Source organism: Ciconia boyciana, chromosome 24, assembly GCF_034638445.1.
Source record: "Ciconia boyciana chromosome 24, ASM3463844v1, whole genome shotgun sequence".
NCBI classification, from domain to species: Eukaryota; Metazoa; Chordata; class Aves; order Ciconiiformes; family Ciconiidae; genus Ciconia; species Ciconia boyciana.
This window is the reverse complement of record NC_132957.1, coordinates 539,915-644,087: the sequence shown is the minus strand read 5'-3', so window position 1 is coordinate 644,087 and position 104,173 is coordinate 539,915. Positions and strand designations below refer to the sequence as shown.

The 104,173-nt window shown below is 53.6% G+C and overlaps 10 protein-coding genes across 24 annotated transcripts; 4 read left to right on the top strand and 6 right to left on the bottom strand.

Annotated features, from left to right (window-relative positions):
• Positions 1 to 21,430: 21,430 nt before the first annotated feature.
• LOC140643667 (excitatory amino acid transporter 5-like) lies at positions 21,431 to 36,693 on the bottom strand. 2 transcript variants are annotated; one of them, XM_072845774.1, is made up of 11 exons: positions 36,517 to 36,693; positions 34,154 to 34,233; positions 31,944 to 32,156; positions 31,114 to 31,156; positions 30,069 to 30,291; positions 26,815 to 26,914; positions 26,374 to 26,607; positions 24,582 to 24,776; positions 23,812 to 23,946; positions 21,625 to 21,779; positions 21,431 to 21,564 (listed from the first exon to the last, which is right to left on the bottom strand). In XM_072845774.1, exons 1-11 carry the CDS (start codon positions 36,691 to 36,693, stop codon positions 21,431 to 21,433), a joined length of 1,689 nt encoding a protein of 562 aa, XP_072701875.1. The 2 variants fall into 2 exon arrangements, with proteins under 2 accessions (XP_072701875.1, XP_072701876.1); XM_072845775.1 differs by having other exon boundaries at positions 21,431 to 21,568; positions 21,680 to 21,779.
• Positions 36,694 to 37,758: 1,065 nt separating this feature from the next.
• Positions 37,759 to 42,095, bottom strand: PRAM1 (PML-RARA regulated adaptor molecule 1). Its single transcript, XM_072845866.1, has 9 exons — positions 42,023 to 42,095; positions 41,451 to 41,523; positions 40,893 to 41,005; positions 40,517 to 40,571; positions 40,119 to 40,212; positions 39,674 to 39,836; positions 39,008 to 39,041; positions 38,362 to 38,396; positions 37,759 to 37,895 (listed from the first exon to the last, which is right to left on the bottom strand). Exons 1-9 carry the CDS (start codon positions 42,093 to 42,095, stop codon positions 37,891 to 37,893), a joined length of 645 nt encoding a protein of 214 aa, XP_072701967.1. The 3' UTR covers positions 37,759 to 37,890.
• A 5,635-nt stretch (positions 42,096 to 47,730) lies between these two features.
• Positions 47,731 to 50,503, top strand: POLE4 (DNA polymerase epsilon 4, accessory subunit). Of its 4 annotated transcripts, XR_012039589.1 has the most exons (5): positions 47,731 to 47,985; positions 48,868 to 49,025; positions 49,293 to 49,467; positions 49,678 to 49,719; positions 50,055 to 50,503. XR_012039589.1 is itself a non-coding variant. In XM_072845335.1 (4 exons), exons 1-4 carry the CDS (start codon positions 47,764 to 47,766, stop codon positions 50,066 to 50,068), a joined length of 363 nt encoding a protein of 120 aa, XP_072701436.1. In that variant the 5' UTR covers positions 47,731 to 47,763; the 3' UTR covers positions 50,069 to 50,492. The 4 variants fall into 4 exon arrangements, 1 of the variants encoding a protein (XP_072701436.1); XR_012039591.1 differs by lacking the exon at positions 48,868 to 49,025; XR_012039590.1 differs by lacking the exon at positions 50,055 to 50,503 and having other exon boundaries at positions 49,293 to 49,377; positions 49,678 to 49,716.
• Positions 50,504 to 50,680: 177 nt separating this feature from the next.
• Positions 50,681 to 60,719, top strand: LOC140643536 (uncharacterized). Of its 2 annotated transcripts, XR_012039596.1 has the most exons (9): positions 50,681 to 50,754; positions 51,707 to 51,774; positions 52,390 to 52,485; positions 54,579 to 54,718; positions 55,817 to 56,084; positions 57,796 to 58,051; positions 58,899 to 59,080; positions 59,657 to 59,715; positions 60,504 to 60,580. XR_012039596.1 is itself a non-coding variant. In XM_072845408.1 (8 exons), exons 2-8 carry the CDS (start codon positions 51,714 to 51,716, stop codon positions 60,652 to 60,654), a joined length of 957 nt encoding a protein of 318 aa, XP_072701509.1. In that variant the 5' UTR covers positions 50,681 to 50,754; positions 51,707 to 51,713; the 3' UTR covers positions 60,655 to 60,719. The 2 variants fall into 2 exon arrangements, 1 of the variants encoding a protein (XP_072701509.1); XM_072845408.1 differs by lacking the exon at positions 57,796 to 58,051 and having other exon boundaries at positions 60,504 to 60,719.
• Positions 60,720 to 62,515: 1,796 nt separating this feature from the next.
• On the top strand, positions 62,516 to 65,107 carry LOC140643624 (bone morphogenetic protein 2-like). The gene is made up of 5 exons (XM_072845680.1): positions 62,516 to 62,777; positions 62,895 to 63,031; positions 63,422 to 63,544; positions 64,049 to 64,247; positions 64,646 to 65,107. Exons 1-5 carry the CDS (start codon positions 62,516 to 62,518, stop codon positions 65,050 to 65,052), a joined length of 1,128 nt encoding a protein of 375 aa, XP_072701781.1. The 3' UTR covers positions 65,053 to 65,107.
• Positions 65,108 to 66,706: 1,599 nt separating this feature from the next.
• LOC140643532 (potassium voltage-gated channel subfamily V member 2-like) lies at positions 66,707 to 70,416 on the bottom strand. The gene is made up of 2 exons (XM_072845401.1): positions 69,166 to 70,416; positions 66,707 to 67,722 (listed from the first exon to the last, which is right to left on the bottom strand). The coding sequence occupies exons 1-2, from the start codon at positions 70,414 to 70,416 to the stop codon at positions 67,450 to 67,452; spliced, it is 1,524 nt and encodes a 507-aa protein (XP_072701502.1). The 3' UTR covers positions 66,707 to 67,449.
• Positions 70,417 to 72,280: 1,864 nt separating this feature from the next.
• On the bottom strand, positions 72,281 to 76,837 carry CD320 (CD320 molecule). Of its 6 annotated transcripts, XR_012039603.1 has the most exons (6): positions 76,642 to 76,836; positions 76,202 to 76,411; positions 75,982 to 76,039; positions 75,091 to 75,168; positions 74,600 to 74,747; positions 72,281 to 74,166 (listed from the first exon to the last, which is right to left on the bottom strand). XR_012039603.1 is itself a non-coding variant. In XM_072845670.1 (5 exons), exons 1-5 carry the CDS (start codon positions 76,751 to 76,753, stop codon positions 74,133 to 74,135), a joined length of 492 nt encoding a protein of 163 aa, XP_072701771.1. In that variant the 5' UTR covers positions 76,754 to 76,837; the 3' UTR covers positions 72,281 to 74,132. The 6 variants fall into 6 exon arrangements, 5 of the variants coding, with proteins under 5 accessions (XP_072701771.1, XP_072701770.1, XP_072701772.1 ...); XM_072845670.1 differs by lacking the exon at positions 74,600 to 74,747 and having other exon boundaries at positions 76,642 to 76,837; XM_072845669.1 differs by lacking the exon at positions 75,982 to 76,039 and having other exon boundaries at positions 76,642 to 76,832.
• Positions 76,838 to 77,641: 804 nt separating this feature from the next.
• Positions 77,642 to 79,205, bottom strand: NDUFA7 (NADH:ubiquinone oxidoreductase subunit A7). Of its 2 annotated transcripts, none has more exons than XR_012039592.1 (4): positions 79,096 to 79,205; positions 78,893 to 78,942; positions 78,527 to 78,801; positions 77,642 to 77,891 (listed from the first exon to the last, which is right to left on the bottom strand). XR_012039592.1 is itself a non-coding variant. In XM_072845353.1 (4 exons), exons 1-4 carry the CDS (start codon positions 79,144 to 79,146, stop codon positions 77,795 to 77,797), a joined length of 348 nt encoding a protein of 115 aa, XP_072701454.1. In that variant the 5' UTR covers positions 79,147 to 79,200; the 3' UTR covers positions 77,642 to 77,794. The 2 variants fall into 2 exon arrangements, 1 of the variants encoding a protein (XP_072701454.1); XM_072845353.1 differs by having other exon boundaries at positions 78,652 to 78,801; positions 79,096 to 79,200.
• A 3-nt stretch (positions 79,206 to 79,208) lies between these two features.
• On the top strand, positions 79,209 to 79,887 carry RPS28 (ribosomal protein S28). Of its 2 annotated transcripts, XM_072845355.1 has the most exons (4): positions 79,209 to 79,318; positions 79,405 to 79,452; positions 79,515 to 79,641; positions 79,762 to 79,887. In XM_072845355.1, exons 1-3 carry the CDS (start codon positions 79,280 to 79,282, stop codon positions 79,635 to 79,637), a joined length of 210 nt encoding a protein of 69 aa, XP_072701456.1. In that variant the 5' UTR covers positions 79,209 to 79,279; the 3' UTR covers positions 79,638 to 79,641; positions 79,762 to 79,887. The 2 variants fall into 2 exon arrangements, with proteins under 2 accessions (XP_072701456.1, XP_072701455.1); XM_072845354.1 differs by having other exon boundaries at positions 79,515 to 79,887.
• A 1,730-nt stretch (positions 79,888 to 81,617) lies between these two features.
• KANK3 (KN motif and ankyrin repeat domains 3) lies at positions 81,618 to 94,093 on the bottom strand. Of its 3 annotated transcripts, XM_072845351.1 has the most exons (12): positions 93,959 to 94,077; positions 92,556 to 92,803; positions 88,652 to 88,726; positions 86,658 to 88,349; positions 86,316 to 86,415; positions 85,967 to 86,170; positions 85,336 to 85,423; positions 84,750 to 84,969; positions 84,261 to 84,403; positions 83,754 to 83,954; positions 83,565 to 83,663; positions 81,618 to 83,270 (listed from the first exon to the last, which is right to left on the bottom strand). In XM_072845351.1, the coding sequence occupies exons 3-12, from the start codon at positions 88,686 to 88,688 to the stop codon at positions 83,214 to 83,216; spliced, it is 2,841 nt and encodes a 946-aa protein (XP_072701452.1). In that variant the 5' UTR covers positions 88,689 to 88,726; positions 92,556 to 92,803; positions 93,959 to 94,077; the 3' UTR covers positions 81,618 to 83,213. The 3 variants fall into 3 exon arrangements, with proteins under 3 accessions (XP_072701452.1, XP_072701450.1, XP_072701453.1); XM_072845349.1 differs by lacking the exon at positions 92,556 to 92,803 and having other exon boundaries at positions 93,959 to 94,093; XM_072845352.1 differs by lacking the exon at positions 92,556 to 92,803 and having other exon boundaries at positions 81,618 to 83,267; positions 93,959 to 94,093.
• Between the last annotated feature and the right edge of the window lie 10,080 nt (positions 94,094 to 104,173).

The window sequence follows — 104,173 nt, the reverse complement described above, 5'->3', positions numbered from 1 at the left end:
CTAGCTGTCACTTTTTTTAAAAAAAAACTTTTATTGGAGGTTTTTTGGCATCACTGTCATCTGACTGGTTCCCTGTTTTTCCATCTCTCATTCTTTACTAAATAAGAAGGAAATGCAGGATACCGTTTCAGTAGTGGTATGAAAACATCTCTTTTAGGAAAAATCTGATCCCAGCTTCCTTTGGTAGTTGCTCTGAAGATAGTTACCAGGCAATTTACGCGAGCAAAGCACTGCTGCTTGAGTCAGGAAAAGAGGAAAAAAAATCCTGCTAAAATATCAAGAGCTGATATGAGAAGAAGCATAAGGTCTGTACCATTCTAACAGTCAGGAAATCCTTGGCGTAAATAGCTGAAGTCAAGAAAAAAAAGTGTATGTGTTCTTGATGCCTTTGATCCTAAACAATAGTCCATGCATCCTACTAGTAAAGACCAAAAGGAAACTTCTGGAAGTGGAAACTGAATTCTAACAAGTAATCTGCCAGCAGTTTTTCTACCCAAAAGGTGTGAGCAACTGGTTTCCTTATCATGTCATCCTCCTTTGAAGCTCTCCCTTGAACTGTTTCAGGAGAGGTTTTGGCCTCTTAGACCTTGGAGTTTAGAAAAACTGTGGATATGTTCTGCTTTTTCATCCTTTAACTTGATGAAATATAGGTGTTTCTCTCAGGTGGCACTTCTGTCTCAGTCAGTGCTTACAAGATCTTTGTAAAACCAAAGGCCTGTCTCAGACCAGAGGTCTCATGCATTTCTCATGAGATGTGGTAGGCTCAATAAGGTAGAGAATACTAGAAAGTCTTGGTTGCTGGATGAGGACATGATGATCAGATTTTGAAGACCTGGATTTGATGGTCCATACTGGAGGTGTGCTACAGGGAACAGCTGTGATGGGAATGTTTTGGGGTCCTTTAGGTTAGAAGCCTTGCAGGACACCCCCAGGTACCTGCTTCTGAAGGATCAGGTATAATTCCTGATGAAAACACATAGTTATGGCCATGCTGCTATTGCAGGGTTTTGTGTGTAGATGTCGAAGAGAATTATGATGTCTCGGGGCACAGGGCATGGTTTTTTGTGCCAGCATTTCTGAAGGGATCAATCTGGCTTTCATGAACCTGAATTTGGGAGACACAGTTTCCTTTTTACACTTATTTGGTCAGACAGACAAGTATGGTGACAAAATGAGAAGTTTATCTGCCTGTCTTTAAAAAGAAAAGTGGAGAGAAGGCTTTTTCATCGATCTCCTTATGGTCAGGGTAGCTAGCCTCAGAGCTGAAGATCTGCCAATTGGGAATACAAATGGGAAGACCAGTGATACTGTTGTCAAGCTTCAGCTGGGCGCCATTTTCAAATGGACCCGTTTGCTTTGTCCAAAACTCACTTGCTTTCACAAAGAGAGAACTTGTTTGCATGTGAATGCTTAGCATTTCAGCAGAAACTGGCCTTTGCTTCTTTAGCTTTTTCCGGCGGTGAGTCACCCTGGGTTTTCTCTTCGCTGGCCGTGAGCCATCTTGTTTGGAAGGCAGTCTGCAAATCAGTCACCTTTGAGCCTTGGCTTCTGTGGCAATAAAAAGGCTCACTGTGCAAGGGCAGGATCATATGTCGGGACTTGATCAGCCTTCAGGACATTGAATGTTAAGCCAATTATTTTTTTCAGGAAATTTTACCAGCTGTTGAATGTCTGGTGTTATTTTAATTATTGCTTTGTCACTTTTAGCTTTAGAATAACTTTTTAAATCTTGGTATTTCTTTTGAAAGGGAAGCTCTGCTGCCCTTACTTGGTACCTATCCTTTTCTCGACTTTTTTCAAATGCTTGTTCTATCTGGCACTCCAAGAAAGCTCTTACCAGGCCAAGGTATGGCTGCTAAATACGCTTGTTATGGGGCTGCTTCCAAAATTGCACATAAGCAGTCTTCATTCTTTGCAAGACTGTGGAGTTTCACTCTAAAATGAGACAATGCCTAGTTAAGAGCAAAACTGTCCTGATTGTGGTTGAAGACTATCTCCAAACTTCTCTGAAGATGTTCTGGGCTTTAGTTGTGTTGTACAGAATACAAAAAAAAAAAAAACAACAAAAAAACCAAAAAAAACCAACAAAAAAAAACCCAAACCACCAAGAAAAATCAGGTTTTCTTAGTATGTAAAAAAGGTTGAGTTCTGTCAAAATTAAAATTCCTTGAAGGCTTTATTCAGACTTGGTCTTTTCCAGTCTGTTTTATTTATTAATTGTCCAGTCTGATTTATTAATAAGTTTTTATTCCTGCTCAGTAACTTACATTTGCTTCCCAGATTTCTACTATGAATGGAATTCACCCCTGTGCAGAAAGCTAGCCACAAGCCTAAACATGGTTTAAACCTTCTGTTAACCATTTGCAGATAGGGAAATTTCACAGTAAATACAGAAAAGGAAACTCTAATGTTGCTGTGTACTTTGTATAAGCTGGCAGAGGCAAGTACAGTTCCTTCAGATGAGATGGCAACATCAGAAAAGCTATAAACATGAGCAGAATCAATGCAGCTTAGTGTGTTTAGTTCTCTTGTGATTCCATTTTAGACGGTGTCTGTGTACTAAAATGTTGAATTTATTTTGTTCTTCAAGCTATGTCACCATAAAGTTTGGTTTACTTGAGATGCTGTGCTCCACTCTTGTGCGTAGAGGGAGGGGAACCAAGCCAATGCAGTTAACGTTGCCTCCTGTGCCGAGCTTGTGCCAATCCCTTCGCTTCTGCTCTAGATCTGGGACTGAGAAGGACTTGAGGATCCATCTTTTAGGGTGGAAGGAGAAGTCGGGAAACACCACTGTCCAGAACAGCATCCCTATAGTGTGGTGTGTGTCCACACATCTTTTTCCTTCCCTCTGGTTGGTTATGTCTTTTCAGTACATCTGTATCATGATAGCATGAAAACCACTGAAAATTCAGAGATACACAAGTCACTAAAGTAGGATCAATTTCTCACTGCAGTGAGTACGAGTCGGTCAGTTTATGGTCACTTAGCATTTGTCCGGATGACCAAAGGGTGTCAGTATGGAGAGGGCACCTATTTTTGTAGGGGCATTGAACGTTGTAGTGATGTCGTTTATACAAAGCAATTAAAAATCTTAAAAAAAAAAAAAAATAAAAAAAAATTGCGTAGCTACATTTGTAGAAAGAATGTTCAGCAGTTAAAACCAAAATGATGAAATAACTGTAAAGGTGATCCATTATTTTGAATGGAAATGAATAGTCCCTAAGTCCCTAATAGTCCTTAAACATTTATTACAATTTTATGTTGCTTTAATGTTCTGGGTAAGGTCAATAAAGTAGAGATTCTTCAAATATTTCAGGAGAGGTTTTTTTCAGTGTATTCTAAACTGTAATCACTGAAGTTACTTTTTGGATAGTTTATAGTTACCTATGTGCTTTTAAAAAAACCTTGGAGAATGTCCCCATGTTTACTTTTTTAACAAAATAAACAGGTCTTATAATAAAATAAACTATTTATTGAAAGTAGGTCCTCTGAGAGATCTACCTGCAAAATGTTAGGGTTTGTGGGAGGTTTTTTAACATACAGCTTTTTGTGAACTGCTGACGGTGATCTCATGGTTCAATCACAGAAGTCAAATACGGAGCAATTTGTCCTAATGCTACCTCTGTCATAAGGTCACCATATTTTTGACCTCCATAATGAGGAAATGTGTCCTTTGTAGCACTATCAGCGAAGCACCTCATTGTAACATTTCTACTTTTAGGCTCCTAAGAATAGCTTCAGAGTGGAGGGACCAAATTCACGTTTAGCATAAGAAAACACAGCTCTCTGAGCTCCCTTAGTGGAGCTGCACTTGTTTCTTCTCAAGAACTGTATCTGTCACCCTAGGTACTTTAATCTCTATGTTTGGAAGCCGAAGAGTCTTTCTGTGCCATAGGCAAGTTCCTCTAACGTAGCTCTGCACTGCTCGATGTTGGATACTCAGCACAATAGAACTGATAAATATGAAGATCAGAAGGCTAGCGTTTCTTTTCTATGTTTGTTATACGTTATTGGTTTCCTACTTATTCATTTTAAAAATGTGGAGTTCATGAAAAGGGTCGCAGTTACCTCCCTCTTCTTTGTAAGAAGTGGTACCTGCGTGTTGTGCGACTTCTCCATGACACAGCCGGCAGGATTGAAAATTGCAGTTAATTTCTAAAAGCGTCTGCTCTTAGATTAATCAGGTACAGCATCATTTTTGTGATTGTTTTTTTGGTAGTAGTCTTATGTAGTAAAACGAAACAAAACTTTAAGTGTTGCTTTCTCCTTCTGCATGATTTAAAAAGCAGTTGAAGCCTTTATGATCTCTAAAGCAAAACACAACACCCAATGAGTGAATTTGACTTTAAATCCTGTTATTGTTTTCTTCAGTCTGGCTGTGGTTATTTGTTATATATCACACTTGGTAAAACATTTACAAAGGTTGAACTAGAAATATTTTTCTGTTGAGTGAAATTTTCAGCACTTAAATTCTTTTTGTTGATAATGATGGAAAATCGGTAATAGTAGAACTTCCACCTGAAACCTTGAAAAATTGCTACTGTGTTCATGGTTTAGAATCTTTATTCTCATACTATTGTTCCTTATTTTTAAACATTTTTGAGCAACTTTTCAGTGGTACAGCTGAACTTTTTCACTTGGTCATTGAGAAAATGACTTGAGACATTTGAAACATAAGTTGGGATAAACCTTTATTTGACCAGTAATTTTGAATAATACTGTACTTCTAGTCTTTTTATTGATTTAATTTCCCTTAACTTATGTAATCTTTTGTTTATAAATTAATCTGTTTGTGGGACAGAAGGTTTTATCAATTGTTTTCCATACTGTACAGTATATGGTTAAACATTTTGTATATTTAGTGTGTTTTTAAGTTATTGATTTGTTTTATATCAAATAATTTATTTTTCAGGTACCATTTTCATTTAAACTTTGTTTTTACATGGGTTTATTTTAAATAAAGTATGACACTGCTTTCCAAATGTCTAAAATGAAGTTGAATCCCATTGTGTTATTTTGAGACTACTTATGTAAATTAACTATTTTAGAAATAACTGCAAAAATGTACCAAGTTCATACTTTGGTTGTGCTTCAATTCAAGTGCTTGGAAATTTTCTGCAATGATTTTTGAGCAATTTGAAAAATTGGAATTTTCATATTGAAACAGTTCAAAGATTTGTTGAATGAAGCAGCAGCTTTGTAGAATCCTGTGGATGGAATTATGAGCATTGTTTTCTACATGGTATTTTCAAAATTAAATGAAACAACACCTAGATATTTTACACTAGCATTAATACTTAAATGAAATTATTTGTCAATAGCGCAAAGGAGTTTTGTACTTTTGCCACATGTTCATTACTGTTTTTGTTGAGTACTTGTTTGGAACATACTCATGATGTTTTTAAATGATCCATGATGAAAGGTGATGTGCTTCAAAATAGAATTAAGCTTTTACTTAATTGTTCATATTTTGTCTTTTTTTTCCTGCAGGAATTGGATTATTATTGTGCAATTTGGAATTTGACTTTTTTTTTTTTCAGAAGAATCTGAACTGTGTTCATGAATAGGCTAATCAAGCTTACTCCACTAAAGATTTCGTTACTTGTAGCCTTATTAGAAAGATGGAATTAAAAGAAGGCACATTATTTCCTTTTTATTTTTCAGGAAAAAAAGTTGTTCTCTCCATCTTATGGTGTTCATCCTGATTAAACCAAAACCAAAGCCCAGCTACACTATTACTCAGAAATGTGTATTGAAACTTTTGAAGAGAGCTCTTGAGAACAAGAAATCTGTCAGTCTTCAGGTCAGGCAGGGTACTCTGGTTCTTCTTGTCCAGTTGCAGCTCTGAGGCAGGATAGACACCCCGATGTAGCGGCCGCGGGGGAGGTTGTGTAAGTGACCTTTTTAAGAAATGCTCATGAAACCGTGCCCTTTCAGTCAGAAGGAACCTGTCTGCTACTGTTGGCTCTGAACCGACTGTATTCAATTGTTACTCCCCTTTTTACCAACACAAATTTTTAAAGTTTTGTTAAATCGAAGTCGGCTCGTACTGAGTTTCAGCAGGTGCCTTGCTGCGTTCTTTAGTTGCAGAAATTATCCATCTCTTTCGGAGCTGGGCTAATTATCGTACCTTTGAGGCATTGGCTCTGATTTTTCTCTTAATGACTTAGCTGTGAAAAGCGATGTAAAGTCAGAAAAAAATAGTATCTCATGTATGATAACATGGAACGGATGGCGATGCTGCGTCAGCTCAGGCATCTCTATGCAGTGGAAAACTAGATTTCCAGTTATTTTTTCTTGTTATGGGAATTGCTCAGTCCAGCAGTGTTCACCAAGTTGGAATTATTCTTTGTGCTAAATTGGTAAAGAGCAGAAATGAGCATGTTCTGTATAACAATGGATTATTGAATGTGCAGCGCCCCTTGTAATCAGGAATGCTTAATCACCAGCGCAGAATTCTAGACCTTCTCTGGGTTTTCCTTTGGATGGAGTGGGGGCAACTTCTATGTTCTCACTCCCACCAGATGTTAGTCCTGTGTGATTCACTTTGCGCAGGTTTATTCTGACCACTGTTGTATTTTCCAGGTTTTTCTAATATGAAAAATCATGAGGGAAAACATGTATTAACCACCAAAAAGCTTAGTAACAAAATATGGCCATGTGAATTATGGGCCCCTCTCAGAAATGGCTGTTTTTTCAAAAGCAAAGCAAAAAAATTAACATGGACCCATTAACCCCCAGTGGAGATCCTGTTTTTGCAGAATTCCGGATAGACTCCCTGGCTTTAGACTCTTCCCCCACTTGCTCTGCTGTGGGGTCTGTTGGGGTATCCTACTGTTAAATTCCACCCCCTTCATTTCCAGAATACTAGGGGAAAAAAAAAGGAAAAGAAAAAAAAAAGGGTGTTAAACTGCACTGATTTCCATCTCCTTGGTATGTCAAGAAACAAGGTGGAAGAAATTTCATCCTGTCTTTATATTTTTCTCTGTATCTCCTATCTTTAAAAAAAAGAAACGTGGAAAAATATTAGTGTAAAGAATGTCCCCCTGGGTCATGGTAGTAGTGCATTTAGCTCAGGGTTTTGTCTCCAGCAGTGGCAGTAAGAGAAACTATTTAAGGAAAGCACATCACGCCTGGCACCGCGCCACCATCCCTTCTTCATTCCCCTCGTGCTTCCCCAGCCCGCACACTCGTTGGATGTCAGGGGGCCCTGCCTATTCCTGTAATATCTCCTCTCTTTTTGCTTCATGATTTTCGAAGCTTTCTTTCCTTTCCTTAAACTGTCTTCTGCTTTCATCACTTGCTGACAGCAGGAGACTGGAAGGAAAAGTGGAACGTTTGGGGTAACTTTTTTACGTGTGTGTGTGTTACCAGTGCAGTTGAATGCAGGTGAATAAATAGCAATGTTTCACTCTTTGCACTGACATAATTTCTTTTTTCTTTTTTTAAAGTATTCATGTATGGAAGCAGTGAATTTAGCAAAATGGGACTCTGAATCTAGTTTGTCAGAACATAACTTCTACTAACATCTCATTGGCAAATATTTTTTTCTTTGCAACAAAATTAATTTAAACAAAATTTCTCACAGTTAAAATACAGATTTTATTTGTTTCAATTGTAAGTATAGTATATAATACTTTCAATGTGGAAGTTTTCAAAATGGATTGACTTCTCTCTGCAGAGCTGTAGCTGGAGCACTTGTTAAAGAGCATGTTCTCAACTTAAACTAGAACTTACAAGGAACTTCACCGAGCTTAATAAAAATGAGTTTGGGGCTTCCTGTATTCTTTGAGTAGATATCAGTGGACCTCTTAAACTTACTTTAACTGAAATTCTGTTTGAATGTGTTGGAACAGATTCTGCCCCCAAGTCCAGCCCGTGCATGCTACAAAGAAAGATCATAAAGGAGAGAAAAGCAGAAATGTTTGGCTTAGGAGCAGTGTTGAGTCAGTATAAACAGTGCTGAGCTGCTTCCTTCTCATAGACTTCAGTAGGCTCCAGCTCAGGTATCACGGAAGGAGCGTGCACTCGCACTTTCAGGATTTCAAGGCTGTATTGCAGCCTACAAACGGCTATGGTAAGTAAGCTTGTGTGCTTCTCTAGAGTCGTGGCACAAATGGTTTTGGTCTCAGTCAAACCAGACTTGCAAAACTTGGGATGAAATGTTTTTGTGACAATATATCCTACTTCACTTTTCTGTCCCAGATTGTTCCTTCAGCTTTGCATCTTTCAAGAGACACAGTATACATATATGTTTATACGTGTGCATACACACATACACAATACCTGTGTATGTATTAAAATGTATGTAGACTGTATTTATAGATAGTTTGTTTAGAATACATGTGTCTGTTAATTATATGTATTAGCATTGTGTATCTGCTGTATATGCACATATATGCTATTCCACATGCCTACACAGTATAGAAGTAATTCATACAAAGATGTATATCCTTAAACATCCAAGTTTATATAAAATTTTATAGTTATAAGGTATTGTTAACAATAGTACAGTAATGTGATGAGCAAGCTATGGAAGTTTAAGAAAATTAATCTCCAGGTGGGTAAAAATTTAACAGAATTTAATCCAAATTTTTCTAAAGTTTCTCTTGAAGTAACTCTAGAAAACGGCCACATCTATATATTGTATCTTACTATTTCTCAACAGTGGACCTATAATGCACAATATTACTGCTTTTCAGGGAGCACCTCCCATTCACTTCACCCTGTGAGACAAAATGCTGTCACTTCTTTGGGAGTCAGTGACTTCTGAAATTATTTTCATTTTGTTTTAAGCCACCTTTAGTACGTTTTTTCCCCTTTCTGTTTTTACCATATTTCATGGGCCTTAATGTTTTAATCCTTTCTTACTGCAGGAATGGAGGAAGGAAGACAATTCAGCTTCAAGAAGGACTGTGATTCTAGTGAAATGGCAGTGACTGACCGCGTATGCCATGGCACACAGCATGATTGCCTGGGGTGCACCGCTGGGCCCTGCTCCCCCCGCCCCTATCACTGGAATCCAGGATAGACATCCTGGCTGCTTGTGCTAGCTTAGATAAAACACTGAAGGCTCACCTGAGTGTCTTAAAGTGCTTCTTTTCTGAACAAGGCTAAGTTCAGATTTGACGTATGACACGCTTTGCCTTGTTCAGTCACTCAGCTGGGTTGTAAGGACTTGCACCAGTTGTTTTATTCCTGGGCAGCAGTGTCTCCAGCACTGTGATAGTTCCTAGGGAGCGTTCTGGCTGTCCTGAATTGCATCTTATGTTACTTAAACACAGTCATTCTCAAAGGCAACGCAAGAGATGCAGTGCAAGACGAAGTCTTGTTTTCAGGCTTTGTGCTTTCCTCCTGGTCTCAGCGTACAGCATGCTTAGCTGGGCAGGTTTGAGCCTTGCGTGCTGTTGGACTGCTGGTGGCCTTGACGAAGGAATGTTTGCCCTGAATTTGGCCTCTTCATGTTCATATCACAAATACTGACCTTACAGAAGAACAGCTCTAATATCTACTGCGTGGAATCCAATTTCCCAGTTCCTTTGTTGGTATATATTCTGGGTTTGGGTGCGGGAATAATGCAAGCTGCTCATACCCAAGAAAGAATAAAAAGGGAAAAGGACGGACTTTTTGTTTAATTGGTGAGATCAAGGCAGCGTGACATAATTCGTAAACACTCCTTCTGCAAAGAATAACTCGGTGACAGTCTCATTGCTGCTGGGTGTTAAGCACAGTGAAAGGAAGGTATCTCTGTGTTGCAGAGCACTACCGTGTTAGCGGCAGGGCTCTGTGTCGGTGTGGGGTAGGGAGTCGCCTGAAGGGGAGAGCTGAGCCATTCCACCCCTTTGCTCAGTGAGAAGGTGAGCATCATCTAATCCTAAGCAAACTTTTTGTTGCACAAACCAAAGGAGGAAATGAGGTGTGACACCCTAATATGAACAAGGATGAAATGTTTTTGCTCAGAAATGTTTTAGTCTTTTGTAGTATACATTTCTAGAGTGGGATTGTCTCGCCTGCTGGCCAGTGCTGCTGCTGCTGGAGCTGTGCTGTTGGCTGAGGCCTGTCCATCTCCTGCTCCTTATTGGAGCTAGCTGAACGAGAAATTTCTTACAACGGCTGCACTACCATGCTGTTGGCACTCATATCTGTGTGAAAGCTTAATAGGTTATTAAAATTACATGATGTGATACGGCTGCAAAAATGTTTTTGTATTACGAGGGGATTTTAGATATTCAGGTCCTAAAAAAAAAAACCCCAATAATAATAATAATAATCAAATGTCATTGTAGACATAAATAAGATTCCAGAGGTGAGTTCTGGATATGGTTTTAGGTGATGGTGTTGCTATAAATGCTCCAGTCTCCAGCATCTTATACCAATCCTCCACCATCATCTTATTTGTGCTGATAAAACTGTTGGTAGGACTTATTTAAATGAAGATAAGCCTCACCAGTGGTTACTTTAAACCTGGATCAGTTCTTGGATCTGTTTTCCATGTAGTTCCACGGGGATATACATACCAGCAGTGCTGAAGGGGCAGCTAAAGGGTGGGATCGCAGAGCTGAGCTTAGGGCTGCTTAAAGTGGCACTGCCATCCAAAGATTCACTTGACCGTGCTTTGAGTGCTTGGGGTCAGCTGGGTGGCTTGAGGAAACTGGAGGAACTATTCAGGGAAAGCAGCTAGACTAGAAGGCGGGCTGTACGGATGTGAAGGACAGTAGGAGTTGCTCCTTAGTCAAAATTGCTGGTACGATCATCAGTCTACATTCCCGGCAAAAGGAAAAAACTACACTGGAAAAAACTCAACCCAAAATATTAAAGGAAAAGAAGAGTAAATGGAGGTGGGGGTGGACTAGTTAGCAACAAAAGATCCATGTAAAGGATCAGGAAGTGAAGGAGTTACTCATGATGCGGTGAGGTGGGATAGAGAGAGACTTCATTTTCAGCTAAAGTGAGAACATGGTGTATTTGGCAAAAGTAGGATGGGCGGTAAGACTAAGCGTACGTACAAGGAAATAGCTATGCTTGTGGATGCAAAACCGAAGAGGCTAATGTGTTCTTAAGTGTAAGTGCATCATAAGCACTGGAGCTCTGGTAGTAAATATATTAACTTGTCGGTCCTGGTGGTATCTTATGAGTGGAAAACAGCAAACAACAACAAATGTGTATTAGGGGAACGTGGCATGGGCAGGTACAACCCCGTTAATCTGATCTTTGTACTACGTGATATGTTTCAATAGACAGGACACTTATCCCTGCCAAGTGCTAGAGCTAGGAAATGAAGGCTGCGGCAGCTTCTTCCAAGGGCCTGTGCACTGAGGAGGCTTGATCCCACCATGGTATAGTCTAAAAAATTATTCTAAAGCCACATACTTGAAATGTTGAACAACAGATTTCAAGATACAGAGGTAAATGAAATAGTTGAAATACATTTTGTCACAGGTTGTCACAGATTTTATTACAGAATCATTAATTTGGTGGGTTTCTTTGAGAAGTTCTTTATAAATAAATACATCTTATAAATATATAAAACACAGTAACTCACATTTACCTGGACTTTTGTAAAGCATTTGATACAGTATTGCATAACAGTAAATAAACTTGGGTAGTTACAAATGCAGGAAATTTAAGGTGGGGGCTGCTTTAAAGAAAGCAGCAGGGAAAGTTAAGCAGGAGATTTTCAGCTGGGGGGCCACTACAAAAGTCTCAGCTTTTTGGGATGCATTTTCAGCATTTACTTCTGTGGAAATATCACTTATGTGCTATGAAATCCTCAGCTGGAAGTTGCTGAGAGATGCTGTAGCTCTGCCCTAACTTCCCCCTCCCTGACCCTTCTCCCAGTTTTTCGTGAGTATGAGGAGAGGTTTTGGAGAGGCATGAGAAGGATGAATGCTCTTGAACAGAGTGTGGGTCTGACATGAAGAGGAGGATCGTAGACACGCACGCTCAGGAACCAGGTGCGCAGAACTACGACCAGTGATAACGTGGATGTGGAACACTCTGCAAAGAGGAAGCTTTGGGTGTGAATTGTTCTGGGACCTGTAGGAGCATGAGAGTCCCCGTGATGAGTCGAAAGGGCTCAATCACGTGCTTCATGGATGGCATCTTGTGACACAGGACTGAAGGCCTCAAGAAGATGATAACATGAGGGGGTCCGTTTACACTGGCTACGTCTGCCATTGCTCTGTATCCTTTGGCTAGGAAATGCACAAGGCTGGGAATGAGGAAATCATTCTAGGACAGGATTTGGCAATCTACTGTTGACCTTGTCACACGTTCTTTTATGACAATGTAGAGGAAGGCTGTTGATGAGAACTTGGAAATGTCGATGCATCTGGGTGTTCAGGGGTTTGTCGCACGGGCGGCATGGAAGGGGGGAGGCTCAGAATGGCCAGTTAGTGGTTTCTCTCTTCCAAACAGGCTGGAGTGAGCACTTGTAGAGCAGCTTTTTGGATGTCCCGTTCCCAGGTGCAGTGCATGATGGTACTGTCTTCTCGCTTACGTGGAAATAGATAGAAAGGCCCAAGCCTTCTGACGTGCTGTTTTGAACTGAACTGTCCCGCTTTTCTTATTCTGACGGTGAACTAGTTGAGCAGTTTGGTGGTTTGCCAGCTGGGGATGGGACACAAGTGGAAGTGAGGGTGTCGTGTAGGTTGAGGATGCAGTGAAATGAATGAATTGTGCATGCACAGAAACCTTCTGTTGAACTGCCAAAATATTCAACTTCAGACAGCTTAAGTAAAGTTAGTGATGGCATTGCAGTGATAACGGACACAGTTGTTTGCTGTTCAGAGCCAGCTAAGGAGTTATGGTGCTTGTCATTGAATTAATATCCTTCTCAGAATTATCTTTGTAATACTGGCTTCAAGCAATGTGTTCCTAATTGAGTTGCAGATTAAAACCAGCTGGAGGCTGTATTTGGTGAGGAATGCAGGGGCTTGCTTAGCTAAATGAGCATCCTGCTGTGTGCGGCTGCCAGGGAGCGGCAGGCATCCGCTCATACAGCCCTGTACGGCCCGAGACCTGCTTACCCGAGACGTTTTTTTCTCTGCCCATGACTCATTGCCATAGCTGTGCTGATAAAGGCACCTAAGCCTGGACTCTTCACTACAAAACAGGGTGTTGTAACGAGACCATTTTCTTTCTTTGGGCACCAGGATGTTGGTGTTTCTTGTCCCTGACCCCAGCCCGGTTCAGAGCAGCTGGAGTTGCACGGCCACTCGCACAGGCAGCAGTGTACGTTCTTGATGGGTTTGAAGGTGGCTGCAGTCCTCTTAAGACTTCCTGATTTTGTTGCTGGTGGTGTTTTTCCCCCTCCTCTTACTGTGATCCTGGCTAAAGCACATTATTGCTATTTGATTATTTTAAGTCCGATGGCTATCACAGTTAATCTCTTTGTATAACGATGGTGAATCGTAGTTGTAAATCCAGCTGTCAGGGCATTCCAGACGCCTTTGTATCTGTGCTCTTTTTCAAATAAAAATGTTTTTTACTGAAGTGTAAATGCTATGCCATTCAAATTCCTCGTTGAGCTGCACCTCGTTGCGCTAGCAAGAGTGTATAGAAACTCAGAAAATTCAGAAATTCAAGCAGAGCCAAGGTTTGTTCTTTGGATTGCACTATTTCTTAAAGAGATTGTCAAACTTCTACATGTTTTTGTAAAATAAGGCTGCCTCTATGTACTTCAATTTTCATCAGGCCCCTTGCTCAGCTTCCAGAAGTTGATGCTGTAGTTTTGAAAGCCAGGACTGTAGAGCATAAGATTTAAGGGGCGGGGTGGGTGTTTAACATTTTTATTAAAACAAGAATCCATGCAAATGAAGAAATAATCTAAGTTAGGAAGGTATTGCTTGTAAATTAAGAAATGTTAGAACTTACCAGCTTGCATAACTGAAATGCTGAGCACTCGGCGTTGTGCATTTTGAGTAATTCTACATGCTCATAGACTAGTTGTGGTTGGGTTTGTTTGTTGGGGGGGGGGGGGGGGGGGGTTGTGGTGGGTTTTTGTTTGTTTTTTTTTTTTTACTTTGCATCACTTTTTAATTCCATTCTGAAGAACTTTTGTTCAATAAGGAGGTTATATGCTTAAGTCAGTGACATCTAAGAGCTGTAAGCAAGGGGTTAACTAAAGCATATACTTTGGTTTTGATTCTGGGCTTTAGAGTACCGCAGAGTAGTGTTCTTTTTGCACCAGTGAGTTTGAATAGTAAAGTAATGACACTAGGCACTTATCTTAATTTTACATTTTCCACCATGTCTCCTTAAGTCGTATAGGACAAGCTACTTGATTCTTCTGATTTTCTCCTCTTCTGACCCATTAGGTATTATAATCTGATTTTTTCCTGTCTTCCAGAGTTGGTGTGTGGGTTAATTGTTACAGTCTCTTCAGTGCTTTGAACTTAATCTTTTAGTTCACATAATGATCCGTAATTAGAATAACAAACAGTTGAGGAAGGGAATCTTGTTCCAGGTTACCCCCAGACTGCTAAGCCAGTGTATACAACACTAGTACCTAACGTCCCGTTCCCAGCCTAGGTCTTCTGTAGGCAGGGGGAGCAAATGCATCTTTGGTTTCTCCAACAAGATACTATTTTTACTAGCTGTCTCCTGAGATGGAGCTCAGTCGTGTTGCTCTCACTATTGCACTTGATATTCCATGTGGGGACGTGCTAAAGAGAAATAGTCAGCAGCCCAGAGCTTTTGCTTATGTACTGGGAGGTGAGAAAAGAGAAGATCTTGGGAGAGCACCTCTTCTGTTGGGACTTACGTGAAGAGCTGTGTGTTTGGATGCTTTGAGGAAGGGATGGGCAAAGGAGGAGGGGACCTGGTTGTTTTGTATCTGCCTGTTTACAGGGTTCTTGCGTCTTTGTCTGATTGTTTTGTATCTGCCTATTTATGGGGGTTTTGCACCTTTCTCTGTACATCTGGTCTGGCACTGGTGAGGCAAGAACTGGCAGACTGAAAGTGCCCTGGTACAGCTGCTTGAGGAGCTCGTGGTGTTCAACCCTGCGCAGCGTGACTCAGCGGTTATTTCTGTTGTCTGATGCGCAGCCATGTCACAACTATGAGACTTAACTTGGCTCCTGCTCACTGGGCTGCTGCTTTTGCTAGATCATGAGGTGAAAGGGGAAAGGGAAGTTTTACGATTGCAGATTCAGAAGGTGAAATTATTCAGGTCCATAGGTGGACAAACATTCTTACCAGTTCCTTGGATTTATTTTTTGTACCTGATTGAAAAAGTGAGGGTGTGAATGAGTACAAAGAGAGATTTCTGCTTTTGTAACTCTAGTTATGAGCAAGTGAGTAATTGTTACTTGCAAAGGATATGTATGAATGGGGTTTTTCCTACTTCAGACTTCATGTCTAGGAAATGCAAACTGGTGCTCAGGTTGGAAGAAAGCATGATCCTGAAGAGCAGCTAATAACTCTGAATAATAGATGACTAGATGCAGGTATCCTCTCAGGAAGAATTGCCAATATATGAGCAGTAGAAACTAACAATTAAAGGTCGCGATTGGCGTTTTGTTGGCATTAGGAGGAGAATCGTGAGGAATTTAGCCTGGCTAGAGCTGTGAAATCAGCAGCAGATGTCTGCCAGGCTGTAAGTGCAAAGAGCATTCGTTCTGTCTGTCTCCTTTGATTGCAGCCTGTCAAAGCAAATAACTGTTTGGGATTTGGCATTTGGAGGGCAGACAAAAAGACAGCAAAATGGAGTGAAGATGTCTAGAGACAAGACAGTATTTTGAAGGTGGGTGTCATGATGCTGCCATTATTGATACTTTAGCACCAGAATGTGGTTTAAGGTAATGCTTTGCAGATGATTGAAGACTTCAGGAATATTGAAAGGGAAACAAGGAGAATGGCCAAATACCCATTTTATTGTGGTTCTGCTCAAGGAAGGACAGTGAGTAGAAGATCTCTGAGGTGAGATGGCCAGGTAAGTGAAGCAGCAAATTTTGGGTTGGGTGTAATGTTTCAATCCTACCGTTCTTTCCTGTCTGTGTCTCAAAATCAAAGCCAAAATCTGGTCTTACAGAGTTTAAAGGCTCAGCATTCTAAAAATAAATATATCTGCTCAGACATGTAATTTAGAGTGGGATTCATGCTATTGACTCAAGCAATTAAAAATCTTAGCACCTAATTCAAGCCCATCAGTAAGAGACTTCGGAACGCGATTCATCTGCTCCTAAAATATGAGATTTACTGCTCATAAAGGTGCCTGTCTCTCACTGTTGACTGCAGGGGACTTCATTTGTATAGTTTAAATGAGGTGCGTAACTTCTAGAAAACAAAGGTGAGTGGTGCATGCCTAGGCGCCAGGACGTCTGCACTTGCACAAGACTAGCTGGCTCCTGACATGGATTTTGGAGCATCTTACCCAGGGGTGTTTTGGCTTCCTCCCCTTGCTGAAAACCTAGGAAGATTGCAAACGGAGAATGTCAAACACAGTGGGATGCAACTCGGTGCAGAATTGCCCAGGCTTGTCAAGATTCAAGCTAATGAGTCCATAAGGCATCTCTGCACTGTGCTCTGTGCTTAGCTGAGGACTGACGCGCTCTGCTGGGTGGCTGCTTTGCTCTGCGTGGTGGTGGTGGTGTATCTGAACATAAATCCTGGGTGCCCAACAAAGTTGCAGGTGCATTTGAACACTACGTAAAGAATTTATAAGGTGGATCTGAACTTCTGTGAAACCGTTTGCAAATGATACTACAAACACAGGTGTCGCTGTGCCATGTCTTTCTTTGCTCTCATACCACTACATTGTCAGTAGGATCTGCTGAATTATATGGGGGGGGAATCTGATGGGTCATGGGGTGAGGAACACCTGCCTGCAGTAAGGACTAAAATTATTTATTCAGATTTTCTAGAAGGTTCTATTATCACATCAGACAAAATCAGAAATTCCTTAAGGAACTAAATACGTGCAGTGAATCAGAAGGGAAGAGGCAAAGACAGACAGCTCCCAGCGCACTTTCACTAGGGAGGCATTTACTCCTTAAAGGAGCATTTGGTGTAGGTTACGTGCTGCTAACTTAAAAGAAAAAAAGAGGTAGTTAAGCCATGTGTATCGCTTAGAGCTGCTTTGACAATCTGATTTTACAGAGTAACCTGGTGTTTTAATTTAAATAAAGACTTTCAAAACTTCTTGTGGAATGGAATTTTCAAATAGTTGTTATAGAAAACTTGCACAGTGTAATTTTGAAACTGATAGTATTTTAAATTTAAAAATGGGAGGTTTGGGCTGTTTTTCCACATCTGTTGTTTTGATTTTATTTTGCCACTTGCTACAACATTGAGTTATTTTGTTCTTTTTTTCAGTGTCAGTAAAACACAAACCAAGGTGCATTTTGATCTAAAAGACAGAAAGGTAGCAGCGCTCTCTACCGACTACATACACCATTTCAAGTGCTGCACTGCTGCATGGTCACTCTATAAATCCTAAAAAGATGTAAAAATAATATAAAAGTGAAAGTCCCTGATCTAAACTCATCACTTTTATGAATTCAGATATGTAAAAATAATTCATGCTCTGGGAGACATCTAATAGCACAGAAAGGAACCCATTCGTTAAGATCAAGGCAACTTAACCATGGACTGTAGAAACAAGCTGGTCTCTCTTGTGTAAAGCTTACGCTCAAGCTGAAGGGTCAGTTTGATGCAAATTCATTTAAGCTTAGTGTTTATGGTGAGTCACATCCTCAAATTCCCCACAACCATTGGTGAAATGTCATTCCCTAATCAAAGCTCGTATGGCCAAATAGGTGGCTTTTCTGCCAGTATTTGGGAGGTCCCATAAAGCCAAGGGCTGCTTCTACTTTTCCTTTTGTTTGATAACCACAGAACCCATAAATATCTTTCACAGGGTTTTAGTTTACAGAAGTAGCTTTCTGTGATTTTTTTCTCAGTGGAAATAATACTTGTATAACAACCAAGTTTCTTTCCCCAGTTGCTCTCCAACTTTATTATGATATTATACACACAAGCCATAGTCTGGGGAACATCTATATCACAGTGTCAGCTGAGATTTTTATATTTGTAAGGAAAACAAGGATTTCCAAGGAAGAAACTTAGGTTTGGAGCTTGTGTTCTTTCTGTACACCAGATTTCAGTGTCTGTTTAGCATGTGCGCCTTGCACTGCCTGTACGGTCTGCAATTGCATGGAAATACAACAGAAATGGATTTATGTTTTCTTTGCTATAATGGAGAGGCACCTTTTTTTTCTTACAGGTATCTGGGAAAATAGTCATACTATGAAGGTGCAAGTGTATCAGTCAGTAGGATTTAATCATATTTGACCTTTTTTGAGGCTGAATAGGTAGTTTTCGATTTGCCAAGCAAGATGCCTTGATTTGCCTGGCGTGGAGCACAGGTTCCTTTGCCTCCGGTCCTGGTGCTCCTGAATGTAGTCAGGACAGAATAGAACTCCTTCAGGTGATGCCCAGTGACTTTGTCCAGACTCTGTGCTACTTTCTTGTCTTCTAGATATCTCTTCTGGAAATCTCTTGTCCCTCAACCACTGATAGGTTTTCATTACTCTCTATACATAAAGTCGTGCTGACATTTTGGGGTCAGATGGTGCCTGCCTTCTCTCAGTTTTGGCAAATCAAGGCTGCTGTTCCTTGCTGAGGAAACAAACTGGTGTAAATGTTCCCCCTGGCAGCAGATAGTTGAAAATACAGGTGGGGTTGGGGTGGGACAAGGACAACAGCTGAGACAGTGGATGCCTTACTAGCCACTTAACTTGGGCATTCAGTAAATCTGATTCTTTTAACTTTTCCACAATTTCTTTTTCCTGTTAAGAGTATTAAGCTGCCTCTTCTGTGCATGTTTGCAGCGCTGAAGAAGATGCATTGTCCTTGCTGCCTTTGGCTTTTTCACATCAATAATGGTGGCTTTACTTTTTACCAGACCACAAACAGACTTTCAGAAGCATTGAATTTTTTTTCCCCTTGTTTTATCCTGTTAGAGGGGCAAAGTGATTACAGCCCAGTTCTGAGACTGCCGAGTAGTTAAAGCTCTCTCTTACTGTATTTGTCATAAAGTACGGGGCTGTATTGTCTCTGACATGACACTTTTTTTTTTAACCTTAATAGAACCAACATCCGTGCTGCTGATTTCACAAATCAGACCTTCTCTGCTAAAATGGATCTCACCAGATACTAGGAGATGTTACCAACACTTGATAAACCACAGTGCTTGCAACTCCTGAGACAAGCTGCACGGCGTCGTATTTACTTCACCACCTCTAGATTTATTCCCGAGATCTAATATTCAATTTTGTCAGTAATAGTTTGTTCTTCCAGTTGCGGTGACCTTGAGGATACGCTGTTTTAAGTCGTTACTGGTAGGACTGCAGCCTCCGGAGGCAGGGGAGAAAATCTGGCTGCTCTGCAGAAAGCAGAGCCCCGTGACGTGAGCGATTGCCTGGAGGCTCATCCTGCATCCCCACCACTGACCTAAGAAACCTGTTGTGGACATTCTTTTATGTCCACAACATAGAAGGACAATCCTGTCTCTTATTGCAGGATTAAGATTCTGTGTTGTAACGTCCAGAGCTCATTAATGAGAGGGGAATGTATGTGAAAAGCAGGATTCATCTTGGCCGCCTTTGGTGCTGGTTGGCTGGACTCCCCTTGGGCAGCCAGCGTGGGATGTGGATGCTTCCAGGCACCAGTTACTGCCCCGTAAATCAGGCATCTAAGCAGGTCTGATAAATTATCCTTTTAATCTCGCCTGTTTTAAATTACTACCAAGGAACAACATGCTTCAAAAGCATCCATTTCTCCATCTGTAGTTGGGGGGGGGTAGGTAGCTGGTGCAGACAGACGTCTGCGTAGGAGCGAGCGGTGCTCGGGTCCCTGCCCCAGAGCTGGGAGCTGCCTGGAGCCTCCCCGGCGTTCCCCGGTGTCTGCCCGTGGGGGCTTTTGCAAGCCTGAGCTTGGTCCGGGCATAGAGGAACAGCCTGCAGTCGTTACGTTTGCAAAACACTTAACAGACAGCGGTGCTGAACACTGTGTGTGATACATCCAGCTGATAATAAATGATCAGGGGAGGGAGGGATGACCTGGGACGCTGCAGAGATCTCTTGATTTGGAATGTGGTTATTTTTCTTTTTGCAAACGACATAACTGCTCCTATTGAATAGTTGGACAGTAATGTTTAAGAAGGTATAAAAAACTAACCAACCTAGGAGGAAAGGGTAAGAAAGGCCAGAGTTAACAGCAGTACCTCAAGCCTACCTTGACCGTGATTCTGATGCTTTAAAGGCTTTTTGAAGTTAATAGGGAGAAGAACACTAGTTTTTGTGCAAAAGCTGGTTTATGATATTTAATAACTTCGGCTTTTCATTTGGCAAAAGTGGAATTAATGTTTCTTCTAAATTAGAAAATATTTTAAAACCCCTGACTCCAGCATGAAGGATTATGCACAGGAAATTTTTTCTTAATGTGCAATTGGAGAATAGTTAAGTGATGTTAGTGGGAGTTCAAGCTGCTTCCATGAGTCTTAACGCTGTGGCAGTAAAGACAAAGCAAGTGGGAGAAAGGGGATGAGATGGCATTTCGAGAGAGAAATTAATTCAGTGACATGAATCATGGGTATAAAAGGCTTTTGTGGAGAAGGCTGTCCTGGGAAGCCTGGATTTTAAGGCTGTAATTGGAATTTGAACTTAGGGACAGATCCTTAGCTGGGAAAATCAACGTGGTTGCAATTGGGCCTGGTCAATTAGTTTCACTGTAATAAAACAGCCAGTAAAAACACGTGTACAGCTGGTCCTTCCATCCCTGCAGTTAAAATGAATCTCGCTGTCCATGCCAAGAGCAGAACACTTCAGCCAGTCTTCGTGTAATGGCTGGAAAATCCAGTTATGTCCAACTTGGCTTTTGAGCTCTCGACAAAAATTCTCCTAATCTTAGTTTTTAGATGAGAGCCTAGTAATAAAGAAAAGCAATGATTTAAAAAAAATAATCTCTATAATAAAGAAAAGAAAACCTTATAGAGTGCAGCCTGGCCAGCAGATAAGGGCTGCTGACCTAAGGTGTCAGGTTTTTGTCTCATCTCTACTGCTTTCTCATCTAGTCCAGTTCCAGTTTTCTAATACCTGCTCACCTCCCTAACCTAACCAAAAAGAACTGGGCTAGAAAAAATGTGAGGCATAAAACCTTCAAATCCCAGCTGCTTCAGACAGTCAGGGCAACAAGCTCACAGCTGTATCCTCAGTTGCAAGGAGGAGTTGGCTCCCTTCCACCTGAACGGCAGAGCCTTGCTGCTCGGGTGCTTGCTGGAGAGTCCCACAGTCTTCAAAGGGTAGAGAGGATTTTTCCGCTTTTTGTGCCAAGTAAGGCCTTTATCTTGCAGAGCAGCCATATGTGACATTCACAATGTCAGTGTTTAGCACCAAGATCCCATTTCCGAGAGCAGGAATGCTGTGATCTACACCTGACAGATGTTATAATGAACTCCTGTCTGATCGAACAAAGTTTCTTCAATCATTTCAATCACGTTATCTTTGGGATGCAGATGTGAGGTCTCTACAGAAGGAAACTTGTCTGTGTTGCTTACTGGATCTTGCTGCAAAAAGAAAAAGTACAATTTTAATTTCTTAAGTGAGCACATGCGTTGTGTGCGTGCAGTTGTTAGATCTCCTGCGTTCCCCTGCTCTCCCAGACAAGCTATACATACCATTGAGGGCTTCGGGGCAAAGTCTTTCTCACAGACATGTGCTATGATGCCAGCAGCCAGAGCATCACCAAGGACGTTGGTCATAGTTCGAAATCGATCCCTAGATGAGAGAGAGCCGTGAGGATGCAGTTGGTGGCCACAGCCAACGTGCCTGGGGTCTTTTATGCCTTCGAAACATGTCAACCTCCATCCCTAATGTCTCTACCACTGGTTTTGCTAATGGCAAGTTGAGACAAGTGCAGTATTGTTCTTGCAAATACAGAGAGAAAATGGTATGTGCGATGTCTTCGTGAGCTCTGTACCACGAAGGTGATGGGGTGTCTTTTGTCTCGTCATGCTTGTCTTTTTAGTGCATAGACCTGCCTGTGCTACTTCCCAAACTGATGCATCATCATCATTTTTGCTCAGTGTGGGGGTGAGCTGCCTCAGTGAATCATAAAACTCCTTGAGATGCCTCCTGGGAAGGCAATCTTGTTTATCCAGCCACAGCACCTCTCACATCAGTAGAAAGTGCCAGCACGTTGCGGCAGGTGATGGTGCTGGGTACCCTGTGATGCTCAAAGATGGAACTTGCGTTGTGTTCTGATTTTACAAGTTTCACCTGAAAAGTGAAGCTTCCTTCTATGTGAAAGAAAGAGAAGAGCAGCCAGGATACTCTATGCTGTTTCCTCTCTGTCCAGGGTGGCTGTGAAGTACAAATCAGCAACCCATGTGTCAATTACGTAGAAGTCAGCATCTACTGTCTATGTTTTTTCACCTGTCTAATTTGCTTCATTTTTATCTTGGTACTTTAAAATGGCACATTTCGCAAACTGCGTATGTTTGACTTCTATTCTGCTTGTCTGTGGCAAATGTAATCAAGCATCAGTTTTTGTGTCAAGATCAATCTGGTCTTCATCCATCAAGATGAAGACGGTCTCGCTAGAAGATAGACTTCCTTGGTGTTGGATGCAGGCCCTTGAAAATGTCATCCTTACTTTTAGAAACTCCAGTGATGGTTTAGTTCTGGTGACATATGGGTTTGAGAGAGAAGTTGCTTATTAAATGCAAGAGGGGGTTTTGCTACATCTGTTCAAGAACTGACTGTCTAATTTACTGCTATGATTTGGTGTGCAACCAACTCGTACTTCACCTTGTTACTGTTTTGATGTGACATCTATTTCTCTCTCCTGTCTACTTTTTAATTATGAAAATGCCTGTGTTTCAGCAATAGAAACAGCAAACCGGATGAGCACATACTGTAAATAATTACCAGTGGTTTATGGTTTTTTAATTGGTTTCTCTGGCTGATTTTTTTTTTTCCTGGAGATCATGCTTTTTTCCTAAACAAGGGCATGTTTCCACCCCTTCTGTCACTCTTTTGTTGTTAGCATCTTCCTGGCTAATTTTAATTTCTCCTTGTATGAAGCCAGATACCTTTCACCCTGCCTTACCAACCTTGTTCCTCTTCCAGGGATAATATTCCACCAAAACAAATACTGTACCGTCCACTACTTCACGTTGTCTCTTGTGCTGTCCATCCTCCTTTGTTCACAGAGTGGACAGCCTGGAGAAGACTAGGACTTGAGATATGTCTAGGGAATACATTAACTAGCAGCCTTACACAGTAATGCTTCATGAAGAGAAGACTATGCACCTGCTTTCCTCCTGCTCTACCTCTCACTACAGAGGAAAGTAGCATCCTTTTGATCTCATAAAAGAATAAATGTATATATGTTTCAGAAAGATAGATTTTGTTACTTATTTGAGACCTCCAACAAAGATATATTGTACAATCAGATAGGAATTTAGATAAAAGATCAGGACAAGCTGGTATTTCAAACTGGGGACCTTGCTTGAGAGAGTGGCTGAATACCATCACCACTTCTTCCGCGTACAGTCCTTAATGAGGCACTGGCCAGTGATGGGCACCTCGGAACAGAAACGCTTGTAGGAGACTGTTTGCCTATAGTTATTGTGGGCTATTTCAAGAAAATAATCAGAAAATGAAGAATCTCACACTTGGCTCCTGGCCTTGTTCTGTGATCCCTTAATCTCCGTGATTATTTGCCTCCGTGAAAGCTGCTTCAAATACATCACCATGAATTGGCAATTAGCACCCGCCCGTTACATTGCATCAGGAAGATACTTACAGAGCCCAGTCGACTGCGATGATGAGTGTGATATCGTCGGTCGGCAGCCCAACAGAAGTTAGCACGATGACCATCGTAACGAGTCCGGACTGGGGGATGCCGGCTGCCCCTATGCTTGCTGCTGTTGCTGTTATGCTGCAAAGAGAAGACAGCCACACAATTATTGTGTTTTTTTTTTTTTTTTTAAAAAAAAAAAAGGCAAGCATGTTTGCATGGCAAAGTAAATTATTCCTGTATGGAAGGATTGGATCGGATCTGGCTTCCTCCACCTTCCTGCTCCCTGATGCTATCCTGAACCTCTGCGTTCCAGTGTAGGTAGCCCCTGCCTAAAATTGCTAAATATTTGCAACTGTACCTACTTATTTTTATCTAGATAGGTGCTTTATTTCTCTGCCTATAAAATGAGGATATTCAGTTCCTGAAGGGGTGTAAATTATACCTGCACAAACCCTTCTATGCTAAGATAATTCATCCACACTGCAGGTGTTGACCTGCTCTAGCCATGCTGTTAGTTTGCAGTCTGGCTTTTACCTACAGGCAAAGTCTTTGATTCTGCAGCAAATTCTGTGGGTGCAGAGCCCGAGCTTTCCCTGGCGCCCAGTGCAGGGGACTGGTACACACTGCACCCTTCCCTACTCTCAGCTTTCCAGCAAAGTTCACTCTGTGCAGTAGCAAGATCTCTGCCAAGCGGGAAAAGCGTGAGAGATTGTTATAATGTCTATAAATATGAATAGAGAGAAATAATTCAGCTGCTGCAAAGAAACATTTACCTTATCGTTATAATTTGTCCCAAATCCAAGTCATATTCATTGACCTGGGCGATAAAGATAGCAGCGACCGCTTCGTACAGTGCCGTGCCATCCATGTTGATGGTGGCACCGACAGGGAGGACGAATCGTGCCACGCGTCTGTCTATTCCGTTATTTTCCAGGAGACACTTCAGGGTGATGGGCAAGGTTGCTGAGCTGCAGAACAAGAAAGGATCAGTAATTCTCTCTGTCATTTGCACTGAGCTTTATAAATAGGAATCAACATAACAGTATAGAAATACAAGTCCTCCTGAGAGTAAATGCAGCAGCAATATTATACAAATTGGTATCGCAATGAAAGTTTCTTCAGCTTGCGCTACCTGGGGAATATACGTAATTAGCCAAGTAGTCAGTTGGCCGCTGGCTTCAAGATAAAATGCCAGAATGTCATTTCAGTGGCCAAAGGCACCGCTCTCTGTGAACAGCTCTGTGTGATGAGTGGAGCTTTGTTGTACATCCCTGGTCCCCACGTTAATCCTGCAGTGACATTGGTACGGGGCAGCATCTGCCAGCACTGGCCGTGCCGGGGTCCAGCCAGACCCCGCTGTTCCTCGTTCGTCTCCTCTGTGCCGGACACACAAGGAGCAGCTGCCTCGGCTCTTGCACCCCCCAACCTTTCTCTCTTGTTTCTGTCTAGCACGAAGACGTGAGCTGTCACACAGGAGTCAGGATAAGGACGTGGAGGAAGAAGACTGAGTGGAAGAAAGGAGACAGGCATGGAAAAGAAGTTGATGGGATTGTGATAGACTCTTGGAGGCAGGGACTGCTTTTCTGAAAGGAGATGGCTGCAGCACATAGCGCGATGGCCCCCAGCCCCTGGCACAGGCTGCAGGGCTGGGACAAGAAGCAGAGTGCTCCCACTGTCCTCTGCATAACAGCTCTCCAGCTTGCTTAGCTGGCTGTAGAGCAGAGAGGAAGGAGAAAGCCTGATGGAGACAGAGCAGGAGACCCAAGTTCAGGAGATCAGGTAGTTAAGAGTAGCAGAAGAGACCTGCAGCGGTGGGTGCTGGGGGAGGAAGGCACAATCCTGGATGGTTTTATTGGGATTATGTGAAGAAGCAATGTTAGAGAGGCCAGAAAAACCCTTTGCCTAGTCAAATGTTTTCTAAGAAAATGTTTTAATTTGCGTGTCTTCCAGAAAGGACGGTAGTTTCTAATGTAAAGTTTGTTCATTGTTATAAAGAATGTTTTTCAATGAAAATAAAATAGATTAAAATAATGTAAAATTATAAAATCTTATCAAAGTAGATAACATTTTTCTTTGGAGGAGCTTGGGATACACAGGAGTTGATTTAAGCTTTTCAGTAAAGTGTTCAGAAGAGCTTTTGATGTTTTCAATTAAAACCCAGGATCATAACCCCACGCTGCCATAAAGCACCTACGGCAGTCCTATTTTGAATTCTTTGGAAGAAAACTGATGCAGCAATTAAAAGAAGCGCACACACGCACAAACATTGCTGCTTTGCTCTGGGAAAACCCCAGGAGAGGGCGAGCAGAAGAGCAATGCGAGCTGGCCAGGTCTGAAGACACGCTGAGGCTCTTCCTGCTGAGGACCAGGGCAGTGCCAAGCATCCCACTAACTACTAAAACTGGAAGCAATCTCATTTCAAATAGTGTCAGAGCATAATTCTTCTTTGTCTGAATTATACCTGTTCTCCCACAGCTCGCCTGGCTGTACACACAGCCACGTCTCCCGTAACTAAACCAGATGCCTTCTCAGCTGTATCGGCATATTTCAGCCACATTTTCATACCTGGAAGATGTAGCTAAGGCGATCAGCAAGGCTTGCAGTATCCCCTGAATGAAAGCAAAGGGGTTTTTCTTGGTGATGAGCACAAAAAGCAGAGGTAAGAGAACGAGTCCGTGGATGACTAGCCCTGACACTACTGTAATGGCATATAGTCCCAGCTTCTGTCCTATAACCGATGGGTCTTCCATCTCCAGAATCTTTCCAGCGATGAGAAATACAATGCCAAAGGGGAAGTACCTGCAAAGAATAAGCATAAGAAATTATTTATGAGGATGCAGCAATCATTGAAGCACTACATGACAGTCATGACAGTATTTGGTACCATGTGGTACAGTCATATGAAAATAAATCCAGTGCTCACAGTAGATACTTGTAGATGTATGACCAGCATTACCATTAGATAGCAGGTAAGAAAATAACTGAATAAATCAAAACCAAATTTACCAAACTGCCATCGAGACAATTTTCATAACTGCTTCATTCAGACACTGGCACACGTTAACCAGCGGAGTTCCTCGCTCGCCCATTTTTCCCAGGAGAAGTCCTGCAACCAAGCACATCAGTTTATATTACTCAGTAGTACCATGGGAGCAGTGTGTGTCATGCCGAGTGGCTTGAGGGTCTGGTGGTCACAGAATGGGTTTCACTGGGCAAACTCACAGCAGGTCAGACTTAATACAGATTTACACATGCTCTTATGGGTCAAGGTAATTCTCTGCTCCAAGCAAATACAAGCGTCTGGCCTTTTCTCAAAAAAACCCCACCAAACCCTAATCCAGGATTTGGACTATTCCTTGCACAGATAACTGATAAACTCTTCACTGCTGCTCAAGACTGGGAGAGTCACTTCTCGAGGTGGATAAGCTGTCTTTTTGCTATTTGGTAATACAAGAATAACGTAGCTCCGGAAACAAAAATTTATTTTTTTTAAAGGACAAAGCTTGGTGGGGTTATATATAGCTGAGGATGTGATGATATGTTGCATCCCTCCCCTTGCTCTGGAGTGAAAAGAGCCGCATGCCATGTCTGCCACTCGGATGAGCTGCTTCAGAAGTGCTTGGACTTGCGCGATCCCCGTGGGTGGTGGCAGTTCTCACTTCCCTCGTGGGATGGGCCGTGCTGGCTGCTGACCAGCTATTTCACACAGACAGCTTTGTCGGTGGCTCACAGACTGTACCGTGGTGGTGACAGCACATGCGGCTGGACAATAATACATCAGGAAGGATCCAACTGAGTTGCTTAGATACAGGCATTAAGCCTCCTGTATTAATTCTGGTTTTTCTTTTGTTGTTGTTGTATTAACTTAATTCCAGTCTAATTTTCTGTTGAAGAAATACTAGAGCAGAAATACATGTATGGTTAGAGGTGGTGTGGTGCTTTCTGGTCTGCCAGCACAAAATTGGCCAGTGCTAAATCCCATTGCTTTCACTGGTGAGGAGGTTTCCCAGGTACCCATTGAGCAAAAGAAAAATGAGTCTTTGCGTATTTGCCCATCTAGTTTCCAGCCTGGTGCATGTACTTTCTGTGTGGTCCCATTAGCTAAAATTACTTCTGAAGCACTGTACAAGTGTCTGCTTTAGCTTGGAAAATAAGAATATAATCAGGATCTTGTCTTGTCCCTCTCATCCCTCTTCAGTCTTCAGGGCTGAGGACTCCTAGAGACCTTTGGCAGGTAGTTGGATCTCTTGGCTTGCTCAGAAGAGAGATGAGATGATAGGGTCACCTTTGCCAGGACTTTCAGAAATGAGACAAGGCTTGGTGTATTTAAATCTCAGCTCTGTGGATATTCATCCAGTATTTGGTGGCCATAACAGCTGGTTTGAAAGAAATCCATTTCTCTTCAGGTCCTACAGACAGCTGATTTGGAAAAGATCTCCCTAGCAAATGGACAGCTTGCTTCAAGTAACTTTACATCTCTGCCCTTTTCTGGATTTCAGAAGCAAGGGAGAGGACTGCAGATGCTTGGTGTCAGTGAAGCTGGAGCTGTGGTAGCTGTGTGGGGTTACCATCTACAGCAAAGCCAATCCAGATAGCCAGCGGGCACTGCACAGACGCCTTGGTCTCGGTCCTACAAACTGCCTAATTTTGGTATTGGACAGAAACACCATTTGCCAAGATCTCAACCAGCTTCCACCTGGCCTCCCCCGCCTTGCTGGAAGGAGGAGCTGACCCCATTTCCCACAGCACAGGGCTGTGTTGCCTGGCCTTCCCTGTCCCTCTCCTGTTTTCTGCCAGGCAAACCCCACTAATTCAACCTCTGCTCGCAGGTAAAGCTTCCCGCAGATGTACGGATGCCCTTTTCTAAGCTGCCCGTCCCTGGTGCAGGTGATGCTCTGCTGGTCTGCGGCTTTGTGGAGCTCTAATCCATCCCATGCAAAACCTGGGGAGTGCAGCTGGGTGGCCAGGGCTCACTCAGGTGATCTCCCACTGTGTCCTAACTCAGTGCTGATCCACACTCCCACGCTGGCAGGGTGGTGGGGTGGTAATCTCAGAAAAGTGGCTTCTCCTCGCTTGTTTGCCTGGGCTGGAGGAGGGCACGTGTCCTGCGAGCAGGAGCTTGGCATGTTCCCTGAGCATTTGTGGTCTGCAGATGGTCACTGGGACAGGACTCTGCCATAGACATCTCTTTTGTCTGTAAGGATCTTTAAGTGGGTCTGTCTCTGCCCGGTCTCACTGTGGCCATCTCCTCCAGGCGCTCACTGTATCGTAGCCTTTAAAACTGGCCACTCTCCCCTGGCTCTGGCGGCAGTCGTGTGTTCCAGTGCTGTGCTGGCCATACTGCCTCCACCCCTCAAATCCTCTAATTGACTTTTTGGTTCCTTATATACTAAGTTCAAGCTCCTTGCCCTCACCTCTTAATCTACACATAATCCTGCCCCCTTGCTCATCTCATCTCCTCCTACCCTTTTCCATCCTGATTCATCTCTTCCTCCCTTTCTCACTCAGCCTTGCACCCAGTGTCCTTCTGTCTTATGCTTTGAGTCAGCTCCAAGTTCCTCCTTCCCATGACTTTATCCCCTTTAAACCTTCTTCCTCCCTATCCCTTGCACATGTTCTCTCCATCCAACCTCTGCTGCTTCTTCCTTCCTGAAATTGCTGCTGAGCACCTTGTCCAAGCAGGATTGCAAGCTGTTCAATGCAGGAAGCTTTCTTACCTTCTTCAGAAAGTCCTGTTATAAATTTCCATGCATTTGTGACAGGCACTAAGTCTGACCCAGCTTTCACCTGCTGCCTTCTCAGAGAGTTTGAACACTGCCAACGTGAAGGGTTTGGACCATTTGTAACGAGCTGTGTCTCAGGTGGCCTCTGCAAGAGTTACAACTCACTTCAGCAGACTTCCTAAAAAGGACCCTCCAGCTTATGTGAAGATTTGAAAACCCTCAGGACCCGTGCTTGCGCTGTGAAGGCTCATATGGAAAATCTGGGGAGAAAACAGCCTTCTCGGTGCCTAACACCTTTCGTGAGCTCCGTTATGGATGGTACTGATGAAGGTGTTGGTACAAGCTCCATGCTGTGTCCAGTTCCCCAGGGACTTGAGCAGTTAGAGCTAAAATAACCTCGTCCCTCTGAGCATCCCCACCTCAGTTTCCAGCACAGTGGCCACAGCAGTTACCACCCTGGGTTGCAACTGCTGCTGAACAGCCTTGTGAGCTGGGTCGGGGCGCGGCGCAGAGCCCCATTCTCTATTGAGCAGGTACCTATCGTTGCTGAGAAGATGACGATTCCCAAGACGTTCATCTCGTTGCTGGTCCCAGGCAGGGTCCTGTAGGTCATCTCAGGTGACGGTGTCAGCTCGAGGAACACAGGCCGATGAATTTCAGGGTTTTCATCGTCGGGTGCAAAGTAAATGAAACTGAGAGATTTCCCTGGGATCTTTGGAAAGCCAGGAGACTTCACCACTGGGACAAGAACAGTTCGATACTGAAACAAAAGCAAAGCAGTGAGGTTAGTGTCCTGTTGGCAGTGGGCTCCATCCTGCTCTGAATACAAAGGCAAAACCATCACTGGGCCAGGTGGTCCTGGAGGGTCAAAGTTTGTTTTTCAGGCAGTAAAAGGCTGGTGAAAAGAAGAGAAGCAAGAAACAGGGAAGGGGAACTGTGGTTGTTCCTGCAGACCTCAGCACAGCCATCCTTGAGCAAGGCTGCACTTCTCCAGGCACACGCATGGCATTTGTGAGCCAGGTCCCTGCAGGATCCTGGTGCAGCACTAGGTAAGCACTGTGGTCCCCAGGGAGAGGCCCCTTCACCCCCCATCCCTCTCCTTCTGGGGGCTCTACAGGTGCTTTCCCAATGCCGTGAGTTTGCTCGTTTTCCCTTCTCCCCTCCACCCTACCTGGCCCCTCCTCAGCCTCTCCCCTTCGTCCACCCCAACTTTTCCTTCACGCTTTCTTTCCCCATTCCTGCTGCCTGCCCACCCCTCTGCCTCTGCTCCCCAGTCGCCAGGGACCGAGAAGCCACAGCACAAGGGTGGGGTCCGAGGGAAGAGACGTCGTGCTGCTTTTGTACAGGAGCCCTCCCAGGCAGAGGGCAGGCAGGGGTGTTCCTGTGAGCCTGTGCCCCCACCAGCACCCTCCCGCCTTTGGGTGCCTGCCCTGGGGCGAGCAGAAAGCAGCCAGGGAGCGGGCAGGGTGGGGAGTGAGGCAGAGGGAAGGGAAGGGGCTCATGTCCAGGCCCGAGAGAACAGCCCCGTCTGGAGCTGAGCACCATCCCAGCCGCCTGTGGCGGAGGGGCTGGGTGAACTCACCTGCTGGAACGAAGCTTCGATGAGATTAGAAGGAAACATGTTTCTGTAAGAGAGCAATTGCGCAGGGGTTAAAGCATGTCATGAGAACACAGGGAACAACCTGGGAAGCACCTCTGGTGGGCACGAGGCCAAGAGGAGGACCATTACAGCCAACACCAGCTTGATGTCCTTTGTGCAAGCTGAGGGCGAAGACAGGCTGGAAGGTGAATGAAGAGCAGGACTGTGAACCACATGTAAACTGGACTCATAGAAAGCCAGAGGTGGGGATGGACATCTGCCATCTCCAGCGCCCTGCTCAGAGCAGGACCACCTGCAAAGCTGGAGCAGGATGCTCAGAGCCTCGTCCAGTCGATTGAATGCCTCCAGAAATGGAGATTCTCTGCCAGCCCTTGGATCCATGCTGCACCCCCTCCCCAGTTAACCCTTGTCCACTGCTTTAATCCAGCCCTGGGGCAACTCCTGCTCATTTTTACCTTGCAAAGCCCAAGGAGCTGCAGGGCTTGGCATGTCATGGCTGGGGCTGCAGAGGGAGAACCGCTGAGCTTTGCAGGGAATTTAAATCTTCCTGTTCTCTGCTGCCGCACCCCTCTTTGCTGGTGTCTCTGGGAGGAGAGCAACGGGGGTGACAGAGTGGCTAGAGGGATATGTGTGGGGAGAAATGAACCCCAAGTTGCTGGGCTTGGAGGTACTGGTGCCTGGTGAGTGTGGCCAATGGTTCTCCTGTTTCCCTTGAGATCTCAATATCTCCCAGGAACTCAATGCCTTGTGGGAAGATCTTGTCTGTGAAACACCATCATGAACTTGGCTCCTCCTGAAATCATGCAACGTACCTGATTAAATCCAGTAACGCATCGGCAGAACTGAGCACCACTTTCCCTGCAGAGTAGTCGTCCTTCTGGGCAGCTGCGCCGGGGTGGATGCTGACCACGAGGATGATCCCGACAGTCACTGCCATGAAGGTTGTCCAAAGGTAGTAGGTGATGGTGATCACCCCCATCTTCCCGCAGGCCTTGGAGTCCATGGTGGCCAACCCGGACATGAGGCTGCAGCAGAAAAGATCGTGGTCAGCGTCTGGTCCCAAAACTGCACAAAATGCATCTGATGGGCAAAATCTCCAAGGTACGAGAAGTTTCCATAGATCTTTTTTTAACCAATGCTTAAGGGCATCACCGACCTCTTGCACATTTGTGTGCCTGTGCCTGCAGGATCTCACGCCCAGGATGGGCTTGTGGCAACCCAGGCTTGAGCTGCAAAGGGCAGGAGACACCTCTCCGAGTCCCTTTTCAAGGTTTGCCCATGTTTTCTGTTTTCTCCAAGGGATAAGAAGTAAACATTCTTAGTGTATTTTGATGGTGAATAACTAACGCTGCTCTTTTTTTTTGTGACACTGTTCTCTTAAATCTCCGACACCTTGTGCTGCTGCTGCGTGTCATTGTGAACAGTGCAGAAAGGTATTACCGAGGTTTATAAAATCCTGCTGGGGATGGACCCCACTCCCCCAAGGAGAGAGCTGCTGGTTCAGACTTCACGTACATGTAAGCTTTCCTAAGAGGTAGCCCATAAGCTACTTTTAAACAAAACTGGACTAAAAATAGAGACGATATTACAGGCTGCACCAACAGGGAGAGCTGGTGGGCAGCGATGCTGGCACTGGGGGCAAACGGGAGCGTTTGGGGGCTGCAGTGTGCCCCATGTGCACGCAGACCCCCACCGACCTCCTGGCCACTGGTTTTCACTGCTCCAGCTCCTCGGGGCCCTGCAGAGCCCTCGCCAAGCCTGCCGGCAGCATTCGGCAGTGGCCTGATAACCCCCAGGCAGGATGTGATGGAGACGGAGGCTGTAAGGGTTAATGCCACCCTTGGGGACACACAAGAGACCAGTCTTGAGGTGGTGGCCAGCCCACAGATCCCCTCCAGCAGCCACGTGTCCAGGAGGAGAGAGACCCTGGGAAGCTCAAGAGAGGCCACAAAAGCAACGCGGATGGGTGATGCTTTCCAGTGTGAGGCTTGGGGAGCTCCAGAGCTGAGCCCCAACCTGGACAAATTCATCCCCAGAGAATGCCCGATCCCCTCTGGGACAGTACATAGAGGGAAGACGCCACTTCACCATCATTCAGTAATTAAATAAGAAAAAAACCTGGTTCAATTCAACATGCAAGAAAAATCCTGGGAGCCCTGTGCAGACCCTGCGCCCGCAGGCAGGAGAGCGGTTGGCTGGGACGACCTAGCATCATTGAGCTGCAAGGAGGGCTGAGAGCACCCCGAGAGCGAAGGAGAACCCAGGCAGTGCATCAGGGAAGGGGGTGTGAAATACTGGAGGGGAAAAGAAAGCAGCTCTACAAGGGCTGATACCAAAGGCCAAGTGTGGCCAGGATAGAGACCACACTGCTCCCAAAAATAAACCAAAGGCAAATGGGACAGCAAACAAACTCTGGAAAACAATAGAGAAGTGACATGTCCTCAAGGGAACAAAGAGCTAATTGCTTCGGTATTCTAATGAGCATGTGCCAGCAATTGTTTAAAAGATGTAAATCCATGTACGCTTTTCAAGACCTTGCTTAGACTTGAGTGTGACTCTTACTTCCAGATCTGGACACGCTGATAAAAGTGGGATTTGCAAACACAGACACAACATTGAGAGATGCTTGTGGTTTCTACCTGAACTTTCTCAAAACCCTCTAAATAAGGAAATCTGCTTTGAGGTTAAACAGCTGCCCATCATCAGCCGCCCACGGATGGTCCCAGCATTGCCAGCTGGCTGGGCCCAAAAAGAAGGGAATCACCCCAGCCAGTGCAGGTATCTGACCTGGGCGCAGGTGTCTACCAAATCCAGGTGAGGATTTGTCCCAGACCATTACTGGGAAATCATGGGGTTTGATGGACACCAAGGCAGGGGATGGTGCTTGGTTGCTGACTGCTTGGGGCTGGGGTTATTCTCACCCCAGGCAGTTTTGGGGTGATCTCCTCAACGGGGGACCATGGGACGATCTCCTCAACGTGACGGAGAGATGGTACTTTAGAAGCAGAAGATGACGTCTTACCTGGAGGTGATCAGGGGCAGGATCAGCATCTTCAACATCCTCATGAGGAGCTCTCCAGGAAAGGAAAAATACTGCTTCTCCTGCACAAAGAGCAGAGCCGTTGTCTCAGGTGAGAGCTGAAAAGCGGATGCTGATCGCGGGTTAAGGGCTCAAACCTGACAAATTTGCCTTTTTCCCAACCAGACCCAGCTCTGAGCTTGGTTCTGAGCTGGCAGCCATTCCTTGCAGCACTCAGAGATGCTGTTTCTCTGACTGTCCCTTACCAGGAGCTGGGGCAGGGATGGGAAATACTGGCCATGTGGGAAACCCGGCTGTGAACCGGAGAGGGATGTGTGGGGCTGGTCACCTCCCAAAAACATCCTTGGGTCCATTGTCCTCTAGGGAATGATCCCCATGGCCCCACCGCTGGCTCCTCCTGAATGTCATCGCACTTGTTATTGGGGAGCAGAGGCTCAACTGCACGTGCAAAAGTCCCGCGAAGCTGTCGGGTGCAGCCTGGTGCCGGCAGCAAAAGGTGGAAATACCTTGTGGCTGCAAATAGCAAAGCCGAGCTCAGGGAGAGCCCAGGTGTCTGGCCCATCTGTGGTACAGCCTCGCGGTGCACCGAGGGAGGTTTCCACCCCATGGCATCCATCCATCCCCTTACACTCCTCACATGGGCATGGGGAAGGGCTGCCTGGAGAGAGACCCCCAAAGCCCAGATCCCACAGCCATGACCAAGGGAAGAGTGAGGGGTCTGCGAGATCAGCAGCCGCCTGTCAGCATCCCTCCATCCATCCCTACCTCCACCCACCATCCATCCCTCCATCCATCCACCGTCCCTCCATCTATCTCTAAATCCACCATCCTTCTGGCTGCTGAGTTCTTCCATACCTCCATCCATCCCTCACTCCATCAGTCCATGCATCTGCCTTCCCTCCCTCCCTCCCTGCCCCCCAGTCTTTCACTGTGCTGCTGTAGAGGTGTCGGGGCCGGATCTGAGATGGCCCCAAGCCAAGCGGGTGCTTTTGGTTACTCCAAAGTAACCAACACCACCGGGCTTTGAGGGATGCCAAGGCAAACTATTAAAATAAATGTTCCACACTGCTGTCCCTGCACTAACCCACCCGTGTGGCCTAAACTTGGCTGATTTCCCTGGGGATCTCATGTAGAGCAGAGCCATGATGGGTCCAGCTGGGTGCAAGGAGTAATAACAGATTTGAACACCATCTCTTTTGTCAGTGGGTTTCTAGGCTTCGTGACACTTTCCTATCGTGGGGAGGAAAGCGGGGACCAGCTGCTCACCCAGCCCCTCATGTGCAGTGTGGATTTCAGGACAAAAGCCTTTAACAGGGAGAAGTGGCTGCCGGGGACCACGTGCAGGGCTGTGGCAACAGGGCAGGATGGGACCGGCACAGAGGATGGATGAACTTGGTGCGTGGCAGGATGAGGGGCACGAGCCCCCAGGCTCAGCTGGCCTCAAGTCCAGTGTGGGAAGCTGCCGGGCTCTCCCGGGCACATGCACTGTGGCGCAGGGAGATTACACCCGGCTTCAGTTAAGTAACAAGATCATCCCTGCTGCGGGTGGTGATGCTGAAGGGCGTAATTGAAGTGACAAGACTTTGCTAAATCCTTGTGGGTGACACGGGGATGTTCCAGCACCAGCTGAGCTCTCTCCGAAGCAGCATCCCCCCTCCTGGGCTCAGCCAGCCCAGCCAAGGATCAGGGCTGAGCCACAGCCAAGACGCCCAATGGATTTTAGTGCGGTGACATTTAACAGTGCAATGCTCCTAGAAAGCGCTGAGCAAACGCACCTTTTAGGTGCATTTTCTCCAACGCATTTGTCTCCCAGGGTCCTCAGAGGAAGGTGACCCCTGGAAGCCCCCCAGGCTCTCCACCAACCCCATATTTATTTGCTGGGCTTTCTCCAGAGAGTGGAAACATGCTTTGGTTGAGCATCTGTGCAGCTGGGGAGAGTAACAGAGGAGCTCATCCCTTGGACCCCAGTGCTGCTGTTTGTGTTGGGGGGAGCCTGTTACTATCCAGCAGCCGAGCATCCATTCCCCCCTTTCCCATCCCCATCCTACTTGGAGGCTCCTGCAGCCCCACCGGGTCCGTCCTGGAGCCCCTCACTCCCAGTGGAGGGAGGCAGGATTTGTCCTGCAGCTTTGGCATTTGTTGGCAGCTTTTTGGTCAAAAAAAAAAAGAAAAGCCATAGGTAGAAACCTGCCCTGAGAGGTGGTTTTCTTGGGCAGGAGCCTTTGCTTTTGGGGCTGTGCACATCTGGGGCCCTTGATGGTTATGTCTTGCTGGCACCAGGGCTGGTCGCCCCGACTGCCCCCCTCCATCCCCCTCGCTCCCATCCCCATCCCGGCCAGACTTACCATCTCTGTCAGCTCCAGCGCCCGCAGCAGGAACCCCAGGAGGCACCCGGTGGCAACTGACAGCATCGACAAGGTCAAGAGGCCATTTTTATGCCAGAAAGCCCGTACCCACTTCCAGATGTGCAGGAAGGCTGTGGACAGTGAGTTCAGCAAAGCTCTCCTGACCCGCTCCCACATGGTCATCCTCAGCCACCCAGGCGATGCCCCTCGGAGCAGCTCCCGGCCCTGTTCATTGCCCCGGGCACCACTGTGCTGACAGACCCCTGCCCTTTGCTGGGAGCCGAGCGTGCCAGTGGCTAAGCCCCGGGACCAAAACCTTCAGGGCTATTTGGGAGCCTTTCTCGTAATGGAAAGTGACGTCTTCAACTGGTTAATCTGGGCTTGGCATCCCGCCGGTGCTAGTGCCAAACCCTCCCAGGTTAACCCTCCACCCCCCGGGATCAGGGCCACGTGCTGCAGGCTGAGAGCAGGGATCCAGCCCTGGAACTCCCTTCCCATCACAGTTCCTGATCCAAAAGGATCTGGGTCCTGCCACCGGAGGCTGCCACGGGATTTGTGCTCCCACCAGCTGCGAGCACACCCCCTTCCTACCCCACATCTGTAAGGGCTTCGTAAGGGCAAAGCTTGCAAAGGAAGACTGTTTCCCAGCTAATTGAAGAATTTCCCATGGCAGTCTGCACAGACTGTCAGCCCAAGGCACTGACGGGTGATGCTGAATGTACCCAGAGGAATATCTACCCCAACAGATCCACCCCCCCGCCAGCTCTGCAGGGAAGCTGCCCCAAGGCCACGGGATGCTGCTGGGATGCTTGGTCAATAATCATTGCTGCCCACAATATTTTAGAGTATTTCTATGTCCAGTTTGACTCTGGCTCAGGCCAGGAGTCTCACTGGGGCAGGAGAGCGGTGCAGAAGGCAGCTGAAGGACGGGGTGGGTGGGTTTAGGGATACAGCACTGTTCCCAGGCTGAGGATGCTCTGGGAATGGGGAAACAGTAAAACCTCTCCGAGTTAAAACCTCTCTGGCCCAGATCTTACACCACCACCACCACCACCCCCCCCCCCAAATAAGACCACGAAACCCTCTCAAACCATTGGCATATTTTACACAGACAAATCAAAGCCAAAGAGAAGGCTTGACTTGAGAATCTCTCTGAACCCTCTGCCCCTGTGGGACAGGATTCTTGCAGCCCCGCAGTATGCTGAACAGCCTCGCTGCTGTTTCAGCAGGGACACGGTGGCTTTTGCAGGCTGTCTCCGAGGAAGCAGAGCTCCTTCCAAAGCAGGAGCGTGGCATATAGTGCTTTTCATGTTTCGGCCCTTGGGGAGGTCTCTGTTGGTGCTGTCTTGTGCCTTTGGCTTTGGCATGGATCGCTCAACCTGCCAGGCAGAATTAGATAAAATGTTTGCTCATCGGCACAGCTAAAATACAGTTGTCTCTATTCAGCTCCATTTTCAGAGCCGTCTGCGAGCCGGGGGATGGAGTTTGCATGCTGGGAGCAACTGCTCAGGAAAGGGCATCCCGCGTTGTCTGGGGGATCAGGGACATCTCAAAGGACATCAAAGATTCCCTGGGGCTGCCAGAAAGAGGAGGGAGCAAGCTGAGAAGGGAAAGGGTGTGGGGAAGTCCAAATAATTGGGAACAGAGGAATATGAGGACCTGTGGGGAACTGAGAGAAAGGAAGGGATGTCCCAGAGAGTGAGAGGAATCGCAGAGAGGGAGGGGAGAGAGGGAAAGTGGGGAGGCCCTGGTGCTGGCGTGGGGATTGCTGCTGCCTGCCCATGCCAGGGAGCAGCACCCGGCGCTTGGCAAAGGTGCTATGGCAGAGGTTCCCTCTGCACCTACCGTAAATCTCAACGTCATCATAGATGTCAGTGTCCCTGCAAGGAAAAAGATGGGGTGCTGTGAGCAGTCTGGTCTCCCATGTCCTTACCACCTCTCAACACTGAGGCGAGGGCCAGCTCCTGCTGCTGCGTCTGTCCTGTCTCTCGTAACATGTCTGTGGGCTCTGGTGTCCTCCACACAGCCCCGTTCACCTCCTCCCAGCCTCGTGCTCTCCCTGCAGAGATGGGATCCTCTGGTGTGGGGTGAGCACAGCTCCGGCCCCTCTCACATTGCGCATGGACGGTGGCCCCGTCCCAGGCTGCCGGGAGCCGCAGACCCAGCTGCGCAGAGGGGCAGCACTGGCCCGTGGTGCCATGCCACCGGCAGCATCTGAACAGTGTCTGGGCAGGTCCCATGTGAGGGACCACAGCCTGGGGAAGGCTCACAATGCCCCAGGAAGTTGCTCCCAGTGCCAGAACCTCTCCTGACACCATGACAGATTCCACCCCCAGGGTAACTAGCCAGTGTTATGCTTATGATCACTGCCTGGGTAGGATGATTTTGAGTTGGCACTCAATGGCCAGGGCTGGTTCGGTGCTGGGCACTCGCTGGGAAATTGCTACAGCTCGTGGAGCAGGGAGGAAGGGTCTGGGGAAGAGGTACTCACAAGTGTAGCATCACAGCCCGGGGCACGTAGCCATCTGCAACAGAGCGAGGAAAAGCATGTCAGGTTGTGCCAGGGCACATGCATGGTCTCACCCCAGCACCTGCCTCTGCCCAGGAAAGCCAGGGTTTAGCAACGTCTCGCATCCCCAGGGAGAGCTGGGGGCAAGGAGGAGCCCAGCTCTGGGAAGCCGAGCTGGACCCTTGGGAGGAACCTGCTCGGGGCAATGCAGGGAATGAGCCTGCCAGGCTGGGTGGCAGCTGGCTGGGAAGAGCCTGATCCCTGTCTCTCTGCCTGGGGGATCTGCAGCCCATTTCACCTGAGCATCCTCCGGTGCAAATGTGGCTTGTGGAGTCCATGCCTATGGCAAAGCCTGATGTGCCGGGCTGGTGGCTGAGAGGGTCTGGGAACTGTGAAGGCTTTTAGCAGAGGGAGCCGACAAGCCCAGCTAACAGCAGAAATGCTGGTGCTGAGCAGGAGGAAGAGCAGGACGTTTGGGCAAAGAAAAGTAGGAACATTTGAGACCCAGGATACATGTCGGGTCTGCCTAACGGCAAGGGGATGTCTCCTGCTGTCTACCAGGGTGTGTGCACACGAAGAAACTTGTTCCTAAAACTTTGTGTGCTGTGATCCCTGCTGCAGGCAAAGCCTCAGCCCCCACAGACTTACACCTCCTCTGGCTGTTTCGGCAGAGGATTTGCTCCTCATTTGTAAACTGAATGACATCAAGAATTTCTCCTCGTCTAAGCGGCAGGTTCTTCCCTCCGCCCCTCTTCTCCATTGCTGCGGGGTCAACCATCATCTGAGTCAGGACGTTGATGTTTCCTTCGAACTGAAATACAAACAGCAGCGCTGCAGCTCGGCAGCCACCCCAGGGTAGCCTGAGCCGGGCAGCTCCGACCGTTCTCCCTTCTCGGAAAAAGCTGATCCCTCTCTAGCCAAATGGTCTGTGGGACTGGTCTGATCTGGGGATGTTTCAGTGGTGAACAGGGCAGGTGTGACCTGGCTGTCGGCTGGTCTCTGCGGAGCACAGCTCCTCTCTGCCATTGTGTTGTGCCCTTCCCAGGAGGTGAGGGGAGCTTAGAGGGATAAGTGATCGCTTGTTGCTGCTCACCTTGAATTTCTTCTGAAACTCCCTGTCTGCCTTCTCTTCCTTCTTGCATTCCTTGAGTGTCATTGGCTTCATCTTCCGGGAGACCTGGGCTTCTCTGCAGAGTTGTTGCAAGTCATGGGAAAGCTCAGGTGACCCCATGCTCTGCTCCCTCCCTTCCCCTTCTCCCCCCGGGGTTGCTGCCCCGTCACATTTCCCTGCACCAGCTCTCCCCCAGCGCCCGAAGGTGCCTCCCTCCAGGGCTGCTGCGGCTCTCAGGCGAGGTTTAAACCTGCCGCTTGTGCTCTTCACCATGGACATTTCTATCACAAGCCCAGCAGAGACCATTAAACCACCAGCTTTGTCAAAGCAGCAAGGAGCCCTGGCCATTTTGGGACCCTTAGAGTAAAAACCCCTGTTACCTCTGTGCAGCTGCCAGCAAGGCAACCCTGTTAGAGGCTTGACCGGCATCTCCACCTGTAAAACCAAACACCAGGAGAGGTGCTGCCGTGAGGCTGCTATAAGGTGTAGACACCTGCTGAGACAGGACACAAGACTGAAACAGCAGCAAGAGCTTTCTCCTCCTAGGACCAAACCCTGAGTTTGCCCCTGAGCACAGGGGGGATCAGGGTTTCCCATGCCCATTTACAAGGCAGCAGAGAAACCCATCGCCCTCCCGTGCATGGGAGCAGCGGGCTCAGCACGGGCTCTGCTGCTGCCCATGGCTTGTTGGGGCCTCGAGGCTCTCTGAGCTGCAGCGCTCACATCAACCAGCATCCCGGCCCCTCCTCTACTCACCTCCTCCAGGGCGGGGATATGCTGGTGGCCGGGACATGGAGGGCTGCAGAAAGCCTTGGCCTCTCCTGAGCAGCCCAACAGGCTCTACATCATCGTATATCTCATCTTCATCCCTGTGACAAGGCAGACAGCGATTAGGAAGCCCTGTTGCAGCGATGGCACTGGGGGCCAAGGCCAGGATTGAGGAGGAGGGTGGGCAGCAGGTGGTTGGGCTGCCCGTGGGTTGGCCCCAGTCTGGGGCAGAGCAGGACAGCAGCTCTGTGCCACGTGCCAGCAGCCCCTCACAAGGCTCGGCAGTGTGGCACAGCAGCCTGGGGTGTGCCACAGGAGATGGGCAGCGGAGTGCAACGGCAGCAGCCAGACCTGTGCGGTAATGCAGCCCACGAAGGACGGCGCTTTGCACCGCAGGAGCTGCCTGCACAAGGTGCCGTCCCACACTGGGCTCCGGGAGCAGGCAGGAAAATGCACGGACCCTCTTGCTGTTCCCTCTCGTGCACTTCCCATGGGTTGGGACAGCCCGGAAGCCACCTAGAATAAAAGTGCCGCCTCAGTCCTTACCCTGTTACACTTGGAGCATCCTGCGGCGGGAACCGCGCTGCGGCTGATGCAATGTAGCCTGGTTTCAGGTAACCTATGGTAAAAAGAGGAACGGGAGGGAGCAGCGAGGGATTATTTCACATTTTCTCCTTGACTCTATCACCCACCCCGAGGGTCAGAGCTGCCCTGGGCTAGATTTAGTGTAGAGGGATGCGGGGAGATAAAACTGACTGCACATCTGGATCTAGTGAGGTGTTTTTACTCCATGGCCCATCTGTGGATTTTCTTTCCTCCTAGCACACTGGGGCACGGCTCATCAGGGAGCTCACTGGGGAGCTTTAATATATATTTTCCCATTCTTATGTCCCTAATGTTACTTTCTCCCTGGACCAGTGATGAAAGGGGAGGGGAAGAGGCCAAAATGGGTATTTTGAATGTGGTGAAAACCCCAAACTCCAGATCTGTACCAGAGTCAGGGCAAGTCCTGGATATCTCCATGTGCTCAGGAATATCATCAGCCAGAACATGCTGCTGCACCCTGTACGATCACTGGCATACCTACACCCCTGCTAAGATCTCGTTATTTTTATCACCAGCCTCGTAGCTGTCACCAGCCTGGTCAACCAGACCAACCAACAACTGGCACAAAGATCCACAGTACAACATCGCAGCTCTGCTGGGTTATTGTACCAAGTAATGCACAATCATATACCAGGCTCTAAAAATCGTAAGATTGCCCTAAAAGTTAACAAAAATAACCAAATCAGGGCAGGGGTGTAATTCTAGATGTTCAAACGTGCCTCAGTACCCATGAGACAAATAAATACTTGAAAACTGCTGGTCTGTAGGACATGCGGAGAGCAGATCAGGGCCCCTCAGCCCAGGGCCGGGGCCGGTCTCAGTGGGTGAGCATCTCCCTGCACAACAGCACGTCCAGGCCTGAGAAAGGCCTCTGAGTGCTAATACAATAATAATGTCTTATAATAATAACATAAACCAGCTAGGGTTTGCAGCTCTCATAAGGAAAGGAAGAGAGGCTCTACTCTCACAGTTGCCCTCTACCCCACGGCTATGGTGTGAGCTGGTTAGTAAGGAACCATCCTTTAAATGGGGTGGTGAACAAGAACTTAGAGGAGTTGAGGAAGAAACGGGATTTGAAACAAGTTTCATCACCCAGGGTGTGGATTAGCAGAGCGGCAGCTGTTAGAAACCAGCAAATCTGCCTAGATCTGGAAGGCCTCCATGGAGCATGGCAGGGCTCATGCTGAACGGAGAACCACCACGTCCAAGAGGCACCAAGCCCTGTGTCCCATGGACAGCCGGTAAGGAGGGCACACCAAGCCAGCACCGTGGCCCCGGTGGCCATAGCTCTGGCTGTGCCTGGGGAGTCTCGGTGGCTCCCTCAGGCTTGGAGGTGGACAGTGTTGCAGGCAACGTGCTGCCAGCTTCAGAGAGCTTCTGCCCCTTGGCCACGGGGTGTGTAAGTGCTTCTTGCCCAGAGGATGGAGACCAGCTCTGCTTCTCACCAGTCAGACTTGTCTGCTCGTACAGCCACACAAGGGTGGACTGGTTGGAAAGGACCTCTGGAGTGTCATCCAACCTCCTGCTCAGAGCAGGGCTGGCCTCAGAGCTAGAGCAGGTTGTTTAGGGCCTCATCCACGTGACAACTGAATATCTCCAAGGATGGAGATGCCCATCTCCCTGGTGCCTGCTTGCAGGACTGCACCACTCTCACAGGAACACAGGAAAGAGCCTTCTCCTAATATCTAACTGGAATTTCCCCTACTCATGCCTGTCGCCTCTGGTCCTGCTCCTGGGCACCTCTGGGAAGAGTCTTGCTCCATTTTCTCCTCCTGTTAGGTAGCTGTGGGCAGTGAGAGGATCTCCCCTTCACTCTCTCTCCTCCCAGCCAAACAAGCCTGGGTCTCGGCCTCTCTTTCCCCACATGCTGCAACCCCCAACCATCTTAGTGCCCTGCACTGGGCTTACTCCAGTTTGTCAGCATCCCTCATGTTACTCCAACCTTACTCCCTACAAGCACCCCAGAGCCTGATACCTGTCCCCAGGTACTGTCCCCTTCTTTTCTTCACCTGCTGTCCTCTCTCATTCCTTTCCGCATGCTATGCCTATAAAAGCCCCTTGGGCATTACCAGCCCCCACCTCTCCATCAGCCCCCCCAATATTTCCATCTCCCAGGAGCTCCAGACTCTAACTGGGGAGATTTTCCTTCCTGAAAAGTATCCTTCTCTGGGGGACTTGCAGGTGCCTGGCCATACCCGGCTGAGCGCTACTTGGTGGCTCCATGGCAGGACGGCTGGGTGTCCCAGGATGTGCAGCCGCACCGAACTTCTCCAGATCCACAACAGGAGGGCGCCTGGGCTTGGCCGGCCTCGCCCCCAGCGCCTTGACATGTGGCAAAGGCTTCCTCCGAGGCACAGCTGGGTGCCCCGTCCCGTGGGGGCTTCCCGCAGCATCCCGGGAGGCTGCAACAGCTGCGCCTTTGGCAGGAGCTGCTGGAGCACCCTTGTCTTTGGCAAGTGGCCATGTCCGCTGGGCTGGGTTTCTCTGGGGAGGATCGGAGGTGGCTCCCACCTCCTTGTTCAATGCATCTCCTCCTCCTGGCTTTGCAGGGACTGGGGGGAAGCTGGCATCTTGAGCAATCCCCTTCTTCAGTCGCACCACCCATCCCGGGGTCTCACAGGTCATATGAGGAGACAAACGCTGTCCCACACTCTGACCTTTACTGTGAGACGGAGAAGCCCTGCTGAAGTCCACCCTCCTGGTCCGGGTGGGCTCGGGAGGTGGCTCGCCCTTGGAGCCCGGTGCAGGGGTCTGTCCCAGCTCTGTTGCAGGGGATGCTGCAGAGCGACTCTCCAGCCAGCTGCCTGCTTCGGGAGGGTCTTTCCTGTTCCCTTGGAGCTTTGCCTGTAGGTGCCTCACCAAAGCCTCTTTCCCCGCCAGATGTGTCTGCGACCATTAAGAAAAGCTCCAGTTAAAACACCATGGAGGAAAACGAGTCAAAGAGCCCCCTGGGGAATGCAATATTTCTTCAGCATGGCCTGACACCAAGCCTCCTCCATGAAATGTGGTCTTTGCTCAAAGCAGTCCTAGAGCATGCCTCAGAAAACAACACTGGGCTGCACCAGGTCGGGAACAGGTCCCACCGCCCTGAGGGCATCCAGGAGGCGTTTCATGGAGTCTTTTGGTCTGATCCACCCTTCGTCCACTACCAGGGACCATCAAAACAGAGGGATGGGATGGGGGATTATGGGGTGGGAGCTTTGCTACTAGTAGCAAAGCTCCTGAGGGCAGAATTTGAGATGTAGACATTGCCCAGGGCTCAGATGGGAGCAACCTGCCTTGCCCTGGTCCTGGTTCCCATGAAGTCCATGGTGAACCCAGGGCAGTCAGGCAGCAGTTGGTGGGGGACACCACACAGAGCCACCAGCATCCCTCCCTGGAGGAAAACCCAGGACGGTGCTGCTGAAACTCATCCTGCCAAAGCCTGCGTGCAAAAAACCAGGCCAAGCGGCAGCAGATCTGCCCTACTTCTCTGACCAGCGCGTTTCCTGTGCTGCTCACACTGTACACGTGAACTGGGGCACGCCGGCCCCAGCACAGAGCTGACCCTGGCTTCCTGAATGACCAAAAAGCACCTTTTTCTGAAGCCTCCAGAGGAAGGCTGCCAGGAGGAGTCTGGATGACTTTTGGAAGAAGAGTGCCAGGTTCAAGGTATGGCACAAAACTCAGGTGGGATGGGGTTACATTTTTCCTAAGCTTCTCAGATGGACCTTATGGGAGGGGAGGGATCATCTTGCCCTCCCCATCTTTCTCCCACTCCCTTGTCCCCGGATCACAGTGTCCCTTCGGCTCTTTGCCCTCGGCAAGCTGTAGGCTTTGATTTTGAAGTTCTCCTCCCTCTGGGATTTCAGTTTGGGTTTGTGCTTGCGTAATTTTTTTCTTTCACAACAGAAGGGCTAGTATGCAAAGAAGCTAGCGCAATATTTTTAGACATAAGTGCTCAAATGTTTATATACCTAAATAAGTGCAAGTTCCCCTCGCATTCCCAGGCAGTCACCCCAATTTCCCTGGCAAACGCTGCAAACACAGCACTCTGAGCGTAGCCTGTGGTAAAGCAGCGCGAATTCTGTTTCCTGCACACCAGGCAGTGGGGCTTTCACTCAAACTAGTGAAAAAAAGCAACTTTTTCCAGATTCCCAAACACGCCACTGGGATTTTTGGCACCTGAATGATTCAGAGGTTTGTAACCATCAATTTTGGAGCTGTTCCATGAGCTGGGACTTGCACAGAGCCCCCAGGTGTACCTGTGGGATACAGCACCACTGTCACCATGATCAATTCCAGCTTTTTCAATACATTTTGCACTGGTGGGTGCTCTCCTGGACTCCGTGGCAGTATGTGACCTCCTCCTCTTTCACAGATTTTACATCCAGCCCAACGTCACCCAGAAAATCTCACACTCAGACCAGGAACTGGTCAGAGACCTTTGAAGCTCCACCAGCTCAGACATACAGGAGGACTTTGTCTTCCAGGAGGAGCAAGGGTCTTGGCAGGATCCAGCCCCTTGCAAGGACACCGCCAAAACCTTTCCAAGCAGGAGACATGGCTCCGCTCCCCGTGCTCTGTCCCCAGGTCCAGTGCAGCCCAGGTCCGGTTCTTACTCACCATTTTCCATCAGTGGATGCTTTCCTGCGTGCTCACCTCCTTTCTAAGGCCACCAGAGGCATTCAAGCAGAGGACTTGTGCAAGGTGAGCCTCTCCGAAGTCCCCCTCCCCTGAAACCAGAAGCTCTTTCCTAATGGTTGGCGAGAAGCTGTGTGCAATGCCAGGAAGTCAATGTAGCCTGGCTGTGAAACAGCACGAGGAGGAGGAGGAGGAGAAAGAGGAGGAGGAGGAGGAGGAGCAGCTCTTGGTGCACTGCTAGCTTGGACTCTGCTGCTGTTGGGAAGCTTGAAGCCCACCAAGCCCTGCTGCCCATAAGAGTCTCATCCAGAAAAGAGCCTGGGGTTCAGGGAGCGACTCTGAGGTGCAAGGGACAGGCTGCCGCGAAGACCAGGAGGGTGGGTTATGTTCTTGTCTGATGGTGGCCAAGATGAACCCGATGCAGGTCAGGTCTTCAGAGCCCCATGAGACCTTCAGAGGGTGGAGGTGGTTCGCAGGGGTCGCACAGCAAAACCAGCACGGCCCTGTGCAGCCAAGCTCTGCAGGAGCACGGGAGGGCTGGGGAGAGGGCTATGGCTTTCCAGCATATCCAAAACTGGGGAACATTTGCTCCGTTGAAGAGCCGAGCTCTGCTGGGAAGCAGGGGAAGTGCTCTGCACGGCGTGGCAGCCGAGTTGGGCCATCTCTGTGTTGAAACGTTATGGTTTCACCGTTTATTGCCTCAGAGGCAGGAAAGGTCTGAGGTTGAGTCAAGCCCCGTGGCAGGGATGCTCTGGCCAGCTGTGGGCGGGCACTGATGTCCCTGCCCCAGGGTGGCATGTCCCTCCAGCCCTTCGGGAAGGTGTCCCACCAGCAGTGCGCACGGTGGCTCCTGCCTGCAGATGGTGTTAAGGATAAGACAGTGCATCAAGGACATGGGGAAGGCTGGGACAGGCACTTGTTGGCCAAGGGTGGTGGTCCCCGGGGGTCCTGCAGAGGGTGGTGGGTGCCCACGGGGGGCACTGGAGGGTTTGATCCCAGTAGCTGGAGGCAGGATAGAGAGGGGTGTGTAGGGAGGTCCTGCACCCGACCCGCGGGGAGCCATCATGGGGGCACAGGGCAGGCAGCCGGCAGTGACAGCCACCTCCTCGGGGAGGTGGGTCCCCATCACCGCCTGCCCCACTGCTCCAGTGCCGCTGCCACGGGGAGGGCAGAGCCGTGTTTGGGGGGAGAGGGAGGCCGAAGAGCCGTGTTTGGGGGACAAGGGGTGGCAGGGAGGCCCCAAAGGCCATCTTTGAGGAGGGATGATGGGGAGCTCAAGGCCCGTGTTTGGGGGGTGGGGGCAACGGGGAGGCGGAAGGGCCGTGTTTAGGGGGGCATGAGGTGACTGGAAGCTCAAGGGCCACGGCGGGGGGATGGTGGTGAAGGGGAGGATGACAGGCCGTATTTGGGGGTGATGGGGAGCTCGAGGCCCATGCTGGGGGGACGGGGGGGGACGCTGAGCGCCCCCGGCTCTGCGGGCAGCCCCCCCCCCGGCACAGCCGCTCCGCGGGCTCCGGGCACCGCCGGGCGCACACCCCGCAGCGGCCGCCCGCTCCGCGGGGCCGGGCCCTCCGTGCCCGCCCGTCCCCTCCCCGCGGCGGCCCCGCGCAGGCGCGGCCCTGGGCGCGGGATGGCGGCGGCGGCGGGGGCCGTGCCTGTGCCCGTGCCGGTGCCGGCGGCGGGCGCGGAGGCGGCGGGGCCGGGGGAGGATGCGGCGGGCGCGGGGCCGCCGGGCACGGGGCCGGCCCGCTTGGCCCGGCTGCCGCTGGCGCGGGTGAAGGCGCTGGTGAAGGCGGACCCGGACGTCAGCCTGGCCAGCCAGGAGGCCGTCTTCGTCCTGGCGCGGGCCACGGTGAGGGGCGGCGGCGGTGCCCGGTTGGCGCGGGAGGCCGGGCGGCCCTGAGGCGGCTGCCGCGGGTGGGAGGCCGCCCCCCTTCCCCCGCGCTGCTGCCGGGCCGGGGCCGGCGCAGGGGCCGGGGCCGGGCCCCCGGGCTGAGGGAGCCGGCTGGGCCGCGCCAAGGCCGGCGCTGGAGGCCCTGGGAGCCGCAGCCCCCGGCGCTGCGCTCGGTGTCTGTGGGACGTGGAGCCGCCGGCTTGGCTTTTTCTAAGCGGTTTTTTTTTTGGAGGGTTTGAGGGGTTTCCTCTCCCAGCCGACGCCTTGTCCGGTCCGCAGGCAGAGCCGCCGCGGGCAGCGAGGGTAGCTGGGCGCCCGTCCCGAGCTCTCCTGGTGGGAAGCGGGCCAGTAGCCCCTGCCCTCGCCCTGCCGCCCCTCGGTCCGCCCGGAGACGCCCCGGCGACGGGGCGGGTGCCGGGTTGGCCGGTGCTCGGCCCCGCGTTGAGAGGCGCCGCTGGCAGAAAGCGGGGGAAGCCGCGGGAGGAGCCCGCAGCGGCAACGCCTCTCGTCAGGGATCCCGCCGAAGCCGGCCCGGCGGCGGGAAGAAACGCCCTGAGGCTGCCGCCGTCCCCACGATGCCATCGTGGCTGTGGAAAGCTGCTCTCGGGAAGCGCCGGGCCTTTGCGCCCGCCGGCCGGCTCTGTGCCCGCTCGGGTGGATTTCCAGCTCACCCTGACGGCACGCTGAGGGTTTGCGATGTGCAAATCAGCAGCGTGTAGCAGAGGGGTTTTTTCCTCCTTTGGAAAGCGTCTCCCATTGCACAGGCGAGGTGTGTTTGGTGGGATGGCTTTGGCATCATGTGAAAGCATCCGTGTGTAGACCCTCGTCTCTTCCTTTCAGCATCTCCCTGCAGCAACTCCTAGGCCTGCTGCTGGGCATCTGCTTCCCGCAGCTGAAGTATCTGCTGGATGGCACACGAGGACAGTCGTGCTCGATCCACTTCATCCGCTGAGCACAGGACACCTTTCCTCCTTCAGAAGGTGCCCTGGGAGCAGCTGGTGTGTAGCGGGTCTCCCAGACGTGTTCAGAGGAGCCATCTCTGTCCAATACACTCTCGGCCTTCTCTCCTCCCTTGTTACTTCTCATCTGCATCACTGTCCAACAATTTCATTTGTTATTTTCGGAGCTATTTATTGGAAAGAGGAAATGTTAAGATGGAGATTCTGGTTTCTTCCTGAAGTCTTGTAGGACCTTTCCTTTCCTCAGGATATTCTCTCTTCTCTCTCTCATCCCCTGTGTGAAACTGTCTTGGTTTTGCTTTGCAGGAGTTGTTTGTTGAAACCATAGCCAAAGATGCTTACGTGTACGCTCAGCAAGGAAAAAGGAAAACTCTGCAGAGAAAAGACCTGGGTATGACAGCATATTCTGTGCTATCCTTAGCAAAGGGTTGCTAGGATGGAGGATTTTTCCGCCTGTCCCAGTGTGAAGAAGCAATCATAGGTGCTTCTATTTCTTTCTCTGAAGATGGGAGAGAAAAACTTCTCTTCTACCAAATATTACGCTAATAATTTCACACATCAGCCCCAAAACAAGTAAACCTCTTTGAAATTGGTCGCTGTCCTGTGATGTCATTTCAAATGCTGCTATTTGAAGCAGATGCCAATACGGCGTCAGTTTATCTATGTTAATTGTTTCCAATTTGCTTTGCAGATAATGCCATTGAAGCTATTGATGAATTTGCTTTTTTGGAGGGTGAGTTTCTACTTGGTTTCACTTGGTTTCCATATTTTGTGTAATCTCCTTCTTGGGGGAGAAGGAACGTAATCATTTGCAGAGCCCTTTGTTTCCACATCTTTAATAATTAATAGTGTAACTTGTTATGCCCCTGTCTGAGAGGTGAAACACAAATCAAGTGGACCCTGAGACACGTAGAATACTTTTTAGCTAGATTTGGGTTTACTCCTGTGTGATTTGCTTAAACTTTAAACAGTTACTGCATACTCCATTGGCAGCTTGTAAACAAGTTTCATTTGTTCACATAACTGCATTTCAGATTCCTGAGACTATAATTTTTTTTTCATTTTTAGGTACTTTGGACTGAGCTGGACAGACGGAGCTCTCTGGAGAAAGAGACTGCAGAGATGGATGTGGGGTGGAAAACAGGACCTTGAGAGTTTGAAAATAGTTCCTAGAATTGAGACACTGAAATGGCAACCATAATATTTTGTATAAAGTTTAAGTTGTTGTAAGTTCTTTATTTAAAATGCATATTTTTTTCATAAATATTTTGTATGTCACTTCGCTGTGCCCTGCCGCCACGGTGCAGACTGCTATCCAGCTTTGGCCAGGTCACACGCGGTTGCTCAGAGTAGTGGTCCCTGCGTCTCCAGGTACTCTGCAGCACCACAAAGCTGTGAATGGAGAGTGGCTTGGCTCAGATGCCCAGGCGTGGTGAATTTTTTTTTATGGAAATGTATTTTTCTTTGTATATGTTTGTTTCTTGGCCAAACACAATTAAATTTATTTTTTTGTTGTTGTTGAATGCTGTCCTGATTTCTCCTCTGTGCTGCTGGGACAAAGGGGATGGTGTTCCTGCAGCACTGTGGTAAATGGCATAGTTTGGAAAGGATGCCTTCTAATGGCATTTTGCTTTTGCTAATTGTTTCCTCAAGGCATCTGTCCCAGTGAAGCCCAGCTGTCCTCCAGGAACTATGTATGAGCTCCAGGGAGACTTGGCTTGTTCCTAGGGGTGTACAGCTTCCATACATTTCTGTGATTGCTGCACCTGTAAGTAATGGTAGCCAAACACCCCCCACCCCCCAACCCTGTTTTGAATGCCAGAGTGTTGTCAGATGCATTACGCTGCCACCACTCTTCTCGTGGGCGCTCTCATTCCTGAATCTGGCAAAAAAAATTTCTCTGGGAATTGGAACTAGTCCCTGCCACATGCACTTGGCCGAGTCGGTGCAGAGATCCTAACTTCTGTAATTCAGAGCCACGTGCAGCAAGTCTTTGGGACATACTGCTGCCCTCGACTGGCGTGTCTGTGAGAGTCCCTTACAGCAGACAAGCACTATCTGTGCCTCTACTGTTTCCAGGACTCAGGAGAGTAGTACTTTCCTACATGTATTTAACAAGCTAGAAAAAAAGATGCCTCCTCTTGGCTCCAGGGCTCAGTCACACTGAAAAGAGGCAAAAACAGAGCTGCAGGCCTCTCGTGTGGTCGTGGGCAACACGCTGTCGTTGCTGATGTGGCTGAGTCCTACTGTGTTGCCATCTTTATCAAAGAGCCAGCTTTGTCTCAGTTTTGGTGTTTCGGAGGGACAAAAGAGGGTTGTCCCTAGATAAGGGCATTGAATGCGATGAACGAGGATGAAAGATGCATGTTCCTTTCAAATGAGGGGTCTTGAAAGTGACTCTGAGTCACCACAAACTTAATTAGTTTGAAAGGGGTGGTAAGAACAAAGACCCCCAAGGGAGCTTCCCCAGGCTGGGAGCAAAACCGGTTGCTCTCAAGAAACACTTTGAAGTTTGCTTGAAGCCTGATCCCCGTAGACACGTTGTGGGAGAGATGCCATCACTGCCCAGGCTGCTTAGGTGTTTGTTCAGATCACAATCCGGAGACATTTGCCAGCGATATGCGAAGCCATTTGTCTCTGGGCTGTTCACCTCCTCGCCTGCTGAGGGAGGGCTCGGTATAAGTATCAGAGATACTGGAGACCTTTTTGTGTTTCCCAAGGCGCAGCATGCAGGACTCACTAGCTGCAGTCTTCTTCGCAGGGCTCTTGCATGCTCCCATCTTTGCCAGTAAGTTCCTTTTCCTTCTCATTGTCTTTGGTGCTGCTTTGGCCTCTTGCATAGGAGAGAAAAGGGCTTGCATGGGTGTGTGGTGCGAGGCTGTGCGTGGGCTTCATTCGTAACTGATGCTTCTGTAAGGGCACGGTGTATGTTTTCTATGGTGCTTCACTGTGAGCAGCATGGAGGATTGTCTTCACTCAGCAAATAATTTGAGGTTTGTCTCAGAGGAAGCTGCTGTGCAGAAATCTTTGGGGAGTTTGGTGCCTGTGAGCTGCTTTGTGCTGTGTGAGATTACTCCTCTTACCTGAGTTTGCATTGCAGTAACGTGGAAGCAGAAGAGAGCAGTGGACTGATGTCCTAAGATAAAACACTGCTAAATACAGCCTTTTCTTGGGCTAATTAGTCAGATAGGGTGTTTAGCCCAGCTAGCCAGGTCTGAGAGGTCGAATGGGTCATGTCCATTTATAACTACTCTAAATCTCTTCCTTATGCTGAAGCCATTTGGTTCAAGATGGCAGGTGGCTGGAGACTTGTGCTCAGCGCTCAGTGCCTCCTCCAGCTCAAGCAGGAAAGGTGGTGAATTATAACTGGGGTAATGCTGGGCGTGGTGGTTTGTGACTGCAGGTGCTGGAGCCATCGGCAGAGAGGATGTGCGAGGGAACCTATTTGCAGAGAGGGGTTGCTGCAGGAGGCAGAGCCATTTTCTCCATGTCGGGCATGGTGAGTTTCCCCTTCGCCCGCAAGAAACCTGGATCCTTTAAGCTTCCCCACTCAGGTCCTGCGCATCATCCCTCGGATGTTTCTTTATGTTGAAATTATCCTTGTGACTTTTCCCTCATGGGATTAAGGACAGAAATACGCTGGGGACTCATCGCCCAGATAGTCCAATGCTTAAAGCATGTTTTATAGAATAGGAACTGATAAGTAGCCTGGCCCCTAGGTCTGTTCATCTGCATGAGAGAGGCTTCATTTTCTGTACCAATGTGCTGCAATGTGGTTGAATTCTGTGTTTGAATTCTGTGTTTGCCTCTGTTTGCTACTGTGTAAGTTCAGGACTACTGCAGAATTTTGGTTCCCAGGATTAACACTGGAAGGGCTGTCAGCAAGACAACAGGGTGTCCTGGCTTTACTGCGCAGAGAAAGTAGGAAATAGCTCCATTTGTTCACCAGAAAAAAGTCTGTGGCCTTCAGGAGTAGCCATTAGTCTCAGTTCTCCATGCAGCAGCAGTAAGGCTACATAAAATGAGCTTCAGCTGATTTTAGTACAGGTATGTGAAAATGGCTTTAAACTGTATAGCCGGAAGTCTGAGGTTTCTTAGGTTTTTTTCAGTGCACAAGAGCAGTACATGTACAAATTTAGCCTTTAGCGTTTGCAAAATATCAGGTTCTTATGTGAACAGTAGGCATTATAAAATGATTGTATCCAAATTAAGAACTGTCACAAGCAGTGACAGCTTGTCATCTCCAGAGGAAACAACTTTAGAAGAGCAGATAACGACAAAAATAGTAAAAACAGTAATAGATAGTGATAAAATAATAAACGTGGCCTGTATCACTGTGGGGCTGGGAGAGCAGGGGTTAACGGTGTCTTCAGCTGGCAAAGTGTCCTTTGCAAAGCGACCAGCTGTCTGCGCCCTTCCTGTGGCTGAGGAGCGCCCACAGAATGGCTAATACTGCCTGTTGCTACCTGGCTTACTGCTCGCTCGCTTCCCTGGGCAAAGAAATCCTCAGGCAGCTGGCATCAGCTCTAACCCAAATGTGAGTTTAAAATGTCCCTACACGTTTCCTGGTGTCGTGCAGCGTGGCGATGGTGGCTGTCTCTCGCACTGACACTGAAGATCAGTTTTCAAATCAATGCGGAATTAAAGTTTTGCGGCACGCGCCAGGTCTGCAACTCCAGCAGGTTAAAGCAAATGAATTATAGTGGTGTTGAACTACTCAGTGGGCGCTTTTAAGGCCAGTTTTCTTCCCTATTATATGATGAAATGAGGATTTACATCAATCAACCCTTTGAGTATGGACAGCACTATTGGGGAAAAATAGCTCATTTTAGAAGGATTTCCAGAAGAAACAGCCATTAGCCAATAACCACTGACATTTTGCAAACTCAAAATACAGCAGAGTAAACCTATCTAAACCTGGATGCCGTGGTCCTGTGTCTCCCCTGTTCCCACACCCGTTCCCACCTTCCCGTCCTCTGCCTGCAGTGCTAATGTGGCAATGCAACAGGTTTGGGGAGCTGTGAAACTGGGATTTGGCCGGGGGGGGGTGTGCAGATTTGTTTTCAGCTCAAGCAGCTCCATGAACAGGTTCATCGGGCTCTAGGCAAGGAGGGCTGGGTTTCTCTTTCTGCCCTGAATCCACTGGGTGCTCAGGCATGTTCAGTCCATTCAAGGTCTGCAGTTCAGCAACAGCTGAGCATTCACATTTTCCCTTTGCTAATCAATGTATTCATCTATTCTCACCCCATCCTTCATGAGCTCACTAAAGAATATAAAACCTACTGTTTCCTAGTGAATTTTTAATTGCATTCTTTTTATTCTGTAGTGCACTTACCAGTCTATTATGAAATGTTTTACTGCTGGTCTGCAAACACAGTAGACACCTGTGCAGTGCTAATGAAGGGCTTTCTCTCTGGGATTTCTGCAGCTGCTCAGGCTGAAGGAATCTCTCTCCCAGGCAGACTTCCCAGGGGTGGACCATGTCTTTTTGTTCAGTGTTTGTGTCGTACTCGGCCCTGGTTTGAGCTTGGGCCTCCCCAGCATCACGCAAATAGCGAGGAGTAATCCTTTTGTCAATCTGGTGTTTCACAGATGTCTCTGGCAGTCCTGTCAGCGTGGACGTTGGAAAATGCCGCTCCAGCTGCCTGTCCCAGCGGATCAGCTCCCCCCACCCCGGCCTCCTGGGGCTCTCCAGACACTCCTCCATGCTCGATTTCCTTAGAAGCCAGAAGGTGAGAAAAGTGTTTGTGTCATCCCTGTGGCAGGAGCAGTTGGGTCTGGGTGCAGGTCATACACTGGTGCCTGGGGCTGTGATTTTATACGTGTTTTAAAATACCTGTTCTTGGCTTCTCACTGCAGAAAACCCATCGCTGAGCCTCTTGTCCTCCCTTAGCCAGCAAGCAGTGGAATATGCAGGCCAGACAAATGGCAACTATCTGGCAATGCTGGATACCTCGTGGCAGAGGAATGGCCAGAATTCAGCTGAAGGGCTATCACAGAACCTACCCAGCTGCTCCAGGCAGCATCCAAGCGTATTTCTATCCTCCCCCAGCCCAGCAGCAAGACCAACTCTTTCAGCCATATCTGCTGTACGTGGGAGCTGGTGTTCTACATGTAGAGGGGTTGGAGACCTTTTTCTGCCTGCTTGAGCAAAACTGGCAGGACCCATGGTTTCAAGATTAATATCCGGCCTTTGAGGTGCTTATGTCATTCCCTTATCACATGCCATGTGTCACTCCTAGGAGGGACTAGAAGGAGCCTGTGCACTTGAGGACACAGCTATGCACAGGCTACGATGCACTCCTTGTCCCAGGAGAGCTGACATTGCCTAAAGTCCCGTCTCCACCAGGATAACTAACACTGGAGAGGGAATGGAAACAAGCTCTGCAGGGTGCTGCACTTGTGTGTCCTGTGAGTGTTCACCTGGGGGGCGAACAACTGTGAAAAATCTTGTTGTCACTTGTCCCACTGTTGTCACCACTGTGGCACTGCTGGTGCAACATCTTCCAGGCGGGCAGGTCCACATTCATTCCCCAGAGCTGTCAACACGCTGACCCTCCAGATCAGGAGCCTGGGTGAAACGAGAGCTGCTGTAGCCAATACAGTTCAGCTGATGGTAGCAGGGTTTTGGGGAATAAACAGTTTTGATACCAACATGTCACTGGGAAGAGCAGCACCACAGCGACGCAGTGCTGCCGTGCAGGGAGAAAGGAGTAAAAGCTGAGTCAGTTCTAGGTCAGAAAAGGTTTTTATTAGGGAGCTGATGCTGGAAGTTGTTCTCCGTGACCTGTTTTTACCAGTGTATATGCCACTTGCCCTGTTCTGCACAGCTGCAGGTCAGGCGCCCCGACTCACCGCTGCGGCCAGGAGCCCCGCGTTCCTGCCCTGAGGGTTCCTGCTGCGAGCCTGCCCGTGTGCACGTGGAGCGGCTCCTGCTCTTCGAAGGTGTTCGGGAGTTGGAGGTGGTCGACGGCTGTCACTGCAGCACGTGCCCTGAGGAATGTCTCCGTCTTCCAGCTCTGAAAACCTTCTTTCCAGACTCTCCCTGGGAGGTCACGGTCGACGTGGGGAAATGCTCTGACCTGACCTACAGTGCAGGTATGGGAACGATGGAGAGCTTCCCTCCCTCCAGGAATATGGGGAAGTGCCCTTCTGTGTGACCAGCACCAACGTCAGAGCTCAGAGCGTGATCTAGCAACGCTCCAGCCTGCTGCGCAAACCCTCTTTGCCTTGGGTGGGAATGGGATTGTATTTTATACTGTCGGGGTTCAGACTTTCTTTTCCCTTCTCTTGCTGGGCCCTTACAGCACAGGTGTGCAGGTGAAATGGTAATTCTCTGCCCCTGTACATGGGGTGAGGATGGAAATACAACCACCTTGTGTTATGGGGAAGCATCCTCTAACCAGAGATCATAGAATCAGAGTAACCTAGGCTGAAATGCCTTTTCATCTCAGTACCAGTGAACTACACTGATGTTTCAAAAATCACTCGGAAATGGAAACTCCAGAGTAAATCATTCCAGACAGGTCAAAACCTTCCACTGGGGTAAATCTGAACTGGTTCGTCCTGAACGAGTGTGCTGTCTTGTGAGTTCGCACGTAAAATAAGCTGAGAGTCACATCAGTGAGGATGAACTGACCTGTTTTTATCAGAAGGGGAAGTCGTGTTGAAATGATTTTCCACAACTGCTTGATAAAATCAGTTCTCCTGGCATTTGCTGATGTCATTTTATCGGCATTTCTGCATCTAAAACCATCCCGTTAAAACCTTCCTGGCAGCTCCTGTGACACGGCTGCACAACAGCCACTAGAGAGGGACAGAGACCAATGCGAGTCCTAACCTGAGCTTGAAAAGCAGCGACGGGGCCTGAGCTGGAGGGGCTGGGGGAGCCAGGTGGGTGACGGAGAAAACAAAACCCCAAGGGGCTCTGCTTGCAGACGTGCGTCCCCTCCAACGTCCTCCCTACCCGTCCTCCCCAGATGTGTGTCCCACCCTCAGGGAGCTGGGGGAAGGTCCACACGCAGGCATCAGTGCTCCCGCAGCCCTGTGGCTTGTGTAATCCGGCTGCAAGACACAGCAAGTGGAGAAGAAAATTAGGCAGTGTGAAGTGCTTTTTTCCAGAGGTGGGAGAATCAGCATTTAGTTCCCAGACGTGCGACTGGAAGGTGCTGGACGGTGCTGTTGTCCCCGGGGTGGCTAATGGACGGTGGCTCATTCAGTGATAATGGCCCAGGGCTGGGAAATGTGGACTCGCCCGCAGCTTTGCCTCTGCCCTAGGGCAGGTCTCGGCACTTTCCTTCTGGATTTTCACGGGTAAAGTCAGGCTGACACTTTCAGTGTCATGTTGAAGACTGGCAACGTCAGAGGAGCAGGGGGCCTGGAGAAGGATGTTAAAACCTCACCCAGAAATACTGGCTTCCAGAAATCAGTTGTCATTTTGTATCCCCCTCTTAAGGCATCCCAGAGATTTGCTTTCAGAAAACGCTTTTCCCTCCCCTGAAAACACAGCCCCATCCTGGAACAAAGAAATCTCCTCCAGCAGCTGGTGAAGTAGCTGGGAGGGGGCAGGAAACTCTCACAACCATTTTAAAGCCAGGAACCAAACACAAACCCCTGAAGGACCCGCACGCAAGGGCTGGGGCAGGGCAAGACTAGGTCCTGTTTAGAGCCAAAACCCAAGACTGACATCAATTTAACCATCCTTCTTCCCCTCCTCTACCTCATGCAACGGAGATTTTAATCCTAATTTACGTGGTGAGGGAGAGAAAAGCTGGGAGATTTAGTAGATAAACTGTTTCTTTCTACGCAGAACAAAGGTTCAAACTGAGCCAGGCAGGACAGTGCACGCCTGTTTCCTTCCAACTGGACATGAGTTGTTGCTGGAGGAGCCCCTGTCTCTCCTCTCCAGCTGCTGAGCCCCTGCCTGCGCCAGCCAGGACGTGCCCTGGAGGCAGCGTGTCCTGGCCTGGAGGTGACAGGGCAGCGAAGACACGGGCTTTCGGTGTGTCCACCCAAAGCCCCCCTTCGCTCTGCTCTCTGCATGGCTTCCTTAACAATCAGACTAGGTATGTCAAATCCAAACAGAACTTTATTTTGCCCTGGGAATTTTTAATTGAGTTAAAGCTTGAATAGAGAAAGAGGCTAAGCAGGACTCAGTCCTGTGCCCCCAGAACCGGGGCCATCGCCTGCCTTCCCTTTCTTCCCCTCTTGTACCAGCTTTCCTCCGTCCCACGACGTGGGTGGGGCAGATGTAATAACTCATGCTGATGTGGGGAGATGCTGCCTCCATCGTCCCAGCCCTGGCCAGCTCGTCTGCTTGCATGGAGAGTGGAGAGCCCAGCCCAAAGCAAATCCTTTGGAGGTGCCTGGGGATATATCTCCAGGAGAGCCAGTGACACTGGCTCCAGCATCGAAGAAGCCCCTGCAGGGCACAGCCCCCTGGCAAATCCAGAGAGAAACGCTGAATGAGTAAATGTTAAAAAATGTTCCCCAGCTCCCTGGTGTGAGAGCATGTCTCTGGAAAAAGCGCTGCCATTAATATTTTATGTTCAAAGACCTTTTTTCTCAAAGATAATGTGTAATAGCTTGGGCTGTCTCCGCAGAGATGGGGCTTTCACAGGGTCAGGTGCAGGATTCACAATTTGCACCCAGGATAACCTCTCTTTGCCCTGTGGTCTGAAACTGAGATGGAGGAACAAAACCTATCTCTGAGGCCTTGAGCTGGTGAAGGAACGAGCCCCAGACTCTCAGCTGGGGACCCTCATGCAGAAAACAGCACTTTCCATGCTGGGTGCTGCATGCCAGAGCCTGACGCTGCATCTGTGCCGCATGGCAGGCCCCTGGTGAAGATGCTGCAGCCATAGTGGCCTCAGATGCAGCCCCAGATTAAGTTTCCTTCTTGTTTCCTTGCAGATGGACTTTTCTGCATGCCCACAAAGTTCAACACTGCTCTAGTCAAAAACCCACAAGGTGGGGAGGTGGTTCAGACGCTGGAGAACTGCGAAATGAGGGAAAAATGCTATCGCGTTTCACAGGTGGAATATTATTATGAAATTGTGCACAGCTCTGCGGGACACAGGGAGGAACGGCTCAAGGTTGGTTTCCCGTGGCTTGGCCTCCTCTCTGGTGGGCTCAGCTGTGCTGCTGGGCCCACACGTGGGGTTTGAACAGCCGGGTGGATGCTCTGACATGAGCAGCTTCACCCTGGTAGAGCTATGCACACCCTGGCAACAAACTATAGTGGTAAAAATCTCACATTTATATAATCTCATGCTATAAAATGTACTGCCACTAATTTGTGTATACATCAGTGCCACAGAGTAACAAATGGCCTTTTCTTAGGGGTGAGGATTTCTTTAAAAAATAGTTAAGTGAGCAGTGAGATATTTAAAAAATTATTTAATCGTTACGTATGTCTTAAGCTCAGTTCAACGGAGACTCTACTCCCTACTTCATCATACCTTTGTGCACAGGGACCTCTGACTCAAAAAACACTGGTGTGCCCCCAAAATACTTAGAAGCTTTGCCTCGCTGCTGCCCTTCCTGAGGGCCGTATGTTCAGCCTGAGGATGGAGGGCGGAGGGTGCGGTGACCAGCAGCCGGTCCCCTGGGGTGTCCCCAGTGAGGCGCTGCAGGGGATTTTCATGCCTTTGTTTTGCAAATCTCGGCAGGAAATTGATGTGGGAAGGTGCTTGGGCAGCTGCTCTTCGGGGGATCCCTGCTTGCTTAGGTAAGCACAGCTGCCAGGATCCGGCCGTTCTCGTTCCCGGGCGCATCCGCACCCCTCCAGAGGAAGGTTTGAGCTGTTCCCGTTCCTCTCAAGTAATGCATCTGCTGCTCCCGGGCGAGGACCTGGGAGGGTAACACAGGAGCGGATTTTGGGTAGCACCCACAGCTCGCCCTCTGGGCTGCGTCTGACCATGCAGGGACAAAGCTGAAGCAGAGCAGCGTTTGCAGTGGTGCTACAGCAGCACACTGCCCTGGTGCTTCAAGGGATAAGGAATAACCTGCCGACGATGATGCCGAATTCGGCCCGTTGCGCAGCTGCTTATACCGCTTGTGCTCCCCCGTGATAGCAGGCACAGATGGGTCCTGACAGCGGCTTTCTCCAGCCTGGGATGTGCCATTCCTGCCCCCCGCCTGCTGGCAATGCTCTGGGGCAGGAAGAGGAGGAGGAGGGGGATGCTCCGGGGGGTGGGGGGGTGTCCAGGCAGGGTAGGTCCAGACAGTTGTTTCAGGCCAGGGGGGCAGCACTTTGTGTTGCTTGCAGACACAAAAACGTGGTGAACGCAAAGGGAAGCGAATGAAACCACAAAGAAACAACCCCTGCTTTGCACAGGCAGAGAGGGAGGAGGTGGTTCACCCAGTCACACCGCGAGCGTAGATGCCGCCCGAAGAAAGCTGCCTCCCTTCTCCCCCACCCTGGTCCAGGGCGTCTGCCCTTTTTTCCAGTGATGAAACGCAGGGCCCTGGGGCGTGGGGGGCCAGGGGATGTACTGGGTTTGTCTCTAACTGCAGGGAGTCGCAAGGTGGAGAGAAATGTCTGCTTTGGGCAGAAGCTGCCTCCGGCCGCTGCACCCCTCACCGGTACGACGTACACACGTTCAGGAGCCGCCGAGACCGCGTTCGCACTGTCGTTGCCATCCGGCAGTGCAAGTGCAGGGCGTAGCAGGGCTGGGGAGCTGCAGGTGAGGCTCCTGCAAGACCCCTGCCAGACTGTCTGTAGTATATGTAAATGAGAGAAGGCTATTTTTTGAATAAAAGCTATTTTAAACAGCGCTCGTATAAATGAACCCTCTACAAAATGTTTTGCAGCTTGTAAAATAAACATCATGGGCAATTCGCAGCTCCTTGGGGCTCCGCTGTGCAGCTCCGTGGCCCCTCCGTCTGCCCAAGCATCCCAGGAGGATGCGGCGCACGCAGGGGGACGCGGCTGCCCGGCACGGGCTGGGGATTGCACGGCCCCGGCTGCTCCTGTTTACAAAATGTGGAGCAGGAGTTGGAGAGGAGAGGGAAGCAGGTAGGCAGGCACGTTGGGGCAGAGATGTCCCCTCTGCAGGCAGCCCCAGTTATCCTTATCCTGCAGGACGTGCCGCTGCCGCTGGTGAGCCGGGAAGAGGAAGGAAAGGATCCAGAGGATACCATTAGTTTCCTCTATCAGTTCACTCAAGCCTGTCGTTGCCTCCCTGCCTATTCTGGATAATTAACAGCCCTTTCACCCGCCAACTGGGCAAGTAGCCTTCGGCTTGTCTCCTATTGCGCTGGCCTGGAAGTGCTTCGGCCGGGTGCCTGGGGGGCCGGGGAGCGCTGCTCGGTCCCTGCCGGCAGACGGACAGATGGACCGTGCTGGCTCCACTCCTGCACCTTCCCCTCTCCAAGCCTCTCGCAGAGCCTGTACCCGTGGGCCTCATTCACAGGGGGTTCCCCTGTTCCCTGTAAGTTCCAACAGGCTTTGCTGATCCTACTCTTTTTCTCTGATGCACTGGCAGATATTGTATAATGCTAATTTTTTCCATTCAGTCACATGGCATTAGAACAAACAGCAAATGTAAAGAGTCCAAGTGTACTGTGTCAACACATCCACCTTCACCAACCTGGTTTCTCTGTGATTGGGGAATACAAGCAAAAGAATTGTCTTTTATCCCTTCATCCGGAGTCCATAGGCTTCTCATGATATTTCATTGATATCGAGCATTCAGGAATTAGCAGCAAATGCCTTTTAATCCCCAGGAAGCCAATTGGCTATTTTGGAAAAAAAAAAAAGCTTAATTTCGGTTTGGTACCTCCTGCTCCTGAGTTACGGCCAGAGTCCAGGGCCCGGCAGTGCTGCGGAAGGAAGCTGCAGCCCCCAGGGCCGCGGTTCTCTGCCGGAAACCCGCTTTGCACCGTGGTCTCGGCTGGCCGGGCTCCTTTGCGGAGGCGTTGCAGCAGGAAGCGTCGGGGAGACACGGCCCGGGCTGACCCTGCTGCGTGAAGGGTCCCCGGGCACCCCACCCTGCACGCTTGATAGGAACATGGGATGGGGACACCGGTGTGACACCGAGGCCCCCGATGCTCCTTGCTCCCAGCAGTCGGCGCGGGGCAGCACAAGCCGCTGCAGCAGCACCCAGGTGGGAAAGGGATGCTCATCCAGCCCGCTCGGCTTTCGGGGGGCTGCACTCCTCCACACAAAGGTCCTCCTGTTTGTCCCATTAGTACCATCATTAAAAACCAGTTAGTCTCCTATGGAGAGCAAACGCGGCCCAGCCAGGGCCTTGCCGAGGGGCTGCAGGGCCCCAGACCCCCGTGTCCCCCGCCAGCCCCGGGGAGCGCTGGGGTGAGCCGTCTTCCCCTCCCGCTTGTGTACTGGGGCTAATTGGTGCAGGGCGCCCAGGAGCCCAGCTTCGCACCTTGTTAGCATGGCAATTAGCTCTCTTTACCCTCCTGATTGCTCTTGTGCATATTTGACTCCAATCCATCTTTCCAGCGAGTTATAAATGCAGCGCCAGGGAGGCAGGGAGGAGTCAAGCTGAGGCAGAGACAGCAGAGCCATGCTGGGGACCGTCCTGCTGCTGCTGGCCCTGGCCAAGCCGGCGTGCCCGAGTCCAGCCGGCGCAGCGAGCCGGCGGGCTGAGGCGCTGAAGAGGCTCCTGGAAGTCTTTGGCATGGAAGACCCTCCGCCCCCCCCGGCTCACTTCAAGCAGCCACCCCAGTACATGGTGGATCTATTCAACACTGTTGCCAACGCGGACGGTGTCACCAAGAACCCTGACATCCTGGAGGGCAACACGGTCCGCAGCTTCTTGGATAAAAGTAAGGGCGGGGGGTCCCCACAGTGCTGGGGATGGGGCTGCGGGAAGGGGCCAAGCACAGCTGGCAGAGGTGCTGCCCCTGGCTTGGTTCCGCTTCTCAACCCGTCCTTCCCTCCAGCTCATGGCGAGAAGATGCGGTTCCTCTTCGTCCTCTCCAGTGTGGCCAAGAATGAGAAGATCCTGACGGCAGAGCTGCACCTCTTTCGCCTCTGGCCAAGGGCCACCGATGGGCCCAAAAGGCACCACTTCTGCCAGGTGAGGATAAGGATGGGGACGGGGACAGGAATGGGGACAGGATGGGCATGGGGGTGGGGATGGAAACGGGGATGTGCCCCAGCCTGTGCTTGGGGATGCCACTGGCATGCTGCGGTCACTCGCCTGCAGTGGGACCGCAGCCCAGCTCTGTGAAATTCATATGACCAAATGTCGCCGTGTTGCACAGAGAATTACGATGATTTAACCATGGCGGGTTCTTAAGTATCATTCTGGTTTGTGCATGCACCAGCCAAGGCTCCCACGGGTTGTGACAAATCCAAGCTGACAACTCCCCCATCTCCCACCTTTTTTTCCCCAGTACCTATGTCGGGGGTCTTTCCCCTTGGGCAGGACACGCTGGTGGTAACTACCCTTTGCTGCTTTCCCCAGGTCAGCGTCTACCAAGTGCTGGAGAAGAGCGAGCCGGACGCCCCCGGAGGGAAGAAGCTGCTGGCAGCCAGGCTTGTCTCGCTGCAGGGCTCGGGCTGGGAGGTCTTTGCCATCACGCAGGCTGTGAGTTGCTTTTCCCCTGGTTGGGGTGGCACAGAGGGAACCCTGGGGGTTTGCACACAGGAGGTTTTTTTAACACATTTCACCCCCAGTGGCCTTTTGGGCTCCAACGCAATTTCCTATCTGTAGTCTCTGCAGCAATGTGGGGGGGATACAGCCTGTGGGAGGGGGGTAAGAGCTCTGCCGAGGGCCCTGGGGGGCCTGCCCCATCCTTCCCCAGACCAGTCCCACTGCTCCACAGGTAACACTGGTGCTGGCTCCTGCCATGGTGTCCCCCATGCCACAGCCCTGTGCGAGCCACAGCCCTGTGGCCATGCGAGCCACAGCTGCTCGCATGGCCCCTTCCCATGGCTGGGAGATGCAGTGCGGCCACGGGGGCAGTCCCAGTTCACGGCACCCCGCTGCTGACCGCGTACTGGGTCTGCTGGCTGGCGCCTGCTGTAGGGACACCAGCACAGTGCCTGTCCCAGCCTGCAGCGCCGTGGTGACGCTGGTTTGGTTCCCCAGGTTCGCGACTGGACCGAAGATGAAAGCAGCAACCAGGGTTTGCTAGTGACAGTCCAGGGTCTGGGCGGGAGCCCGCTTGAACCCCCACCGCTGCAGTTTGCATCCGGCAGGGACCACCACGAGAGCAAGAAGCCCATGTTGGTCCTGTTCACGGACGACGGGCGCCGGGGAGCGTCCCTGCCCATGGCGGGCTTCCCAGGTGGGTCCCAGGCACCCTGGCACGACTCCCTCAGTGCCACCATCCCCTCAACCGTGGGGCACTGGGGTGCTCCCCACACCAGTGGGGGCACCTTCAAATCCAAAGCTCCTTCTCCAGCCAGAGGGAGAGGCCGCCTCCTTTCTGTGCAGGGGTGCAGGCTCACAGATGTAAATCTGGATTTTTGCTTGCCCTGATGAGGGCGGCTGTGGGGCTGTGAGGTTGTCACCTCCTGGTGGCTCTGCCTGGGCTGGTGACAGGCTGTGACCAAAGGGCTCGCTGCACCAGACAGCTGCAGAAAAAACCTGAGGGGAGGGGTGGCTGGGGGGGGGCTGCACCATGTTCTCCATCCTCCCAGGCTCCTGCGATGGCTAATGGCATCGGGTGCTCCTTTCTGGCAGATCTACAGCCTCAGGCTCCCATTCTCCCTGCCAAGATGTCAGTGCCCAAGCTGACTGGGCCACGCAGCACCCGCTCGCTGGACCGGCTCCAGCCCTGCCAGAGGCACCCTTTGTCCGTGGACTTCGAGGAGATCGGCTGGTCCGGCTGGATCATCTCACCGCGGGGGTACAACGCCTACCACTGCAAGGGCTCCTGCCCCTTCCCACTGGGTGAGAACATGCGGCCGACGAACCATGCCACCGTGCAGTCCATCATCAACGCCCTCAAGCTGAGCGAGGGCGTCAGCAGCCCCTGCTGCGTGCCCGACAAGCTCTACTCCATCAACCTCCTCTACTTCGACGATGACGAGAATGTGGTCCTCAAGCAGTACGATGACATGGTGGCCGGGAGCTGCGGCTGCCACTGAAGCAGGAGGAGCAGGAAGGTGGAAACGCCGCCACAGCGGAGGCTGCTCCCACTCCCTCCAGAGCATCTCTACGGGAGTCTCTGTCCCACAAAACCCTCTAAGAGACCAGGGTGAGTGAAGCAAGGGGGTGCCCGGCTCTGCCCCAGGTGGTGTCACCCCCGGTAGTGCCTGGGAAGGCTCAGGGCCAAGCTCTGATTAAATCAACCTGAATGAGGCCGTGCGACTCGGCAGCCCCGAGGCAACAGCTCCATTTCGGGGTGCCCTGCACAGGGGTGCAGGTTTCCTTGCCTGTGCAGAGGCTTCTTGCAGGCTGTACTATATGTATATAGCAAGAGCACTAATATATGACAGAAACCACCTGTACGGTGTCCTGTAAATGTCTGTACATTTCTGCATTGTTGTGACTTGTAAAATGAATTAGAGGAACTATTAAACGTGCCGTTCTCCGTGGGGCTGCCTGTGGGACCACTCTGCGGGCACAGGGAGGGGTGGTGCAAGCAGAGAGATGAAGGTTCAGCCACAGTGCAGTCTCCGGGGTGGGGGGGTTCGGTTGCTGAGCCCCGTTCCTTGGAAGCTGAATGATCTCAGGAGCCATCAGCCAGCCCGCAATGGGGGATGGGAGAGGGGTCCCCGAGCAGGCGCTGGGGGCACATGGGGGGATGCGGTGACAAGGTCTGGGGTTGCGGGGGGATGTAGAGGTGCCCAGAGGTGATGCTGCTGGGGCGGGTGGGTGGTGGGGAAGGATGGCTCTGGGAGAAGATGGCTGGAGGAGGCTGCACCATGCCCAGAGAGAGGGTTCCTTGTGGAAGAGAAATGATGGGCGGAAAACAGAGCTGACCAATGTTGTGGGTCGGGTACAGAGGGCAGGTGTCAAGGTGGGTATCGGGGAAGTGGGTGCAGGTGCTGGGGGTCAGAGTGGGGAGGGTCCCTGCCTTGCACCTCCTGGTGCAGTCCCCTTTGTCCCCTGCGGTCCAGGACTCAGCGGGAGCATGGCTGTCCCTGCCAGAGGGCTCAGCCCCTCCAAGCTTCTTTCCAACAGTTTTCAACAGCAGCGGCTTAACCGTGGTCCCAGGCTGACACCAGGACCCCCCAAGCAGCTCTTCATCTCCAAGCCCAATTTGCAAGTGACCAAATCCCACCCTGGCCTGGCACGCACCAGTTTCCCACCACTCACCCAAAAACAGCACCAGCAGCTGCCAGCCCTTCCCCACCACTGCCTGCCCTGCAGCCTGGGGTTCCTCTCCCCATCCCACCCAGGGGAAGGGTTAATCCCACCCTGGGAGCCCATTGACTGGATACAGTCCCACACCGGAGGGCAAATCCTTCCCCTGTGCCCCACAGACGTCCCCCCACTGCCACCGGGATGTGAACACAGGGCAGAGCCAAGCAGTGCGTCCTGAGCACATGCACATGTCCCAGCTCCTCTTCCAATGCACCCAGGGCCAGGCACCTCATCCCAAAACTAACATGCAGACAGGCTCACCTGCATTCCACGAAAGCCCTGTCCTCCCACCGATGGGCAGGAGAGGTGGCTGTGAGCCCTGGGAGACGTCCCCTCCTCACCCCTGAATTACAAGCAGTTTACTGGCTTACACAAAGTGGCTGGACAATAATCCAAGGCAACGAATGGTTTTTGCCTGCTTTATTAAATGCCTGTTCCTGGGGATGCTCTGGCTACCAGCTCTGCACCCCCAGCGCGCCCATGGTTCCCATCGCAGCAGCATCCCAAGCTGGGAGTGTGCCCCCAGGCTCCCAGGGCAGTGCGAAGGAAAGTGGGTTTGGCTGGAAGGACACACGGCTGCAGTCTTTCCTTCACCCACATCCCCATGCTGGACTCAGCCTGGGCTGAACGTCTGCTCAGGTGGGAAGGATTCATGGGGTCTGGGGCCACTGCCTGGCAGGGGGAGCCTGTGTATGTCCCACTCAACCCAGGAGCAGAGCAGCGCCTGCGCAGGTGTCCACTGGGCTTCACAGTGGGCGTCTGCTTCTACCATCTCAGAAAGGTGACAGAGTTCAGCCCCATGCATCCCACTGCTCGCTCCCTGTGTCCTCGGGGCGCCCCATGCCCCAGACCACGACAGGCAGACGTCCTGCCTTGGCCATACAGTGCACTCTTTAGCTGGTCCTTTATTGACCGCTCTGTGGGACAGCAGGGTCCAGCACGCAATATCGAGGAAGGTCACAACACAGTCACGGGCACGTTTCATCCCTCCAAACAGTCCGAGCTGGCAGCGGCACCTGTACAACAGCAGACCCCCCCAGACGCTGCTGTGACTTGCTGCTCGCTGCCCGAGCTGTGGAGCCTCCCTAGGGGACAGGACCTGCTGGAGGGACGGCCAGGCTGGAGGGCAGGACGCATCATGGTGGAGAGGGTGTCGGGGGGTGAAGGGCCGGTGGTCAGTGATGACAGCGGGGGTCGGCTCTGCAGCACTCTGACAGCTTCCGCAGGACTCGCTCCTTCAAGTGGATCTTCCTGGAGAGCTTGAGCGAGTGGCTGGTCTTGTTCTCATGGGCCTTCAGCTTGGCATAGTAATCAGAAAACTTGTTGTAGAGGATGGAGATGGGCATGCCGTTGAGGATGATGCCAAAGGAGATGCAGCCAAATGCCACCATCCTGCCGAGCACCGTGTCGGGCACAGTGTCTCCATAGCCCACAGTGGAGAGGCTGACCTGGCCGAGGAAGGGAAAGGATAAAATCCTACGTGAACCAGCCCAGCAAGACCCCGCCTGTCGGTGCTGGGAGCCACCTCCCTCTGCCCCTGTGTGGGAGCCAGGTATCGCCTGGGAACGGCACTGCACCACGGCTGCAGCCAGCTCTGCTGTCCCTGCTCCAGCAGCCTGCACGGCCAGGGCTCAACTCCCCAGGCTGCACCCAGCAGGCTTGGAGAGTCCAAGAAAAGGGCTGGATGAAGCCCCAACAGCAGAGCCTGGAGGCAAGCCTCCCTGCTCCCTCCTCCCCTTCGCGTGTGTCTTCAAAAGCAGCTGGACATCGCGGAGCTGAACTTTCCTCAGCAGCCAGACTGTCTGCTGGAGCTTCCTGCCCCCACGGAGCAGCGGCTCCGGTGCTTCCTGGCCATAAGCTGCCCAGTCCCACAGCAATGAAGCTTCCCAGACCCTCCCTCCAAGGGACGCAGAGGCACTGCCCAGGAATGCACCCTGAGGAATCGTGTTTGGATGACAGGGGAGCAGGACTATGGGGACAGGGTGAGAGCTGAGGCAGAGAGGTTTGGGCTTTGCATAGAGCCATGCTGATGGGGGAGAGGATCAGCCTGTGATGTTTAAATACTCAAATCTGGTGATTTTGCTAAGTGATTTTGCACTTCCTCGAGGAGGGATGAATTTGAAGCAGGCAGCCTGTGGTGGCCAAGGGGGATTATAAGAGCAGAAGTGATCTGTGGGATCATTTCCTCCGTAAATCAAAATGCCCTCGTAACCCCTGGCTCTCAGTTGTTTTAGCTGCTCCTCATCTCAGAAGTAATCCCAGGTTTAGTATAGCACTCGGCTTAGCACAGCGGCCGGCTCCCAGCATGAGCAGGGCAGCAAACAAGGGCTCCTGTCCCTGGCTGCAGCACACCCCAGTCTGCGTCCTCTCTCAGGACACGGGCTGAGGCACAGTGTGACCGTGTTGCCTTGCATGCAACCCACACGCAACCCTGGGTCCCCTGGCTCAGCCCCACTAGCTCTGACCCCCTCACGCCTCCCAAGCCCAGCCGGGCTGCAATGCTGCACAAGCCTCAGGCTGTCCCGGGTACCTGTCCCCATGGCCATGGGGTCTGAACCACATCCACCCAACACTTGGGTCCCATGACAGATAAAGCCCAGGCTGAGATACATCCCCCCTCGTCACTAACCCAGGCCTGGAGGTTCCCAGGCCACCACCTCTGTCCCACCCCAGCACCGGCTTTTGGGCCTCTGAGCTTAGTCCAAATCTCCGATTTCTTTTCTCAGAGCATGCAGGGCTCTGGGTTTCCCACCATTACTGAGCTGGTGGGAAAACTGGGCCCTTTTCTGCCTCCTGGCCAGCAGCAGTGGTGAATCCCTCGAGCACCAGGGCAGCCCCTAGCCATGGAGCCCCACCGCACCCCTCTCTGGAAGAAGGTGCTCACACCTTACCGCTGCCCACCACCATGCGTAGGGGATACTGGTGAAGTTGGTGCCTGGGACATCATGTTCCACCGAGTGCATGAGAGCGGAGAAGGTGAAGACCCCCATGGCGATGAAGAGGAGGAGGCAGCAAACCTGCTGGTAGCACTGGCGCATGGTGAAGCCGAAGGCCCGGAGGCCGGTGGAGTGGCGCGCCAGCTTGAGGATGCGGAAGATCCTCATGAGCTTGATGAGCTTGAGGACTTTGCCCAGCTTGCTCACATTCTCCACCTTGTGCAGTTCCTCATGGTAAAGCATGTCTCCTTCGTCCAGATTTTCAAAGAGGATCTGGATGTAGAAGGGCAGGATGGCCACCAGGTCTACAGCATTAAACGCTGCCCGCAAAAAGTTCTTGAAAGTGGAGGAGGATATAAGTCGCATGAGGTATTCGGAGGTGAAGAAGATGGCACAGATCATCTCCAGCTGCTCCATCCACATCTTCCCTGTCTTCTGTTTCATCTCCTCCACTGTGCTCAGTGTCATGCCCACGATGGAGATAAGCACAAAGACGCTTGACATGACAGCAATGATCTTGGCTGGGGCGGAAGAGTACGGGTTCTCAATAAGGTTCCAGATCATCTTCCGAAACCGTCCCAGAAATTTGCCCTCAAACTGCTCCACTGAGGCCAGGGGCTCCAGTTCTGCCTCCAGCTCCTTCTGTATTTTCAGGTACTCGCTGAGTTCATCTTGCTTTTCCTCAAACAGGATCCGGCAGCAGCGTTGGGAGTATTTCAGATGGATTCCCCAGTACTCGATTTCCTCCACAAAGTTACTGGGGCACATCTCATCCATTATCCACAGGACTCCGCTGCGGTAGAAGTGGAAGATGTAGTGGAAAATCAAAGGATCTCTGTCAAAGAAGTACTCATTCTTCTGCACTGAGTAGTCATCGCAGAGCTGCAGCTTCTTCATAGGGTCTGTATAAAGGGCCAGCTTCCCAAGCCTGGTGATGGGATACCGGGCTGCTACCTTGTAAGCTATCTGGAACAATTTGCCACCCACATTAATGTTGAGCAAGTACTTGTTCCTTTGGATGGGAGTCTTGCTTTTCTCCTGGTTTCTGTCCGTCACATTCTGCATAGAGCTCCATTGCTTTACCAGGCTGTCCTGCGCAAATGGGATATGGACTTCCTCTTCCTCCGGTGTCCGGCAGCAGCCCTGGCGATCCCCTATCTTCAGGCTGGCAGAGAGACTCGCACGCCTTGTCCCCAGCTGCCTCATTGTGCCTGACCCTCCAAAGCAGCGATTCCTGTTATGGGCCATGGGACAGCAGCTCTGGCTTCATGGGAACGCTCCCACCAGGCGTACGCTGACTGGGACAAGTGCTGCGAGCTCAGAGGAGCAGTGGTGAGCTGCTGCCCGGGGGGCACTGGCCGTGTCATGGTGCCACGTGGCACCTGCCAGGTTCCCAAAGCCGATTGCTTATCAGATTGTGGTTTGCATCGTAGGAGTCGGAGGCAGCTAAGTGTCCGCTCCTTAAGACAATAATGAGATTGAAGCACTAGCCCTTTATGTAAGGAACTATTTCCAGCTTTGCACTTCTCTTTTTCCTTATTCTGTTCTTATTAGCTGTTTGCGCTTGTCACACATTACCCTGTTTCCAAGGAGGGCATCCACGATAGCAAGTTGAAAAGAGAGCATGAACTTGCCTTGATTTAACCCTGAAAGACCTCCCTTGCCAGGCACAGAAAGGTGCAGACATGCAGGATTTGTATCAGCTTCGTACCCCCACAACAGATGCTGCTCTTGGCACCAGTCGTTTGTTAAGCACCCGAGCGCTAATGCAGCTGCCCCTGCTCCGTCAGCTGTTGTAGCCCAGAGAAGGGAAAGGGTTGGTACCTCCCAGCTCATCCCTCAAAACCCCATGGTGCAGATTTGCAGAGGAAGAGGTGAAGGAACCATCTCACCCTCCAACGCAGTGCCCGAGCGGATCCCCAGAGTGACAGGTTGCTCCTGCCCCACTGCCCTGTGCCACCTGCTCATCACACCAGCTCTCAGCCCCATTACTCCCACAAGCAAGGGCAGGAACATGGAACGGGACACTGGAAACGCAAGTATGCAGTAAGAGTTCCCCTGAACTGCAGGAACTGAAGAGGAGGAAATAACCCTTGGGATTTGCAAGCAAAAGGGGAACCAAAATTAAACAGGCCGATCTTTGATGTCTTACCCTGGAACACAACTCTACCTGTCATGTAAAACATCGCATTGATTTCCGTGAACTGATCTAATTAAATACAGAGACCTGGAGCACAAAGCTGCTCCTAGGCTGAAAAGCAGCTCAGGCTCTACTACAATTGATGTCTCTGAGCCTGGGGATTAGGACAACAAAAATGCTTCTGGCACTGGACAGAGGAAGGTAAATTGCTGCCACAAACACAAGACCCATAAAAATGTGTTTCTTTCAACCCTGAAACACACAGCTCAGGGATCAGTAAGCAGAACCTGCATGATCTTGCAGTGGGAAGAAGCTGCAAATGCTGAGTTTACCCACTGGCCTTGCTCCCCATCACACAGAGCAAGGGGCTCTGCCCCACATAACAGAACAGCATGTCTCAGCTCAGCAGCTTGAGCAGAGAGGATGATCTGGGAGAGGCTGGTGACAGCTGACCTCTGCCACACGGCCCTGACAGCACAAGCACTTCTGTCAGCCCCAGCTCAGCCCTGTCCTGCTGGGATTTCTGAAGCACCTTCCCGCTCTGCTGGGCACCCCACTCCTTTTGCTGCCTCTAATGAAGAAGGAACAAGCTCCCCCGGTCTTAAGTTTTTCACCTTGTTCTTGGCTAAGCTTTCCACTTGTCATCTGTTCTGCAGTAGCAGCCCCAGTGCCAGTGCCAGCTCTTTCTCTTGTCTCCACCCACTCTGCTCCCTGTACTTCATTTTTTCTACTACAGCTGATGTGTGCTGGAGTCGCCTCAGTCCCAGGCAGGCACGGCAGCACTTCTCTTCCCCATCTGCCCATGCCAGACCACCCACCACAAGTCCTCTTTCCCAGGGTGTGGCAATCCACAGGTGATGCAGCCCCTGGCCTCCCAACTACAGAATTTAAGCAAATGCACAAATCCAAGAAAAATAAAAAATCCAGAACTCATTAGTTTCAAGTTCTTTATTCTCCTGTGTCATTCACCAACAGCTATCTCCACTTGTCCCTATGGAAACAGAAGCAAGGTTGTGTGCACCCTTGCAAATAACCCCTTGGTACTAAAAATGGAATAATTCCGTACTCCATACCACATATAGAAGTTTCTCCCATGGGGTACAGCAGCACTATCCACACACTATCCAGGAGTGGAAGACTCCTGCTCTAAGGCTGATGACCGGTGTCTCCTTGGCAAGCCAAGTTCTCACCTTTAAGGCACAGAGATCAGCAGCCAAGGCAGCAGCTTTCTATCTTTTGTGCACTTAGTGAACACTTGTGGAAGGAGTATGTGGTCAACACTGAACTAGAGGCACTGGTCAGTAATCTCCTTCCCCCCGCTGCCAGTTCTTCTGTAAAGTGTACAGCACTGAGCCATTTGGAAAGAGCTACAAAAGCCACAATGCACAGACAGGGTTTGATCCAAGACACGAGTTATTGCAAGCTGAAAGAAAACAAACAAACGAACAAAAGCCAAACACTCAAAACCTCATAGAAACACAGAATGGTTTGGGTTGGAAGGGACTTTCAAACATCACCTAGTCCAACTCCTCCTGCCATGGGCAGGGACATCTTCCACTAGATCAGGTTGCTCAGAGCCCTGTCCAACCTGACCCTGACCACTTCCAGGGACGGGGCATCCACAACTTCTCTGGGCAACCTGTTCCAGTGCCTCACCACCCTCATGGTAAAACATTTCTTCATGTCCAGTCTACATCTACCCTATTTCAGTTTATAACTACGGGCCTTGGTGAAAAGCCTGTCTCCACCTTTCTGTGGAGACAGGCTTTATATCTTGAAAAGACACAGTAAGGTCTCCCCAGAGCCTTGTCTTCTCCAGGGATCGCCCCAACCAAGGTGCAGGATCTTGCACTTGACCTTATTGAACTTCATGGGGTTCACATGGGCCCATTCCTCCAGCCTGAAGGTCTCTCTGGATGGCATCCCCTCCCTCAAGTGAATCAACTGCACCACTCAGCTTGGTGTCATCCACAAACTTGCTGAGGGTGCACTCAATCCCACTATACATGCCACTGATGAAGATGTTAAATAGCATTGGTCCCAGTACGGACCCTTGAGGGACACCACTCACGTCAGAACAGTTTTAAGGAAGAGACCATTAACAATGTTACAGAAGCAACATCCAGAGTTCAGCACTGGGGTGGAAAGTGCAGATCTGCAAAGGGGGGAGATCCTTGCTGCAAGGGAGTGTGCCGAGAAGCTGCTTGCCCCACGCTCACTCAAGGTGGCAGCGCAGCAAAGCCAGAGCAGACAGGAAGCTTTTCAGCTTTCACCCCTATGGTTGAAACCCCTGTCAGTAAAAGCTTCCTGTGCATCGGACTGAGCAGCATCAAAACACTAGCGCAAATGTGGAGTATATGTCTGATCTGTGCAGGGTCAGCGAGCTCCTACTGAAATGGATGAGAAAGCCCCTATTCCCTGACAAAATCCAGGGGGAAGAATGGGGCAGGTGAAAAAGTCTCTTGGCTTGAAGTGGAAGGAAACAGTTGAATAGCACCTGTCATTTCACGGAGAATAAAATCTTCAGGTCCAAGGCCACACTGGTGAGAACCAGCATTAACAAGCCCTGGAGGCAAGAACAATGGAGAAATTTCTACCACCTTTGCGAGGAGTGATTTCACAATGCTACTAGTCCTGTGCTACTTCCAGAGCCAAAGTAGTGTCACAGTCTAAGACACATTTCCAAGGGGAGCATCCTCTTGTTATTCCAGTGTAACAACCCAAATTTGAGAGCTTATGCCCAATTCAGTCGGCCTCTGTGGTGAGCAGGAGGGAGACCATGCTAGTCCCATCTTACCACCTCATGGTAAAGATCCCTGTTACAAGAACAGAAAAACACCTGGTTATTGACAGTCCTTTGGGCAAAAACCTGGTTTGACTTCAGTTTGTGCGAAGTGGACGAAAACCACCCGCACCAGAAGATTACTATCTTAGCATGAGTGCTCAGTGTCCTTGGCAGCAGAGGAAGGACAGAGACCACCACATCACTGTCAAAAGAAGCCAGCATCTTCTCAGATTAGGCTGTGCAACTATCCCTGCAGTCAAGCAAGAGCCTTCACACCTGATTGCGAGGAAGGAAGATAAGGGGAGAGTTCTGCTGCTTCAGAGCAGATTGAAATCCCAAGCATGTGGCTGAGCAGTAGCAGGAACAACTACATGCAGAGGGGGAAGCTCTAGAGGCTAGAAACACAGGGCAAGGCAGCATTTCTCCCTCATGCATACAGAGCGCATGGAGTGCGAGAAACTTACCCTCAGGGAAATGAGCCTGTCTGGCTCTTGTCAGGCATCAGCTGTTCCCTGGATGCTTTTTCAAGGCTGAAGATGTCAGATCTGCTTTTTGCTTTGGATAGGCCCCACACAGCAACAGAACCCACAGCTACCAGGATGCTCAGGACCACTAGAGAGGAGAGTGCACAAGCAGAGAACCGCTCACTGCACCTGGTCTGGACATCAGTACTGGGCTCTGTCGCTCAACAGCATCAGCCAACAGCTAGAGATCAGCAGCTTCCCTCAAGGATAAGGGACAGAGAGAGGAAGTGAGTTAGTGCCACATTGCATGGAATGGCCTTTCCAAGGACATAGTGCATCCAAGTCAGAGGGATGGCTAAGCTGTGGTGTAAGTCCTCCCAGCGCAGCAAAAGCAGCTACCGATACAGGTCTGGAATTAACTCCATCAGGATATCAATTTATAGCCGAAGCCAGGACTAAGACCGCGTGCAGCACTCCCGAGTCTCACACACCTGCAATAACCAAGATCCACATGCGGCCTTGACTCCTCGATGGCACAGAGCCCCCAGGCGCAGGTGTAGCTGAAGCCTCTGCAAGGAAAGAGCAACAAAGCTTCCAACTCACCTTATGGTCAGCATTCAAAACAGTCTCCAGTCCAAACCCGGCCGAGTTCCCATTTCACCTCAAGAGTGCTAACAGGCCTTTTTCAATTCAAGCAAAACCTTATCTGCCATTACCGTGATTAGCCCCCATCAGAGGAAAAAAGTCCTACTGGAAATGCATAATAGGGAAAGCTGGGAAATTTCCAAGCTGTAGCTGCAGCATCCTAACCTCTCCTTGGGGCACCGGGAAGCCCCAGGTACAACTGAAACACAGCTCATCTCCCCACCTACCCACTGAACTGGTGCAGGCATCACACCCAAATACAGTCTCTCACACCTGCAGTAATTCCCCTCCCCTCCACATCCATGATACCTCAGCTCCCAGACACCACAGAAACCCCCAGGGTAAGGGAAGCTGGAACAGCACCTTCAGGCACCTCAGAAAGCCAACAGGTCTGTGACAAAGCAAGCTCCAGAGCATCTCGGAGCAGAGCAGCAGATGCACACAGTCCTGGGGATGCAGACGCACCCTTCAGCTTGACAGATACCAGCGTCTGCTGCTCTGATCCTGCCTGCACGGCCCAGAAGTGCTTCCCTCATCTTTTTCCCTTCAGCTTGTCCATTCCCCAGAGATCAGAGGAGCTCAGAAGGGTGGATAGAGACTCCAGTGTCACTGGCTTCTTGGAAGGAAGCAGCCAGAATCGCATGTTCTGGAAGAAGGTACTTCAAAGGCACTTCCTGAGGGAGCCCTGGGGTGCTTAAACGCTGTCTCCACAGGAGGAAGCTTAAGGTGGGGCTCACCCTACAGTGCTTCCTCTGCCCAAAGCAAGTTGTGATGAACGCAGCTGTCTCAGAGAGGCTAAAACCGACAGAGATGAAAGGCTTTAGTCTGGTTTATCCCCCCCCCGAGCACGGCCGCCGCCAGCCGGGGCTCCGGCACCGCCTCCCGCAGGCTCAGCCCGCCGCTCCACTCCCCTCCCGGCCGACCGACGGCGCCGTGCCGCCGGCCGCGTCCCCTTACCCACGCTGCCGGTGGACAGCACCCCCGAGCTCCGCGGCGGGGTCACCCAAGCGCCGTCAGGACTCGGCTCCGCCGGGGTCGCCGTCCCGCAGCCCCACTCGTCCCCCTCGTCCTCGCAGTCGGGGTGCCCATCGCATTGCCACTCCCGGGGGAAGCAGATGGCGCCGGGCTCGCACTGGAACTGGTCCGGGGGGCAGCCGGACAGCGACGCTGCGGGGGGGCGGGCAGGGGGGTGAGGGGGCGCGGAGGAGCCGCGGGATTCCCCCCCCTCGCCCCGGGCCGCTGCCGCGGGGGGGGACACCCCTCGCTGAGGGGAGCCCGCGCGCAGGGCGTACGAGGGCACCAGCCAATGAGAGCGAAGGGCGTGCGCGGGGAGCCAATAGGCACAATGGAGACGCGGTACGCCCGCGCGCGCGCCTCCGGCCCCATCCCCCGCTCACCGTTCCCTGGCGCAGGCGGCAGGAGCGGCAGGAGCAGCGGGAGGAGCAGCAGCAGCAGCAGCAGCGGCGGCGGGAGCGGCGGGAGCAGCAGCCGCGCCAGCAGCCGCGCCATGCCGCGCGCCCCGCCCGAGGGACCCGCTACCGCCGCCGCCGCGCCGCTATAAAGCCGGCCGCACGCTGGTAGCGCGCATGCGCGCGGGAACGACCGCCACCAATGGGACGCCCGGCAGGGCGGGGTGCCGGCGCGTGCCCTTGAGGAGGCCCCGCCCTCCCCTCCGCCGGGGCGGGGCAGCGCCGCGGCCTCGCGTGCGCGGGGCTCTGCGAGGGAGGGGCGGCGGCGCCAGCGCGCGCTGCGAGGGGCGGGCCGCCGCCTCGCTGGGCTCGGCGGGAGCGGCCCTGCGGCGGGAGGGCGGCGGGCTCGGGGCGAGCCGCCGGCTGGCCTCGGCCTCGGCCGCAGCAGGGCTGAGCTGCGCCTGCGTCCGCCTCGGCTGCTCCCCGGGGCTTTTTGCGGCGCCGGGACGAACCAAAAGCGCTGCGGGCGGGCAGCCGACGGCGAGGGCGCCTCGGCACCGCTCCCGCCTCCGCCGGCGGCCCCGGGCCCAGGCGCGCGCTCCAGCAGCTCGCTGCAGCCGCCGGGCCACCGCAGCGCGAGTGCCCCGTCGTCATCGGGGAGGGACCAGACCGCAGCGCTCAGCATCTGAAAAGCGTGTGCCTGCAGCAGGGCGGCCCGACCGGGGCATCGGGCACTTGTGGCGAGAGTGCCACAGGCGCCTTCGCTCCCTCCGTTCCCGCAGGATCAGCGCCTCGGGTCCTTTTTGGCCAGGGTGTGTTTTATTCAGCTCTGCCCTCATGCGGCGTCTCAGCTGTACCTCACACACCCACTGAGCCTGAGCTCAAATGCGTGTACTACGTTGCTATTCCCTCAAGAAAACCTTACACCCAAACCGATGTGAAAGATACTTGGATAATTCAAATAGAACAGACAAGGGGGGGGATATAATCACAGCTTTAAATACATTTATTAGTCATGCAGCAGCAGCACTAGGACAAGTTCCATGCAGCATCACTAGCAAAATCCACCACAGGCCTCCCCATTAAGAGTGCTGCTTTGTAACGAGCTGACCTGCACATCCAGCCTCGTCATATTTACTTCTCACAAATAGGGCTGGTCTTTTGAAATTTCCCACTTCTTAAGTGCCGGTCCTGGTGTCACCGGTTTTTTCTCAGCTGCTGTCACTGCAGAGCCTGAACTGGGATAGCAGAAGGAAGAGAGAAAAGGCTTTAAAACACCATGAAAGCCAGACTCAGATTTAATCAGGAGTACAGGTTTTATTACAGAATCATACAATCATTTAGGTTGGAAAAGACCTTTAAGATCAAAGTCCAACTGTTAACCTAGCACTGCCAAGCCCACCACTAAACCACGTCCCTAAGCACCACATCCACAAGTCTTTTAAATACCTCCAGGGATGGCGACTCAACCACTGCCCTGGGCAGCCTGTGCCAGTGCTTGACAACCCTTTCAGTGAAGAAATTTTTCCTAATATCCAACCTAAACCTCCCCTGGTGCAACTTGAGGCCGTCTCCTCTTGCCCTATCACTTGTTACTTGCGAGAAGAGACTGACCCCCACCTTGCTACACCCTCCTTTCAGGTGGTTGTAGGGAGCGATGAGGTCTCCCCTCAGCCTCCTCTTCTCCAGGCTAAACAACCCCAGGTCCCTCAGCTGCTCCTCAAAGACTTGTGCTCCAGACCCTTCCCCATCTTCGTTGCCCTTCTGTGGATGCCCTCCAGCTAGAGGGTTTTGTTAAGCCAACTTCCAGCCATCTCACTTATTCAAGAGGAGATACAGACACAAAGAATTAGTTCTGCATTCTTCTACCAACCTGTGAAATCCAACACTGCTTACTGGAAGAGTTCTGTATTTCTGGCTAGGTCAGACGAGGCTTAAACCTGCTCAGCTCAAATGACGGCAGCAGCAGAGCTGCGGGGCCGACCAGGCCAGACCCACCTGCCAGCCTGAGTCCCCGCAGCCAGGGTTTTCTGCGCTGCCGCCACCACAATGGGCGGGAGAGACTCTCGGCGTCCGTCCCGGCTGCAGTAATAGTTATTGGCGAACCTGTGACTGGGACCCACCGGGAGCCGAGGCGGCGGCTGGGTTCTAGGCAGAGAACGGTTCCAGAGCGTCAGTGGCGGCCGGCGAGCCTCAGCGCTCCCGCCGAAACCCGCAGCCCAGCCCGCCCCGCCGGCACCTCTTGGAGATCTCCGTGTAGCGCAGCGGCAGCTTGGCCTGCAGGTCCCGCTGCAAGAGAAGGCGAGAGCGTCTCACGCGATGCCGGGCGCGGCGCCCCCCCCGCCGGCCGCTGCCCTGCGCCGCCGGCGCAGGGCAGCGGCCGGCGGGGGGGGCGCCGCGCCCAGTACCCCCGGCGGCGCTGGGGACCGGGGCCGCCCTTACCCCCGCCAAGAAGTTGCGGAAGCGCTGGACGAGGCGAGTGGCCGTCGCCATCTTGGCCGCTGTGAAGGGCAGGGAGGCGCGGGGGCTGCCGGGCGCGCGCGGGGCGCGCTGGGTCTCGCGAGACTTGGCGGTATGTAAGGGCGCGCGGGCGGGCGCCGCCCTTTTCCTCCGTCGCGGAGCCGCCATGGACACGAGCCGCGTGCAGCCCATCAAGCTGGCCAGGGTGGGCGAGGGGGGCCGGGACCGGGCCAGCGGGGCCGGGCCGGGCCAGCGGGGGCCGTGCGCTGACCCCCTGCTCTGTCCCCGCAGGTGACCAAGGTGCTGGGCCGGACCGGTTCCCAGGGGCAGTGCACGCAGGTGAGTGGGCCTGGGCGGGGAGCGGCGCCGCCGGGCCGGGCTGACGCCGTCTCGCCCCGCAGGTGCGCGTGGAGTTCATGGACGACACGAGCCGCTCCATCATCCGCAACGTGAAGGGGCCGGTGCGCGAAGGCGACGTCCTCACCCTGCTGGAGTCGGAGCGCGAGGCCCGGCGGCTGCGCTGAGCCGGTGAGCCCGGGCCGCCCGCGGCGCGGAGCGCTCGGCCTTCGCGGCCTCCCCGCGCCGGTGGCGCTGGCGGGGGGCGGCGCCGCCCTCCAAACCCGCGCGGCCTCCGCTGCTCTCTTGCAGGTGATGCGGCCCCGCGGCCTTCAGGCGGAGCCCCCGGCCGGCGTCGGCTCGGCCAGGCGGGGGTCGCGGATGGAGAGGAGCGCGGCGGCGGCGTTGCGGCAATAAAGGGTTTTCCGGTGAATAAGACCTCGCCTCGTCTCGCTTATTGAACGCGGGAGCGCTCCGGCTCGTCCCGGCACTCGTGCACCTGCCGTTGGGTTCTGCGGAGAGACAGAATCACACCCTGCTTATTCCTGGGGCTGCACGCAGCGCCTTCGTTGTAATATTACTGGGTTCTTGTATTTTTATTAACCTGTCGCAACAAAAACAACTCTCTGTCTTGATTACAGCAACCTTAACCCCGACCTTCCTGGTAAGCGTTTTTCTGTATGGAACCGGTAAAGTGGCACTGCTGAGCTTACGGGACTGCCGTGGAATTTAATTACAAGTTGAAAGTCAAGCTTTGTACCAGCTTGCAAAGCAACAGCCTGCTGCTTCTCTCTTTCTGTCCTTAGGGAGCTGTTCTGTAAATGCTGCTATAAATACATCTACTTGCTGTCTTTGCTGGCAGTCGCCCACAGAGAGCGAGTGCTTGTCTCTCTCCCCTTAGAGGAGTTCGTAAATCAGTCTCACTTATTTTCCTCCTCACCTTTCCCTTCCACCACACGATCAGCTAGAAAGATTTATTGGTTTAGGCTATTATATAAAGTAAAAGTAAGGCTGAAGGGATTAGGAACGAGCCTGAAAACTGTCATGGTTCAAGGGCAGGTTTTTAAGTACTGGTATTTTCTGTCTGGTAATAGAATGGTACTGGTTTGTGGTGTGTTTGAACCAAGTTGGGTCTGCAGCTCCTGATCCTGTGGCCTGTGATGGGAGTGTCCTTCACCCTTCAATGTCCTGCACTTGCTTAAGGCACTTTAGTGGCAGGTGGAATTGAGGGTTTGAGTATCCTAAAGCTGAGGAGAGCACTTCTGGAACAGATGTTTAAATCGCTGAACTTGGACAGATAGTGAGGATTGCTGTTAGGGCTGGTGTTGAAAGAGTGTTTGTGGGTTTTTTCCCTCCTGTGGGTGTTAGTTGTGCCCTAATCAGCTCACGGGCGGCCTGAGGTGCATTTTGTGCTCTAGAGAAAGCCCTTGTCAGTATGTACTCGTGCTGTTGCTTGATCTAGTTCTTGATTCTTCTTTGGTGGTTCCATTTCAGAGCATTGGGTGAATCTGCATGCCTCTGCTTTGTGTGATGCAGCAGAGCTTTTGGGAACTAGCTATGAGTGCAAGAAGTCACCTCAGAGTTTACTTCTCTGCCTGTTGTTTTTTCCCCGCACAGCTTTAGCAGTGACCGAAGAGCGTTTGCTCTGGTGGCTGCCAGCCCTGGCTGTGCTGAGTGACCGAGACAGGAGGCATCAGCTGTGAGCCGGTGGCTAGACAGAAGTAAACTTGTAGTGGGGGTGGCTCGGAGCAGCTGTAGCCCTTCCTGAATATCCCTGTGTGGTCAGCGTGGCTCTTGGCCATGTGAGGAGGGAGGTGACTTTGCATCCCCACTCCCAATCTGATGATTGCCCTTTAATGACGGCTTAATACTGGTGAACCAGGGGTAGCGAAGGGCTACATCTGGTCCCAGCATCCTGCTTGGTCCTGTGAAGTGAAACAGGCCAGAAGATGCCACAGTACCCGAGTCTGGTTCCTGACTGGGACAGTTCAGCTGGAAGAAAACCAGGCTGATGGATGTAGCCAGTTCATAAACTTGCAGGGAATGAATTTAAATGTGTGGGCAACTGTTCAGGGTGAGGGCTGTGCCAGGCTGTCCCTTAGCTGAAGCTGTTCCGGGGGTTTTAGCTTGAGCCAGACAAGGAGGCAGGAGACTGCTGATGGTCACTGTAATATTTCAAAATAATTTTACTTTAAATTTTATTTATATCTTAAAAATAAACGTCAGTATTAAAATATCAGTAAACAAACCTGTGAAACCAAAGCAGTGAGTACAGAATACATAGAGAGCAGCGTACTAGAGAGTGGCTGTGAGCATCGTTATGTTAACTTCAGTGCAAAGCTGAAACAGGCCCGCTGTGAGGACGGCAGCGTGTTGCCCAGAACAAGTCTCTTGGGGAGCATTTCCCAGCTTACAGCATGGCTCAGACCTGGCCTGTGTGGGGCAAGAGTGATGGGGGGGAGGCTGGGCCAAGGAGCAGAAATGGGGGCTGCGACACGCGTTACCTTTGTGAAGGATTCAGAGAGCAGAGCCGGCTTCACGTGCAAAAGCCTCTTTCTTCTTCCTCCCAGTCCGTAGTCCTTACCTTGTCTGTTCCCACCCCACCTGGTGCACACACACTCGCACAGACGCGCACACGTCCTCCGACATACATGTCCATCTCTGTGGGCCCTAGGCTCTCTCTGAGCTCTTCTTGCCAGTCTTTTTTTCCTGGAGCTATCCTCAGCCACTCTCCTCCCTTTTGGGAAGCAAAGTGGGCAGAGAGGGACTTGGTTGTGGGCTCTGGTTGCCTTCACAGTCAGTGCCTGTGAGACTGTTTAAAATGGGAACTCTTCAGGAGGTAATTGCTATCTTTCCCTCGGGAGAAGGTCCCTGCTCCCCATGTGGGGTATTGGCTGGGCAGTCTCAGTTCCTAAAGGCATTCATGACTCTCAGCCCCCTTCTGTCAGCTTGGCTGCAGCCCTGAGTGCCCAGAAGTTTTGCTCCCATTGAGCAAATCGAATCACAGAGTGATTTCATGTTGAACTCCATCCTTTGAATAAGCAATACACTTTTTTTTGCTTTGTGTGCATGTGCTAGAAAAAATTCAGATTTCAGCCAGGAGAGGAAATGCCACAAAAGAAGGGCAAGTATTTCAGTCTGGAAGTGCTCCCGGCCCGCGTCCGAGGCAGGGAGCGGGTTTGTCTCCCCTCTCCCATCGCTGCACAGGACTCGCCTGCAGAGCACTGCTGCTTCCCTGACGGCACCGCGCAGCACAGCAGGGTCCAGGAGCTGACACTTGCCCTCCCGCAGCCCTGCTCCCTGTCACCAGCTCTGCTGCTTTCCTGGAGCTGCTGGGAGCTGGCTGAGAGAGCAGAAACCAGGTGCTATTTCTGCTGGGTTTGTTTTCTGCTCTTCCAGTGAGTTAGGGACTTGCAGAGGGCTCTGAGGTGGTGCAGCTCCAGTGGTCCTGGTGGGGAGCAGGGCCGATGGGCAGCACAGGGGATGGGGCCAGCTTCCACTCACTGCTTTTCCCACCCCAAGGTCACTTGATGCTTGGCTCCTCTCACTTGGCGGGGTGAGGTGGCCACGTGTGGGCCGCTTCCAGCAGTGGAGATGAGTGAGTGAGGCCCAGGGATGGCGCCTGCTCTAGTGACAGGAGGATTAAAGCATCTGCAGCTGCAGAGAGCGATTCAGCACACAAAGGAGCAGCAGGAGAGGGGACATAAATTACAGCCTAGTGCTGATGATGGCTGGCTGGCCCCTGGCTGGATCTGAAGGTCACTCTAATTTGGTTTCTTTGGGCTCCCAGGGCTCTTTGTGGCTGTTGGTGATGTCCCCTGCTGCAAAGAGAGCAGAGTTGTGAAGTGTCACCAGAGACCCCTCCAGTGACTCCTGGTCAGGGCCAGCCAGGCTGGTTCCCTGCTACTGAGGATGCACTGAGCATGTGGCACCTGGGATGCTCTGCTCTCGCCCCTGCAGCCCCTTCCTGGGGAGCATCTTCTGTGTCACAGCCCTGTCCCCTCCCATGGGGCCACCTGCCCACCGTGCAGCTGAGCCGGTGGCATGGTGCCTCCTCCATGGCCCTTGTGTGGGACAGGGCAGGTGGCAGGAGCTGGGGGGGCTGTGGTACTCACGGGCAGCTGTGCCTTTGTGCCGTTGAGGTGGGCATAGAGGAGCACGGCGATGTTGCTGTGGCCGGCCTCCAGCGCGATGGCGACAGCGTTGTTACCATCCTAAAAGAGAAGAGAGAGCAGTTGGGAAGAGGCCTGGGGACGGGATGCAGGGTGGGCGAGTGTGCCCAGGCCCCAGCGGCAGAGGCTTACGCTGTCCACGATAGAGATGTTGCAGGTGGGCTGAGCCAGCAGCAGCTTCACTGTCTCCACACGGCCGTGCTCGCAGGCGCACATCAGCGCAGTCGAGCCCTCTTCGTCCTGCAGGTTCACGTCGGCTCCGCAGGCGAGCAGGGCTTCCACCATCTCCTGCCGGCCGTGGCTGACGGCCAGCATCAGCGCCGTCTGGCCAGCCTGCGAGGCAAGGGACGCTGCCAGGCCGCGGCTGTGCCGCCCGCTCTTCCCACTGCCCCAGGAAGGGGCCACTGCTGTCCCCCGTGCCCACACCGTCTCTGAGCACCTCCCTGGCTGGAGGTGAGGTGCGGGTGAGACCTGAGCGCCCTGGTGCCCGGCAGAAGGAGCTCCTAACGTGATGCCACGTTGCCAGGTTTTGGAGCCACAGTCCTGCCCTTGGAGGAGCCGAGTGCGGCCCTGGCAGCTGCTTGGGGGTGGGGGGAGAGGGTCCTCCAGCTCACATGGTGACCTCCAGCCCACACCAACCTGGCTGGCCTTGGCGTTGACATTGCCCATGCTGAAGAGCCTCCTGACCACATTCATGTCGTCTTCCTGCTCGATGGCTGCCAGTGCTGCCAGCATGAGAGCTGTATAGCCGGCTTTGTTCTGGTGGTCCACATTACAGACCCCTGCGGGGATGGGCAGAGCAGGGGGACTCAGCACGCTGCGGGGGCTGGTGGGAGGCACAGGCCGAGCCACGTGCCTGGCTCCTGCCCTGCCCAGGGTGCTGCAAGCCATCCCACAGCCCCATGGGCACAGACCTGCTGATGGGTCCTCCCCATCAAGTGTGGGCTCCCAAAGGGCTGGGGTGGCTGCCCAAACCCCCCTACCTGTGCACAGACACAGCCCAGGGCAGCTCTCCCTGCCCCTCCGCTGCCAGCACCTTGCCCCCATACCTGGCATGGCCAGGACGTGACCCGGGGTACAGAGCGGGATGGTGGCAGGGGGACGTTTCTGGGTGTGGGGGGCACTGACCCGTGTCCAGCAGCAGCCGCACGATGTGGAAGTTGGAGTGGGAGACGCTGTAGTGCAGGGCCGTGTTGCCATTGCCATCTGCCAGGTTCACCACGTGGGCCAGGAGAGCTGGCGAGACCTCGGCAAAGGCCAGGAGGTGGTTGGTGACCGTGTCGGGGATGGACGACTTCTGGCTGGACAGACGGAACCACTCCTGCAGGACCAGGCTGCTGCTGGCGAGCTGCGGGCAGCGAGTGGCGCTGAGCTGGGGGCCATGGCTCTCCCTGAGCCTCCTCATGGCCCCGCACCACCCTACCCCACCCTGCACCCACGCCCCGCTGCCAGCCCGGGTGGGGAGCAGAAATCCCACTCCAGAGGGGACTGCGTGAAGGCAGGACCCTGAAACCCCAAAACTGTGCTGGGATGGCCCAAGCTGAGTCTGCACGGGTTTGGGGGTATCTGGGACAAAGCTTGGAGCAAAGGCCTGTGTTTTGGGGGAAGGTGCTGAGCTGGGCTTTGCTGGCTCATCTTTGGGGAGGGCCAGCCCCAAGGGGGGACCCCGACAGAGGGGCCGGGCGAGCCGTCCCACCCGCAGCACCCCACTCACCACCTCTTTGCTCTTGGTGGCACTGGGGTGGCCCAGGTGGGTCTTGACGATGAGGCAGGCCTCCCGCATCCTGGGGCTCAGCTCGAACCTGGGGAGAGCACGAGGGCGTCTGCGGTGTGGGGCTGCATTGCCCCACCAAAACTGCGCTGGCAAGGGGCACCCCGAGTCCCCCTGCGGAGGTTTTGCTCCTCTCCCCGATGCCTGTGAGCCTCCACGGGCTCCCCATGGTGCAATGTCCAGCCAGGTGGTCGCACCCTGGCAGCTTCAGCCTCTGCAAACTCCCCCCAAACCAAACCTTATACGGACGTGCTCAGGCACGTCCCATTTTTAGGCCAAATTTTTTCCTTTTGTTGAAAAATGCCATTAAGGGCTGTTGGTTTCCTCCCCCGCCCTCCCCTCCAAACTATCTTCTCCAGCAAAGAGGCATCTGGGGCCTCAGTCTCATCCTTTCCTTAGCAGACCCAAGAAGCTGGAAGGACTTTTTACTGCCAAATGGTTTCTGCAGGAGCTGAATGTGTTTTTCCCACCGGCTACACTGAAACCGGGGCAGACGCCCTGAGTCAGCAGGGCCGGTGCCAACCCATGGCTCCCAGCTGCGCGGGGTGAGAGCGCCTTCCCCATCAGCACTTACTTCTCCTTCACCTCGGGGGGCTCTGGCAGGGTCACGCTGGCCCCCTCGTGTTCCCGTCCTGGCTCACGCTCGCCTTCCCCGGCCTCCTCGTCCGAGGTTTCAGTGTCCCCCTGCTCCTCGCTGTTGGAGCTGTCGGCCGAAGCCTTCTCAGAGGAGCTGTCTCCTTCCTCCTCCTCCTCCTCCTCGCTGGACGTGCTCTCGTATCTGCATGGAGGGACGATGCTCAGTGGCAATGCGGCAGCCAGCTGGTCCCCTCCAGGCCCCCCATTGCCACTGCCCCCAGCCCAGGATGGGGATGCCAGGGACCGGGGCTGGTCCAGGAGGGTGGCAGGAGCTCCTCGGCACGTACTCCCCATTCAGCACGCCCACAAACTGCAGGCTCTTCTTGCTGCCCTCGGCCTCGCTCCGGGGGGGACCGTCCCGTTTCTTCATGATGGACTTCAGGGCTCCTGGGGGCAGAGAGATGGGTGTCAGGGGCCAGCGAGCAGGAACCTCCCCACAGGGCTGCCCGGGCACCCCAAACCCGCCAGACCCTGGGGTGGGCATGGGAGGGACACGGGCAGAGTGCAGGCAGCTGCTGTGGCACAGGTAGCATTGGCCCTGCAGGCGCTGTCCCCAACAGGGTCACCCTCTCCCTTCCCGCAGGAATGTCCCAACCCAGACTCTGGTGTCATCCCCGGCGCTGACTCACCAGTCGCAGGGCTCGGGGCAGCTCCGCCATCCCGCGCCAGGGATAGGTCCCGGCTGCTGTGCATCGTCTCTGGTGCGGCTGCCTCGGGGACTGGGCTGCCCTGGCACGTCCCCCCCATTGCTCCTGTGCCCTGCACCGAGGCATCGCCTGCGCCAGGCTCCATCTCCTCGCCCGCCGGGACAGCGCTGCCCACGTCGGTCTGGCTGCCCTTGTCTTTGCACCTGGCAGCCGAATCGGGGCCGACTGCCACGTCCCGCCCATCGAGGCGGCAGCCCACCCCGACGCAGGTGGTCGGCGGGCAGCACTCCACGCCTGCCTCTGCCGTCTCTGGGGGGTCGCCGGCTGCCCGGCTCTGTGTCACCACCGCCGCCTCCACCAGTGCCTCAGCCACCTGCGGCTTGGCCGTCACCTCCTTGTCCGCCTGCCCACGGGGCCGGCGGGCACACACCTCCAGCCGCAGCTCCTCCAGCTCCCGCGTGGCCTCCCGCAGGTGCCCCTCCATCAGGGTGATCACCTCCTTCTGGTGCCCCACCGTCTGCTGCAGCAGCTCCAGCTCTCGCTCCGCCTCGCTGGCCAGCCCCAGCGAGGACTCCAGCACCCAGACGGCCGCGTCCCTGCACTCCCTTGCCCCGCCATCCGGCACGTCACCGCCCTCCTGCTGCGACCGGTAGTAGAAGACGGCGTCAGTCATGGCCCGGTCCTCGCCCACCGCCACGGAGCGGCACAGCTTCTCGGCAGCCCTGGGGCTCCTGCCCGGCCAAGCCCTGCCGCCCCGCTCTGGCACGGCCAGCTTCTCCGTCAGCTTCCTCAGCTCCGCAATCTTGCTCACTCGCCCCTTTGCTGGCTCCACTTCGCTCTCCGGCCCTGCTCGGGGCAGCTCCTTGCCCACCACCTCGAAGCCGGGGGGGTGGCTGAAAGCCTCGCCAGGCTCCGACGACAGCTTCTCTATCAGCTTTGCCTTCTCCCTCTTCAGCTCGCAGATCTGCATCTCCAGGAGGGGGATGGTTTTCACTTGCTCCTCCAGATCCCGGAGCTGCCGCAGGGCTGCTGCCATCTGCTCCCGCACGTGCTGCAGTGGGGCAGCGCTGAGCCCTGCCGCCGGCGTGCTGCGCCCTGAGCTGCCGGGGCTTGCCCGTCCCCAGCCTGCCTGGCCCTCGGCGCCCACCAGCACCCAGGGGGGTGGCTGACTTGGGGCACCCGGTGGGCCACCACGGGAAGGACCACCGATATCCTGCAAACGGCCCTGCTCCTGCTCCAGCCTCCTGCTTGTCTCCAGCAAGGTCTTCTCCACCCGCGGGTTTCGCACGAGGCACTTGCAGGTGGGAGGTGGGAGCAGCCGCACCGGCGGCGAGACGGGGTGGGAGGTTGGCTTGCTCGGGGGCTCCAGGGGTGCCCGGCTGGGCGGGGACAGCAGCAGCGCGGTCCTGCCTTCCTCGCTGGCCGTGGAGGTGAGGGACTCGGTGGAGGTCCAGGCGCTGGCATGGCTGCTGGGGCTGCGTGTGGCGCCGGGCAGCTGCCGGGCCCCTTTTGCCCTGCGAGGCAGCGGCACTTTCTTGAGCGTTTGGCCGCTTTCGATGTCATCGACGTATTTCAGGAAATCCAGGTCCAGGAGGAAGCCATAGGGGGTTTCCACTGAATACGAGCTCTTCTCCCCATCGTCCTGGTCCCGGTACAAGAACGGGCCTCCGAGATCTGCAAGAGGAGCAGGGATGGTTAGGCAGGGACGTGGTAGAGACAGGAAGGCTTTCCCAACTGAGTTATACCGGCATTTGCAGCCTGCAGCCCCTCTCCCCACCGTGATGCTGCTGGCAGTGGGCCCGGTGGATGGCCCATCCCCGGCACCCTCGGTGCCATCACGCATCCCAGGGCACCTGCTGTGTGCCAAGGGTCGGTGCTGGGGTGAGGAAACCCATCAGGACGGGACAGTTCAGCCCTGCCACTCTCCTCACAATCCTTCTGCTGTCCCTCCCCAGTGACGACCCTGGTCCCTTTACCTGGGAGGTTCTGGTTCAGGGGTGCAGGCTGAGCCATCTTCTCCCCGAGATGCCGCTGACCACGGGACCATCAACCTGCAACAACACCGGGGCCACATTCAGCAAAACCCTGCAAATCAGGGGCCGGTGAGACCCACACGGCTGCAAACCACTGCCCCCCGCCCAGGGAGCACCCCATGGCCACCCCCCGCCATCCGCCGGGTCCCTCTCGCCTCCTCCAGCCCTGGTGCCGCGGGGCTGAAGCTCGAGCCGGCTGCCGGGCAGGCAAGCACGGCGCTGCCTGCAGAACCGGGGATTGTTTGTACATTTAAGGAATGCTTCACAGCCTGGCTGGGACGGCCACGGCGGTCGTGCTGCAAGCTCCGAGGGTGCCCAGTCATGAGTCAGAGCTCAGCAGCACTGGGGGAAGAGGGCTGGAAAAAAAAAAAAAAAAGAGGCTGCAGCCTTTACGGGTGCGATTCTCAGAGGAGAAGTTTGCTTTGGATAAAGGGAATCAATGCTTTTGGAAAGCCACGTGACCACAGGCAGCTGCCAGCACCCGTCGGTCACTGGGTGTGATGTCCGTCCTCACCGCCCAGGCTGAGCAGGACCCGGGGTGCTCTGCACTGCCCACCCCCGCCTCGGGGGTGTCTCGAGGGCCGGTGACCCCCGGGAGGGACCTGGCTGCTTTTCCCTATTGATAATACAGGATAAGGCATGGTGGGAGGCGGGGGGGAATGAAATGGGAACCTGGTTTTCCCAGGAGCCAGGTATGGGCGTGCTGGAGGAGAGCCAGGGGGATGCAGCTGCGTTCCACAGGTGAGCTGGGGGGACCGTCAGCCGTGAGCGTTCAACTGGGACCTGCCGCAACATCTGGCAGCATCTGGGTGCTGGGGCCCAAGTGGGAAGTGCTCCTGGCGGGAGTGGGATGGGGGCAAACAGCAGCCTGGGAGCACCCACTGCCGCTGTGCATGTTGTCACCCTCCAGGAACCCGCGGGGTCCCTGCGTGGCAGGGATGCGGTGGCCCTGCCTGTGGGGTGCAGGCGGCCGTGGGCCTGTGCAGCTGTTGGTGGGCAAAGCATTTGGCACCGGACTATTTTCAGAAGAAAGCAGGGGAGGAGGCATGCCACAGAGGAAAGGCAGCTCAGACACAGCCCTAAGGCAAGCTGGAGCTCAGCGCTGCCCAGAGAAGGGCGCAGGATCCAGCCTTGGCTGCGGAGAAACACCTGCATCCATCCCCAAATCCCCTGCCTGTGATGACCGGAGGATCCAGACTTTTCTAGCAGAGATGCTGTGGCTGCCCCCATCGCACAGCCCAGCTTGGGGACAATGCACTGGCTCCTGGCTCGCACCCACTGCCCACCACGATGCCGCCTGCCGCTCCCTAGCCCCGGCCATGCTGCTGTGGTTGCCAGCCCATGGCTCACCCTGACCACGCGACTGCCAGAAGCCGGAGGAGCAGCCATGGCGCAGGCAGCACCAGGCCAGGCTCAGGCTGGGCACCCAGGTGACGTTGCAGCCTCCCACCACCAGCCCCAGAGCACGGGGTTGAGGGGTTGAGTCCAACCGGGCAGGGATGAGACGCTTCCCATCAGTCACTGGGCTGGATCCTGGGGTTCTCCCACTCCTCTACCAACCCATCCGCAGCCGATGCACATCCCAACTTCCCCCTCCCTTGGGATCATCCCAGTTTTGTGCCAGCACCCCTTCCACATCCCATGGGAACATCCCTGCTCCATGCTGGCACCCCACCATTCCTGTCCCACCGGCTTCGTGCCTAAAAGGGTTCGCGCATCCCCCACCTCATCTAATCCCTCCTGCCCAGGGAAGCAGCTGGCTTCCTCCTCTGCACAGCCCTTGCTGCAGGTAATTAAACAGCGCTGGGGCCAGGACAAACTTCCCACCAGGCCTCGTGCATGCTGTAAATCAAACAGGAGGAAGAGGGAGAGCAACAGGAGCCAGAGCCAGCGGGTGCATTTCCTCGGGGAAAGCGGCCGGCAGCTCCCTTCCGCCGCCCGGCCGGGTATTGTCCTGCCTGGGGCCACGCCAGGAAAAGCCGCCTCTGCCAGGACCTTGCCGGGAGGTCTCCTGCACCGCTCCCCCCACTTGCAGCAAAGGTGCCCTTTCTGCCAGCACTGCCCCACTGTCCCCTCCACTGACCCAGGGACGCACTGCTTGTCCCCCCTGCCACCTCGTCCTGCCCCTTCAGCCGATGCCAGCAGCTGCCGTCAACCGTGTGGCTGCGCTGCCTGTCCCCAAAGCTGGGGGAGATCCTCCCGCAGCTCCCAGCCCCCATTACTTTTGGTCCAACAGGACAGGCTGGACCCAGGGCAGCAGCTTCTGCCTTCACCCAGCTACGAAACAAAGGGCCAAGCCAGGCGATGGGACCTCTAGGCTCCCAACCACGTGCAAATTGCCCCGGGGACCCCACAATGTGCAAACCCTGACAGGGTCCCCACTATGTGCAAAACCCCCCTGGGCTCCCCATGATGTGCAAACTGCCTCTGGGCTGCCAGTGGGCCGGGCTGGGCGGTGAGGCAAGTGGCAGGCTGGATTTGAGCTGGCAAGGATGAGCAATGGAGGCAGACGGCCCCGGCGCACAGCAGCTGTGAGAGGGTTAAGTCCCCACACCCGTGGCCCAGCCACCACCGGCACCTGCCGGGCTCAGCCGCACAAAGCCAGCCTTGTCCCCGGCCGGCCGCCATCATCGCGGCACCGGTTCAAAGAGAAGCCGCTCTCCACCTGGGCTGAAGTCCCAACGGGGAAAGACCATGCTGGCCACTTTGGTGCCAAAGGCTGATTTTTGGCAGCTTCAGCCACTCCCTTGGGCACCGGGGCTTGGTGCTGCCAGGGCTGGGCACAGGCACCCCCAGGTGCTGGAGGCAGGGGACCCCGCATGATTCCAGCTTCCTTCAGAAGAAATGAAAGCGTTGTTTCTAGCCCCAGTGTTTCTGCAGAAAAGCAGGATGGTACAAAGCGAAGCGCCTCTGGGGAAGCTCGGCAGCAAGAGGAGGAGGAGGAGGAGGATGCACAGGAACCCAATCGTCCCTGTGGAGGCAGGGCTATGCTTCGCCCTGGGCTCACACCTCTATTTCCCCCTCTTGCCGTCATACCAATGGCAACACAGGAAACTTGGGGCCAAAACTGGAGCCACTCTGCTCAATTACAAAAGCCATATCAGGGATAGGGCAGCCTGGGCACTTCGGCACAGCTCAGGCATCATCCGGTACCCGTGCCCCAGCCCCAGCCCCTGGGACCCCTGGGCTCGTGGTCCATGGGGTGATCCCCTCTCTGGGTCCCCAAGCCCCCGGGCTGGCAGGGGACAGGCCTGGGGGAGCTATTTTTAAAGCTCTGGACTCCTTTGGTCCCTTTCCCTTGCCAGGGGCACAAGTGGGGCAGTCCCCGCCCCGGCTCAGCCACATGCCGCCATGCAGCCTGAGCCACTCCACCGGCGTGGCCGAGGTCGGACACGGGGAGGGCTCTCCCCTGCTCTCCTCCCGAGCCAAAATACTGAGGTCATGAGGAATGTGAGAAGAACAGAGTCCAGAGCAGCCCTGGCCAGCACGACTTGATTTATCTCAGCCAGGCACGCTTCCCTCGAAGCTGTGCGCAGGCGATAAGCCCCGAAGCTCGGGGCTGAGGCTGTTCCAAAGTTAAAGGGAAACCACTGAGCAAGCACACAGCTTCCTCTGCTGCCAGCGACCTGCCGGGATTCGGGCCCCTCGCACAGAGCCAGCCGTCACGCGTGCCCGTCACCTGCAGTGTCACCCGCTGGCACTGCAGGCTGGGTGTGGACGGGGGGTATCCGGGGCTCATCACACCTTCCTGGCCACCTGTCCCATCCCCATCCCCTGCCCCGGGGCTGTACGGGATGGCCCGTGCTCTGTGCCACCTGCTGTCCCTGCGCCCGCTCACCCAGGCCACCTTGGCGATGCTGTCCAGACGGGGGCTGCTCCCAGAGGAGCCAGATCCCGTGCGGGTGGGTGTGCCGGCGCTGACCCAGGGCGGGAAAGGGAAATGCTTCGATCTTCTCAACAGCCTAATTTCAGGGTTGGGCTGTTATTTCTGGAGTTGTCGTCATCGTCGGCCCAGTTGGTTGGGAAGCCACGGGGGCTGCTCAAGCTCTGCACCCGCTCCAGCACCTCGGGGACCTCCCCGAGCTCACACAACACCTGGACAACAGGCGCACAGTCCATACGCAGATGTACTCACATGGGGATCAGCTCTACGTGCCCTGTCACACCTATAGCTCTATAGGGCTCCTGTATCTCCACTAGAAAACGTCTACCACTTGTCCTGCACCCTTGCCGCAGCTGCCCACCAGCACTTTCCACCAGCACCTCCCTGATTCCCTCGGGGCTGGTGACAACGGGTCAGCAACGAGCCCCGATGGCCTGGGATTGCCCTGATGCGAGGAGGTGCTCAGGGATGAAATGGTTAAATTTACACCCAGGGGCACAGGCACAGTCAGGGTACACACACGGCAGTGGGTTCCCCGTGTGCACGCAGGGAGCACCCCAAACCCTGCAGCACCCCATGTGTCCTCCAGCAGTCAAGAGGGGCCTGCAGCAGCCTAGGGTGCCCTGCCACACCCCCAGCCCTGCGGGTCCTCAGCACCCCGGGGTGCCCACAGCACCCCCAATGCCGTAGGTTCCCAGCACCCCAGGAAGCCTGCAGCACCTCCAGCCCTGCGGGGCCCCAGCACCCCGGGGTGCCCCCCGGTATCCCCAGTCCTGCAGGTCCCCAGTGCCCTGGAGTGCCTGCAGCACCCCCAGCCCTAACAGGTCCCCAACACCCCGGGGAGCCCGCCAGCACCCCCGGCCTTGCGGGTCCCCAACACCCCGGGGAGCCCGCCAGCACCCCGGGGTGCCCGCAGCTCCCTGCACGCCCCCGCACGCCGGGGCGCCCGCCCCCAGCCCAGGAGACCCCCCGGGGACTCCCCGCCCCCGCCAGCCGGGGTGGGCGGCCCAGCCTGGCCCCGACGGCCCGGAGCCGCCGGCACCGGTACCGGCACCTCCTGGGTGCAGGCAGAAGCCCCGCTCCCGCTCCCGGTGCCGCCCGGGCGGAGCCCCCGAGGCGAGGGATGCCGGGGCCGCCCCAGCCCGCCGCGGCCCCGGCGCGGTCCCGGCGGCTCCGGAGCGGCCCCTCGGCGGGCCCCGGGCGGCGGCGGCGGCTCCGGGGGCCCTGCGGGACGCCGCCGCCGGGAGGAGCCCCCGCCCCGCCGCCGCAGCCGCCGCTGGAGCCGCTGCCGGAGCCGCCGCTGCCGGAGCCGCCGCTGCCGGCCGGACCCCGCCGTCCCGTCCCGTCCCGTCCCCGCCGCCCCTCACCTCGCCGGCCGGGCGTCTGGGCTGCAGCCGGGCCCCAGCGCGGGGCCGCCGTCCCGGGCCCGGCGGCTCTGGGCTGCACCGCGGCGCCGGGCAGCGCTGCCCGCCGCAGCCCCGGGCCGAGGGCGGGCCGGCAGCGGGGCCGGGCGGGAGCGGGCCGGGGCGGGGCGGGGGCGGGCGGGGATCGCCCCCGGGCCCCGGCCGGGACGGGCACCGCCCCCGGGCCGCTCGCCCCCGGCGGGGTCCCCGCTCAGCCCCGGCACGGAGGTCCCACCGCCCCCGTCTCCTCGGGGGAGGGGGCGTCCCTGTCCCCGTGCCCCCCCGGGGTGGGACATCCCCCGCCCCGGTCACCTGGGGGAAGGGATGTGCCGGTGAGGAGCCCAGGAAGGGGATGGCCCCTGCCCTTGTCACCCGGGGGGTCCCCTGTCCTGGCTACCCTGGGGAAGGGGTGTCCCTTGTCCCAGTGAGCCCAGGAAGGGAGGCGTCCCCTGCCCCGCTCACCCTGGGGATGGGGGCTCCCCTGTCCTGGTTACCCCTGGGGATGGGGTACTCCAGTCACCCTGGGGATGGGGATGCCCCTACCCTGCTCGCCTCGGGGATGGTCACCCTGGAGAAAGGGGGATCCCCTGCCCATGTCACCCTGGCGTTGGGGTATCCCCTGCCCTGAGCTCAATGCTGCTGCTGGCTGGGGGCCTGTGGGTGGCTGGGGTCCAGCTCCCTGTCCCACCTTCCTCCCCCCAGCCCAGCCGCCCCCCCCGGCCTGCCTGGCCCCCGTGGCCTTGCGCGCCGCCTGCCTTCGTCCCACCCATGGCTGGGAGCTTTGTGCTGCTCGCCCTGGCTGGGCTCCCCGGGCCTGGCCCCGCTGGGTTTTTGGCAGCCCTCCCTTGTCCCAGCAGCAGGCTGTTTGTCTCCTTTTCTTGCCAGCTTTCTTCCCTGCCTGCTTCGCGTGCCGGTTGCTCAGCCGCCGAGGTCTGGGCCGTCCTCCATCCCACAGGGACCCCTGGCAGTTTCACACCTTAAAGCTTGCCCTCAGTAGCTGCTCCAACCCCTTTCAACACTGCAACCCTCAGCAAGGAGTTTTGCTTCTTTTTCTTTCCTTTTCAGCTGCTGAACCCCCTGGGTATTTTTCCACGGCCAGCTCCTCTGTAACACTACTCACGGGAAGAGCAGGAGAAACAAGATGTGCTTCCCAGCGTCCCTCCCAGCTGCTGGCTGGCAGCTTGGGGACTTCCTGAGAAAGGGTTTGCATCCGGACGGAAGTACCTTAATAGCCCTAATGGATCTACCTCCACCGACAGACCTCGTCCCTCTCCAAGCCATTTACATACTTGGCCTCTCCGGCATCCTGTGGTAATGAACTTGGTGATTTCATGCTCTCGTTCTGTCTCCAAAGCAGGTCTAGAATAGCACTGCTCTTGTCAATCACTGGCTGCTTGGCAAAGAAATCGGTTGGGTCCTCCGTAGCCGTGCGGCTTGCCTTCTCCATCCAGATCTGGAAAGGTAAAGTCTGGTGTGATGAGTGACGTCCCACTGGTGTCAGCTCGCTGGCTGCACCACAGAGCTCGTGCCCGGTGTCCTGGCTCAGACCTCCACCAAGGGCCCACGTCCAGGTCCCTCGCTCCTGCTCTTGGACATCCGACAAAAATGTCACCCATCGCCAAACAGCAATTCTTGTTTCCTCCTTGCGAAGGTAGGGAAAAAACCAGTAAAGTAGGAGCTGAGGAAAAATGAGCTTGGGAAAGTGATGTCACCCCAGCTCTGCAGGTGCCAGACCTTGCCCACGCGACTGCTGCTGCCCTGGCACCGGGGCAGAGCTGTGAAACAGCACGGGGGCCTCGAACCACGCAGCACTCCCGAGGAAATACAGACCTGGGGCGGCCTAAATTTAGTGCTGGAGCACAGAACTGTGGCAGCTCAGAGATATTTCCAGGCTAAAACTCAACAGCAGCCTTTGAACAAGAGGTGTTGAGTTGTTCCCTGCGCCAATCAGACTCCTCTGGCTTTAAGCTCTGGTGACCGAGAAGAATTAAACCCAAGGGACAGCCCTTATTTCTAACATTCATGGTTTTCTGCAAAACTCTGCAAAGCTCAAATATGAAGACATGGCCAGAGAAGTCACAAGGGCTGGTTGGTGTTTTAGCCCCATGTAAATCACAACTGTATCTGGGAGGCAGCACAGAGAAAAGCGCTTCCCAAGTCTTGGCTGTTGGCCAGCGCGGTGGCTTCACCCCAGGCCTGCGACACCGACCCAGGACCGGTCTGAGCTGTGGCACTCGCCTGCCTGGGCCAGCAGCCCCCCGCAGCCACAGCCGAACCCAGGCTTGGAGGCAAATGGCAGTGCCTGCCGGCTTTCCTGCTGCACCCACGCGTGTGCTGAGCTTCGAGTTAGTAAAGGTGCAACCGTGAGGTTGCGGATGTTCAGGTGGGTGCTGGCGTGGGTCAAAGACGCCTGGATGCTCAGTCCCAGTAAGGATACAGGTAAGGATCAGGGATTGCCACAGCCTGGGACCGAGCTCTTGTATTCGGCATCTCTCTCATCACCCTGCATAGAGTGGTGAGGAGGGCTAGCCAGGCTTTTGTTGCTATTGTAGGGGCAGTTTTGCCAAAAAACGATGGTTTTCTGGTGCTGGAATGTTGCAGTTCAGCTGTCTGGGGCTCTGCAGACTTTCATGGCATCGTGGCAGGGCCTGGCGCAGCTGTCCCCGGTCCTGGACCTCACACTGGCCAGGGAAACAGGCCCTGACCCTCCTGAGAGCATCTGTCTGAAACAAAAAGCTCTGGGACCTGATGAGTTTTCAATTCATCAGAAACATTAAAAAGCTTTTTTTGGTCCAGAAGAGGGTCTCAAAAAATGGCTTTCCCCATGAATCCCAATCCTTTGCTCTCTGCCAGCCCTGACTGGGACTGTGCATGTGATCGTGCCTCAGTTTCCCCATCGGGGCAGTTGGAATGGGATTACGTGTGTGCATGTGTGCATGCGTTGTGATGTGCACCAGCATGGCAGGGTGCTTCTCTGCAGTGTGCTGGGAAACAGAGCCCCGGGAGCTGGAAGTGGCTGCAAACTGACAGAACAGGCTGCGTTCATGTCCTTCTGCAAGCAGCACAGAAATCGAGTGGTGTCAGCACACAAGAAAACACACAAAGCTTGGCCAGGCTTTCAGCTGGCTGTGAGCAAGCTTTTGCTGTCATCCTGCCTCATTCAGGTGGCCCTTGGATGGAGAGATTCTGAGAAACGCTCCTGGAGATGCCAGTGGGGAAGGGCCGCAGCCCTGTGTGCTGCAGCACGAGCCGTCCTGCTTGCTGCAGCTCTGGACAACTCTGCTCCCTGGGCAGTGGGATCCCAAACCCTTGGGCACCCTGGTCCCCACATGGGCAGCAGGCTCCCAAAGCCCTGAGCATCTTGGTCCTCTCTAGGGCAGCGGGCTCCCGAAGCCCTGGGTGTCCAGGGCTGGCTGGTGGCGGCCCATGGCTGGGAGAAGCTGTGCGTGCTCAGGGTGCACCTGGAAAAGCCGCCGGTGGGGTGTGTTCCAGCCATTTCCTGGCTGCCTGAGTTTGTCTCCGCTTGCTCCAGCTCTACCACCCCTGCCTGAGCCCGGCTCCTGGCTCCATCGCCCCCTCCACGGCCCCGTGAGCGGGCTGGCCAGGCCAGGCACGGTGAGGGACCCATGGGCAAAGGCTGGCCGGGGCTTTGCCTGGTGCAGTCCCTGTAGGAAAGTGGCGTGAATGCCTCTGCGCTGCATAAATAAACCAGCCCAGCACAATTCCCTCCCGGCAGGCTCGACTGTCCCTGCCCAGCCTGGCCACAGCAGGATGTCCTTGTTTTCTGCCTGCAGGTTTGGGAGCAGGCAGGAAGCTCGTTTCCTCTTGTTGCCTCTCTGCTCGGATCCTTCCTCCCCGGGATGCTGCAGCAAAACAAAGGATCCAAGAGCGGAGCAGGAGCAACTTCCCCAGCTCTCCAGCCATGCGTGGGCCAGCAGGACCTGGGGAAGGGTCCTTGAGGGGCTGCTGGATGCCTGCACTGGGCTCAGACCAGGCGGGCTGGCAGGGAAGGGGTTGACGGCAGAGGCTGAAGCCATTGGGGGAAGCCATAACCTGACAGCGGGACAGCCACCCCAGAGACCCCTCACCAACAGCCTCCCCCCTTGCCATCTCCCACCACCCCGTCACCTCCTGGGGACTCCCTTGAACCTGATTTAGGGCCGTGCTGTGGCAGCTGCATCAAATACAGAACACCTGCAATGTCACCCGCTCCCTGGGGACCTCCTGCCACCCCCTCCTACGTCCCCGTGATGTGTGCGACCCTGTGCGCCCTCTCGTCACCAGCACGGCCCCGCAAGACCAGCCCTCACCCAGGTGCAGGGTGCCCTTGTCCTCTGTCCCCTCTCCTGTGTCGCCTGTGATCTAGCCGGCTGCAGGTGACATTTCATGCCTGTGCAGCACAGCAGGCACAGGCTTTTATCTTGTGCAACGTTTTGCACGCTTGGCACAGCACCCAACCAGCCCAGGGAAGGCCGGGATGGCTTTTTTTGTGGTTGCATTTGCAGGTCAGCCTTATCAGGGCTGAGGAAAATGCCGTGCGGGTTTTCCGCAGACAGGATTTGCTTTGGCCGGAGGCCAGCCCCGCCAGCAGCGCTGCAGGGGACCTGCCCCACCGGCCGGCAGCTTCCTGCTGTTAGGTGGCCATAAACACTCCCCGACTGCTCCACCAGCAGTGGGAGTGGACCATAACACTTCCCACCGCTCCACCAGCGGTGGGAGCCGCTGGTAGGATGCTCCCGGGTCTGGGAATTCCCAGGTACTCAGGTCATGCTGCACATGGAGGGTTTGCAGCCTGGGGTGCCTTGAAAAATTGTGACCTTGGCTTAAACTCAGCACTCCTTAGAAATGGACATTTTTTATTTTGGGGCTTCTGGGCTGTATCCCTATGTCCATCTGTAGCTGGTGGGCTGCAAAATGTGTTTTGAAAACAAGTGCCCACACTGATTCTCCCCAAATGGGGTCACTCCTGGAAGGGGGCAGTTAGGGAGGACATCTGCTCCTGTGAATTCACGTGACCTCAGGGTTGGTCCCGCAGCAGGATGGACTCCAGGCTGCCGCCCTGTCCCCATGGGAAACGCTCTTGCACAGGAGCAGCAGCCCTGGCACAGCTCCAAGATCCCTGGCTCCCAGCGAGAGGGGAGGACGCTGGCCTGCATGGGGACACCGATGTGTCCGCTACCTGGTGGGTGACGTGGACTCAACTTCACGCACCCATTTCCAGCTCGTCCCTTCACCCTACAGAGCAGGATGAGGATGGGTGTGCACCAGGGGGACAAACCAGCCCCAAAATATCTCTGCTGGGCTCTCTGGCCTCTAGCACCCAGCAAAGATGCCAGCTGAGTCCTTAGGACAAAGAGGGAATGTCCTGCCCAGCGGATGCCCTTCTGCCCTGCCACAGCCACCAGCAAACCAACCTTTCAGTCTCTCCACGGGGAGTTATTTCCAGCCGTTTCCAGCTCTCCGCTCCCCCCCCGCAGAGCCCTCGGGCTGATGGCATCCGACTCCGTTTTGACATTTCCAGCGGAGCCGAGAAAGGCCGCGTGTGTCTTGGCACACAGAGCGCCCTTCTCCGCCTGGCGCCCCGCAGCCAGTAGGTTCCCGGCCGCCGGGGATCTGGCGAGGGCCGGGGCGGTGCAGCAGGACCTTCCTGGCGGGAGCAGCATAGATCTGCCATTGAAAGGCAGCAGAAAAGCCTTTCTGTGCCGCCGTCCGCAGCGGCGCATCTGGTCGCAGCGTACAATTGGGCCATTGAGTCGGTGACAGTGGAGCAGGAGATGAGCTTTCCCGCTCCTTCCCCTCCGTGGGCTGGTTTGGAGCCTGAATCCTCCTCCTGGCTCTTGCTTTCTGCTCTCGAATGTCCACCGGCAACTTCCCACCCCATCCTCTGGACAGAAACAGGTTCCCCAAATATTGCACCATCGCCACCGCCTCCGAGAGCTCCCTCCTGGCCAACCTCTGTCTGGGGAGCCCAGGCATCCTGGCTACTGCCGCGAAGGAAACGGCCCCGTTTCTAGCACCCAGCTGTTTTTTTCTTCGCTGGCAAGCGGAGAGGAGATAGAAGGTGGCCAACCTACAGGAGGTTTTTCTGCAGATGATGCATGGTGAAGTTGGAGCCTCCTAACTTGCTGGCCCAAGCCCACCTGCACCACAGGGACAGGGACAGCTCTGTGGGGACACAGGAGCAGCTGGGCATGCAGGACCTTCGTCCCTCCTCTCTCGAGGAGCAGGACAAGAGGGACAGCATGGCCCAGCCCTGCAGCCACAGGACATGGGGCAGGGGAGTACCCGGGGTGCTACCGGCACCCAGGGGCTGCTGGGCTGAGCAGTGCGGGTGGCAGGGGTGCACCTCTGGCCCTCCACCCTGGAGCAGCACCCACGGGTGCCCTCCAGACACGTGTCCCCCTGAGCGCAGGACACCCAGCAGCACTGGCACCCAGCAAGGGTAACACCCGAAACGAGGGACATTTGTTAACGATTAATGTGTGTTTGGGGGACGCAACACAGGCTCTGGGTGCAGACCCGTGTGGAAGCCAAGCGAGTCGGGGGGGAGCACAAAGCTGAGAAAGGGTCCCCCGAATCGATGGGGCTTCCGGGAGATGGGGAGCAAGAGTCTCGCCGAGCACCAGAGCAGCAGCTGGCACAGACCGTCTGGCCCCGCTCTGAGCAGGACAGCAACGCCCCAGGGTGGCCGAAGGGCCCGAGCCCCACGTTTCACCACGCCTGGGCCCAGGGCAGAGGGGAGCGGAGGCAGCGAGGGGGAACTGGGGCAGGGAGCAGGGCACGACAGCGGAGCTGGGGTTGGGGGTCCGCAGGAAGAGGCGTCGGGCTCGCTGGCGAGGTGGGCGGCACATCCGGGTCCTGCCCAGCGTGAACCCCTGGGGCCGGGGGGCCTTTGGGAGAAGGTTGCGGCAGCCGGCGGGAGCAGCCGTGATGCGGGGACGAGGTGATGGGATGACAAGGTGACGGGGTGACGGGGTGACGGGTGACAGGGTGAGGGGGTGACGCGGTGGCGGTGACCCCGTGCTCGCCGCTCCGGCGGTGCAGTCCCGAAGCCGCGTCCCCAGCCCCCTCCCCAGCCGCCCCCTCCCGCCACCCGCGTCCCCCTCGCCCCGTCCCCGCTCCTGGGGGGCGGCTGCCGGCGGCCCCCGCCGGGCTCCGGGCTCCCGCCCAGGCGGCGGCTGCCCGCGGCACCGGGCCGGGGCGGCCGGGAGGGGGCGGTGCCGCCCCGGGAACCGCCGCGCCGCCGCGGGGAGGGGCGCGGGCTGCGGGGGCGGGGGGCGAGGGGGTGCTGGGGGTGCGTGCACAGGTGGGTGCTGGGTGCATGGGCTGGGTGCTGGGTGCATGGCGTGGGTGCATGGGGTGGGTGCTGGAGGTGAGGGCATGGGCATGGGGTGGGTGGAGGGGTGGGTGCTGGAGGTCAGTGCTGGGTGCATGGGGTAGGTGCATGTGGTGGGTTCTGGGTGCATGGGGTGAGTGCTGGGCACGTGGGGTGGGTGCATAGGGTGGATGCTGGGGATGGGTGTTTGTGGTGGGTGCATAGGTGGGTGCTGGAGGTGTGGGGGGGTGTCAGGGGCGGGTGCCTGAGGTGGGGGCATGGGATGGGTGAGAGGGTGGGTGCTGGAGGTGGTGAGGGGCGGGCATGCATAGGATGGGAGCCTGAGATGGGTGCTGGAGGTAGGTGAGAAGGTTGAGTGCTGGAAGTGAGTGCATGGGGTGGGTGCTGGAGGCGGGTGCGTGGGGGCAGGAGGCAGCCAGGCCCTGCCAGGAGGTGAGGGCAAGACCTCTTCACAGCTGGTGGGACAGCGACAGGAGGGACAAGAGGCCACACAGCCTAGGTCAGTGCAAAGAAGCTTTTTGTCCCCCACCCTGACCTACGGCAGCCCCTCAATGGCTGCTCCCAAATGCCTGGCCACAGCACAGGGTGACATGGAGGGATGGAGACATGAGGGAGAGAGAAGCAGAAGGCCCCAAATTGCATCTCCTGCTCCAGAGCCTGCAACGCTGTTCTGCACCGCGCGTTTTGCTGTGCACCCATGGGGCTGGCGAACAGCACCCGATGTCTGTGCGGGGGCAGAGCGTCCCTTCCAAAGGGTGACTGCCACGACAGGCTCATCCCAGGGCCCTGAGGATGCTCCACCACCTAAAACATCTCCAGCAGACGAATGGCAGCTCTGTATAGCTAATGGTCACTTTTGGGGAGGGTTACTGCCATGCTGGTTTTCTCCCCCAGATGATGCCCAAAGCAGTGGAGCGGATGCCTGGGGACAAGGGCGTGTGGCAGCCCTTGGGGAAGGCAAAGCTGGAGCTGTCTGAGCTCTGCTGCAGAGCGCGGGGTGCGCGGGTGCGTGGCCATCAATCATTTAGTGCTGTTAATTTTTAATGTGTAAAAATCTCTTTAAGTAAGGAGCCTGGCACAGAGCAAGGCTGATGATTAATTCAGGGAGTGACGCACGGAGGCGAGCACTGGGCCCGGCCACAACATGCGGGGGGTCCTGCTGCTGGGGACCGGCCATGAAGCAAGCGAGGAGGCTGGGAAGAGACGGACCTCATGCGGGGCTGGTGTCACAGGGTTGCAGATCAGCGATGCTGCAGTGGCACTTACTGTCCACCCCGGGACTGGTGGATATTCCCGCCACAGCCCCGGGGATGTTGCATGTGCCCCTGTTGGAGTATTTTAGGGGGTTATGAAGCCACGAGCTGCTCATAGCAGGGTCTCCCTGCTCCGGTGATGCTGCTGTTGGTGTCAGAGGCTGAGGGCTCTGGCATCCCCTCCATGCTGGCCCTCCCTCAGAGCCCCCACCCCATTTCCAGCCTGCAGCTGCGTGCCAGTAAATGCACGAATGAATAATAGTATCAGGAATAATGTGCTGCTGGTGGACGTGGCCGGTCTCACTGCACACACTGCACCTCCTCACCCCCCTCGTCCCCCCGGTGGGGTGAGGAGGCTCCAACCCTCCCACAGGTGCCTCGGAGAAGACAAGCCAAATCAAGAGACCATTAGCAGGGCACGAGGTAACCAGAGAATAACCCATAAATAGCAGGACGATGGGGAGAAAAAGCACTGACTGAGGCTGTCTTGCTCCAGCAAATGGCCTGGCCACACCACTCCACTCCTGGCCACGGCGCAGCGCAAGGGCAGGGCCGATGCAGCCGTCGGAAACCGGCTGCAAATCCCCGTCTGTCGAGCTCCTGGCAGGTTCAGGCATGACGGGAGAAGATCAAAGAGCGTCAAATCCGGCTGAGTCACCCCCTCCCACAGCTCCCATGTCCCGCCAGCATCCCCTGGAGCTCCACCAAAACCCTCCCTTTTCAGCCGTGGCCGGATCCCGGCAGCACAGGGGTGGCCCCAGGGAGCTGTGCCGGTGGAAGGGCACGCGTGGCGATGCTCAAATGCAGCTGCCACCTTTCAGAAGTAGATGGAGAAGGTATTATTATGTATCTATGTTATGGAAAACTGCGCTTCTCCAACAGCTTTTGGAGCCTCCAGGCTTCAACTTCAAGTATTTGGGGAGCTGGGCTCAGCATTCCTATCTTCTAGCTAAAAGCCAATTAATTGGGGATGTCTCTTTTGAGGGGCAGGGATGGGACCTACCCCGCAGGAAGCTCTCCCAGGTATTTTTAGCTTTGATGAGTGCTGGCAATGGAGCAGCGAGGGATTTTTCCAGTGGGAATTTTCCAGGGATTTTTCCAGTGTCTTACGTGCTGTTTGTGAACCACGTTGGTACAACCACAGTGCAGGGACAGCCGGCCCCCCCCGTGGCTTTGCGGGAGGACTGGTGGCAAGAAGATGGCAATAATCAAAGTCACATTGGGACACACCGCAGCATCCAGGACCCCAGTAAAAAGCACGGATGCTCTGCTTTGGCTCTGAGGTTTTCATGGCAAAGGCCTCCGCAAATGTGGCCCGTGGTAGGCAGGAGGGGAGCGGGGAGGGGAGCCCGCAGAATTCTGCCGCTCCGCACGAACGCAAAGAAATCAAGTGGATTTGCAAGTCCCCAAATTCCACGTGCACCGCAGAGGAAGGAGTGATAATGGAAGGGCTCCACTTTTGGGAAGGCAAGTTTAAATAATTAAGAGGAATAGTGAGGTGGAAATGAATGTGCAGAAGGTTTGGGGCTCCCTGGAAGGAAGCGGAGATGAAAGGAACGGCCTTGCTACAATATTCATAAACCTCTGAAG

What these genes read in the sequence shown, in the direction of transcription:
- LOC140643667 (XM_072845774.1), bottom strand. Translation starts at nt 36,693, where the DNA reads ATGTGGGAGCGGGTCAGGAGAGCTTTGCTGAACTCACTGTCCACAGCC. An exon ending in CTGCCCCTGATCACCTCCAG is followed by an intron (nt 32,157 to 34,153) that starts GTAAGACGTCAT and finishes TTTCTGCTGCAG; the next exon opens with CCTCATGTCCGGGTTGGCCA. An exon ending in CATCTTCTCAGCAACGATAG is followed by an intron (nt 26,915 to 30,068) that starts GTACCTGCTCAA and finishes GCTTGGTTGCAG; the next exon opens with GACTTCTCCTGGGAAAAATG.
- PRAM1 (XM_072845866.1), bottom strand. Translation starts at nt 42,095, where the DNA reads ATGTTGTACTGTGGATCTTTGTGCCAGTTGTTGGTTGGTCTGGTTGAC. An exon ending in ATATCCCCGCCCTGGAGGAG is followed by an intron (nt 40,572 to 40,892) that starts GTGAGTAGAGGA and finishes TTGGTTTTACAG; the next exon opens with GTGGAGATGCCGGTCAAGCC. An exon ending in AGTTTCAGAAGAAATTCAAG is followed by an intron (nt 39,837 to 40,118) that starts GTGAGCAGCAAC and finishes TTTGTATTTCAG; the next exon opens with TTCGAAGGAAACATCAACGT.
- POLE4 (XM_072845335.1), top strand. Translation starts at nt 47,764, where the DNA reads ATGGCGGCGGCGGCGGGGGCCGTGCCTGTGCCCGTGCCGGTGCCGGCG. An exon ending in TCGTCCTGGCGCGGGCCACG is followed by an intron (nt 47,986 to 49,292) that starts GTGAGGGGCGGC and finishes TTTGCTTTGCAG; the next exon opens with GAGTTGTTTGTTGAAACCAT. An exon ending in TCTGCAGAGAAAAGACCTGG is followed by an intron (nt 49,378 to 49,677) that starts GTATGACAGCAT and finishes TTTGCTTTGCAG; the next exon opens with ATAATGCCATTGAAGCTATT.
- LOC140643536 (XM_072845408.1), top strand. Translation starts at nt 51,714, where the DNA reads ATGCAGGACTCACTAGCTGCAGTCTTCTTCGCAGGGCTCTTGCATGCT. An exon ending in GCATGCTCCCATCTTTGCCA is followed by an intron (nt 51,775 to 52,389) that starts GTAAGTTCCTTT and finishes TTGTGACTGCAG; the next exon opens with GTGCTGGAGCCATCGGCAGA. An exon ending in ACAGGGAGGAACGGCTCAAG is followed by an intron (nt 59,081 to 59,656) that starts GTTGGTTTCCCG and finishes AAATCTCGGCAG; the next exon opens with GAAATTGATGTGGGAAGGTG.
- LOC140643624 (XM_072845680.1), top strand. Translation starts at nt 62,516, where the DNA reads ATGCTGGGGACCGTCCTGCTGCTGCTGGCCCTGGCCAAGCCGGCGTGC. An exon ending in AAAGGCACCACTTCTGCCAG is followed by an intron (nt 63,032 to 63,421) that starts GTGAGGATAAGG and finishes TGCTTTCCCCAG; the next exon opens with GTCAGCGTCTACCAAGTGCT. An exon ending in TCTTTGCCATCACGCAGGCT is followed by an intron (nt 63,545 to 64,048) that starts GTGAGTTGCTTT and finishes TTGGTTCCCCAG; the next exon opens with GTTCGCGACTGGACCGAAGA.
- LOC140643532 (XM_072845401.1), bottom strand. Translation starts at nt 70,416, where the DNA reads ATGAGGCAGCTGGGGACAAGGCGTGCGAGTCTCTCTGCCAGCCTGAAG. An exon ending in ACGCATGGTGGTGGGCAGCG is followed by an intron (nt 67,723 to 69,165) that starts GTAAGGTGTGAG and finishes TTCCTCGGCCAG; the next exon opens with GTCAGCCTCTCCACTGTGGG.
- CD320 (XM_072845669.1), bottom strand. Translation starts at nt 76,753, where the DNA reads ATGGCGCGGCTGCTGGCGCGGCTGCTGCTCCCGCCGCTCCCGCCGCCG. An exon ending in GCTGTCCACCGGCAGCGTGG is followed by an intron (nt 75,169 to 76,201) that starts GTAAGGGGACGC and finishes CTTTCCTTGCAG; the next exon opens with AGGCTTCAGCTACACCTGCG. An exon ending in GTGGATCTTGGTTATTGCAG is followed by an intron (nt 74,748 to 75,090) that starts GTGTGTGAGACT and finishes TCTCCTCTCTAG; the next exon opens with TGGTCCTGAGCATCCTGGTA.
- NDUFA7 (XM_072845353.1), bottom strand. Translation starts at nt 79,146, where the DNA reads ATGGCGACGGCCACTCGCCTCGTCCAGCGCTTCCGCAACTTCTTGGCG. An exon ending in TCCGCAACTTCTTGGCGGGG is followed by an intron (nt 78,943 to 79,095) that starts GTAAGGGCGGCC and finishes CTTCTCTTGCAG; the next exon opens with CGGGACCTGCAGGCCAAGCT. An exon ending in TACACGGAGATCTCCAAGAG is followed by an intron (nt 78,802 to 78,892) that starts GTGCCGGCGGGG and finishes TTCTCTGCCTAG; the next exon opens with AACCCAGCCGCCGCCTCGGC.
- RPS28 (XM_072845355.1), top strand. Translation starts at nt 79,280, where the DNA reads ATGGACACGAGCCGCGTGCAGCCCATCAAGCTGGCCAGG. An exon ending in AGCCCATCAAGCTGGCCAGG is followed by an intron (nt 79,319 to 79,404) that starts GTGGGCGAGGGG and finishes CTGTCCCCGCAG; the next exon opens with GTGACCAAGGTGCTGGGCCG. An exon ending in CCCAGGGGCAGTGCACGCAG is followed by an intron (nt 79,453 to 79,514) that starts GTGAGTGGGCCT and finishes CTCGCCCCGCAG; the next exon opens with GTGCGCGTGGAGTTCATGGA.
- KANK3 (XM_072845349.1), bottom strand. Translation starts at nt 88,688, where the DNA reads ATGGCTCAGCCTGCACCCCTGAACCAGAACCTCCCAG. An exon ending in TCAACGCCAAGGCCAGCCAG is followed by an intron (nt 83,955 to 84,260) that starts GTTGGTGTGGGC and finishes CTTGCCTCGCAG; the next exon opens with GCTGGCCAGACGGCGCTGAT. An exon ending in GCACAAAGGCACAGCTGCCC is followed by an intron (nt 83,271 to 83,564) that starts GTGAGTACCACA and finishes CTCTCTTTGCAG; the next exon opens with CAGGGGACATCACCAACAGC.